General features: G+C 35.5%; 4 protein-coding genes across 5 annotated transcripts; 1 reads left to right on the top strand and 3 right to left on the bottom strand.

Annotated features, from left to right (window-relative positions):
- Nucleotides 1-28,138: 28,138 nt before the first annotated feature.
- On the bottom strand, nt 28,139-63,024 carry NHLRC2 (NHL repeat containing 2). The gene is made up of 11 exons (XM_070945081.1): nt 62,710-63,024; nt 58,125-58,277; nt 52,988-53,443; nt 52,086-52,207; nt 49,854-49,983; nt 42,855-42,948; nt 41,858-42,089; nt 39,811-39,933; nt 36,323-36,532; nt 32,310-32,535; nt 28,139-29,614 (listed from the first exon to the last, which is right to left on the bottom strand). Exons 1-11 carry the CDS (start codon nt 63,005-63,007, stop codon nt 29,358-29,360), a joined length of 2,301 nt encoding a protein of 766 aa, XP_070801182.1. The 5' UTR covers nt 63,008-63,024; the 3' UTR covers nt 28,139-29,357.
- Nucleotides 63,025-65,676: 2,652 nt separating this feature from the next.
- On the top strand, nt 65,677-76,039 carry DCLRE1A (DNA cross-link repair 1A). The gene is made up of 9 exons (XM_070945554.1): nt 65,677-66,130; nt 66,938-68,461; nt 69,938-70,071; nt 71,009-71,127; nt 71,268-71,411; nt 73,137-73,282; nt 74,534-74,688; nt 74,869-75,010; nt 75,685-76,039. The coding sequence occupies exons 1-9, from the start codon at nt 65,677-65,679 to the stop codon at nt 75,843-75,845; spliced, it is 2,979 nt and encodes a 992-aa protein (XP_070801655.1). The 3' UTR covers nt 75,846-76,039.
- An 8,336-nt stretch (nt 76,040-84,375) lies between these two features.
- On the bottom strand, nt 84,376-105,095 carry PLEKHS1 (pleckstrin homology domain containing S1). Its single transcript, XM_070946012.1, has 14 exons — nt 105,049-105,095; nt 102,591-102,664; nt 102,381-102,487; nt 101,482-101,616; nt 99,553-99,607; nt 97,690-97,794; nt 96,552-96,662; nt 95,810-95,896; nt 94,772-94,872; nt 92,414-92,605; nt 91,372-91,473; nt 87,668-87,803; nt 86,649-86,734; nt 84,376-84,562 (listed from the first exon to the last, which is right to left on the bottom strand). The coding sequence occupies exons 1-13, from the start codon at nt 105,074-105,076 to the stop codon at nt 86,666-86,668; spliced, it is 1,302 nt and encodes a 433-aa protein (XP_070802113.1). The 5' UTR covers nt 105,077-105,095; the 3' UTR covers nt 84,376-84,562; nt 86,649-86,665.
- Nucleotides 105,096-119,128: 14,033 nt separating this feature from the next.
- On the bottom strand, nt 119,129-143,959 carry CASP7 (caspase 7). 2 transcript variants are annotated; one of them, XM_070945026.1, is made up of 7 exons: nt 143,798-143,959; nt 133,490-133,627; nt 127,112-127,260; nt 125,113-125,241; nt 123,649-123,824; nt 122,258-122,396; nt 119,129-120,252 (listed from the first exon to the last, which is right to left on the bottom strand). In XM_070945026.1, the coding sequence occupies exons 2-7, from the start codon at nt 133,570-133,572 to the stop codon at nt 119,999-120,001; spliced, it is 930 nt and encodes a 309-aa protein (XP_070801127.1). In that variant the 5' UTR covers nt 133,573-133,627; nt 143,798-143,959; the 3' UTR covers nt 119,129-119,998. The 2 variants fall into 2 exon arrangements, with proteins under 2 accessions (XP_070801127.1, XP_070801128.1); XM_070945027.1 differs by lacking the exon at nt 143,798-143,959 and adding an exon at nt 140,193-140,512.
- Between the last annotated feature and the right edge of the window lie 220 nt (nt 143,960-144,179).

Below are 144,179 nucleotides of genomic sequence, written 5' to 3'. Positions count from 1 at the left end.
ATGTTCTTTCAATACGGGAGCTTGTTTAGGAATGTGTATTGTAGAATTGTGTCTGAACATGTATATAAATGAAGAATGTATGTGTGGCTCCAGTCAAATGAATCAGAAGCTGCAAAACTGCAGTATCATGGCTCTATTCATTTGGTTGTCCCTCAGGTGACCCTCCAAATGTTCCAATTATTAGCAATCAGTTCCTGCTGTGCATATGACTTGATGGCACTTTAGAAATACTATAATTACTAAATAATATTTACAGTAACCAACATTGTTAATTAGTATGAACACAAGAAAACAGCTTTTTCCTTTCCCTCCTATTAATCCTTTGTGCATCGCTGTTAGCCCGGTGTTAGGTAGGCCATATCGACAGACAGACCTCGCAGGGATTCCAGGAATATATATGGCTATTGTGATAGGATATAACAAAATCTTGAAACTGTGTCCAAGTTTTTCTCTTTTCTCTTTTCTACCAACAAAATCAAGACAGAGTTATTCTGATACTAATAAAGGAGAATATTTGTAGCTCAGGGTTGACATGAGGGATCCTTGGTGCTCTCTGAGTTTGCTTGTTTTCTTGCAGACGTTTCATTACCTAAACATCATCAGTGCACCAAAGACTCCTAAGAGTTATTCTGAGTTTCTTTCTCACATTTATTTAGTCTCTGGATCACCTAAATACTCCCAAATTCCTTTTTATGGTAATTTCCAAATTTCTTTAAAATGTCCCGGATCTGTATGATAGGATTAGAGAAACAAATTTTTTGAGTGTGAGTTGGAGACAACTCTGGAGTAGGACAGCAAGAAAAAATATTACTTTGTAAGTGAAAATTTGTTCACATGACATTGGATATAACTTACTAGTCCATATTAGCATATTTACATAAAGCTTTCATCAACATAGTGTGTCAGACATATTGGATCAACAACTCTCAAAATCTACCCAGGAATATCTAGCGTGAGCCACAGCCAATGTAGAAAGCACCTATCAACATATCAAGAATACAGGAGAACATTGTCTCACGTGGCACATAACAAGTACTTGCCAGAATTCCTTGCAGCTGCTTTAATGTTGCTGAGGGTCTCTTGGCAAATTGTCTTCTTGTTTTTTCATCAATTTTGGAGTGACATCCAGTTCTTGGTAATATCACTATTATGCCATATTTTCTCCACTTGTTGATAACTATCTTCACTGTATCCTGTGATATACCCAATTCCTTGGAAATTTTTTCGTTTTCTTCTCCTGACTGATACTTTCCAACAATGAGATCCCTTTGATGCTGTGTTAATTCTTTGTAGACCATGGCTTTTGCTAAGAGACACTTGAGTAAATGTCAGAAAGATCCCACTAGATCAGCTAAACTTTATAAGGGCTTAATCAGAGTTACGTTAATTGATGGCAGGTGTGTACTGATTACTATTTACCATCAATCTGAATGTGATCGGTTAATTCTGAACACATCCACATTCCTAAGAGTGTGAATACTTATGCATCCACATTATTCTAGTCTTATATTGTTATTTACCCCCCTAATAGATTTCAGTTTGTTTTTCAATTGAATTGAACAGTTTATATATTATATTAAAGGTAGAAAAAAAATTCTGAAGTGATTTATCTTAGCCTGATTTTTTTACATCTCAAAAACCTGACATTTTAATAGGGGTGTGTAGAACTTTTTATATCCACTGTAGATAGATAATCTAATTATTATCTACCCCTTCCTAAAGTCCGGCTCTTAATGTAACATTTCTTTATTACCAAAAAGTGAAATATCTTACAAAGAATGATAAGGGCAGTACATTTATTTCTGTTTCTATGAGCAACCATTTAGATTTTCCAGTGAGTGGGCGCTCTTTATATGACAAGAACATGCCAATATTTCATCTAGCAAAGAGAGACAATGATATGGCAGATCTATTTCAATATTATTCCTGGAACTCTTCCATATACTAATACTTGCTACCTAGTTAGAAAATAAGTATCACCATTTTGAAACATTCATAATTCTTGTCTATATTAAAAGAACGTCAGTTAATATACTATTCATAAGATACTAATCCCTAAATGTATGCTAAACTTGGTCATCAGAAACCCTGTATTTTTATGATGTTTTGATTAATTTTAATGCACACTGTTTCAATGCTGATTTTCTAACTTGTCATGCATAGGATTTTATCCTGAGGTTTCTGTTATTAGATATATAATTATGATGTTTTTATGTATTTGCTTCTGTGGCCAGTCTTGTAAAACTCATATAAAATATTCAAAGGTTGTTAATCTGTAAGAAAATAGAGTAAAATAAATCCCACTTAAGCAATTAAAATTCTCGGTCTCCAGATTGGAGTCTTGCAGGACTCTTCATTAGGTTAGGTCAGTGTTTCTCAAACTTGGCAACTGATGCCATGCGTGCTGGGGAATTCTGGAGTTGAAGTCCATGCATCTTAAAGTTGTTAAAATTGAGGAACACTGGGACAGGTAGTGTAAGAAGTGAAAACGGCAGGAAAAATATTAGGACAGATTTAACTCTTTTCTCTTTTCCTTCTTTTTCTTAAAAATTTGACCCTTGAACCCTTTTCTATGCTCCTTAGTTGATTTTAACAAGTAAATAGCTCAAGTAAAACAAGGACTATCTTTCCTTTCTTTAACCATTAAATATTGCAAAGCTATGCTGTAGTAAACACTTCTTGAACTATAGCCACTTTCCATGACTTCTGCTTTAAGATGTTACAAAAATGAGCCTTCAAAGACGGGCTTCATCCATCTTCAGTTTTTTCCCCGCCATTTACCTATGAAATGTAACTTTATAAATAAATAATTAATAAATCAATAATAAATTTTTCATATGCATTTTGAGATGAAACTGAAAAGCAAGTGTAGTAATACTGAGGCCTCTCTGTCCAGTCCATTCTTGAATTAACTTTTATAGGATAAATTATGTAGAAGACATCCAGGCAGCCAGTTTAATGGCCTTTCCTCTAGCCTTTAAAGTGGCATAAAATTGTGCTAGCACAGTTTGTTCTGTCCATGTAGTTGATCTCTAGTTTGTTCCCATAAAAGACAGGTGAGTGATATTTTCCATTTATTGCAAATGAAGACAAGTTTCTTTATCAAGAACTGTACCTTGAAGTGATATTTTAATATTCAAGTTCCCCATAATATTCAAATGAAATTAAAATCCAAAACATACAATATGAACATTTCAAGAATTTAATATTTTAAATTAAAAATATTTAGTTTAAAGAAATGTCAAATATTTTATTAATATTTAAAATTAAATATTTAATTTCAAAAAAAAACTTTTTCCCCCTGGCTTACATTCTCAAATGATAAAGGTTTGACACAAAAGATAGGTTTCTAGGAACACCTAAAATATCCTGTTGCTGGCATCCCCAAATACCAAGAAGAGACCATTCTCAAGTGTGATTGTCCTTTCCAAGAAACCACTGATTATAATTAACCTCTGAGCATTTTACAGTGTAAATGCACAAGTGGATAGCCGCGTTCCTGTCAAACAGGCAACAAATAGTCAAAATAAGGAGGGCCCTATCAAATCCGGCACCAGTTATCAGCAGAGCGTCCCAAGGCAGTTTTAGGGTTTTAGGATCCAACCTTTTTCTGCTTTACATCAACGACCTATGCGATCATATTATAAGCAGCTGCATCCTTTTTGCCAACAACATAAAATTATTTAACACCACTGACAATGCTGCTGCCCTACAAAGCGACCTTAACTATGTGTCAGAATGGTTGCGCAATTGGCAACTTAAAATTTCTACTAATAAATGTTCTGTCATACACATTGGCAAGAAAAATCAGAACACCAAATACAAGTTGGGCGGAAACGATCTCGTAGACAACCCTCACTCTGTCAAGGACTTAGGAGTACTCATCTCAAATGATCTAAGCCCCAGAGCTCACTGTAACAGCACTGCCAAAAAGGCACTAAGAGTTGTTAACCTAATTTTGTGAAGATTCTTCTCTGGTAATATTGTATTATTAACTAAGGCATACAAAACCTTTGCCAGACCAATTCTTGAATACAGTTCACCTGCCTGGAACCCACACTGTATTTCGGACATTAACATGATTGAGTGGGTTCAGAGGTATTTCATGAAAAGAGTACTCCACTCCTCTACTCACAATAGAATTCCCTATGCCACCAGGCTTAAAATCTTGGGTTTGGACAATCTGGAATTGAGCCACCTGCAGTCAGATTTAAGCATAGTACACAAAATTGTCTGTTATGTCTTGTCTGTCTGTCAACGACTTCTTCAGTTTTAACCATAATAGTACACAGGCAAACAATTGCTACAAACTCAAGGTAAACTGCTTCAAACTCAATTACAGGAAATACGATTTCAGCAACAGAGTGGTCAATGCCTGGAATGCTCTACCCGACTCCATTGTTACAGCCTCAAACCCTCACAGTTTCAACTTCAAACTGTTCATCATGGACCTCTCTTCTTTCTTAAGAGGTCCGTAAACAGGGCGTGCATAGGCAAACCAGCATGCCTACCATCCCTATCTTACTGTCCCAATTTATTTGTATTTACTTCCTTTGTTTATGTTTATGTTCATTCCTATACTTGTTGTCTTGTACATGTTTGACAAACAAACAAACAAACAAACAAACAAACAAACAAACAAATAACTAGTCTTCTTATTATCAATGGGTAAAGTAGAGCTTTTAGGGGTTTAGGCTATCTTTGACCTACCAATGCTTAGAAGACAAAACTCTGACCACAGAGGTCAGTTATGCTTCTAATGGTGATGCATCAGGAGTAACAAACTAGCACGCTTATTTGAATGTGTTGTTTGTAATGGTCCATCTTTTTATCAAAATCTTACATAATGCAAGGCTGTTTTCAAAAATTACTTCAGCAATGGCTAGTCATTCAGTATTTCCTCTGAAGAGCATGAAAATGTAACTATTATTTATATTTTATCAGTTTGAGAGTAGGCACAAACGGATACAGCTTTGAACATTCAAAAGTGTTCCCAGCTGCAAATTTTTTTTTAAAAAAAAAAAACCTTATTCAAACTTGTCATGAAATGGGCAATCTTCCATCTTCACAATTTGTCCAGAGAGCTGGGAAAATATCTTCAACATTAGAACTGCTGTGAAAAGTGCTAATGGAAACCCATTGTGCTGAAGTGAAAGAGAAGATGATAATTTAAAAATATAATTGCGCTGGGGAAAATTTTCTACTGCAGGCAGTGTCATATTAAACTATTAATTTATTTCCTTCGGGAAATTTATGTTTAAAGTTAGGACAAATGGGAGAAACAATAAGTGATGCAGATTTAGTGTCGCAAAACTGAGAAGACTGTTTATTTAATATATGCCATACTAATTGATATGTATTTAAGGCTTTACTGATTTATAACACTAATCTGAGCATTTTTTCATATGTTTTGTGTATCTATAAATCAATTTTAAGAAATGATCCCTAATCAAAATTTAATACCTGCTTATATTTAGCAAAGATATGTACTACAGATACAAAAAAAGAAGATAAAATACCATTCAATACTCAATACTGAGGCTATTGGTCCATGAATAGTGCTCTACCAATTGGGCCAGCAGCTCTGCCTTTAACCAAATGGTCACTAAGTGGGAAATCACATGACCATGACTGTGCTTTCCCTTTGCCCATACCATCCTTTTTTTTTTTTTTTGGAACACTCACTCCGCTAGTGGTACAATTAGCAAGACGGGAATTAATAATAATACTTGTAAGTAATAGTTGTAATAGACAATATACAAGAAAAGACATGCAGTAGTGCATTTGTCCTGACTGCTATATAAACATCCTGTGCCATTTGCAATTAAGTAGTTGGCAACAGGCCAGTAGGACAGAAATGAGAAGGAATGGCATTCGTTCTTCCTCCTGTTTTCAAAAAAATAAATAAATTGCTCAATTAAGTTGAAATAAGTCAAGGAGCCACCAACACAGAGACCTGCTTAATGGGACACATACTACTCTACAGGACATTTCCAATAAAATCTATGGGAAGGAATTTATAAATCTGTTTGTTTTTCAATAATAAGTTCAATTATATATATTTGTTGAAAGCTACTTTGGGGGCATTACTAAACTGAAAGGCAGAATATAAATTATAATAAAGAACTGAATAGCAAGCAAGTAATAGGAAGAAATTAATTTATGCCAGTTGTCAGAGCAATTTTAATTGCGTTACTGTTTGAAGATATAGAAAACTAGCCGGTTCTAAGATCCTTGATTCTATCTCAATGATTACAAGTTTACATGTTTAGGTTGTGATCCCATGCATTATGTTTGTGGGAGTAACCCTATTAAATTTCATGTTTGACTACCGTGTATACATTGCATCTATTTAAAGTATTTCAATCTATTTGAAGAACTGATCTGGTATACATTCTTTAGGGAGCATCCAAGAAATTATGCATTAATGGGGATTTTGTGTAGGGAGGCATAGTCAACTAATGAATATTCTTGTTATGAACAAGATTGTTGTGAATTAGGATTAGTTTTAAGATAATAAGCATGTTATGAAATGTCAGTCAAACAGTGGGAAGAGAAGGTAAAACAACTTTGCTTGGAAAAAACAATAAAATGGCAGCCCCAGCTCACTAGAATCACATCCACTCGATTCTGGGCTTTTTTTTTTTCTAGCAGCCAGCAGGCTCTTTCTGCTAGGTGGGAGACCTATATAGATCTATTTCCAGCTCGTTTGCTTTCATCAGTAGGCCACACCCACATCTTATGTATCCTCCCTGTAAAGGTATATGTAAAGGTTACGGAAGAAGTAAGAAAATAGATACTATATATATATATATACTATATATATATTTCTTACTAAGAAGTAAGAAATATATATATATATATCTCATAGAATATCTAATAAAATAGCTATAATCTCTATCTCCATCTATCATCTCCCTCTCTCTCTCTCTCTCTCTCTCTTTCTATTCCTACAAAACATTGCCAAGTTGTACATATCAGCCACACTTTTTTTTTTTTTTTTGCTTTACAACAAAGTGCAACTTCTATTTTTTACAGCACATTTTATTGTGATCAGCCTGGATTCAATTCATTAGGCATATCTGTCATAAAACAGAATAGTAAAGAAAGACCAAAAACTAAATTATTTTTAGCATCTGCTCTTTTGCTGACATGATGTTTATTTTTCAGCTATTATGTGATATTAAGCAGTTGGTTTATTGAAAGGTTGCGCTGAAACAGACATAAACAGCTTAGCTGCACAGTATATACCTGGGGATTTTTGGTCTGATTGTCAAAAACAAAGAACTGCTAAAAAGCTGTCAGATACAATCTCTTTAGTCTATTGTTTTTATTTAACAATTAAGCAGAAAATAGCTGTATTTTTTCCAAGAGATTTTAAAATCCTCTATACAAAGAAAAAAATCTACTACTAGGCTAGGTACAGAATGAGCCAAAATATTAAAGCTTGAATGCAGATGGAAGACAGATGAAAATGCTCCAGAGATCATCTGTTTATTCTCAAACCATTTTTTGAATCACATCAATGCTTCTTCAGCTATAATGTATTGATATTGCAGGGAGAACAATGTTTTAAAGTTTACTCATACCTCAGTTAAGGGAGAAATCCAGTTCATATCATAATTAATTATGCTTTACATAATTACATATGATACAAAACAACATCTGGCTGTTACAGTTTGGGGGGGACGTTCAGTCGTGACATGAGGATTTGCAAAATATACTAAGCCATCCACATTTATCACTTGGCTTTAAAAAAAATGCTGTCCATTATGGCAGCATAGATAGGGAAAGTCTTAGATTACAAACAATCTAATGCCATACTTGATTCCAAATATTCAATAATCAATCCATGGATATTAGAATTCTTCTGGAAGATTTCAACCACTGAGAAAATGTGGCAAGGAAAATGTGACCAATACTTTTACAATTTTTACTAACCTTAGGAAAAGCTGATTCAATTTTTTTAATTATGCCAATGAATGTCGGTGACCATAACATAGAGTTCATCTTCTAGAGTGTCTCCTACTTATTTGGAGGACTAACCCAAAAGTGCACCTCAGATTTAATAGCAAGTTCCTAAATTTTTAAGAGTAATGTTTTGTTCTTAAAAATTATCAAACTCTGTTTTATGAACACAAAATTCTGTTTTGTGAGCAATAGCAGATCCTGAGACTTCACAAGCAAGCCAGTAGAGATAAGAAAGTCATTTCCTGGTCTGAAATGTGAAAGTCCGGAAACATTTTATTATTTTCTCTGTCATATTACTTTTTAATACAAATTAGAAAACAAGAGCATGCTTTGAGCCAGTCTTTAGTGTTAGGAAATATAAGAAGAAGTATTTGAGATGGAATGAACAAGTTGATGAGCTGTATCTCGAACAGTTTTTGAATCACATCAATGCTTCTTCAGCTATAATGTATTGATATTGCAGAGCACATTGTAAGTCGCCCTGAGTCTCTGGAGAAGGGCGGCATATAAATCAAATAATAATAAAAAAAAGTTATGCACTTATGTATTTCTTTGTTCCAGAGTTAAGAGGGGCCTTATTAGCTATTGTCAACAAAAGTCTCTAGGAAGTTGTAGTAGAAACTGATCAGACCTGACTCAATACTCCTGATGGATAATGTGCAAAAAGAAACATTATTCAATACTTTTAATCAGCCTGCTCAACATGTTGCACCCTTGGTAGCTGAGATGTATGTCATAAATACCTAGATAGTTCGTTTGATATAATAGTTTCCTCCTAAAGAACAGATAAATTGTTCCAATGCCAGTAGTCTGAATGAATGAAATGCATACTTAAGACATATCTAAAGGTCCACTAAAGGAAGAACTACTTTATGTCCCATTTTTCTTGGTTGTCCAGTTAGGTCCAAATCGAGCTGAAAATAAGATGTAAGAAGCAAAACCACTGATTTTGAAATTGTCCAAGCACAGAGTTCTCAAATTTTTTCAGACTAGAAAGACACAAGATTTTTTAATCCAAATTTTACTAACCACTTCTAATTTGCATGCACATGTGCATGTGCAAACATGTGCGTATGCACACACCAGGCACAAATGCATTCATATACATGTTTTATGAAGAAATCTGTTGTATTTTTAAAATAGTTTTATTTATTTATTTAATAAATGTATATGGCGACCCAACTCATTCTGAGGAGGCTTAACAACAATAAAAACCCACTATAAAAACAATAAAAAACAATAATTCCCACCTCACCCCTATTATGCCTTAATTTAAATTAACTATAAATTAAATAGTTAATTTATAGAATTTATAGGAATTAGTAATGTTTGCAATTATTTCCATTGATCTTTGTGTGTTTAACACTGGTATAGGTTTGTCCATGTGAGTAAAGAGAGGTAAAAGAATCTGGAAAATTCTAGAACATTTCTGTTATTTTACCTCCACTTCACATCAGCAGTTGTCCTTGGAAAGGCTGAGAGAGGATAATTGAGCTTCAGTTTCTATAAATTAATACCAGCTCTGGAACTAAAAGCCCTCGTCCTTCACTTTCCATTTTCCTCATGTTGGTATCCTTGACATTTATTAGTTTCAAACCAAGTAGCCCTTTTAGGATTGTTTGGTGCCACACCATCTGTTCCTGTTCTTCTGACTTTAATTTAGGGCCTGCTCATTTAACAAACTGCCTAAACCTTTTCAGCATAATATTGTAGGTAAAAAAAAAAGGGTTTATGTTATGAAAACCAGTTATCATACATAGTTAAATGGTAGCCAAATGGAAATACTACAAAAATTTGGGAGTATGTAAGAAATCTGAATGCATAAGAAGAACTCTAAATAAGATGTGTCATCATGTTGAGGTGTTTTTTTTAAGGAAAACAAATTCATAAAGTAACAATAATTTTTAAAACTCACATGCAAAATCAGTTCTTTTTGAATAGAAAAGTCTCTGCTGCTCTAAAATGAATTAGGAATCATTACCATTCTACAAATCAGCTTCAAAATTAAAGGTCAAATTTATATCAAACTTAAATTGAAATCAACAATCTAATTTATTGCATTATTTTGGTGAAACATCATTTTCTCAAAGCTTTATTTTGGGAGGGGGAGGGATATAATTTGTCTCAATTAAGCAATCAGAAGGAATCAATCATATTATTAGAGAAATATTGACCTTGAACATGTGTCAGTATATTCCTATAAAGGCAAATGCATTTTTAAAAAGAGTGTATTGTTTATTTTATTTATTTATTGTCGGACTAATACTGTATGCCGCCCTTTCTCCACAAGGACTCAGGGCGGCTCACAGCAATAAACAACAACAAGTCCAATTAAAATTCAACAATAAAACTAAAATTCCCATTAAAACCCCATTCAGTCCAGGCCAGCTTGGCAAAACAGCCATGTTTTAAGGTCACTGCGAAAGGAGCGAAGGTCAGGGGCTACCCAGAGATCCAAGGGGAGCTGGTTCCAGAGGGTAGGTGCGCCCACAGAGAAGGCTCGCTCCCTAGCGGCTGTCAGCGGACATTGTTTGGCCGACGGGACCCCAAGTAGGCCCTCTCTATGTGAGCGCACGGGGCGATGGAGAGCTGTTGCTGGCCGCAGGTGATCCGCCAAATACCCCAGGTCTATGCCATATTGTCCTATTTTATATCACTGTAGCATTTACAATATTGCAATAAAAAATATTTGTAAGATTCAGCAAACGTACAGATACTCCTTAACTTACAACCACAATAGAGCTCAAAATTTCTGTTGTGTGACATTTCTTAAGTGAGTTTTTCGCCATTTTATAACCTTTCTTGCCACAGTTGTTAAATGAACCACTGCAGTTGTTAAATTAGTAACACAGTTGTTAAATGAATCTGGCTTCTCCACTGCTTGTCAGAAGGTTGCGAAAGCTGATCACATGATCCCGGGACACTTCAACTGTCATAAATATGAATCAATTCCCAAGTGTCTGAATTTTGGTTACAGGACCATGGGCATGCTGAAATGGTTGTGGTTGTAAAAAACCATCATAAGTCACTTTTTTCAGTGCCACTCTAACTTTGAATGGTCACTAAATGAACTGTTGTAAGTCGAGGACTATCTGTAGTTGTGAGCTTCATTTGGTATCCTACTTCATTTGGTCTCCTAATTCATGTTACCATCAAGTCTGTATATGTGCACATATATAATATGCCAGAAGGAAATGAAAACTGAATCCTGGAATTAGTTCAATTATTTTGAACTAATTGAATTAGTTCAATTATCCTTCAGTACCAAAAAAGGCCAGTATTGTAGTTAGTGAAAATAGTGTTAAGTAGAAAGCAAGACTGGACTATCCCACAAGATTCCTGCTTTACTGCTTGCTCCACTTACCATTTCATCATTGTTGTTGTTAGTTGCAAAGTCGTGTCTGACCCATCGCGACCCAATGGACAACGTTCCTCAAGGCCTTCATGTCCTCTACCATCCTCTGGAGTCCATTTAAACTCACGCCTATTGCTTCAGTGACTCCATCCAGCCACCACGTTCTCTGGCGTCCTCTTCTTCTTTTGCTCTTAATCTTTCCCAGCATTAGGCTCTTCTCCAGTGAGTCCTTCCTTTTCATTAGGTGGCCAAAGTATTTGAGTTTCATCTTCACGATCTGGCCTTCTAAAGAGCAGTTAGGGTTAATCTCCTCTAGGACTGACCGATTTGATTGTCTTGCAGTCCACTTCATCCTTATAAATAGGAAAGGCCACTGGCCTTTAATTGTGCTGGACAGTTTGCTATCGAAGCTAATTGGGAAGATAGTTAGCGCTTACTTTATTGATAGTATGTGGCCACACGAAGGATGGGTAGGGAAACTCTGTTTTGTAAGATTTAAAAAAGGAGACTTCTGTACTGAGGTGCGAAATGTGCAGCCTAATGACAAATTTGATTATACATGTACATCATATTTAGCATGCTCCTGGCCTACGCTCATTAGCCATCATCTGGAATAAATCCATGCTGATCTTTATCTACTAACTCATAAAGATACTGAATTGGCAACTACCATAGATATGACAAACATTCTGTTTAGACTGAAAGCTAATGCTTTTACGTGTTTTTCAGGTCCCTGTAATGCTGGATATCTCCAGTGGTGGGATTCTGCCGGTTCTAGCAGTTCGGCCGAACTGTTTGTTAAATTGCTGGCTCGCCCCATCCCTTTCCTACGCACCACTATTTATTGCCAATAAATAGTGGTGGGCGAGGGGTGGGGGAGCCAGCAATTTAGCAAACAGTTCGGTGTTTTTTGTAATTTTATTGGCCTGCGGAGCTTCAGCATAGGCTAATTAGCCCGTTGATTAGATCGGCCTCCCGACTCTCAGCTGATTTGCTCTCAGCTGTTTTGCTCAGGGCTCTGTGCTTGCTTGCAAAGAGTGCTGGAGCAGATTGATTTTTTCCCCCTAGTTATGCTGAAAAATGAAACTGAAAGTAAAGCAGGCTGTTGGCTTTGCTGTTTGCTGCAACATTGGAAAATTAGGTAGGCAGATTTCTTTTATTTTTCCTCACCAAAAAAAGTAGGTGCAAACGATGGGAAATTTAGGGAAAAAGAGGAGAGTTCAAGATTTTAAAACACAAAAGAAAAAAAGCTCTATTTAACTAGGGAATTGTAATAATTTAGATACTATTCATTGTATATTGTGTTGAAAGCAGAAATGGTTAAGTTGTGGTTTGGAGGAATATATGGGGGAAATTATTTGGTTTATTATTATTGGTAAATAAAATTAATTGATTTGTAAGAAATTGGACTGCATGGAAATAATTGGAATATTCATGTTCATATTGATTACTATACAAAAAAGATAGTTATATAACTAATTGATTTATATTAAAATGTTGAATTTATATTAAACAACTGTAATATTACATAATTAACCAATGTGAGGATGGATATAAAAATAGATGACAATGGGAAGGGGTATAATATAGAATAGAAGGGAAAAATTGAATTTGATTAAGATTAGAGATGAGGATGAAGGGTAATATTGGTTTTTTTAAAAAAATAGATAAGGAATAAATATGGCAAAAAGGAAATATAGAAATTGTAAATTTAATTGAAACGACTAAACACTGTTTAAATTTGTGAACCGGCCAAATACTCTGTTCAAAGAAAATACATTGTAAGTTTGTATGTGTGTTTTTAATTATTGCTATTTATTCATATTTGTTCTCTTTTATTCTTTAAAGTTTAACAATTCATTCTTTATCTTAATATCTTTATATTTATTTGGGGTTGCCTTTGTTCCATTTCATCTTTTTTACTGTACAGCAATCTTTCTCCTCAAACCTACCACCTCTCTCTTTTCTTTCCTTCTTACTTTCTTCCCCCCCTCTTCGTCTTCTCCCTACTTCCTCTTCCTTTCTCCTTCTCCTCCTCTCTTCCTCCCTCTCTTACCCTCACTCCTACTCTAATTTCCCTTCCCTTCCTTCCTCCCTTCTCTTCCTTTCCTCTCTCTCTCCTTCTTTCTTCCATCTCTCTTCTCCTTCCTTCATCCGTCTTTATTGCTGTATCCTTTTGTGCATACGGATTACTCAGAGGGCTGAAAAAGTTATTTTTGACTGGTCCTCGCACTTTTGACCACTCCTCGAACTTACGACTGTCCTCACATTTTACGTTTTTTGCCCTATCTTGTCACCATGGTGAAGAGAAGCAGTTGTGAAATGAGTGACACGGTTGTTAAGAATGCTACAATGGGCATAAATGATGATCAGTCATAAGGGTGAGGACCGGTCAAAAGTGCGAAGACCTGTCAGAAATCACTTTTTTCTGCCGTCTGGGTAGTCCTTTTGTGCATATGGACTACTCAGAGGCCTGAAAAAGTTATTTTTGACTGGTCCTCACACTTTTGACCAGTCCTCGAACTTACGACTGTCCTCACATTTTACGTTTTGCGCCCTATCTTGTCACCATGGTGAAGACAAGTAGTGGTGAAATGACTAACACAGTTGTTAAGAATGCCGCAACAGGCATAAATGTGAGGAAGGTCATAAGTGTGAGGACCGGTTAAAAATGTGAGGACCAGTCAGAAATGACTTTTTTCAGCCCTCTGAGTAGTCCCTATGCACATAGCCACGCCCACCCAGTCACATGACCACCAAGCTGCACCCCCAATTTAGCCACGCCCACAGATCCGGTTGTTAAAAAAATTGAATCCCACCACTGGATATGTCCCATGAGAGCGAATATTTCTTGTGTTAAGTTTTCATTGGGAAATATAGTACATTTGCCTGATCCAAATACAAATATTATCCACTTATGTTAAAATTTTGTGGAAAATCCATTGGTGCTCCAAGAATAAACAGTTAGAGGTGCTCAGCCAGAAACTGTTAAAGTGAAAACATAAATTTAGTTCTAAGGTTTATAATTCAAATGAAGATGGAAAAGGTAGAAAGTGAAGTTGAACAGGTATTAGAGCAAGCAGATAGAAATACCAGAGTCAACAGCTTAGCCTTCTAAGTTTTTTTTTTTTTTAATAAACAGAGAGTTTAAAGTTCTTTAGTGCTCTGACATTTTAAAGTGAAGTTGTATTAAGTTGAAAAGACGTCTGGAGTGATGCTAAAATGGGAAGGAAATACAATTATACACAGTACAAGCTTAAAGTCAAGCCTATTCTGCATCTGTAAATACAGCAAAACAGGTTTAATTCTCTTAGTACATCTACAAATATCCACAGTATGTCAACCAACTACATTATTTATAATATCCCATATCATATTAAGGAAAGGTAGACTGGAAATGTAATTAAACTGTAATAATCCAGTCAAACATATCATGGAAAAAATCACTAGGTAATTATTGATCTACCTTCAGTAAAGGCACATTAGAGATTATAGAGCCATGATGGTGAACCTATAGCACGGGTGCCACAAGTGGCACGCAGAGCCCTTTCTGCTGGCACGCCAGCCATCGCCCCAGCCCAGGTCCACCGCACATGCGCGCACCTCCAATCAGCCAGCTGGTCTTCTGGTCTCTGCCGCGCATGAACGGAGGCAGGACCTTCCCCGATCTCTGCAGGTTCTACCCTTCTGCAGATGCCTCTCCGTGGCAGGAAAGCAGGAGAAAGCTAGCACGTGATGGGGGGAGAAACTGCAAAGATCTGAGGAGGCACGGAAGGCAGGAACTCAATCGGGGGAGGAACTTTGGAGATCGTGGAAGGCAGGAAAAAGCTAGGATTTGGTGAGGGAGGAACTTTGGAGATCAGGGAAGGCAGGAGAAAGCTAGCATTCGATGGGGAGAGGAACTTTGGAGATCGGGAAGGCAAGAGAATGCTAGGATTCCATGGGGGAGGAACTTTGGAGATCGTGGAAGGCAGGAAAAAGCTAGGATTCCATGGGGGAGAAACTTTGGAGATCGTGGAAGGCAAGAGAAAGCTAGGATTCCATGGGGGAGGAACTTTGGAGATCGTGGAAGGCAAGAGAAAGCTAGGATTCCATGGGGGAGAAATTTTGGAGATTGTGGAAGGCAGGAGGCAGCTCTTTAGCACAGCTAAAGCACAGCTCTTTAGTCAGATCTCTCCCCCCTACAAGCGCGGCTCTTTTAAACAGGAAAAGAAGACAGGCAAGAGAACGAACACGTTTAGCAGGAAACTTTGAAGTTGCCTGATCATCAGCCAAGCCAACTTGGCAGCGCCATGCACCGGGCGGGGAACAGCTGTCTCACCAGGAACGGGCCGGTACCTAGTTGTCCTCTGGTAAGAGGTATGCCGGCCCACTTGGAAAAAGTGGGGGGGGACGCATTAGGGGGCATGCATGCACAGTGCAGGCGCATGTGTAGAGGGAGCGTGGGGGTTGTCGTGCACACATGCGTAAATGGGGGCGCGCATTGCATTATGGGTTTCGGCGCGTGGGAGTGCGACAGCGCACATGCGCTTAGACTTTTGGCACGCAATGCCAAAAAGGTTTGCCATCACTGTTATAGGGCAATGGAGCTCATAACAATCTGCATTCATTCTGGAAAATATAGAAACCACATTGGTTATTCTAAGGAATAACCTGTGGAAAGATTTGGATGATGAAATCATGATTATCCTTAATTTTTAAGTGTCAACCACAATATTCCCCTATGAAGGTTAGGAATTGGAGATGCTGTTCTGCTATGGTTCTTTATAAGTCACTAGGTAGTCTCAGGAAGAGAGGATTGGCCCCTGGTCATTCCATTCTGGAATATTCAAAGGCTTGGTTCTTTTTTCTATTCTGGTTAATATTTTTATTTAGCTTCTGGGACAGATTATTGAGTTTTGAATGAGTTATCATCCACATATAAATGATGCCCCTTATATATAAACTGACCCACCCAAAATGCAGAAATCTGCATGCCTCCTCGGCAGTCTAGGTAACACTGTATTATACCACTGCTACAGGAAATATATTGATTAACAATGTACTTCCCAGTGTAATTGAAAGTGTTGCTCTCTATCCACAAAAATGTGTAGTTCGGAGCTTGGACACCAGACCTTTATTGATATATTCTGTCCACCCAGTCTGGGTGACCAGGGCATGTTGAGAAATCCTTCTTATCAATAAATATAACAGGAAGTGGCTTGAAGTGGGTATTCGTTATGGGAGCAGCCCTTCTTTGGAATAGTTTGCATCTCAAGGCAAGGGTAGCTTTCATTTTCAATGTGTTCTGTAAAAACTTGGCTTTTCCAGAAAGCCTTTGGAGAACGATTACAGTGGAACTACTTACAAGGGCACTGCATTGTTAATTTTGGGTGACATACATTGCTTAATTAATTGGCAATGAAGATATCAAAGTGGTGATTCTGCCTTTTAGGATGAACCATCGACAGTAAAGGGAACCAGCAGTCAAGAAATTTGCTGCAAGGGACTTCCGGTGGCTCTGCGGACGTCGAGGACGGTCTCCAATGACCACCAGCCACCCGATCTGTAAAAACCGCCCTGACAGCGCTAAACTGCTGTCCGGCGGTTTGAAAAAACTCTCCTTCGGGCAAAGAAGGAGAGGAGAGTCGGAGGGGGTGGGTAGAGCTCCCCGAAAGTCCCTGGATTAATTCCAGGGACTCGGAGGGTGAGAGCTCCCCAGTTCAGTCCTCCCATTGCTCCGGATCGCTGGTGCCTCTGTTAACCAGAGCTAGACATCTGCGTCCAATTCTGCCGGCAAACAGTGAGTTCTAATTATTTTCAACAAGGCAGACAGAGCGGAAGCAAGAGTGCAAGCTTTTTAAAAGAAACAGAACTTAACTCCGTGAATACATTGTTGCAAACGGAGCTTTCCTGAGCTGGAGGCTGGAGAGGAAGCCTTTGCTGTGGGTGGAAGGGAAAGTGAAAGTTAAAGGAAAATTGCTTGTTAAGAGTCCTCTGCTTGAAGAGAAAATTGCTGGGGACTGAGAATAGTTTGAAGAGAGGACTGTTTATTTTGAAAAAACTCTGAAATAGACATTGTAAGACTGTTTATAAGACTTTGTGGCTGTAAAAGGAAAAAACTCATTTTAAAATAAAATGGCTGCTAAACAACTAAAGCCACCAACTTCTAAAGGGGGAGGGGGTTCCCTGTAGTGACTCAAAAACAACAACTTCCGGCTGATACACAGTCACAAGACCTTAAAGAATTTATAATGGGTGCCCTGAACAATCAGGCAGAAATGATGAAAGAATTTTCAGAGGAGTTAAAGAAAATTAAAGATGTGGTGGAGGAAAAACATGATGCAATAAGAGATGACATTGTTTTTGCAGTTTCAGGACTGGCTAATCATATGTTAAAGATTGAGGAGAGAGTACAGGAAATTGATGATGCTAACTTGGAGCTTGCAACTAAATTAGGAGAGGTTATGATACAAACAGAGAAAGTGGATGATGAAATGGTTATGTTACAATACAGATCAATGGAATTTGCCCTGAGGCTGAGAGGTTTGAAAGAAAAGAGTGGTGAAAATTTAAAAGATATTTGTTCCAATGCTTTAGCAGAGCTGATTTTAGAAAGGCCAGAAGATGTGGCAATTCAAATGGACAAAATCTATAGGGTTAACTCCTGGCTGGCAAAACAAAAGCAGCTACCAAGAAATGTGGTGATTTATTTCACAACAAGGAGAATTAGAAATGACATTCTGCAAGCTTCTTACAGAAACAAGATTAAAGTGGATGGACAAGAGCTGGTGGTCCTGAAAGAGCTTCCTCCTAAAATGTTAAGAGACAGAAAGCAGTTTGGTTTTTTGGTGAATGAATTAAGAAACCAGCAGCTCCAGTACAGATGGGATGTCCCATTTGGGATAATAGTGACATATTCTGGGCAAAGATATCATTTAAACACAGTTGGAAAGGCAAAAGATTTCTACGCTGATGTTTTAAAGGCTGGACGGCCACCCTCACCAGGGGGTGCTAGAAAGCAATTGGAAATGATACAACAAGAGAAAGATGGAGGGCAACCACAAACCTATGCTCAAGCTTTAGCTGGAGGAGCTAATTTGGAAGAAGATTTATTGTTGACTGGGGGTCCATCACCAACCCTTGAGCCATTAAAGATGATAGAGTTGCCAAAAGATCAACGATTGACAAGAGCCACTTACAAACAACATCTGGCACGACAGCCTCAAGATTCAACCCAACAAGTCCAAAAAACACAAGCAGTGGGAGGAGCTAGGCCAAAGTCCAAAATGGCGGAGGAGGTTCAGCTGATGCTCTCAAAGCTTGGAGGGCCCAGAGATGGCAAATAAATTTTTATCTTGGAATGTCAATGGTTTAAATTCTCCACAGAAAAGAAAGAAAATATTTCACTACTTGAAGCAATTTCAGAATGATGTTATTTGTTTGCAAGAAACACATATTAAATCCTCAGATCAAAAGTACTTGATAAATTTGAAATTAGGTACACATTTTGTGGCATCAGCACCAGAAAAGAAAAATGGCCTAGTTATATATGTTAAAAGAGGCTTATTGGCCAATTTGATTGAGGCTGATACTCAAGGTAGATATATTGCAATTGAATTAATAATACAGAATGGGAAGCTGCTTGTAATTGGAGTATATGCACCTAATCAGCAACAAGACAAATTTTATAAACTTTTACATACTAAAATACTACAATGGGACTATAGATCTTTACTTTTAATGGGTGGTTGGAATGGGGTAATAAATACCCAGAAAGATAAGAAAACTCTTTCCAAGATACCCATACGTGCTAAGTTGCCTAAATCTTTTTTTGATATTTTGGAGGATATGGAGCTCAGAGACATTTGGAGAGAAAGGAATGTATTGGAAAGTGATTTTACTTTTTTTTCAGATAGGCATCAATCTTTTTCTAGGATTGATTTTATATTAACCACAAATGATCTTTTTTCTAGGGTGAAGAATACGAAGATATGTCCAAGAACTTTAACTGATCATAGCCCAGTTTGGGTGGAACTAGAGCAGGAAAGAGGGGAAAGGAGGTCTTGGAGGTTAAATGAGAATTTATTTAGATATGAAGATAATTTGAGTGAACTTAAAAAACAAATGAAAGAATTTTTTGTTAACAATATGAATAAAGGTACCTCGATGGAAATGGTATGGGATGCGAGTAAGGCATATATGAGAGGAACATTAATTTTTTTGAACAATAAATATAGACTAAAACAACAAAACAGACGGAAGGAGATAGAGGAGGAAATTAAAAAGAAAGAACAATTGCTTATAACTAACCCGGGAGGCAAAAAGGCAAAAGATATGATCAATATTTTAAGAGAGCAATTTAATATGTTAATGGCTGGGCAAGTAGCAACCAGCATACAATATGCTAGACATAATACATTCTGTAATGCTAATAAACCTGGGAGATGGTTGGCTTACACGATGAGGAAAAAACAAAAATCACGTGTTATAGACAAGATAGAATTTAGAGGTAAGGAGATTTACCAACAGAATTTAATAAAAAAGGCTTTTTTGGAGTTCTATACAAAGTTATATGCTAAAGATGCAATTCAAGATGTTGATATTGATACATATTTAAAGATAGATATTCCTGAATTAACGCTGGAACAGAGAGAGAGATTGAATCAGCCAATAACTTCCGAGGAAATTGTTGGGGTAATTAAACAATTAAAAATAGGTAAGGCTCCGGGAACAGATGGACTAACAGCTGTTTATTATAAACATTTACAATTTGAAATGTTAGAACCACTCAAAATCTTATTTAATAAAATACAGGCAGGAGGAGGAGTACCACCTTCCTGGAAAACAGCTTTTGTCTCACTAATTCCAAAGGAGGATCAAAATTCCATCAAACCTGAGAATTTTAGGCCAATTTCACTTTTGAATACTGATTACAAGATTTTTGCCAAGATACTAGCTAATAGATTAATGCCAGTTATGCAACAAATAATTCATAATGACCAATCAGGGTTTATAAAAGGGAGACAAATGAAATATAATGTTAGACAAATTGTAAACTTACTGGAATATATGGAAAAAAATAATCAAGTCCCTGCAGCGTTTATATTTTTGGACACAGAGAAGGCATTTGATCGCTTGAACTGGCAATTTTTGTTTAAAATAATAGAGAAAATGCATTTTGGAAATATTTTACACAATCAATTAGAGCGATATACCAGCAGCAAACAGAAGAAGAATTGGGAAGAATTGCAGCAATTAAAATGAATGTGTTACCTAGATTTTTATTTTTGTTCCAAATGATACCTGTGCTTAAGAAAGATGAAAATCTGAGAAAATGGCAGAAAGGTGTTAATACTTTCATTTGGGCTGGGAAAAAACCCAGAATAAAAATGAAAATTATACAAGATACATGTGAAAGAGGGGGTCTCAAAATGCCTAATTTAAGATTATATTATGAAGCAGCGGTCTTATCACAAATTAGTGACTGGTTTAATTTAACTGAGGGGAGAATTTTGAATCTAGAAGGTTATGATCTGTTATATGGATGGCATGCCTATTTGTTATATGACAAAAAAGTGGATAAAGTATTTAAGGCCCATATACTTAGAAATGCTTTGTTGAGGGTTTGGAAAAAATATCAATATAAGTTAAATTATAAGATACCTGTATGGGCAAATCCTAGACATGCAATAGAAAATATAAGTATAGAACAAAAACAGGAGGTGATTACCTATAAAGAGGTAATTTGGAAAGGGGGGTAATGTATTTGAAACCTTTAGACACATTGAGAGAAGAAGGTATAATTTATACATGGTTTCAGTACGGTCAACTTCAAGCTAGATGGAAGGAAGATCAAAAAACTGGCTTCGTGCAAAATGAGGAGAATTTGGTAAAACAAATTAGAGATCAAAAACAAATGCATATTAAAAGGTTGTATAATGCTTTATTGGAAATAGATTCTGAGACGGAACTGGTTAAAGACTGTATGATTAAATGGGCACAAAATTTTCAAGAGCCAGTAATGATGGAGACTTGGGAAAAGATTTGGATTAGAAATGTGAAATTTACACAAGCACAAAATTTAAGAGAAAACTTTTATAAAATGTTTTACAGATGGCACTTAGATCCCAAAAAATTATCATGTATGTATCCTAATGTGCAAGCTAAATGTTGGAGATGTGACTGTGATGATGCAACTTATTATCATATATGGTGGACTTGTAGAAAAATCAAAGCATTTTGGATAAAGATTTGGTGGGTGATGCAGAATATTCTAAAAAAAAGACTGAAATTTACTCCACAGTTGTTTTTACTGGGTATAACTATGGATTGTACAGTTGCAGAGACTAAACTGATCTTGAACTTGATAACAGCAGCAAGATTGCTGATAGCACAACACTGGAAGAAGGATTTTTTGCCTACTATTGATGACTGGATATTGAAAGTAACTAATTTAGCTGAAATGGCTAAAATTCCAGCATATTTGAAGGATCATACACAAGAAAGGTATATACAGGACTGGAGAAGATGGATTGATTATATTCAAAATAAGTATCAGACCAAAAAATATCAAATAGCTTATGAATGATTTCTTTTAACTGTATAAGTTTATATAAGTGATATTAGAAGTTTTATGTCTAAGAAGTAGGATTTTATCTATGGGGGGTTAAGAATTTTTTTTTTAGGGGGTGTTAGTTTAATGATTGGTTAAGCAATTTAGTTTATTGTTAAAAGTTAATAGAAATACCTTGTGTTCTGCTCTGGGAAGTCGGGGAGGGGGAGGGGGGGTTGGGGGAAGGGTTGGGGGAGAAATTGTGTTTGTTTTAAAACTTTTCCAATAAAAAAAAAAAAGAAATTTGCTGCATGAATGCCTTGGAAAAGATATTCAAATGCCATGATGTGTCTATAGCTGTAAAGATCAGAACCACGATAATACCTCTGACACTCTGAAACAAACATTGGACTTGAAAAATCAAGCTAGGAAGAATACTGATGCTTTTCAACTTTGGTGTTAGAGAAGACTCCTGAAAATACTATAGGCAGCCAAGAAAACAAACGAATGGATCATTGAACAAATCAACGTGAGGCACAAATTGTTCTACTTTGGACACATTATGTGAAAACCCAGCTTTGTGGATATGGTTTTAATGCTGGGAAGGTTAAAGGAAAGCAAGGAAATGGATGACCAGCAGAACTGTGGGTCGATTCAGTTACAGTGGTGCCGACTGCACTATTTGAGTACCTGAAAAACTAGCTTGGGGTAGATCATAATGGAGAAAATCTATCTGTGTGGTTGCTAGGAATAGAAAATGACTTGATCCGGTTGAAAACATTACTTTTGCTGTCCTAATCAATACTTTCTGAAATAAGGTCATAATACCTCCTGAAATAAATAAAGAACCTTAAAATAATTCAGATGGAGACAATGTAGGAGTGTATCTTTTGTGTAAATTTTAGTATGCTTTTTTCCTTTCCCCTGCTTTAAGTGGCTAAGAATTGTTTTAATAGGCCTTAAACATAGCCATATTTAAGGCCTGTTAAAAAATTAAACTGCTAATATTTAGTTCTTTTGCAATGAATTATTTCGGAATCAATAGTCTTAAATTGAAAAGTTAAATTGAAATTCACTGTACACAAATGAATCTATTATTACTGGCATTCATTTTATTTCTATTGTAATTGCATCTTAAAAGCTTACTCTTTAAGGCTGAGTGGCATAAATTACTATTAAATAAATATATTTTCCCAAATCCCAATTGTTTTGTCTTCCTTTTATTGAATAGTGTGATGATATCATAATGGGAAGCAAGGAGGATAGATTTAAAAATGGGTATGACCTGGTGTGCTGCTATTACATATTGCAATAGTAACTATAACTCAATCCTCTCCTGTAATTCTTTATCTAAAATAATTAATACAAATTATGCACTGAGTTTACTGCATGTAGAATCCTTCTACAGAATGGAGTGCTGTGATGATTTTCCCAGGTGTAGCTGTGCTATTTTTTATCAACAATTAATGGATCAAGAGCTGAACATAACACCAGCTTAAAGGGAACCTTGGTGGCTGAATGGCAGGTCCTGAACACCATGACCTGACCCTGCCATGATATATCAGGCACTCTTAAAACAAACCACAGCTTTACTTACTTAAATTTATGCAACATCACATGTTGAGCTGGAAGGTGTGGGACAATGCTGCAGTCAACTACTACAGCAATGTTTCTCAAGCTTGGCAACTTTAATATGCCTGGACTTCAAATGCCAAAATTTCCCATCATCCCTCTATCCATAGTGGTATACAAAAGGGAATCCTGGCCAGATTTAAACAGTTCTCTACACTTTGGTTATAATTTGCCTTGAGTACAACTATTTGTTCTATATATTGTACAACATGCGGCTAATGCTAATCAATAGTAGCTGCATTGCAGTTAGTATAATACCCATGTTAAAAGATTTGCATTGCTTGCTGATAGCTTATTGCATACAATTTAAGATGTTTATGTTGGCAGTTTAGGGTCTGAGAAACCATATCCCTTGCTACAAAACCAAGCACAAGTATTTGAACCATTAAGAAAGATTCTATGGAAGATAGAAATAGCCCTGCTGCTATCTATGGTTTATTATCAGGACATCTAATGCTATTTTGAAGGGGGTACTTTTGGCACCCAGTCTCCATTATTAAGAAAATGATAAATATCTCTTTCCCCAAACTTTTAACTTAATTGATTTTAATGGTGGTTATTTTAATCTTGATTTGCATTGTATTGACTTTATTGTTCTGTTTTATATTTAGTTGGATTGCTATGAATCACTTTGAGTGCTTATATAAGATGGGCTCTACATTTAATATAAATAAATCTAACGGAAAAATAAGAAAACATTACAGGAAGCTGTGGCTATGAGTTACACATTTTTAAATGATTTGGTTTTCATACGGGAACAGATTTTAAACTAACCAGCCAAAAATAGTTATGCAAATTAAAAACCCATGAAATATTTTTGTTTGGTGAAGTGAGGTAGAAATGAATAATGGGAAGAAATGAATAATCTTTATATTGCAATGGCACATAAAACACTAGTTCCAAGAACAGCATATCCCTGTCCATCAATTTAGCAAATTGATTCTATTTTGTACTGTCCTAGAAATTATAACCGATAAATAATATTCTTTATTTCATGCAGTCTCAAGTTCTCTGCCTGTGAAATTCTCCTTGACAATTTTAAGGTTCAGTACAAAGATATACATAAGCAGCCACTCTGCATTGGAAATACTGTCCTTCAGCAAGAGGGCATTAAGATAAAATTATTAAACAAATGACAACACTAGAAAAAACACCACTGTTGTTTAAATAAAGTGTCCCTCACTCAAATCTATTGTAATAGGTCTGTCTTTCATGTTTACCTTGATTAATAGTTTATTCTAAATGGAAGGTATCAAAACATAAAACACTTGAATATTTCTTCAGATTTCTAATTCCATTTTATATCACCACAGAGGTCTTCACCAAAACAAAATACTTATACAATCTAATTGTTTTTTTCCTAAGGCCATCCAGTATCTGTGTGGGCAGGCTATGATTTAGGCTTCCAAGTTATAGCTTGAAATCAAATACATATCTTCAAAATTGAAGAAACTATCCATGTTCACTGAATTAAGATTACAATCCTTTACATTTCATAGACATTTCTGGTTAAGAATGCTTAACAGTGCAAGAATAAAAATCAATTGGATTGCACACTGATGCCAAATTTGCAATGTGAAGTTTAAAAGTGGAGAGGGTTTATTGCCACACATTTGTTGATAGAACAGACCATGGTTGCATTGTCTGGTACAAACTAGACTATTTGATATAGGAATAGGACCTGCATGATGCAAAGTGCTTCCCAAAATGGTAATAGCTCTAGTCCAGGGGTCTGCAACCTTAAACACTCAAATAGCATTTTGGACCCATTTCCCACAGAAAACACTGGGAGCCACAAAACCCTTTCCGTGCCTGACTATTTCTTGAGTGGCCACAAAACTAGCATATGTAGTTGAAGTAAATGTTCTGTTTTCTTCTGAAACTTTTCTTTTCTTGGATTTATCCATGGTTGAAAAGCTCAATAAATAGTGTGCCGGCTGGTGTTGCACACTAGTGGTTGTGATGCATATTTTGAATGACAGGGAGCCACAGCAGAGGGGTGAAAGAGCCACATGCGGCTCCAGAGCCACAAGTTGCTGAGCCCTGCTCTAGTCTATTAATGTGTTATGAATTCCTCCAATATGAACCAAGTATAGAGGCCTAAGAGCATTCCATGTCAATAGTTAAGAAGAAAAACAAAATCACAGACAGGTCAATAGTTAGGAAGAACTGTGGAAGCTTCTGGGAAGGTTTCCTGCCGTGATTTTTCAGGAGGAGAACTCACAGATATGCAGTGAGATGATGATGATGCAGAACTAAAGAATTTCAATGTGTTGGATAAAGTGAAAGGCTCATGTAGTAAGCAAAAATAAAATGTATTAAATGAAATGGCATAAAGTTAAGAAAGTTAAGTAAAAGGATAACTTCCACAGAAACCGAAGAGCTTCAAGAACAAATGCATGATCTGTGTGAAGGAATTCATGCCTAGTGATTTTGTGATCCACGAGGAAGTTCTCTTTAGAAAATTTAGAATGAGCTCTGCACAGGTGCACAACTCATATATATATAAACCACAGAAAGCATGATGATTATTTTAATTTACAAAAACAACAATTTTTAAAGAAACATATAAAAATAGAATGAAGAGCTAAGTTTAGATAAAATAGGATATGTATTTGAATAAAATATCACCAAAAATGTGAAATAACAGATATCAAAGGCAACTGAGCAAAATTTGATTCCTTTCAGGAAGCTAGGAAAGAGCTGCTATTTAAAAGGAAGAGAGTATGTTCTTCTAAACTATCATGGCAAGTGGTTAGAAGGGGTAATAACAGAGCTGCCCAACAAACTGTACAAAAAGGATATAATAGGAATATGTATGAAATAATCTATTATCTGCACTGGGTAAAGTTATAGACACTTGCAGGGTAAATCATATTTCCAGTAAAATGACCATGAAGTCTGAAAACTGAAAGTTTTTCTATGAACATAAATGTTCACTGAATAATTATCTTATAAAAAAGAACATGCACTTTGATCTAGAGATTATTATCAAAGATCCATTGCTATAGTTCCAGTAAGTTTTTTTTTGAGGCCAAGTGTAGAACTCATTGGCAATGGATATTTTGAGTCCAATATATGTTTTTCTTCTGCACTAATAGTTATCCTGTAAGATCAGGGAAGCTACAGTTTCCGGTAAAAACTAAGAATTTGAGGTGGCAGTGGTTTATGTAAGCCTCTTTTTTCTAGATATTGGGGAGAGAGAGAAGGAGAAACATACCTGGAGTCAAAAAACCCATGAGAATTGTCTCTAACAGTTTTATATATTAGCCTATAATTTAGAAACAAGAGAATCTGAAGTATCTAAAGAAAGTAGACTAAACTACTGAAATCAATGTGCATCCAGTTTAAGTACACTAACCTACTGACAGAGACTATGTTTTACAAGTAAAACAATTATGCATCACACCTCATCCAAATACTTGCATTTATTCAGTTTTATAAAGTGAAGAATGATGAAACAAGTGACAAATTGTAGTTTCTCCTTTGCTTTCACATTATTTTGATGCACAATTTATACACTTCTAATTCTGACTTAACAAGAACACTGAAAGAAACTATTGAAACACTATATACATAGTATTCATTAAAAAACTTTGTTTTTAAATATGTGTTTAAAGTTTTCCTATCTTGGACCTGAGCCTATTATCTTATATTAACCTGATAAAGTGAACAGGATAAAATCATGAAGCATTTAGAAGGCTTCCAAGCTGCTTTGTCAGTGTCTAAATACAGATGTTATACCAGTAAGATATATAGTGTATGAAATCAAATATAAAATCTAAGTTTAACTTTTAAAGGTTATCATGCAGTATCTTCCATTCTGCTTAACTTCCAGTGAAACTTTTAAAAATGAATTCATAGCATAGGTTAAATCAACATCTTTACTCTCAGCCTGGTGGGAATAGAGAAAGTCTATTCATTTTCTGACCTAAAAGAGTGGTTCTGTTAGCAGAGACTTCTTTGCAAAATAAGTTTTTTTAAAAAAAGTCAGTGACTAAAAATGTATGACTGAGTTTCTGGTTTTTATCCAAGATGGCATTAAAAATAATGTAAAAGCGCATTATTTGAAGAGGTGCCATTGATTACTTGGATAACTCTTATTATACTGGATTTTTTCTCTTTATGTAAAAGAGCTATGAGGGAAATAAACCTTTAACAAAACAAAGAATAACATGATGCCTGCTATTTCTTTATCACATGCACAATTGCACTTAAAAGAGTTCTTAAAAATAGTTTGCATGATAGGACGGATTGCTGGTGAAGTATTAAATTCTATACAATTTTGACAAGAATCGTATTATTTTTGGAATGTGATCTGTTTTGTATCTTTCCTTTATACTGGTAAATATTGTTTAAAACTCGTACCATACCATACCATACACCATACCCTACCACACCACAGACCACCCTACATCCCCCCATACCATTCTCTCTTTCAAAACAAGTTTTAACAAGCAGTTTAAGGTTATGGACAATAAAAAAACTAATTATTTCAGCCTTTTAATTTTTCAGATTTTATTAAAAATATTATTCCTAGCTATAAATATCAATTCACTTAGCCTTTGCATAGAAGTTCCTCTATGTAAGTCATTAACAAATATATGTAGAACATGTTGTTTAAATATTATTTTTTTTTAAAAAAACATTAGTTTTTATTAAAAACTATTTTTCTTTGCATATTTTACTTTTTATTATTTTGCTTGTATTTGAAACAAAAGGTTGATGATTTATTTATAAAACCTATAAGGCCATCTTTCTTATACATAAAAACTCTAGGTGACTCACAGTAATATTTAATATAACATAAATAAAAACAACTAAACCTCACACCACCATATAGTCCAACCACACTGCTGCGGCGACATAAACTTACATTTGCTGGGCTCACTTCTATCCTAGCCCGAAATCTGAGCAAAGAGCTAGGTCTTTTTTTAAAAAAAAAATTGATTTATATGCCGCCCTTCTCCGGAGACTCAGGACGGCTTACAATGCGTTAAGCAATAGCCTTCATACTTTTGTATATTTAAAGAAAGTCAGCTTATTGCTCCCACAAACTGGCTCCTCAATTTACCTACCTTAGCCCTTCAGAAGTTAAAGGGTGGGGGCCTTCCAAATCTCAAGGGTCAAGGCAGCTACTGAAAAAGTGTGTCTTAAAGGTCCCATCAGAGTAACATTTAAGAAGTGGGACCTACATCGACCATATAATCTAATCTGGTAGGTTGGGCAGAAACCTTGACATTACGCTACAGCCATTTAAGGCTGGAAAGTAGTAACCAACATTGAATTGCACCCAGAAAACAACTAGAAGCTAGTATAGCTTGCACAGCAGTGGTTGAACATAAGCAAAGCTCAAGCGCACACTGCTGCATGCTGAACCAGTTGTAACTTCTCGGTGACCTTCAAGGGTAGGTCCATGTAGAGCTCACTTCAGTAATCCAACAGACAGATGGTCAAGGCATGAGTGACAGTGAGCAAGGCCTCCTGGTCCAGAAAACATGTGATGACAAATGTTTATATAACATGGGGGAAAAAAATCAAACAAATGCGAATTTCCAACATTAAGACTGTACTCTGAAGATAGAAATGAATCTTTTCTATGTTTAGATTTGTTTTTTCACAGTGACCCCAACCCTTTAGTATTTATTGCTTATATAATAAGTTAACAAGGTACTAAGATTTAGATATAGTTTCATGATTTCTCACATTCCATTTAAGCAAGCATACATTTTTGCAAGGTGTGCTTTAAGTTCATACATGTAATAACACATATATAGTATTGCAAAAGTTAAGTTTGTTTTGCGGTAAAAATTAGGCTATAGTAAATAAGCCTATAAATGGTTTTTTGCTTTGCTGTGCTTAAAATTAAAATGTATATGTGAGCTCAATTGGAGCTATGCTTTTTTGGTTTACATTTGCTATATGGAAAGGCTGGTTGAATGAGATTCCTTTCATCATGCAGGCATTACTGTCCTTGCTACAGTAATAGAGGCATACATTGATTGACAATAAAGCTTCAGCTGACAGGCAGTTAGTGGGTAGCTGAAATGGTATTATAGGCTGTTCAAATATGTCTGCAATTGTTCCAGATCTATAGGGATCACAAAGTAGCCATTCATTACCTAGAAAAGAAAACAGAGTATTACGATTTGATGATTTCATCTAATCATAAAACATTATTATTATTATGGTTTGTAGTAAAACAACTATAAAGGAACTAGTGAAAGACTTTCACAGGGCAGAATCAGATTAATACAGGAATTACTGTAAATCACAATACAGGAAAAACAAGCTGAAGTATATACCGTATTTTTCAACCTATAAGACATTCAGGACTATAAGACGCACGTTAGCTTTAGAGGAGAAAAACAAGGGGCAAAAAATCTGCCTCTGCCTCCTAGCATCCATCCAGTATTTATCTGTCTAGCGTCCTGGCCGCCGTAGCCCATTCAGCGCAGTCCATTTGCCGCCGCCACAGCCTGTTTGCCACCGTTGCAGCCCACCACAATCAGCAGCGAATGGGCAGCAGCAATGCCCGCCACCTAGAACAGCACCAACCCTCCTCTTTCCTGCAATATTCATAGTCCGTCAGACTGTTGGGGGGCGGGACTGGCTAGGTGGGCGTGGCTGGGTGGCCATGTGACTGGATGAGCGTGGCTGGGTGGTCATGTGACTGGGTGGGCATGGCCAATTTAGCAGTGCATTTTTTCAATTTAGCAGTCCATTAAATAATACACACAAATTAAAGTTTAATTTGTTATCCTCCTGGGGAATTTTTATTTGTGTTTTATTTGCTTTTGTTTGACTTTTCTTTTTACTATATCACTTTTAAAGTAGTTTACGAGTCTAGTGGTCCACTTCAGAAAATTCAGTTTTGCAGCAATTCTTCTCAGATCCAAGGTTACACTCAACATCTCTCTCTCTCTCTCAAGAAAAGTGTGCTAGAAGAGCAAATGGAGTTGGGGAAGAGAAACCTTGCTGAATTCCATTCTCATCACGGTGGTCTCAATCTGCTTTTGGAATCTTACTGGGTGGCTCAGAGCTTCCTCTGCATGTGCCGAACGCGTGCAACAGGCTCGGGCAAGGGCTCCACACTTCTGGCAGTAAGAATTGGACCGGGCAGGGATCACTTAGAGTGGATGTGGTGAGGAAGCCCCAAGACAGGGGCTCAGCAATGGTGATCCGCTGGCCAGCCAGCAGTTCCTGCCTCCCCCTCCAGTGGTGGAGACAGCTGTCCTCCTTCTGAAGTGGGCAGCCGAACGGGAAAAGGACGGGCAGCCAAGTGGCGGGCGAGAAGGCGGCAGCTGTTGCGGTGCTCACTCCCTAGCTCCCTAGCTGCAAGACAGAGAGCTGCCTTCAGTCTAGGGAAGGGACTGCAGCCTCGGGGCTCCGTCTGAAGGAGCTGCGTCACTTGGGCAGCATCCCAAAAGCTCTGTGGGACTGCTGCCTTGCAGGACAGGGCTTGGGTAGCCTTAGTGCCGATGGGGATCAAGCTTTCCCCGCTTGTAGTGGCCGCCTTTTGCCTGCTGGGAATGGGTATGCTTTTACCACCTCTACTCAGCCTTACTAGCTGGCTGCTTGCCTTGGTGACGGCACTGGCCTAATGAATCTATGCGAGCTCCACAGTGCTTTCAGGGCACTGCCCAAGTGACACAGCTCCTCCTGTGGTCCCTTCCCTGGACTGAAGGCAGCCTTCTGCCTTGAAACCCACCCATCCTGCCTCATCTCCGTTCCGAGCTGCGTCTGTTGGCAATATGGGCTGATGAGACGTGAGTGAGCTATAGAGTGGGCGCCGCCACCTTCTCCCTCCACCGCTTGGCTGCTGTCCTTTTCCCACTCAGCTGCCCGCTCCTGAAAGAAGACAGCCATTTCCGCCACTGGAAATGGAGAGGGAGGCTTGCAGCCAAATTCTGGGAAAGAGCAGCCTGAGTGGCTCGTGAGTAGCCAGGCTTCCGCGCAACTGGGCGAGTCGGCAGGATGCTACCAAAACTGGTGCCTGGGGCTCAAAGGCCCTCTTCCTCTAGCCTTGGGATGGGTGCTGCTTCCTACCCTGCGATGCTTCAGGGAAGCTCATTTCCTGCAGGGCCTGCTAGCAAAGCGCCCCTCTTGTGCCCCACCGCTGCAGTCAGATGCACGAGGGGAACACGCTTCACACACAGGCCCAGGGCAAGACCTGCAAGGCGGCCAAGGAGATGACCAGCGGTGACCTGATCTCAACCGGAAGCCAAAAGAGATGGGAAGGAGTAGGCAGTAGCCACCCCCACACCCTACTCACCTTGTCTTCACCAGCAGTGGAAGCAGTAGCCGAAGGCAGAGGCACAGGGGAAAGGAATGCAGTCCCACGGGCTGGATGTGTTAGGCAACTACATGCCTTATCACAGCCACATGGGATAGAGCAGGCACGTGATCCACATCACATGCCTCACGTGTCCCCACCCCTCTGCCTGCTGCTGATGACATGCCTGTTTCTTGGAGGAACAGTTGCGGAAACCCTGCTGCCAGTCAGGGACCTTGCAGTTCCTGGCCATCCCCCACGCCCTCTGGCAGCCACAGCAGGTGAGGCAGCTCTTTCCCAGGTCACTGTCAGCCGGGAAAAGCCAGCCATGCAAGAAGTGAGTGGAAGTGGCAGGGTGGGGGTGGGGCAAGGGGTGGGGCTGAATCCCATCACTGCGCAGGCCGGATACATTGTGTCAGCGGGTCATATCCAGCCCGCGGGCTGTAGTTTGAGGATGCCTGATGTAAGTCAATGTATTTGGGTAACAGAGAAACAGAGACTTAACATATATCCCCTATAAACAGGAACATGGACTCTTTTACCTTCTGCAGTAAAAAACCAGGAGCTCGGTGCTTCTTCAGTCAGTTTAGTATTTGGAGGCAAGTTGAGCATCAGTACGAACTGAAGTGCTTGGCCTGGACTTACAGTCAATGAAGGTAGCTGAAAATGAGGAGCTGATTTAGGGAGCCTTGGCAGTTCTGCTTTATCAGTCATTTTAATACTCCCTGTAGTTATAGTGTCTACTGTGTCAACCTGTAGAAGGGGAAGCTATCAAAGCAATAGAAAACATGTTAATTTTTTAAATATAATTTCATATTCTAAAGTTAGAAAAAACAAATGTCTTTATCAGGCTGATTTAGGTGGGATTTTCAGAGCAAGTATTGCAAATTGAATTACTGACAACCTCAGCAAAAACCAAGGATAAGCTGGATAACCTTTCCAGATAAGGAAAGGAATGGGACATCACCCACATATGGTCCAGACGGCTGCTCACTATGAGGCAATGCAGGACAGTGGTGATGGCTGTGAACTGGAATGTTCTCTAAGTTCATTGTAATGATACATTTTAGACCCTTGTTGATAAGTCTCAACTTCCTGAGGCCCTTCTTGGTATGAATGTTGGAAGAAAGCTTTCCCACCCTTTCCCCTCATTTTTAATTAATATATTTTGTATTGAATAAAATGTATTGTATGTATGTACATTGGTTTATGTTGTTGTAATATAGAATTTTATTATGTATCACTTATGTTTTTATTGTAAATTGCTTCAAGATGCTTTGGCACTTGAAGCACTATTCAAATACATTAAGTAAATTACATTTTAAAAATCAATTTCAATACAATACTCAGTAAATTCAGTGCTGCTTACTCCAGATTACATGAACAGGAAATTGCAATGTTATATGTATTAAGCTTCTACCATTGGATAATGTATATCCAACTCCATTTGAACAGGTGGGGCTGATGCCTTTTGTCACTTGGGTTAGTTTGTTCAGTTCTTGTAAAACAAAATTTCAATCAAGTATAAACATTCCCTTTTTGTGGGAAGGAGAACAAACCCCCTATATACACAGTGGAATTATATTCAAAACTGGATGCCTAATATTTCACGGGACGCAAAAGAAACTCCCTTTTGAAAAGAAGTATGCCTGGAATTAGGCTGTTAATCTGTTTTAGTAAACACTATGATTATTCCTTCTACTTTCGCAAGTTCAAGTTTCAAAATTGTCTGAATAACAGCTGAATCAAAACATAAAAAAGTAAAACAATGGTTAGCAAGCAATCCAATCAGTCATTTTTCTTGCATTTTGAAAGGAAATCAAAGAACATGCTTTACAGAAGATATTTGGTATATTACTATTAAGGAGACTTTCTAGGCTCTGGCATAGCTTATACATAGCTTTCCAATGCATTTGTCTTTTTGTTTCAAGTCAAACAAAAGAGTTGATAAATGCTACATTTCTTGGCAGTTTTGACTTATTTGGATATCTATGGATGCTCATGCCCAACAGTTATTAATAGTGCTTACAATAAGATGTTTATTATAGGGAAATTGTTATTAATGTTATAACGTTATTAATTTTTTACAACTGCTACTACTCCCAATATCACTAAGATATGGTATTTCACTAAAGTTGTGATAACTATGGATTTCCAATTTAAATAACCTAATGAATATTTTTTGGCAATTAGTTTTATATGATAAATTGTAAAAATACAAGATAAATGTTTGATTTTTAAAAAAATCACTTGAGTTTATTGAGAAAACAGCAGACATCCTTTTATTAATGCTGTGACAAATACATTCCTTTAAATAATTGTGCAATATGTGTTAATAAGGCAAAACCAAGATCTGAAGACAAATATAGTATTAATTGTACTTCTACTTTTGAAGTAAAAGGAATAAAATTGTTTGTTCATACTATCTTAAAATATCCTTTAAAATTATTTTTACATACATACATAACATACACTTTCTTCAATAATATATGTATACATATAAACTTTTTAATACATTCAAAGGCATAAACAAAAATCTGATCTCTTCAATATATAACATCAATCTGCCCAATCTGACCTTTTCAATGTTGATGTTGCAGCAGTATAGTACAGATACAAGATAGGCAATACCTGGTCAGTGAGAATGTTTATAAGAAGGACCTGAGTGTCCTGGTAAACCACAGATTAAGCATCTGCCAAAACAGCCAGTACAATCTTGACCTATATCTCTAGAGATATAAGTGCTAGATCACAAGAGTAACTGTTACACTCAATGCTGCACTGATCATACTGCACTAGAATATTATGTTCCATTTTGGGCTACTGAACAGAGGTGGGTTTCAGCAGGTTTTGACCAGATCTGGAGAACTGGTAGTGGAAATTTTGAGTAGTTCGGAGAACTGGTAATAAAAATTCTAACTGGCCCCGCCCCCATCTATTCTCTGCCTCCCAAGTCCTAGCTGATCGGGAGGAAATGGGGATTTTGTAGTATCCTTCCCCTGGAGTGGGGTGGGAATGGAGAAGGATGTAGTATCCTTCCCCTGCCATGTCCACCAAGCCATGCCGTGCCATGCCCACCAAGCCACGCTCACAGAACCGGTAGTAAAAAAAATTGAAACCCACCACTGCTACCGAAGTATAAGAAACAAATTGGAAAGTGTGAGCTAATAGCCAAAAGAAGATGATAGAGTTAGAGTCTAAATATTATGAACAACTAGTCCAGAATGCAGAGGAATAAGCCCACATAACATTTGTGCTTCACAAATACTGGTTGGAATCAGGCAGCACCTAAGCTGAAATTATTAAATTATTTTTAAAAACTGGGAATGTTTGGTCTGAAAAAAAGCTAAGGGGAGATAGGATATCTGTCTTTCTAATTCTTGAAGGTGTGTCATAGAAGACAATACGGATTTATTCTTCAAAACACTGAATAGTACAATAAGAATGAGAGAGAGATCCAAAATAAGAAGGAATAAGAAGGAATTTCTTTGCTGTGAGAATTCTTAAACCATGGATAGCTTGGCTGTTCCATCACTGGATGTTTTCAGATAAAGATTGGATAGCCATTTGTTTGAGATGGTATGAGAATTCCTGCCTGGGTAAATTGTAGGACTAGAAGATATCCAGGAGTCTTTCCAGCACTATGAGTCTATGATAAAACAGACTCTGAGTATGATATTGAAGCTTCTAATTTCAGATGATAAATAAAAGACTATTTTATATGATTTTTTTAGTCTTTTAGAAATTATATGTGGGATTTCATGACACTTTAATGCATAACTATTTGTTTATGAATTTATTATATTGACAGTTTTATTGTCTGGCTTGAGTACAGCGAAGGGAAATAATGTTGTGAATGATAATAAAGTACTTCGTTTCTAAATGCCATGAAAGGTGGCTTCCATGACATGGCCAAAGCTACAGAAGCAGCACTATAGAACATTCTTTGAGATACATTGGGAATATCCAGGGCTGTAATCCTTTCTGAACATCATACAAACAAGTCTTAGAGGTGGTATAATATGACCTGAATGAGTATCTACCAGATAACATCATCTGCCCTATCCCTTCTCACCCTTTTCCTAATGGTCTGTTTCTGCTGCAGAGATTCTTAATTTAGTAGAGCCCAGACTGATATTAATAAATCCAAATATGCTTCATTTGTATTCAAATGATTCAATAATATGACCTTATTTCCAGTTTATGGGAAAATGGACTGAAGGAACATGTAGTTCTTAAAGCACCTCAAAAGAGCAAGATAAGATTAAACCATATCCCCAATATCCAAGTCAAAATAAGTTCTGAAAGCTGAGGTTCTTCTATTTCAGCTTATTCTAATGGCACTAGTGTCCTTTCTAACCTCTTAAAACAGACGGAACATTTATTTTAAGCTTAACAGGATATCCTTAACACAAAAGCAATTCTGTTTGCCAGGCCATTATAAAACACTGCAATAATGCATGTATAATGCAATCTAGGTAGTAGAATTAAATTTAGTTCTAATAATTTATTTCAAATAGAAAATTCTATCCATATTTTTTATATAGTAACTTACCAGTGAAACAGTACGAGTTTCTAAATCTATCACTTTAATTTGATGATTGTTGGTATCTGCAATATAAAGGAATTGTCCTCCATCTTCAACACATAGGCCTCCTGGTTCATTAAAAGTTGATGTGGTAATGCTGGAACCAATTATGTTGCTTGCTTCTCCTGTACCTGCTAAAGTGGCACAGTTCTTCATTTTGGGATCTACAAATTTAATCTAGAGCAAAACAAACAAGACACCTTGTAGAGCATAAAGTAATGTTATGCTATTTCTTTAATTTTATGAAGAATAAATCATATTCATATTCCTATTTAAAATGACTATAAAGAGATTATATTGATAGGTTGATCTAGAAATTTACAAAATGCTTTTAAAAAAAGTATAGGAACAAAGATTGACTAATATCAAAATAATTATCAATGACAACCCAATGATATTAGATTTAGTACTGCTTCATGACTCAAATTAATAATAGTTCTCTCTTTTTTGTACATACATAGCCACCACACTATTCTCTTTTCAGGTAAGTAACTTTATGGTGTACATAAAAATACTAAAAAGTAGTGAATAAAACTAATTAAAGGCATAGAACAATAGTATTTTCTATTGTTCTGTGCCTTTAATTTGTTTTATTATAAAAAAAAAATAAACTCAGTTTTCACCAAAAATATTCATTATAATATTCATTAAATATTCATGGACACCTAACATCAAAAACGTCATCAAAAAAGCACAACAAAAACTGTTCTTTCTGCGCCAACTCAGTAAGCTCAAACTGCCCATAGAGATGCTGATTCAGTTCTACAGAGGAATTATTAAGTCTGTCATCTGCACCTCTATAACTGGAATGGCTCTGCAACCAAATAAAACAGACACAGACTTCAAAGGATAATTAGAACTGCAGAAAAAACAATTGCTATCAACCTGCCTTCCATTGAGGAACTGTATACTGCAAGAGTCAAAAAGAGGGCTGTGAAAATATTTACAGACTCCTCACACTCTGGACATAAATTGTTTCAACTTCTACCCTCAAAACGACGCTATAGGGCACTGCACACCAGAACAACTAGACACAAGGACAGTTTTCCCCCGAATGCCGCTACTCTGCTAAACAACTAATTCCCACAACACTGTCAAATTATTTACTAAGACTGTATTACTATTATTCTTTTCATCCTTCCTAGTACCTATCTCTTCCCACTTATGACTATAACCATGTTGCTTTTATCGCTACAATTTATATTGTTTCCTAGTATGATTTGATTCCTTATTTGTAACCTATGACTATCACTAAGTGTTGTATCTTATGATTCTTGATGAATATATTTTATTTTTCTTTATGTACACTGGGAGCAAATGCACCAAAGACAAATTCCTTGTGTGATCTATTCTATTCTATTCTATTCTATTCTATTCTATTCTATTCTATTCTATTCTATTTCTATTTCTATTTCTATTTCTATTCTCTTTAGCATATTTCTGTTCTTGAAAACCATGTTAGTTTTCACATCCATGCACTGATTCGTACATTGCTTCAGTATTTTACTTTTAAAATATTTTTTATTATTTATGATTTAGGTTCTACTTTAAATATCCTGCTATATGAATTTACTATACTATAGTAAATGTCATACGCAGTCTTATTGATATCTTAGAAATTGTTTAGAGCTCACGGTGTTTTTATTGTTCTTTCAAGATAATGTCTTTCCTTTCCTTCCTATCTCATGGCCTTCTATGTTTTGTCTTTTTATTCTTTTTTGTGAAGCTGATTGTTTCGTTCTAGGTCAGTGATTGTAGTAAAGATTATCAATCAATCAGTCAATCATATATTCTTTTGTTTTTTAAACTTCTCAACCAATATTTTGAGAAGATATTCTTTAATGATATGTAAGATCGGCCATGGGACAAAGAGATGCTACCTAGGAAACCATCAGATAAGAGACTGCACAGCCCACAGCTGTACAATGGAGGGCAAGCGGGTCAGTTCCTTGCGCTGTAAACGAAGATCTGTACTTTCAGGCTTATAAGATTCTGTTAATGTGGCCTGACAAGAAAATAGAATTAGCTCATCAAGAATTGTTTGGTCTACCTGGTAAGGCTGATATAATCCTCTCTTTTTAAGGATTCCATCAATTCTGTTGAACAATAGCTTTCTCAGTCTTCCTCTTCCTCTTGACTATCATTTTTCTGTCATATATATTAGGTTTTGAGCTTCCAATAAAGAATAGTTGTACTCAGGGTAAAAGGTCCAGGAGCTCTCCGAGTCTGGATTTTTTCTTGCAGACGTTTCAGTACCCAAATTAGGTAACATTATTAGTGCTAGAAGTGATGGTTTTACTTAGTTTGGGTAATGAAATGTCTGCAAGAAAAGAACTAAGGTCAGAGAGCTCTAAGGATCCCTCAGTTTTGAGATTGCATCACATCAGTTTAATATGTTCCTTTGGTGGAAGTCTCATTTCTATGGTCAGTCCACATTAATTCACCACCTAAACATTAATGATCTTATCTCTTCTTGTTTTATCACACAGACTTAAGTAACCCATTCCCATTGCATTTAGAATTTATTTATTCTCATACCAAAGTCTCACTTCTGTATAATAATGTAGGCAGAAAAAACATTCTTATGTACAATCTTTCTGCTTATTTTGATCAACATTAATTTCCTTTGACAGATCACATATTATCCTCTTCTTTTCTAACATTATTTTGACATCTTAAACTATCTCATCCATTTCTATATATTTAATATACATTTTACTAAGGGACACAAATCCATCAAGTTGCTGTAATGTTTATGGATTAGATTCATAAACGTGACTAATATAAAATTTACAAAGAGGGGATTAAATCATAATGTAATGGAGATTTGAACCTCTAAGGGTAGGAGCTAGGTTTAGGAGGCTAGATTTTTGCAAGTCAGAAATGTTGGCTATTTCAACAATCAACAGCTACCAAGATCCAAGGCTACAAAATACAAGGCGACAGGAAAGGTATGGAAAAGAAACACAGACATTAACCATTGAGCTATAAGAACAGCCTTCATCTGAAGCTGACAGAAGGTAATCAACTGTTTATAATCATTTCATCTAGTATGCAATAAAGAGTCTTGTCTAGCTCTGATGTGCTGTGAGTCTGGCTAAGTTTTAGTAAGTTGAATCATGGGAGCCTGACACTAACCTTTCTTTAGTTTGCTGGGTAAAAAAAAAATGAAAGAAATATTTTTATCATTTTGACTCCATCTTTAGTACTTTTACCTGTTAGTCATCAACTGCTAGAATTCATTTGTTTAATTTTCATCTAAGAAACTTTCCTGAGGTACTTTATACAAATTCAAAATTTGCCTGAAGTATCATTTGAAATATGAAATATAAAAACAACTGCAATAATACATGTAAATATACAAAGAGATGTACATTCATATTCTGCAATACAAAGTTTTGTATTACTGAATAATAAATTATATTTTCTAGTGAAAATGAAGTATGCAACCTCACCTTATGATTATAGGAATCTGCAACATAAAGGAGGCTTCTTTTCTTGTCCCAAGCTACTCCCAACGGGTGTTGTAGCTTTGCATTCGTCCCAGCTCCATCAACATCACCAAAAGCAAATAAATTCTTAAAAAAATATTTGGGAGGCATTGTAATGATGATTAAAGTTAGTAATAATCAGTGTGACTTGCTAAAACATTAACTTGAATTCAAAGCAGATTTTTAAAAAACATTTTTTCTTGACAATAAGTGATAATTTGGCATTAATCTCAGAACTAACCTACATATATCTATTGCAGGGGTGTCAAACTCAAGGCCCGGGGGCTCAATCCGGCCCACAGGGTGCTTAGATCTGGCTCGCGGGGCTGTCCTGGAAACAGCAAAGGACTGGCCTGTGGTGCCTCTGCTAGCAAAAACGGAGCTCAGGAGCTTGTTTTGTCTGGCAGAGTGCTCAGACCACCACAGGCGCCTCCAACACGAGTGATGTCAAGCTGGCTACACTCACCCTGGCCATGCCCACAACCCTGATGCAGCCTCCAATGAAATCGAGTTTGACACCCTGATCTATTGGGTTATCACTCTAACCATGAAAAGTGTTACTGTTTCAGACCAGGCAACTATGCAGAGAATGATGAGGACAACATAAAAGTTTATTGGACGTTCACGTCCTTCTATCCAGGACATGGCATATAACTGATGCTTGACCAGAGTCTGCAGTATTGTCAGGGATTCTACATATCCTCTGCATGACTGGTTTTCCTTGTTATCTTCTGGGAGGAGGCTTTGCAGTATCCGAAGCAGAACAACCAAAATCTGTAATAGCTTTGTACCATACAGTATCAACCTTGTTAACTTTCAAGACTCTTTTTTCTTCTATTTATTCAAAATCAACTATGATTTACACACAAACACACACACACAAATGTATGTTTTGGTCTAATTTTTGTATAATTTGGCATTTTTTAATGTTGCTGCTGTCATTATATATATATATTTTGAGAGCAGTTCACAGGAATTTTATTTTAATGTGTGTCATTGTGTAAACAGGAAAATGACAATAAAGGTATTTCAATTCACTTCAATTCAAAATTTGTCTCCTGCCATTTCACAATATCAATTCAGATATTTAAAATAAGAATTCTTATATAGATTGAAACAGTGAAATCTGTTTCTAAGAGGCTTTTTTTTTTGTTGATCTTGGAAATGTGGAATATTCCTAACCTAGCTCTAAGCTACAGATACAGATACTGTATCTGTTTTTATGCAACAGAACTATAAAAGTGGTGAGCTGTGTTTTGCTGATGTAAGGTAAATTGTGCCACTAATCATCTGTTTTTTAAATTATTGTGGTTAGTTTTCTAAGTTTTTTTATATTCATTTTAATTTGTTTGCATTGGATTGTTTTTACCTGTTATGAGCTGCCCAGAATCACTTAGATAAAGATGGGCAGCCAATCAAATCAAAACAAAGAAAATCAAATCTCAAAAAAATAATGAAAGAAATCATTTTTTCTTCAGTGATGCAATGACATAAGGTTCTATATTAACAATTCTTAATGAAGCACTCAGAATAGCCCTTTGGTTAATCTTCATGATTATAAAATATTGAGATAATTTTTTTTATTAAGCACTTTTTTTTACTTATGCCTGCCTTCATTTCAAAATATTAATGGCTATTTTAAAATATTGTAATTAAAGATATGAATAGCAAAATTCAACTTTTTGTTAGCCACCAATAAGAAAAGATTGTTTATTATTTAATATAGCAACTCTTTTTCCTAAAACAACATTTGAAAACAAATCTTGTACCTTCTGGTTTCACAGCTGATATAGCTGCTTGCTGGCATGTATTTGGTGATTATTAGCAGACTAATTCAATTGTACTGAAAGTTAATCTTTTTTTAATGATCTCAATTAACTATTGTAGTAAGTAACAAATAAAATGTGATGAATTGGCATTTAAAATAAGCTTATATCCATAGGATCAGAAATTTTCTGATTTAGCTGTGTAGGATCAATGGAAAACACAGAGAAATATAGATTTAGATTACCATTGGATCTCTCTCGCCTCCCACAAGGTGTTTCACAGTGCCATCTTTTAGAGAAACTGTTCGAACAGTACTACTTTCACTGTCTGCAACAAAAATGCAACTCCATGGATCTTCAGCAGCAACAGAAAGACCAGAAGGTTGAGCAAAGCCTGCTTTGTGGGGATATGCATTGTTTCGGTTCTCTTCATTTCCACTTCCAGCAAATCGAAGACAAGTTCCTTTCTTCAAATCACTTTAAAAAAAGGATGGGGGTGAGATTTACATAGGCTCTGCATGCACTTGAACCTACAATTTATACAAAAAGTTACATTCAATGTGTTTGATGCTATGAACAAAAATAAGCTTTCTTTTCCATATTTTTTAAACTATGAAATAATTTGAAATATATTTTATGCAATGTTCATTGAATATAAGAGAGAGAGAGAAAGAGAGAGGGAGATTTTTATAATGTATGTAATACTTGCTAATATTTTTAAAAGTTATTTCTTTTATAACTTATTTTTCTCCAAGAAGTCAATTAGCTTACAAAATAGGTTTAGTTCATTATACCTCCATAATAGCAACCCTTTCCTAGCAACCCTAATCAAGAAGACAACTTGATTATAGCAGTGATAAATGTACTGTTGGAAGATCTGAAGGGGCAGGTCAGGGTAGATCATCCAGGATAAGGTTCATCTATGTGGTCATTAAGAGTTGACATCAAGTTGTTGGTCCATCATCATCAATGAATCAATCAACTATTGCTTTAATGAAAACAGAACTTGCCCATTCAAATCCTCATTATTTCAAATAGTTTGCATTTCTTTCTGAATAGTGGATAAACTAGAACTAGACTGAGAAGGTATGTATAATAATAATATTTAGTAGTGCTGCACAATTAGATTATTATCACCTATTCCTAGGTGAAATGGGCACCAAACAAGTCTAATAAATAAATACTATAAACAAATAATATGATCAAAGGATGATGGTAAGAAAGTCTAATATTCTAACTTACCTTCCTTTAGGTAATTTTCCATTTTCCAACATAAGTGCCCAGAGTTGATGTATGCCTGCCATGGCAATCCAAAGAACACCATCTTCATGAGTTGCTGAAACAATAATACATGAAAGTGACAATTTTGGTAGCAAATTGCCTCACTCTTTATATAAAATAACTTGCTCTATAGACATGTTTTCATTCTCAATTTGGATAATTAAAATGCTCAATATATATAATTCTATTTTTATAATACTGTAAAAAAAAATCCCCACCAGCCATTGTGCCTGCACTTTGCAATCTAAATTAATCTAGGTTTTAATCTTGCCAGGTGCTTATGAAATTAGTCAATTCTAAGTATATTCAAAAAATAAAATCCAGAGCAAGAAATGCCATAAAACATTTACCATTTCCTAAAATGGGAAATGTTTGTAATCATTGTGCAACTAATGATACATCAATGGTGAGTAAAGCGGGACTGAAACTCGTTAACAATCTCAACTGATATGAAAGCTAGCAAAGGACTAATATTAATTCTAATTATGATTTGAAATATTTGTGGCATTGGACTGCTTAACACTGTAGCAGTTTACAGTAGTATCTAATTGTGCTTATTGTTGTTCTAAGGCTCTAATTTAGCAAAGGCCTCTGTACTACAAGAATAAAAATATTTTTGGTAACTTCTACCTCTTTGATTCAGAATTTTGTGGTAATCTCAGAAAAAAAATCTCTTTGAACCCTGACATGAACGGCAAATAAATTTGCTACAAATCATCATCATCATCATACATCAACATCTGCCTATCACAGGTCCTTGAGATCCCAGATCACTAGATAGATAAAAATGCCAAATCCAGTCTAAACATCTTGCTGAATGTGCAACAAACAAGAACAATAATATCATAAACCTGGGTAGTTCCTGTAATATGATACTTCGCTGGAATAATTGATTGTATTCAGCTAGAACTTGAGAACTTGGATTGAAAGACAAAGTGGACTGGCACTGGTCCGTGGCATGCCAGAAACCAGGCTGTGCAAAAAAGTGCATCTGGATGCAGGCAGCACAAGAAACCTCACCTCCTGCAGTACGCAGAAAAACTCTCATCACTGAACTGGTCCTTGGTAAAAGGTTGAGGAACGCTACCTTAATTCCTCTTAGGTCCTTGGTTAAGATTTGAACTGTTAAATTTTTACCAGACCCAGACTATGGCTTAGCATAGGGGCATAGAAAAGAGTTTTAAAAATTAGCAAAAATTGATTTAACCTAGTAGCCTAATGTCAGTACTAATGTTATTGCAAAGGTTACTCAAATCTAAAGGCTAGTGATGTCTTACAAAGGCCTATATTGTGTATCATTAGATTATATCATACACTTTCTTGCATTAGTTCAATCCAGTAAGAAGGTCATGAGAAGGCCTGTTTAGACTTTCCACACTTCAAATGAGAGCTAAAGATCAACAGTTCTTCTCTGCCATTTCTCTTGTATTTCAGAACACCTTACGTCCAGAAGTTTGTAAAGGTCCTTCCCTCTAGGAATTTTATAAAGGTGTTCAAACACAATTCCATTTTAACTACTACAAATAGTTCTCAATTTATGGCCACAATTGGGACCAGAACTTCCAGAGTTAAACAATGTGATTGTTAAGTGAGTCATTCCTGATTTTACCTTCTATCCATAGTCATTAAGCGAATAACCATTGTTATTAATTGAATCATATAGTTGTTAAGTGAACCTGGTTTCTCCCATTGACATTGCTTGCTAGAAGGTCGCAAATGGAAATCATGTGACCCTAGGGTGCTGCAACCATCATAAATACTTCCTGGTTGCCAAATGCCCAAAATTTTATCATGTGACTCCAGAGATGCTGTGATAGTTATTGTGAAGACCAGTCATAAAATCATCTTTTTCAGTGCTCTTGTAACTTTGAATATCATTAAACAAATAATTACTGAGCATGGTTGCTCTCTTAGGGATTTCTAGAACTCTAGGTCTTTGTTTTGTTTCAGAAATCCTTACGGTTCTGCACTACATTTCAGCAACTTAAATATTTGATTATATCTTATCAATTTCAGAATTCCAAAAAGACAAAAAACAACTTTGATCAGAAATGGCATAATCTATTAAGGTGGCCAAGTTTGTGATTTTAAAATCAGCATGAAGTATATTCCTAAGCAGAAAACTATTTCTTAGGAATACAATTTCCTATTTGCTTTTCCCATGTGATGAGCCCAGGCAAAGGAAAGGAAAGAAATCATTTTAATTTCTTTTGTGGAAGTAGCCTTAATTTCCAAAGGCTGTGTTGTCCAATAAAAGCAACAAGATTAGGGTATGGATGGAAAATGATACTGTATTGACGCAATACCATTGTGTGCGTGACTTGAATCTTTTAAGAGTTGATGGGTTTCCCTTGTTCGTCCTAAATTATTATAGAGGAAAATATGTATTAATTATATAACACACACATATGAGCTTCTAAATTTCCTTTTGGAATTTATTTACACTGTACAATTAATAGCTCTGAAAAACCTTTGTGACCTCAGTGCTTCCCAAGGGATTCATCATTTCCTGAAAAATAATAATTTCTTTTCTGGGAAAATATTTTAATATATTTAATAGATATTGTAAGTGAACAGTATAAAAATAGAGCGCATCCTGGTGGACACTATTACAAACTGGTATTTGGTAAACTATAACCAAAACTCCTTACTATGATACAAAATATTGGGGATTTCCAAGTTATGTGGTGAATTTTTGTCATTAACAAAATGTCATTTGTCATTCCTTAAAAACAAAACAAACCAAAATACATGAACTAATCAATAATGAAGTAATAAAATGGTGATTCAAATAGAAATGCCATTATCATCCAATCGATCCTCCAAAACATCACATATAATGACCCAAAGCCCAAAGAAAGAACCAGATCCTGAGAGGATTTCTGAAGCCTCGGGCCAACTTTGTGGCAAGAACAAAATTGTTAATAAGAACTAGCACTGAAAAAGCATTCCTCCTGGAAAGATCTGGAATACACCTTCCCTGTCAGAATTTGTGGGACAGGCACATACCATAGGGAAAAGGAAATCCTGTAAGTAACCCAGTTGTATGCCATGTAGGGCTTTAAAGATGATATATATTATCCTGAATTACGAAGCGAATTGAGAGATCATGTGAACTCCTCAATTAACAACAGTGGGATCCTGAGGTTACAATAGCAAATAGGATTGCTGGGATTGCAATTGCTGCTTAATGAGGTCATATGTCATGCTTTATGAATGCATCACTTAGCAATAGAAATTAGACTCCCAATTGCCATCATAACCTGAGGATTACCTTTAGTAGCTATGCCAGTCTTTAGAAAAGTTCAAATGCAAGTAGAATTAAATGGTACCGTTGGAAAAGAAAAAAGAAATACCGCTACTGAATTCCTCTAGTGTTCAAAGAAACTGGCAATGTGAGTATGTCCCTTTGCATAATTCCAGATAAGGAATGTATTTTTTTTTAAAGCTCCTTCATGGTAATACACAAAATGTATTACCATAGCTAACTTCTAATGAGCTTTCCTTACAGAAATGGGCCAATGGCCCTTCTAAAACCACTACTATTTGCAATAATATTACCACATTATTTCCAGACTAAGAGCCAGCTTAGTGTAGTGGTTAAGGCATTGGTTAGAATCCAGGAGACTCTGAATTTAGGCACAAAGCCAGTTGTGAGACTTGGGCCAGTCACTTTCTCTCAGCCATAAGAAGATGGCAATGGCAAACCATGTCTGAAAAACCTTGCCAAGAACAGACAGCAAGAACTGAATGTGGAATATATATTGGTCCATTGGCCAATGCTAGAAATCTTCCTTCTTTAAATAATATCAATACATAAAGTTGACAATCATTGTCCCAAGATATATCTATATTAATCCCCTCAATGTTTATACTGTATCTGATAATTTCTGCTAAAGAACATTTTATTTTATTTTTAAATAAAAATAAGAAACTCATGCCAAGAAACCACTGTTATAAGCAATCATAAAAGATTCTGCAATATCTATCTATTTTTGAAGAATAAGAAGAAAAAAAATTGAACTGAATTGAGTTGAGTTGCAGAACGAGGCATGTTATGCATCAAAGTCCATGAATGTGAAGAGTGATGTTTTCAATCACAAACTGTCTTTTAAATAGGGCAAATGTACATTAAAAATGGTTGTCAATTTTTTTACACTTAAATACTGTCATACGTTGTGTAATATTATATACACTTGCCCTTCACCAGGACTTTACTCATATATGCATATATGCTGCATATTTCAATATTGTTTACTTAAAATCCTTATCTTATGTAGCATTATAGTGACTTTTGCTTGCTATGCACACAAAAGCTTGAATCATAGCTACACTTATAGATCATAACACCAAGGTCTTAGATCTGTGTCTTTCAGAAAGAATGCAGCTATCAAGAACACTTCACACTTCAACCAAAAATGCATTTAGCACTGCTTGATTTCAATAGCACTGAATAAAAATAGATGAGAATGGAAAGAACATCCTCTGCATGTACATGAAAAGCACATGGTCAGTAATAAAGTAGTAAGATGCCAATGCTATTCAAAAGCACTAGAGCTGGAAATTTTTTTATTTTAAAAGTTAAAATATAAATATTCCGATTAAATTCAGAAAAAGATTAAACTATATGCTATATATGTTTAAATTGTCTTTGTTGTTACAAAATGAATGCATGTTTCTAAAAAAATTTCTTGATGTCTTGATTGAATATAAACACGTTGTCATGTTGTAATATAATTAGAGCCAGATTTTTGGCTTTATGACCATGTAATTTATATTTTATACTACCATTTTTTTTAATCTTACTGAAAAAAGCAATGTAAATTATACATTTGATTGGTTCTGCCATTCAGGTTTCACATATTTGCTATTGAAAAGAGCTGTTTTCTATACACAATATCCCCGAATCCAGAAAACACCTTAAAAGTTTTCTTGATTTCGGAACAGCAACTATCAATATATTTAATTTACTATGTTTCTCCCTTAACTAAAAATTAAAATTAAAAATATAATTTTTCTAAACTTAATATGCATAATTAAGTAGTGTTTATAACTTCTTAAAATGTAAGTTTTTTATAATATGAAAATTGACAGGTAAATTTTATGTTACCTAAAAACAAGTATAAAAGGATAGAAGAGGATTTACTTCCCTAATAAAATAGTTTGTAAGGAAAATAGATAAGTTATTTATTCACTACTTTGATACACTTAACCATATTGTTGAAAATTAGATTAAAATATTAATTAGTTTAGGGGAAATAAGTTTTTGTAAATTATAAAAATAGCTGACAAAATAATTTAGTTCCAATTTATTTATTTTCTGTACCTCTAAACAGCCCCAAATCCAGTTCTCTAGAATGTGTAGAAGAATTAAATATATGAAAACATAGAAAAATATTATTAACTTGTATATTTTAAAATTAAATAACTAAAAAACTAAAAAAACTCTTGATCAATATGACCAGGTTAATAATATTTATCAGTATGAATATATAAACCATACATACAATAAGCACAAGATTATTACGGGAAAGATATTCTGGGTGGAAGTATGAAAATATATGTGAAATAAGGATATGTTGTAAATAAACTGTTGCCTTTTTCCTAGACTCCTTAAAGAAACACAGTTCATTGTGTCTAATTTTTGTAGTGTGATTTAGCAGCTATCTATCATACTGGATTTTATTGTTAAATAAGTAAATAAACATTCCTAACTGTTTTGAAAAATAATTATAAATACGGTATAAAGTATTGGAAAGCATTTTACTCTTTAGGATTAAACTCAATTAAATAAAATGGGTCTGTAACTTTTCTCAAACTTTTCTCCCCTTTCACTTATATCTGAGAGCAAAATATTTTGCATTAATATACATGAATAAAATGAGTACAAATGATTTTAGAACAGTAATCTTAAACAAGAACTCTCAGGAATAAACTGTATTTAGTATTAAAACATGGAAAATATTCTACATTTTTAACTTTATAATAATTGTTCATTGGGATGTTTGTTCTTCCAAGCTTTTGGACTCATACTTAAGCCGATTCCTAACACACTTCTCAATCTCCAGGATGTGTGCATTGGGCTGTTCTATGCATAGTATTTATGTGGTGCCTGATTGTATGTGGCTGTTAGTTGTCGAGTGGGGTGTTGATGGTTGGCTTTAAAATCTGCGTGATACAAAGATTGCTTGGAGGGAGGAGAAAATTATAGTGTAATTTACCAGATTCCGTGCATGGACTGCCCCTATGTACACACAGACCTGAACTCACTAGTAGTCTTACATTGCAATGAATAAGGACATTCAATTTCATAGCTACTAAGATTGTTGGCTGAGAAGGGACAAAAATAGTCAGAGAAATGATTGAAACCTGGGAAATAGGCCTTATGACAGTCAACAGGAATGCTGATTTACCTCTATGTTACCCGGTACTTAGAAGCCAAGACCCTAGCAGCACAAGAAAACAACAATCAAAGACTTAATAGCTGGCCATCAACCACCCAATCAACAATTAAAAGCCACACACAACCAGGCACCATTTAAATACTATGCATGAGATTGAAAAGCTCTCTGAAGATGGGCTCCAACATGAGTCCAAAAGCTTTGAAGAACAAACCTCTGGTCCGGATGACCAACTCAGATTAGATCCTGCAACATTATCCTGGGACATGTATATTTGTCTTCATTTGCAAAATTATTTTGCTACAAAATACAAAATTATATATTTAATATTCAGGTTATGTATCTGGGCATATAATTGAGCGCATGACTAAAAAAATTGTGATTGCTTTCAACATATAGAAATTATTGTAAATATTGATGACTCATAATTCTGTGTGCTCATGAGATAAGGGAAGGGATCAGTAGAAGAAAAAAATTAGATAACTGGCAATGGTATTAAGCTGACTACAATCATTGAAAAAAACATCATAAATATAAAATATAAACATCATAAAAATACCTAAGCTTCCCAAAGTTATATCCCATGGTGAACTAATAGGCTGCTCATCTCCTTTGGCTCCTCCTTCCTTATCAGTGCCTTGTATTCCAACTCCTGCAACAGTGCTCACTAACTCCAACCGCAGGTCAATCTAGAATCAATTGTTGATTTATTTTAATAAAAGAGAATATGTGTAATTCAGGGTTGATCTGTGGAATTACTGGTATTTTCTGAGCTTGTAATTACAAACAAACAAACAAACAAACTCAAAGAGCACAAAGAATTAATTTATTTTTCCAGTAAACTTTTAAAATGGTACATCTTTTTATACTGTTAACCATTTTTAACAAAATAACTTTAATACTGTAATATTTCTTTTGAACATACTATACTTGTGCAAGCAAGGAGAACTTGTTTGTGCCCTGCTTTATAGTTAGTACCAGAGTAGCACATATTTTTAATTTTGAAATAGTTTATATCTTTAGTGAAGAATTTATATCTTGTCTGCTAGGGGTAACAATGGTTTTTTTCAATTAAAACATTGGTTGTCAAAGTGTGGTCTAGAGACCCTGGGGTCCCTGAGAACTTTTCAGGGAGTCCAAAAGTCAAAGATACAAATACTTTAAATTTTATAAATTTAATAAATACTTTAAATTTTATAAATTTCTAATTTCTAATTTGCTAATCCATAAATATAAACTAAAGCTCTTTGATGTCCTCAAACATTTTTAAGAATGTAAAAAGGTCCTGAGACAAAAATATTTGAGAACCACTAGATTTCATCAAAAAAAGCAAATGAAATGAGATAATAAAGTTGATTAATTGAAATAAAAGTTATCCTAATTTAATATCTATCTAATCCACAATATAAATTAATGACAAAAAAGTTTATATAAAAAATATAGAACAGTATAAATGAAAACCTGTCTTTTTAAATCTTAACTCTAAGAGTAGTGAGTAGACATGGTAATCATTTCAGATGTTACAACTCAATAAAAATACTAACATGGAAAGTTTGGAACTTCTTACTAACATTACATGACAAGTAGAGATGATTTCATATATGCAGAATCTAAGTTGGTTGGAGATTATTATCAGCACCAAGATACCGATATTTCGTGATGCTAATGAAAATAAGGTTTGATATGGAATTTATTAAAAAGTTATAAAATGGTTTTCAATGGAAAGAATATGAATAAGATACAATGCATATATGCACACATTGTTCTATGCAGTGAACAACTGGTTTTTAACGGTCCGTGTCCTTTTTTCACAACTGCCTCAGATAGTGATTGCTCGCAGTTATAACAGTGATAAAAAAGTAACTTTTGAGACCAGTGTCTTCATTTATGAATAAAAATATATGAAAAAGAGACTTTGCAGCATCTCTGTCACATGTTTGTCATTATAATCAGATCATATGTGTTGTCCTATGCCTGACATGTTTTCTTTCCCCATCCCACCTCTTTGCAGAGTGAAGAGATTGCCTGAACATGTTCTTTCTTCTTGACCTGCTTTTTCCTGCAGCTCTTTCCTGAAAGGTGCTAACTGCAAGTTAACGAATTCAGATCTATTACCTTAATTAGTTGATTAGCACTCTCCTGCTGCCTGCTGCTGACAAGAATGTAATCAATTTCACAATGAAGGCTTTTTGGCTCCTAAGCAGCTCACAGTCGCAAATGTGCAGTGGGTGCTTACTCACTAATAATTTTTTCTTCTCCACTGAATGTAAATGCAAACATTAATTTCCTTCTTGCTAATTATCCTAGCATTGAGAGTGTGTTCCAAAAGGTGGCAGAATGGTAAAACAAAAAAGACTATTAGATTTGCCCTTTTACTCAGCTTCTTTGTATGTGAACATTCTTCACTGTTGGGACTCGACCCATTGTTTGGACCCATATTCCCCCAATGCCGTAAAGCAAAGGAAAGTTGAAATAAAATCATAAGCACAGTTACAGTCATGTAACAAGGTGGTTGATCCCAACTGCAGTTGCTAAATGAGAACTACCTACATTTAGTAAATTGCTTTAAAAGCTTATACAAAAAGAAAAATAATACTTTTTAAAATCTACTTGGAATAAAAATATATTTAGGAATATTATTGCTGGTCACATTGCATAGCCCTTGAATAATTGTGTCAGCATTGTTTTTTTATCCATAAAGAAATTCAAGGTAAGGACCAGGTTAGGGACAAATTGTCTATATTGTTGCTAAATTGGTACTGACATGATAGAACATAATCAATCAATTTACCTTTCTAATTAGATGGTTTTCTGTATCTGCTACATAAATAATATTGTTCTTTATGGCAACTCCTTGTGGACAATTGAACGATGCTTCTGAAAAATTTCCATCATTTCTTCCCCTGTCTGGTCCTTGAACAAAAATAACATAAAATAAAAGTATAACTTTTGCTGTCAACAATGGGTACACAGTCATATCAGATTTAGGTTGCAAAGAATTTTATTTTACATTAATTAGAACAGCAATACAGCTGTGGGTCTAATCAAATAAAATCAATATTAGTCGATATGTTTAATATTATTTTTCCACAGAAAAGTGTAGATATTTTTTTTCAAAAACAGAATTTTTAAACTTATAGAATGCCTTGCAATATAATCTATTAATCTTTAAACATTAACAAACAAACACACACATTTATTGCATCTACAACCATTTCCTTTAAAGATTCAGCTTTCAAAGACAAGGAATTGTGTAATACAATGCAAAATGGAATGCAATGCCAAGAAAACATGCAGTCAGCTATGTGCTACAATAAGCAACCACTAATTGAATTTCATAGAGTGTACTGCTCATGTTATTTGTAGTATACCAGTTTCAAGTCTGAAAAATGTAGTATCATTTTCATGACTTATTAAATTTTGTATGGTTATTAGAGCTCAGAATTAGATAATTATTTATTTGCAGCTCCATATACACTCAAAGAAGCATTTTGTAGGACTGGAAACTAATTGTACTATAGCTAATATAGTTTGCAATATTAAAGAATTGTAGAAGACAGACAGAATTCAGGATTTGCCATGAGAGTTGTCAAGATAAAATGCAAGGTTTTAAAATAATTTTATTTCGATCATTAATCAACAGAACAAAACAATAAAGTATCAGATCTTTAAATATATTTAGATTACCCTTACCTCCAATGATGTGCAGAATGTGACCATTTTTTTCCACAACCAAAATCCTATGATGTCCGGTATCAGCTATTACCAAGGTGTTTTCAGAACTATCTACTGCAATTTTCCCAGGGAACAGCAAAGGTGAAGATGACAATGAGTTTCTATATAGTTGTGTTCTAATTCTATTACTATTAATTTGCCTTTGTTCCTTGTAGTATTTTAAGGCTATAGATGTAAATAGAAATAGTTTGTCCTTGTGCCCTTCGCCAATCAAACTGAACAAGATATTGCCACGAGGTCCAACAATTACCAAAGTTGGCCAGCAGGACACTTCTAGCTCATGCCAGAGGGTTGCATTAACATCATTTACCACAGGATGAGTGATGTTATATCTAAGAACAGCACTTTTGATGTTATCCAAAACTTTTTCATTTGGAAATTTTGCTGAGTGAACACCTATAACAAGGACACCATCTGAAAGCAAGAGAAGAAACAAACAATGAGATTTATGGCATTGACAATGAAACATTTAAATATTATGTATGTATGTATGTATGTATGTATGTATGTATGTATGTGTGATAGTTATACTATGTATGTGGTTTTCAGCAAGAACAAACATATAGAAAATTTCATTGTAAAAATATATAGGTCTCTACTAACAGTGTTATAAAATGTGCGAGGCTTATTGCTCTTATTGGATCAAAATGCTTTCCTGTTGGTTGACTTCTCTAATTATAATAGATAACTTTTCCTCACCCTGGAAGCAGACAATATAGCATAAGTTGACTTATCTCTATTACAGTATTCGTAATATGTTATGATCAAAGTAAGCAATTAATTATTCAAACAATAAGGGGCATGTAATTCCATTAGATAGAAGTTAATAGGCTATTTCAACAAAATAGAATTTAAAGCTATACTCAACATATTTTCATCTGGATTCTATAAGGCAGGTACAGTAAAATCCCTGTAGCTAAGTGCATTTGCCCATGTGGGGATGGGGATTATAACTTTCTCAGACTTATTATTATTACATTGTACATTTTATGGGGTCAACCTACATTTGTAAATGGAGAGGCAAAACTTCCTATTTTTTCATATGTGCCTTTTTGTTAACATCATTTAGAAGTATTTATTTATTTATATTTATGTATTTATGTATTTATGTATTTATGTATTTATGTATTTATGTATTTATTTATTTATTTATTTATTTATTTATCATATTTCTATGCCGCCCACTCTCCGAGGACTCTGAGCGGCTTACACCAAAGACAGTATACTAAATAGCATATTGCCCCCAACAATCTGGGTCCTCATTTTACCCACTTCGGAAGGATGGAAAGCTGAGTCAACCTTGAGCCGGTAAGATTTGATCCGCTGATCTGCTGAACTAGCAGTCAGCTGAAGTAGCTGCAGTATTGCACCCTAACCACTGAGTCACCTCGGCTCCTTTATGTATGTGAAAGTATTCTTTAGAATGCTTTAGAATATTTGGGAGAGGGTAGTGTCACTTTGATTTTTTCACATGCGCTGTCAAGAAAGGTATCCAGTAGTTTAGAATAAATTTCTTTCTGTAAGCAATAACAATAGCACTTAGACTTATATACCGCTTCATAGTGCTTTACAGCCCTTTTTTAAGCGGTTTACAGAGTCAGCATATTGTCCCCAACAATCAGGGTCCTCATTTTACCGACCTTGGAAGGATGGAAGCCTGAATCAAACTTGAGCCTGGTGAGATTCGATCTGCCAAACTGCTGGCAGCCAGTGATCAGCAGAATTAGCCTGCAGTACTGCACTCTAACCACTGCACCACTGCAGCTCATATCATATTGAGTTAAATTGACTTACAACACCATTTCATCTAGCTTAGTGCTGTCTATCTTAATGAAAATGAAAATTTTTAAGGTTCATACACAAGTTTTTTTCTACTCAATCAGGAATTAATCATGGCAAGAGCTTATCAATACAGAGGTTGGTAGTGTCAAAAGAGCAAGATGAAAGCATTGTTCAAAGTGCTGCCTTTGTTTATGTGTTGATGTTGTACACATACCAAGGAATAGGGCTGTGAGCATAATGCTTTAGCTGCCATCTTTCCCCACCCTGCCTCTCAAAGCCCTTGTCTGCTACTGACTTATCACTTTTTCCTTGATCACAGAAACAGTACTGTAGTGACGTTCTGTGAGACTAACAATGAAATTTAGAGACAGACTTTTGCAATGGAGACAAAAGATAAATTGATACTTATCCAAGAGTTGATCCTATAATTGTTTTAGATCTGTTTAATTATAATTTTGTTTTTTTTAATCTTTATTTTTATTATTGCTAGCTTCTTAGAGCAATTTCGAAGGAAAACCTGGATGTATATCTAATAAACAAATGTATATTTTCCTGATTTTTCTTTAAATATGTAACAGCACTTGGGTTCAGATTGCCCCTCCCTAGGATATATTCTGGGGTAATACAGAAGAGATCAAGGATTGTCAAAATATATTTCTAAAATTCATAATAAAGCATTAAAATGAGCCTGAAGCTACAGCCTCAGCATCAAGATTTAAACTAAGAAAGGGAGCAGCCTCAATCAAGACAAAGCAACAAATAAAACTTGGAGTCTTGTTTAACATTGCACATATTATAACACACCTTTATGGTGGTTAGCATACTGGACAGCTTATACAATCAACTTCAAAATGAGCCCCTACAGTACTTTTTTTAAATGAAACTTTACAAACCAGAAGTCTGGATAACAACATTCCATAGTTCAGTGGGATGTCTGAGGCTATGGTTCTTTGCCCTGTCTCTCAAGGTTATTCTTGCAGCCCACTTTACAAGACAGGATGACACAAATACAGAGAGGAACTTCTGAGAAAAAGAAGTCCCAGAAATCTTGTTCATTTTTCTATTATGCACAGCTGACACAATATCACCATAAATAACCTTGTGCTCTCTTAAGAGACAGAATCCTAGATCAAAAGAACTGAGGAAATGATAGGTCTGATTTCAGTATCCTTTCCCACATGCTTAAGTGACTTTTATATTGTATTTAATTTAATTTATTACCAAATAGAACAAATGCTTTTAATCGTTTATTTGGTTAGAATTCAATTATATTTTTTTCTGCTATAAAAACGACCTGATAAAGAGAGTATCAAAAGTACTGCAATAAATAATAAAACATTTCATGCACTATCTTTTCATTTAAGTTTAGAATAAGAGTTCAAAAAATGATAAAAGGATTTAATAGGAATAAGGATAATGCTGTACTTTGCGTATCATTTTGAAGACATGCAGAAGTCTGCAAGAATTTATAAATTATTCTTCCTTCCTCTTCCTATTTTAAGAATTGAAGATAAGCAGCAGAATTAATGCAGAGATTGGACCTCTAGTGCTGCTATCATCTGTACTGTATAAGTAGAATTTAGTCTTACTGCAGAAGTGAGAGTTATTATTATGTTTCCTTTCACTAAATAGCCAAAAGTGAGTGCTATTTGGTTATGAGTACATATGCATTGAAATGAAGGAATAATAGCAATAGCACTTAGACTTAAATACCTCTTCACAGTGCTTTTACAGCCCTCTCTAAGCGGTTTACAGAGTCAGCATATTGTCCCCAACAATCTGGGTTCTCATTTTACCGACCTTGCAAGGATGAAAGGCTGAGTCAACCTTGAACCAGTCAGGATCAAACTGATGGCAGTCGGCCGAGTTAGCCTGCAACATTGCATTGTAACCACTGTGCCACCATAAAACATAATAATAATGACACTCAATATATCTATTAAAATCTGAACAGAAATGGCAATGAAATATCATAAAATACCAAATTTCATCATCTCTATAAATAAAAATACAACAGAAAATATAGTACATAAATGATTAATGAATATGCAATACATTCATGTTTTACACTGCTACTATATAAATATAATGTTGCTACTGAAATGGGATCTGCTAGTTCTACCCCTATTTCTGCTGCTCATAATTTCATCTGAAAGATAAGCAAAACTTCACAGTTGTTTCAATGCATAGTGAAGCAATAGACAAAAAAAGAGAATGAATGAAAAATCATAGAACACAACCTGTTGTGTGTTCTAATTTTGTACAGGTCAAAGCAATAATCCAGACACTAGCAATTTGTATTTAGGCAAATCAATTTGATTAGAATAATATGTTTTCTGTTTACAAGAAAAGTAAGCTATATTTTAAGACAATGTCATTGACAACAGAGCAAAAAGAATAAAAACCTGCACAGTAAAATTCTAGGATCAGGCTAGATTTAAAACTGCATTGAAAAAGAACTGGCTCTATCCCAAAGTATTTCTGTCAAGAAGCATTTACTCATACAGCAGTCCAACAGGTCATTTCCAGACTGTCAATGTGATAAGAATGTGCATTAGGGTTTAAAATAACTTTGTGAATACCATTATGAATGCAGAAATAGCCCTAGCAAGGATAAGACAGGAAAGCATTAGACAAATATGTTAGTTGGCATTAATTCCTGTAGATTTGATGCATGTATCAATATAGACCTACAATTTTTAGGTATGGCATAATAATAAAAGATATGCACTAACATTGACAATGAAACAATTCTCTGTATTTAAGCATCATCTATAATATTGGCGTTGGATTTGAAACAACTATATTTGGAGGAGTAATGTGGCTTTTTGTAAAATGTATAGCAATTTGTGCTTGTACTCTTAGACATTTTTCAGACTTTCTGCAATCAGAAACTACTAGACAATAGTAGGATTTTTGGAAAAGGCACACACCACCCAATGAAATCTCCATGCACTGCCTATATTTTAATCTTTAAAAGAATGAGAACATTTTTTTTGCAACTGAGAATACAATTACATTTATGTATAGTTCCTATCTTTATTGTTAAAGGATTTAGAAATGAAGGAGCAGCTAAGGAAGGAGGGCCAAATTTTCAGTAGCTGATTGTTGGTACATGCAGGAAAGTAAGGCTGAGGCATCATGCTGGCTCTAGTTCATGAATAGAAGAGTGTAGTAGAAGGAGAGGCAGAGCCTAAAGGCAGAGTCAAGAAGAGAATCGGCTTAGAGTTGTTATGTTCCCACAAGTAGTCAAAGTCCAAGCCCTCTGAATTCTGTTATCTATCTTTGAACAAAGCATTGACTGGTTTAATACCTTTATCAGAGTACTTCTCCTCTAAATCATGAAGATCAGGCAAAATATGGATGCAATTGATGCAGCAGTAGGTGAAGAAATCTAATACCACTACTTTTCCACAAAGATGTTTATAAAAAGAAAGTGAACCTTCAGTGTTCAGCCACTGTAAATCTGAAATCAAAGCTCTAATTAGTACATTATTTTAAGACATTAAAAGAACTAAGCATATTCTGAAATAACTAATGATTCTATTTTTAAAAAATCATGAATTTCTAAAACAAAAATATTCTTAATATTCAAAATCTGTAATTCTTCATAGCTCAGTTAATCTAAAAATATACCTTTTATTATTCTGTCTATTTAATAGATAACAAAGGATAAAATAAAACTATTCAAGTTAATGTTAAAATAATATAATTATTTGAAGATAAACAAGAATCCATTTACAAAGTTTCTAATTACAAAGTTTCTAATTATAAAGCATAGCAAGATGACATATGTTACAACAATATCGATATTTTGTTTTCCTATCTGCTTCATCAAATGTAATTCAATATAATGAGAGTAGGCACAGAATATCATTAGTACCTTTGTTGAAACAACAAAAGAAGTCTCAAGCGTTTTCAAAAACATTTTTTTTGAAATACATGCAATAAGGTCTATACAATATAACTTCCAATACAAAAGAAATACACTGAAATGGTTTCAACGTTTAGGGAAAAAGTATGAGGAATGAACTATAAAACAGCGTATGAAAGAAGAGTGAATGATTGAGATGAAGGGGGAAGACTTAAAAAAGAGGTGGCTTGATGGAGTTGATGCATTATTAAGAGAAAGATATCAGAAAATTTAAAGCATAGGTAATGGGTAAATCAATAAGGTAGAAGTAAGGACAGTCTGTGAGTAGAAATTTTTATGCAAATAGTAAATTCTTGTTGCTTAAACTATTGCTTTGCTCTGAATGTATAGAAGAGCAAACAGCTTACTCTCTTGAAATCTCCTTTCTCTCCAATCTCTCTATCCTGTGATGGGAGAGGGGGAAAAAATAAGCAATTTCTGTAGGCAATCTCTCCTTTGCCTGACCCTTTCCTGCTGCCGGGACAATTACACTACTCTTGATGTATAGAAAATCAAACTATTACAGGTAATTCTTAATTTATGATAGCCATTGTGATTGTCTTTGTTAAGTGATCAAAAATAGCAATAGCACTTAGACTTAAATACTGCTTCAAAGCCCCCTCTAAGTGGTTTACAGAGTCAGCATTTTGCCCCCAACAATCTGGGTCGTCATTTTACCCACCTCGGAGCCACTTCAGCCTGGTGAGATTTGAACTGCCAAACTGCTGGCAGCCAGCAGTCAGCAGAAGTAGTTTGCAGTATTGCATTCTAACTACATTGCTTAGTGATGGCAATCTAGGCAGTTATAGTTCTCATCAAAATACCAAAACATATGGGTCATTAAGTGAGAAGTGAAGAATGTTCCAGAGAAGGAGTATGAGGGTGCCACATGGGACTGGAGAGGGGAGATAAAGTACAGGCTATGTACAGGTTGGGAAGGAGACCTCAGGAAGGCTGGGAAAGAGGGTGTGGAGTTCATGTATGTATGAGTGCAAGGCAGAGTGATTAGAGAAACAAGGTATGGAAGTTGAGCATACATGTAAGCGCAGGGAGGCCAGGGAAGGAGGCTATTATTGGGTACAAACCAGCAAAGAATGGCTGGAGGGGAGGGGGATTTATCCAAGGGATTTGTTACCTTCCCTGCTGGTTTACCCACTGACTTTGCTTGTGGGAAACCAGAAGCGAAGTTCAGCAGTCACATGACTGTGGGATGCTGCAACCAAAGTGTGCAAGCTGCTGGCCAATACCCAAATTTTGTTCACATGACTGCAGGCATGCTGCCACAGCTGGAACTTTGAGGACCGGTCATAAGACTCCCTGTTCAGTACCATCATGATTTCAATGAATAGTCATAACTTGAGGAATACTTGTACTCTCTTGAAATTTCTTCCTCTCTAATCTCTTCATTCTGGAGGAGGAAAGGATGGATCAGGAAAGGAGAATTTTTTTACAGAAATTGCTTTGTTTCTGCCTTCTTCTTGCAGAGTGAGGATTAAAGAGATTTCAAAGGAGTACTATAATCTCTTTGCATAACACACCTGTGGCTCTCAGAGTGATGATGTGACTACACTGATTTCACTATGTATAAGAGCAAACAGTTTATTCTCTTGAAATCTCTTTCTCTCCAATCTCTGATCTGCGGGGGGGGGCCCTCAAAAGTGATTTCAGTAAGCAATCTCTTCTTTGCCTGAGCTATTCCCTATCTAAGAAAAGAACAGAGAGATTGGAGAGAAAGAGATTGCAAGAGAGAAAGTTGTTTGCTCATATACACACTAAAAGCAATGAATAAATCACTTGCTTCCCCTCACCTGCAGAGCTTAGAAATTAAAAAGAGGAATATCAAAAGAATAAATTGTCTATGTAGCAAGCTCTTGGCTCTCAGCCCAAGCTACTGGCTTGATCACATTGCTTTTTATGTGTACAAGACACTAAACAGGTAAGTCAATATTCCAAAGGGTGGGGAAATGGTTATGAGGCAACAAAAAACAAAGGTGAAAGAGACAATTACTATTGTCTCTTTCCAGCCCATAAAAATTGTCAAATCATCTATAACAGGGGTGGCAAACAAAAAGCCTGTGGGCTGCATCAGGCCCACAATGGGGCCAGATCCAGCCCACACGGCCGTCCTGGAAAATGTAAGGGACTAGCCTGCGTTGCTTCAGCCCAATCTACCCAACGCAAAGAGGAAACATCAGGCCAGCCTGGCTTCAGCCCGGTCTACCCAACGCAAACAGAAAACATGGCAGCAGTTTGGGAAGTGGCATCAAGCTGGCTATGCCCACTGAGTGATGTCAAGCTGGTCATGCCCTCCCAATTGGCCATACCTGCCCAGCCCCTCCAAGGTCAACTATAGCCCTGATGTGGCCCTCTATGAAATTGAGTTTGACACAAGATAGATCAATAGGTGTCAATCTGTGGTTCCCGGACTCCTGGGGGGAGGGAAGTCATCACATGAGGTCTGCAAAGACTTGAAGAAATGTTATGATTTAAATCTTGAGTTAAGTGTTGGGGGCTGCATGGTGAAGAAAACTCAACATGGTTGAGAATCACTAGGATAGATGATATGACAAGGAAAAGGTTACATAGAGGGCTGAAAATCATACAAAAAAATGCTCATCAATGTTTTTCTATTTAACTGGAGAAATAAGCAGAATGCTATAAATTTCAGTCCATACACACACACACACACATATATATATATTGTGTGTGTAGTGTGTGTATGTAAAAGGGGAATAGAATTTACTTTTTCTTTTTTTTCAGCGACCAGTCAGGGTGGATTCTACATGTTAATATTAAATTTATTTGATCACTTTTTTCTCTTTTTTGTTTTGTTGTTGTTGTTAGTGTTGAATATATGCTTTTGTTTTGTTTCTTTTTTGTTTTGTATTTTATTTTTTATGATAAAACAATAAATACTTAAAAACATTTTATTTATCATTTGAATGTTGAGACTGAGAGACTGCTTATGATACAAATTGTGTAAGACCACTAGTGCTGCAGAAGAAGAAAAAAATGATATTCAAAACAGTATTGATAGGCTGTCAAAATAGGCTTAAAATAACCAAATGTAAATTAATAGAGAACATGTAATACTCTATATGAAAGATTCATAACACCAAAGTACAATTTTGAGGCCTTGTGTAAAAGTACCATGTAACAATGGTAGATTGTTACAAATAGCAAATATGAGCCAGTGGTGAGATATGATTGAATAAAAAAAAGTGTATACAATTTCAAAGTGCATCAACAGAAGTAGTTTCCAAATTATGGTGCTCATTAAACATAATTCTGAAGGATCCTTGGTACTATCTGAGTTGGTTGTTTTCCTGTAGACATTTTATTACCCAAACTAGGCAACATCCTCAGTGCTAGTAAGGAATGGGGTTTGGTCTCAATTTATATTCTAAATCAGTGGCTTGCCCTGTCAGCGTTGGTGGGGCAGGTCTTAGAGGTTCTTTGGTTGGGCTGTTTACTGTTAGCTTAGGTACTGTTTAATTCTTGATTGTTGGCACCATTCCTTACTTTCACAGACATTACCTAGTTTAGGTAATGAAACATCTGCAAGAAAACAACAGAGTTCAGGCAGTACCAAGCATCCTTCAGAATTATGCTTAGTGAGCAACATAAATATTATTACTTACCACAATTTGGAAGCTACTTCTGTAGCTCAGAGAGTACCAAGTACCCTTCTTTTTCAACACTAGCTACAAATATTCTCCTTTGTCAAACACGATTTTTTTAAAAAAAACGATCCAGAGAAATCAGAACCAATCTCGGGGAAGAGCAAACGAGAAGATCAGGGGATGTGATGGGTTTTTAAAATCCCAATATACTCGCTCAGAAGGAAAGCAAAGCTAGAAGTTGACAAGCAGGGGAAATCTGAAGACCGGAAAAAAAAAGTTTTGACGGCTCCGCAAAGAGCTCAGACACCCGTGGACGCCCAACTACTTAGGGTAGCTGAGCCGGTGGACAAGGCTCTGCTCACCTGCTCCAAATTCGGGGACTTTCAAATCCCGCTCCCATCCGTCCACTTTTTTCACGTGCTGATACACCAAGTTCTCCTTCTCTTGAAGCGTGGTCGCATCCTCCAGCGCGTAGTCCAACTGGCTCTGCGAAGGCAAAAGACAGGGCAGGCCGCCAGTCGCCGCCATCGGTTTTCCCTCCCGGCCAGCCAGAGCACAAGAAAGCGGGCGTGACTCTAACCGCTCTTCCGTTTGGCTTCCGGCACTTTCCAAACTCAACTCTGTTCGGTCATGGAGCCAAACCAACCCCAACCCCCACATCCTGAATGTTTAAAATCCCGTCGCCCCATATTTTCATGCCCAGTAAAAACTTTGGACCAAAAATGGGTTATTATTCCCTTGTATAGCTAAAAGGACAAGAAAACGCATATTCGACAACGGGTATTTTTGTTTCCCTGTCACAGATTCGCCAGAAACAGATCTAAATTTCCTGGCCAAACAAGTGTAGGAATGGTTTTCTGTCCCCAAAAGATATTAAAATAGTATTTAAAAAAAAAAATGAGAAAAGGCAGGCAGTTTAGTCGTCGTGAAAGTGCGGAACTCATCGGAAAGATACAGGAGGAGGAAGGGAAGAGCCGCCAAGAAGGAATGAGATCAGTGGCGGCGGCGGTGCCTGGAGCTCTCGAAGGCGTGAGGGATTTGGAATGGGGCGGCTGCGAAACCTGCTGAGGTAACGTGCGCCATTATCCCTCTGACTTCGGAGGGATACTTCTCTTGGATGGGGAGACCATTCATTTCGACGCGGGTATAGTCCATAGGTCAAGATCATATTTAACAGAATGTTGGAAGGAACCTTGGAGGTCTTCTAGTCCAACCCCCTGTTCAGGCAGGAAACTTATATCATTTCAGATAAATGGTTGTCCAATCTCTTCTTAAACACTTCCAGTGTTGGACCATTCACAACTTCTCCAAGTGGTTCCACTGATTAATGGTTCTCACTGTCAGGAAATTTCTCCTTAGTTCTACGTGGCTTCTCTCTGTGATTAGTTTCCATCCATTGCTTCTTGTCCTGCCTTCAGGTGCTTTGGCGAATGGAGACGGATTACCGAAATGTATCATCTAATAATCCTTGAGGTTCAAACTCTGCCCACATATACTGGGGTTAGAACTAAACAGACTGAACTAATGATTTATGGGAACACACCATAGGGCTAAACATTCTACTGAATGTAATGAGATTTAGTCACAAGTAAGATTTGCACAGATCTCCAAGAGAGAAACTTGGGAGTCTGCTTCCCTAGCTCTAGAATGGCCTGGCAAGCAGTTGCTAAACACATGTCCTCATACCATAATCTGGAACAAAGAGATTGAGAAGGAAAGTAGTGTTTGCCAGTGCAAAATTTTTTTCTATATAAATCTGATTAGTATAGAGGCAGAGCTGGAGACCAGTCAGCACTGCAAGGATTTAGCTGCTGCATGCAGGATTAACCACTCTCCACCAGGCTACAGGGATTGTTACTTCTGTCGCCATTTTTTTTTTTTTTTTTTGCTGCTAGAGAGCATAGACACTTATTGGGCAGTTAACTGATTGTTTTCGTGACTCATTGAAGGTGTACAGGTAGTCCTTGATTTACAATAGTTCAGTTAGTGACTGTTCAAAGTTACAACAGCACTGAAAAAAGTGACTTATGACCATTTGTCACAGTTATCGCCATTGCGGCCACTCCATGGTCATGTGATTAAAATTCAGATGCTTGGCAACTGACTTATATTTATGACGGTTGCAGTATCCCGGAGTCATGTGATCCCCTTTTGAGACCTTCTGACAAGCAAAGTCAATGGGGAAACCAGATTCACTTAACAACCGTGTTGCTAATTTAAGAACTGCAGTGATTCACTTAACAAGTGTGATTGGAAAAGTCGTAAAATGGGACAAAACTCACTTAGCAAATTTATCATTTAGCAACATAACTTTTGGGCTCAATTGTGGTCGTAAAGTGAGGACTAGTTGTACTACAAAGTTGTTTCCCACTTGTAACATCTGTCATCTTCCACAACATCAACTGGAGGACTGCAAGTGCAGGGATTGCTATGGTGACCAAAGCCATGGGATTCACACTTGAAGAATTAGGGAAAGAGGCAGGCAGCAGAAAAGGGAAATATTTCACCCCTTTCCTGTATCTTACTTCCCCAGCACAACAGAGGAAACTTATCCCTTGCAGCAGCTTATGCGGTCTTGTTTTCAAGGCAAGACAAGGCAGAACCATTGGGGTAGCACTTTCCACTTTCTGTCTTGAAGGGAGGGAAAGAGCCCTTGGTGTTCTCCCCAGCATGAGGAAGTTTTTCAAAACGAAGATATTGTAGATAATATTACATTTATGACATGGCTTGTATTGAGAAAACATGGAGAAAAAGCAGAGAAGATGGAGAATACTGTTTTGCTTTTCTGAGGCCAACTCTTAAAGCTAAAATGTGTTTGTAGATATTATCTATTGTATAGATATTATAAAATGAAGTAGCAATGCAGCATTTATTGAAAGGTATTTGAAATTTAGCTACTGTTTTTCAGTTCAGATCAATAGGAGACATGATTCTTTGTGTTTTTAGAATATTTAGAATAATTTCTAAATGAAGAATTGTTGAAGGAATTTTGTTTTATTTTATGTATTTCAGGATCACAGAGGAAGAAAAGTTGGTGGAACAGTACTAAGATTTTCTAGTCAAATTTCTCAAAAATAAGAGGGTTAAAATCTGGCCTTATGGTTAAAATTGTAAATTCAAATCTAAGTGCACTTTAATATTTGAAATGTCAATCATTGCACTTGAACATAAAACTATATCTATATTTGTAACACTTATATGAGTGGGATAGCATGATGTTTAATACAGCAATTGATACTTATTATTTTATAAGTATAGTAAAATAATAAAACTGAATTCAAGGAAGTTTTTTTCCCTAAAGAAGATATTTCCTTCATTGATGGATTGTCATGTCTGAAAATGGTCTTTTGGAGGAAGACATTTGGCAATATAAATCTATCAGGAAGCAAAAGCCTACAAGCCAACATTCAGAAGTAATTGCTACTGAAGTACAAAAAGCAAAGTTTGAAAATGGTAGATCACAAAGAAATGACAGTAGACATGGTGGGAAAGCACCCAAAGGAAAAGGTGTTCCTAAGAAGACAAAGCAAAGGCCAAGACAAAGAGATAGCCAGACCCCCTTAAAGCCAGGAGTTTCTAGTGGTGATCAATCATCACAAGAAAGTTTATTAACAACTTCCGAGAAAGAAAGAAAAATCTGCAAGAAGCAAAACACTATAAAACCTAGACCAGTTTTTGAGGGGTACTGTCCAAGTTGTCAAATGCCATTCTCTTTATTGTTGATCCAGACACCTCAGTGGCATGTTACCGAATGTTTGGATGTCTCAGGGACTGCTGAGAAAGGTACAGTTTCAATGGGAAGCAAGGGCTCTTCTACTTTGTATTTGAAAACAGGCTATGTTTCTTTAAGAAGTGCAAACAATATATTCTCGTCATGCAATTCAGTATCTAAAAAAAACATTAATTGACTAGATTTCAGTCTTTTGATTAACCAGAGGCCAGAGGTAAAAAGATGGGAACTATATATTAAAACAAATCTTGCTAGTCCTTGAATTAATTCTAAAAAAAGGTATATTTTTAAAATTGTAGTTGGAAACTATAGTTTTAAGGCATAAATTAAAAAGCATGTACCAAATTTTAAAGAACAAAATCCTGTACAAGAGGTCTGGTGAGTAAAAAAAGGCTATGATGCAATTTTTTTTTTACAGAGAATAGCTTACCAAATTAAAAATAATTGCAGATAATTTTCAGTAAAATGAAACAATTCTTTTCCAACTGCCATTATTTGAATTTGAAAACTCATTAAAAAAATCCCCCACAGCCTATTGAAGTTAATTAGAAAGGACTGGCTAACCATGATGTATCTGGTCAAGTAATTCAGAAAAAGTAGACATATTTATACCTGTACTGAATTCTTTTTGCTACAAGTCATATTATGTTTCTATCAGGCAGGCATTGTACTAGAAGTTTTGCGTTCTCATAGATAAATTCAATTTGATGAAATAAAGATACAATATAAAAAGTTGTCTGCATTAGCAATGTTTTTTGAAGCAGAACTTTCAGAATTTTAATATTTGTTCAGTAAATCTTGTTTTTCATTTGTGCTGTATTCAAAAACATTTTCCTAATACTTTTCTCCTCTTTTATTAGAATGTCCTGATGGCATTTTGTGCTCTTCAGTCATTCCTTCTCATTACAAACGCTACAGCCATTTCCAACTTGCAGCAAGTAGAGCACAGGACTCTGTCTTTGCACCCTCATTATCTAGTGCAGAAAATTATTTCATTAGACCTGGTGCTGCTGAACATAATGAATGTTTACAGGATGTGAAGGTACCTCAGAGTACGGAAAAACAGTCTCTTCTATTACCACAACTGAGTTCAATGACTGTGGATTCCATCAATATAACCAACATCATGGCTTTATCTTTGGGAAATATTAAAGAACCTGAACGTACAATACAGCATAGAGATGAAACAAAACAGTCTGAATGCCTTAATCCTTTTTCTGAAGAAACTCAAATTGAGAAGCTAAACAGTCAACTTTGCTCTTTTCAACAGAATACCTCTCTCTCAGATGCTGATTTGAATGACAGTGACATTTCTTATTCCCCACTTTATACTGATGAAAATGCTGTAGAATTAGATGAGACAGATAAGGAAGAATTGCAGAAAAAGGTAGAGATAACTTGTAAAACAAATCTATTTGATACCAGAAATTTGGAAAGTAGAATTGTTGGAAGTTTATCTAATAGATCACAGCAGATACAATTTCAAGATAAGAGTGTTAAAATTATGCAAGATCGAACAACAATCAATGAATCCTCTAAAATTTTACCAGCAAATGTGAGTGGAACATCTAAGTCTCTCCCACAAAAAAGCATGCATAATAGCATTGACAGTTCAACAAGTTTTCTTGATCAGATGAAATGTCTCACAGGAGATTTCAATTCAAAAAAAACTAAGGATAGGTTTGACTGGCTTAAAGTGAACTCTTGTAATTTTAATGCAGATTACTATGGGCAGGGCAATTCTAGTGGTAGTTATTGGTTCTCTGCAGATTCTGCTGTTAATGATGTCATGCTTTCTTCAAAATCTGAAAAAGAGCCTCTGCAATCATTCCGGTTAAGTCAAAGTGAAGTAGTAGAAAAGTTCAATAACTTAGATGTTAAAGTTAAGACTATTGTTAACACATGTGGAAATAGAGCACTTCAGAACAATTTGTGTTCAGTAAAAGAAAAAGAGGAACGATCTTGTAAGAGTATAGCTATGCCTGTTTTACCCAGTACAGTACCTAAAACACAGCCGGTTCCTGCTACAAACACTAAGGTCCAAATCACTCCTCCCAAACGCCTAAAACAAATGGACATTGGTGTTTTCTTTGGGTTGCAACCAAAAGTAAAAATTGAGACTACCCCAAAGAAAAGTCTTACTGAAGAAAGAGTGATTGTGAATCCATCAGCTGCAAATGAAAAGAAGCACATATCTCGAAAGAGGAAGGCTGAAGCATCAGTAGGAGACTCTGATACAGTCACAAAAAGTCCAACCATTAAGTATGACACCAGATCAGATAGTATTTCTGGTGGTCAGAGAAGACAGAAAAAAAGATACAAAGAGTCATATCCTGGTGAAGATGGAATAAAAAAGCAGTGTCCCTTTTATAAAAAGATACCAGGTAGTGCTCTATTTATTTTGTAAGAAAACAGTTTAAGATTGTTGGGGTTTCCCCTCCCCTGCACTGTTAAGTTTCTCCTAAAGAATGTGAAAATACCATTTTGCTACAGTATATACGTAAAATATTTTTTTCCTCAAAGCCCTACAGGTGTTCTGTGTTTAGCTGTCCATGAAATGATCCTGTAGAAAATTAGTCAAGTAAATTATATTGCATTCAGTAGTAATTATTAATTGTTAGGAAGGATTGCAACCTATTTGTTAAAATATGATTTGTTAATGGCAGGAATAGTCAGTATAAATCTTACTTGTAAAGAAATATGTAACTAAGCAATAAAAAGGAACAGTTAATATTTTTTTGTGGACAGGTCTAATATTACAGAAAAATCTTTAAAGATGTAGAGAGATAAAGATATTTAAGTTGTGCTACCATCAGAATAGAATAGAATAGAACTCTTTATTGGCCAAGTGTGATTGGACACACAAGGAATTTGTCTTGGTGCATATGCTCTCAGTCTACATAAAAGATACATTCGTCAAGAATCATAAGGTACAACACTTAATTATAGTCATAGGGTACAAATAAGCAATCAATCATATTAGGAAACAGTCTACAAATCGTAAGGATACCAGCAACAAGGATACAGTCATAAGTGGGAAGAGGAGTGATCAGAATATGACAAGATTAATAGTAGTGCAAACTTAGTAAATAGTTTGACAGTGTTGAGAATTATTTGTTTAGCAGAGTGATGGCGTTTGGGAAAAAATGTTCTTGTGTCTAGTTGTTCTGGTGTGCAGTGCCCTATAATGTTGTTTTGAGGGTAGAAGTTGAAACAATTTATGTCCAGAATGTGAGAGGTCTGTAGATATTTTCACAGCCCTCTTTTTGACTTGTGTAGTATACAGGTCTTCAATGGAAGGCAGGTTGGTAGTAATTGTTTTTTCTGCAGTTCTAATTATCCTCTGAAGTCTGTGAAATCAGTGAAATTTAAGGCTGCAATCATGCACATACTTGGGAGTGAGTTCCACTAAATTCAATGAGCGTTGCTTCTGAGTCAACATAAGATTGTAGTGTAAGTTCTTTGATATGTTATTTGTTTCTACTGATTATAGCTATTTTTCTGTATTTTTGGCTCTTCAGATATGTATAATTAAAATTTCCAGACTTCCCACCAAGTATATTAAGTAATCTTTTTTTTTCACTTAAACTTAAGGAAACAAACATGGTTAGTACTACTTTTCTGTGTGTAAATTAAAGGAAGAATCCTAGGTAACTTTAAAGATTTAACATTTATTCTGGCATAAACTTTTATGATTAACATGTGAATGTGAATGCTGATGCATTGGCACATAGTTTACAAAAGCTTATGCCCTAATGAATCTTAACAGGCTGTGAAGGATTCTATTATTCTAATTGTACTAGCCAGCTTTGGCAGTTGCCAAAATACTGACTGTTTATTCTTTTATTAATTTGTTTCAGGCACAGGTTTTGTAGTAGATGCATTCCAGTATGGAAAGATTGAAGGCTGCAGTGCTTATTTCCTTACCCACTTTCATTCTGATCATTATGGTGGCCTAACTAAAAAGTTTACATTCCCAATATACTGCAATAAGGTATGTATGGATATTGTGGGCTCTTTTGTGAAATACAAAACATGTAAGATACATCTTGTCTCTGTGCAAATGATACCTACGAGACCGTCTTTTGCCACCAATAGCCTCCCACCGACCAGTTCGTTCTCACAGGGAGGGACTACTCAGGGTACCGTCAGTCAAATTATGTCTACTGGCGACTCCCAGGGGGAGGGCCTTCTCTGTGAGGGCTCCAACCCTTTGGAATGAACTGCCCCCGGAGATACGGAATATCCCTGATCTCCGTGCTTTCCGCCGTGCCCTCATAACCCTGATGTTCCAACAGGCGGGGCTAAACATATGAACATGTGAATAATTTTTTAAATGTGATCTAATTCTGGGTTTTATTTAATTGACCAAACTAAGTAATAATTTTAATTAGCAATTTTATGATGTTTGTGTGTCTCTATTTTTCTTGACTGTACACCGCCTTGTGTCCTACGGGAGAAAGGCGGTATAGAAATAAAATAAATAAATAAATAAATAAATAAATAAATAAATAAATAAATAAATAAATAAATAATCCTATGGAATTTTGGAAATAATTCCAACTAATTTTGAAACATATCAGTCAACAAATTGTGGGTTGTATAAGTTTGTGTCATTCCTTGTAAAGTTATTGCTGCCATTGCTAAAATATTATACTTTTTTCTCCATTGGACCAGTGTTGTGCACTTCAAGATTTGTAAGTTATAATGATGAAGTAGAGATTCAAAGTGTGGAAACTACAGTATTGTCTGGCTTCAGTCAGTATAAACTGCCATGAAATGTTAATCTAAATTTAACAACTGCTTTTCCCCTTTTTTTCTTCTCTCATTTGTTTCATTTACCATCTTGCCTAATTAATACCTTGTAATTAGGTCCAAGTGAAATTGGTGCAAGAGGTGTAAGTAGCTGCAAAACACTTTTTGTATTTTAGATAACTGGAAACTTGGTAAAGAATAAACTGAGAGTGCAAGAGCAATATGTCCATATCCTGCCAATGGATAAAGAATGTATAATAGATGGCATCAAAGTAGTGTTGGTTGATGCTAATCAGTAAGTATTTTGGAAAAAGTAAATGAAATGTAAATTAGTTAAAATTATAACTAATTTTTGTCAATTTTGTTTTGGATTTGAATTCAAAATGCCTTTTCTCCTTCCCTTTCTCTCTTCCACTCCATTTATTCTTCTGGCAGTTGTCCTGGTGCTGCAATGATTCTTTTCTGTTTTCCAAATGGGACTGTAATATTGCATACAGGTGACTTTAGGGCAGATCCTTCTATGGAGCGCTGTCCTTTCCTGAATGGTTGGAGAGTTCATACTGTTTACTTGGACACAACGTAAGTTTTTGATTAAACATTTATAATATTAAAATATGGTGAGAAATATGACACTTTGTAAACTACAAAAATGTGCCAGGGTAGAATCATGGAGTTGGAAGGGATTATCAAAGCTATCTAGACAAAACTCCTACTCCCTACTAGGTTATGTCTAGCATACAACCATCTCCCTCTGTGAAAATTTCATGTAGCAGACTGTTCTATTAGACAGAGCATTCTGCTTCATGTCTAGCCTGAGCATCTGTTCTTGTACTTTTAATCCTTTGGCATTGGACATTTCTATTGTGGGACAATAGAATACAAGCCCATGCTTTCTTCTGTGTGACAATCCTTGACATATTTGAAGACAGCTATTTAATTTTCCTAGGTTTGCATTTTGGTATACTAACTGTGCCAGAGCCTTTAACTATTTCCTGTACAGCTTGGTTTCCAGATAGCCCTCCTCTAAACTTGTTCCTGTTTCTCACTGCCCTTTTTGAACTATGGTGCCCCAATGAGGTTTGACCAAAGCAGAGTAGAATGGAATAACTGCTTCTTGTGCTCTATGTTCCTATTAATGACCCCCAGATAGTATATACTGTTTTTGCAGCTACCTCACACTTGTGGCTTATGTTTAAGATCCCTTTCACATGTACCATTTCAGGTCAAATTTCCCCTGTCATAATCAGTACAAATAGGATTGAATGATAAGGATAAAAATTAAGAAAATATCTTCAAAGAGCTTACTTTACATTTCATTAGACTACATTGTGTTTAATAGTATTGTATGGTAGCATATTGTTGCTTTGTTAAGAAATAAAAGATGTTTATAAATCCGAGGCATCCAATCAGTATATTTCTTAAATCTGCATGATTATTCACTATACAAATATTTTTTTCTAATCACAGGGAGTGAGAAATAAGGAACAATTGTTACTTGCCTATGTACTTTTCATCCATCCTAAGATGTAAACTTTATCACTTCTCTCTATTCATTTTAGATAGCAAAATATAGGACAATAATTCTGTAGGAAAACAAAATACAAAGATTTTGTTTATATACACAGCCTCCCCTATCATTCTTGATATTCCTGGATCATCGTATGATTAATTTTCGCCCATCCAATAGTTTGCAGCATTCTTAACTAATATTATTTTTAGCTATAGATTATGTCACTGAAAGCAGTGTCATCCTGCTTTGGCAATTATAAAAAGAAATGCTATCCATTTCTTATGCACAGTTCACAGATGTGTCCTACTAATTGAGACAACAACATATTTTTGTGGACAAATGTGGCAAAAAAGAGACAAATTGAACGAATTATTGACTGATTTAAAAGTTGTACTCAAAGCAGTTAGCTATACTTCTTCTACTAATTATTTTTTGTGGAAAAAAATGAATGTACTTGTACTAGTCTAGTGGTTCTTTTTATCACAAAAAATACACAAACTAAACAGAAAGGACTTTTAATTCCTGTTTCTCCCAGAAATATAATTGTTTTCTTCTACATGTTTGTATATTGGCAGTGGAGGTACAACAACTCATGCATGTGTACTAATACTAGAAACCTCAACTTTGACATAGTAATCCCTTTGAGTTTGATATACTTTTCACTAAATTATATCTTGATACATATTTGTGATACTGTTCATCTGTTCCTATAAATAGAACAAGGCTAAATGTGTTATTTCCTTTTTTCTATGAAAGCTGAATTTTCTAATATGTCTTTTATTACTGTTTCCTAGGTATTGTAGTCCTGAATATACTTTTCCTTCCCAGCAAGAAGTGATTCAGTTTGCTGTCAATACTGTATTTGAACGAGTGACTTTAAACCCACGAACATTAGTTGTTTGTGGAACATATTCTGTTGGAAAAGAAAAAGTCTTTCTAGGTAAGAGCTTTCTAGTTCTTCTAGTAAGAGCTTCAGAGATACTATATCCTAGATATTTGAGCTGAACCTAATATTCAGCACAACCTAATTCGCTGTTTCTACTCATAATGTTACTTTCACAAAAATATCACAGCTCTAAAATAGTTAAAATCATACCCTATTGAACTTCTTGGCAAACAGTTCAGACACAAAGCAGTGTATGTCATGAACGATTGGAGATGCCCCATTTTAGTAATGCTATAGTTTATGAATGCTTTGGAGATATTAATAGCCTTGTAAATGTAAGGGACTTTTTCAACTTTTAACTCAGCTTTTTGGTATGTGGGGTAACTTTCCAAATGCAATGTAATTTATTTCAATGCTAAGTTGGAAAATGTTGAAACACGCATGTCGGCTTTCCTAAAACTGATTATCTGGAACGAAATGAATCTTTTATCCACTTTTGGAACTCTTCATAGTCTATCCTATTACTATTTTTAAGCTGGCAAGCTGTTACAAATTTTCATAGTTAAACAAGAAAAAATAAATTAGTGCTATTTATATGCTTTTTTAAAAAGACGAAAGCTTGATTTCTTTGTTAAAGAAAACATAAATGGTATCAGCTTCTATCTGAAACTTTCACTTATATTTGAGTTATTTTTTCTTAAAAATATGAAAGTGAATTCTGAAACCTCAATATGAAAAAAACCTTGATTTTGTTTTATAGTTTGTTTATTGCCCATTTACAAACAATTGGATGAATTGGCAGGCAGGAAGAACAGATTGTAGACTGGAGGAAGGTGTTACCAATTATTTTTTTTATTTTATTTTTATTTATTTTAATTTGATTTATATGCCGCCCTTCTCCGAAGACTCAGGGCGGCTTACAATGTGCTCAGCAATAGCCTTCATCCTTTTGTATATTTATACAAAGTCAGCTTATTGCCCCCACAACTGGGTCCTCATTTCACCTACCTTAGAAAGGATGGAAGGCTGAGTTAACCTTGAGCCTTGGCGAGATTCGAACCCTGCAGTAATTGCAGGCAGCTGGTCTTAAGCAGCTTAATAACAGGGTGCCTTAAACCCTTGTACTACCAAGGCTCTTACCTGGGAATCTTCTCTATTCCTATTGAATTAGAATATTTTTATGAGTAATCAACAGACGATGTGTTCAAAACAAACATATAGGCAAATACTACCTTTAGTAGTGAAATACAAAAGTAAACTTACATTATTTTTTCTATTTCCATTTTCATGATGTCACTCCTGCAGCTATTGCTGAAGTTCTGGGCTCAAAAGTAAGCATGTCTCAGGAGAAATTCAAAACACTTCAGTGCTTAGAATCGGCAACAATAAATTCCCTCATCAGTTTGAACTGGGATAATACTTTCCTACATCTTCTGCCCATGATGCAGATTAATTTTAAGGTAAGATTTAAAGCTGAATTCCAGACTAAGAAAAATCACAGACTTCTACCATAAGATACTATAATTACAGTAAATAAGATCCAGTTGCAAATTGTCTTTATCATTATCTAATAATATAAGAGTTATCTAAAAACTATTTATTTTCAATTGAAATAACCAGGTGTTATTTTTTGTCTGTAGAATTTGCAGAATCATTTGAATAAATTCTCTGAGAAATTTGATCATATTTTGGCTTTTAAGCCTACTGGGTGGACATACTCAGATGGATGTTGTTCTTTGAGTGATATCAAACCTCAGACAAGAGGAAATATCACTATATATGGTAATGCAATTTCAAATTATTAATATGCTTAATTATATTGTCATTTTCCATTACAGATTGGAATCAAATAACCCATGAGCTAGCCAAGAAGTTAAAGGGATACAAAATAAATAGAGAGTGTTGTATGTGACCTTTAAAAGACAATTTATATTTGTCAGGCATTGTTATAAAATATTTAGAGGGTGCATACATTTTGGGAAGGTAGTGCCCTTTTACTTTCCCAGCTATTCAGACTTTTCTAACAGGTTTATCTGCATGCAACCCAGAATATCTCTTTGCATTGATCAGAAACAGAACCATGTTACTTCTAATACATATTTTGATAGTGAAGTAGATGTTTTGATTGTTCCATATTAAATAACCAATAACTTTTCTTGAGGAAACAGTATTTCTTTCATGGTTTTACTATTTATAATGCAGTTTCTTATTTTCAGTCATCCTTTTTCAACATTTGATAGGTGCAATAAATTATTAAACAAAAAAAAATGTGAAGCAGATTAATGAATGAACAGTAAAGATAGAAGCTAGATAATTTTGCCCAGAATTTAGCTAGATACTCAGTATGTAAATTACATGGAAATTTAGTTAAAACATCAGTTTCAAGTTTTGTAAAGCACATAATGCTAAATTTCATCTACTCATATTGACTATTTGTTTTTGTTGTTGTTTTGCAGGGATTCCTTACAGTGAGCACAGCAGTTTCCTTGAAATGAAACGATTTATTCAGTGGCTGAAACCTCAGAAAATTATTCCTACTGTAAATGTAGGAAATTGGAAAGTCAGACATGAAATGGAAAAGTATTTCAGGGACTGGAAAATGGAAGTTGCAGAATAGAATTAGGAAAGTAGGATCTTTATTACAATAATTATATGCCTTAAATTCTGATTAATTTTTCTGCATTGTTATTTGACTCTGATGTAAAAGGTAACAATGTAGATATATAGAAACAGACATATTCTGTGTCAACAGAATATGCTGTATTTGCAGAGTTTACAGCATCCAGAAGAAATGAAAAATGAAATCAAGTAATATAAAGTTATTAATGTTTTTACATTTTTATTTATTTATTGTACTTAAAAATAAATAAACAATCTGAAATATAGTCTAGATAAGTGTTGAAGTGTTTTAATAATTTACAAACCAAGCATTGATAATTTCAAGATGCTATATTGCCTTTGTTCTCATGTACTGGTATAATGTTTTTATTTGTGTGTTAATCTAGGTTTTGCCAGCTTGCATCAATGGTTGTATCATCCACATAATTACTAATAACTGTTGTCTAAACCCTGTAAGATTAATGGCCATCAAATGGTCTCTGTGCATGCCAATACCAACTTTCATCTTTTAATCAGTTTTAGTTCTTTCTGGAGGAAAATCTGATCACAGTACAGTATTAAATATGAATTTATATATCATAATCTTATATAAATGTGCACAACATTTATTAATAATAGTTCTAACCATTGATCAGATAAAATGCACTAGAGATGATCTTTCTATGAATCTTTCTATGATCTTTCTATAAATTATTACAATTTTTTTCATTATTTTTAGCATAGTGAAGATAGACATCATACTTGCTTTTATAGTCATAAATTAAGCAACCAGAATTCAGCTAATGCATACAAAAGAGAGAGAGAGAGAGAGAGAGAGAGAGAGAGAGAGAGAGAGAGAGAGAGGGAGGGAGAAAGAGAGAGAGTAAGGTTTCTATCTTTTGGATCTGCTTTTCAAGATGGTTGAAATTTAGTAAATGTTTACCTTTTTGCAAGTCAGATATTAATTATCTCATAACCACAGGACTAATAATCATTTATATGCTGCTAAAATCTAATAATTCTGTGTGAGTTACAAATTATTAAAAACTATTAAAAATAAGAATGCAAAAAACACAAAAGCATAAAACAAAAGAAAAATGATAACAGGAAACAAATCCAGATGCGAACAAAGAAAACAAAGAAATGGGTATCTATGCATTCTTGTCAAAGAATTGGGTGAATTGCCACATCTTCAGTACATTTTAATTACTCATAGAATCATGAGTAATCTTTCAGAGATTCATATTCTGCCTGCCCTAAAAGGTATCTGCAATTAATTTTTCAGAATTAATCAAAGATCTGGTTAGAACTTAGCTGGAAACATTTCATAACCAGAAAAATTTGGATGTTCTTCCTTCACATCCACTTCTTTTGGATATCTGTGTTGGATAGATGGAATCCCATACTTCATTCTCCTCTGCATATTGACCCATACCAAGTCCTCTGTATTGGTGCAGTGTCACCATAAAACACCATAAAACTTGGACTTCTTCAACAGCCAAGACAACATAGCTTGTGAGTCAAATTTCTTACTTGCCTTTTTCTTTTCCATATACTTTTGCTGCCAGCTTCTTCCTCCCCTCTGTAAACTGCATTTGGTACATGAAAATCTTGATTCTTTTGCAGACTCAGACTGTCACCCACAACTAGAGTTTGTAAGTCTGGAATAACAAGATGGCCAACTGTTTACTTCTGATGGAATTCCTTTTCCCTAATAAATCTCAACATGGAATTCTCTATTCACAAAGAACTATTTTTAAAAAGCATTTTATGAGTAAGGATAAGGCACCATTATTTTTCTTCCCCAGTTAGCTTCTTGTATGAGAAAGAATGCTTACTCTAGTTGTTTTCAATCAGAATACTACTACTAATTCCAAGTAACTTAGACTAAATGGGTCCACCAAATATCTAACCATCTATAAATCTTGGAAAACTCTTAGCAAGAATAGGGCCACTCAATCCCTTCCTTCCTTTCCTTCCTTCCTTCCTACCTTCCTTCCTTCCTTCCTTTTCTCTCTCCCTCCCTCCCGCTCTCCCTCCTGTAAGATCATTAGATGAGTTCAGTTTTTACTTCAAGTGCTCTAAGTGTGTAATTGCATGTTCTCCGTTTTCAGCCCTACTTTCATTGAGTATATGGGTTGTCATATTTCAGATCATGTTCTGTCTATTTAGTTCACAGTTTTCTTTTTAATTCGGGTACATACTTAAGGAAAGAAATTGTTCTTATAATGATAAAATCAGAGTAACATGATATATGCTATTTGGAATGTGAAAATTGATTAATAACGGAAATTATAAGTTTGATTACACAACAGGAATTGTCAAAATTATGGGAAACTTCCATGTTTTCCCAAAAATAAACCCTGTTTTATATTTTTTTGAACCCTGAAATAAGCGCTTGGCCTTATTGCCATGCACTCAAAAGCCCGATTGTCTTATTTTGGGGAAAACAGGCTATACAAGACCACCTTCTGCCACCAACAGCCTCCCACCGGCCAATACGCTCCCACAGAGAGGGGCTCCTCAGGTGCCGTCGGCCAAACAATGCCGACTGGCGACACCCAGGGGGAGAGCCTTCTCTGTGGGGGCACCAGCCCTCTGGAATGAGCTGCCCCTAGAGGTTCGTATGATCCCCAACCTGTGTACCTTTCGCCACGCCCTGAAGACCCTTTTGTTCCAATAAGCCGGGCTGGCCTAATATGAATTTTATAATGGGTATATGTTAGTTTTTTAATTTTGTGGGCCAAATTTTTATATATTCGGTTTTAAATTGTTTTTAAATTTTGTAAATCTATATGTGTTTTAATATGACCGCCCTGAGTCCTTCGGGAGAAGGGCAGTATAGAAGTCCAATAAATCTAATCTAAACTAATCTAATCTAATCTAATCTAATCTAATCTAATCTAATCTAATCTAATCTAATCTATATTATTACCAGGACGATTCTACTTTTTCTGTTGTTATAACTACATTTTTCTCAAAGTTAGTTACTTACTTGTAGATTAGAAAAATGAGCAAAGATAGAATTAAACATTCACATGGGACTATAAAATACATGTTTACAAAAGTATTTAAATATTGGAAAATTGGAATAGAAAATACTGTATTATGAATAGAAGACATATATTGTGAGATATATGAAAACTAAATCATATTTAATCATCTGTATTCCTTTATATCAAAAGGCCAGTCTCAGTATTTTTTTAAAAAGGGAAATAACTCTTTTGCATCCCTGTTTTCCAGAAGTAATCTTTCTTTTCTAACAGCTAAAAAAATACAGAATAGAAAAATACAATTTGATTCACTATTAATGTTTTCCTTTTGAATATATAATTTGGATTTTAGCACAAAAGCAGCTGTTTTAGCTGGATCAAGAGACTAAATACATACTAAACTCTTATTTATTCACCAGGACTTTTTTTTAACTAGGCTTGGAAGGTGCCAAGAATTTAATTGGCAGAATGACATGATTCTTATGTAGCTTATGTTTTAGCTGTTAGCTACTTTGCTAAAAACTCAAAACTAGAAATATTTCAAACCTCCCTCCAGGTTTTTTTCTTTGAAGCTCACATTATTAATTATACATATGGTTCAAAATACACATTACAAATGTGTAAATGCCTATTTGTAAAGGAGTGAGACTACAGTGCTTCTCTTGATTTAATGAACAGATAAGACCACCTGTCAGTCTAGTACCTTTCAGGTGGATGACATTTCTAGTGGCTATGTTGACTAAAAGCTAATGTTCAACACATCTAGATTATGGAAGATTACTGGGATAATGGGGCAAATATTCTTATCTCTTGGTTAAATCTGTTAGCTGAATATTTTCTGGAAAGCTTTATAAAACGTTCTTATAAATCTCAGCAATTTGGAAATAAAATCCTCTTGCCTGAAAGTTGCTATAAAAGTTATTCTTTCAATAAAAGAGGATAATAAGATGACATAAAGTCATATCTTAAGATTTTTAAATTTCTGCATTGAACTTTTGATAGATGGATTTGCAATTCGCCATCTGTACCAATATAATAATTAAGTAATTAATTGTTTATAAAAAGATTACAAACTATACACAGAAGGAATTATACAATTTTCTATAGTACTTTGAACAAACTGTTGGATTTTCTATTCACAATCAATTATTATTCACAATCAAGACTGAGTGGCTGTGGCTGCCAGCGTCCCGGTACAGCCAGTTAGTCCCATCACTAACTATTGGGGACGAGTCATTGATCACCGCAGAGAAAGCTCGCAATTTAGGCATCCTCCTGGATGCACAACTGTCTTTAGAAGATCATATAACAGCCGTGGCCAGAGGAGCTTTCTATTAGGTTCGCCTGATTCGCCAATTGCGTCCCTTTCTAGACTGGGACTCATTACGCACAGTCACTCAAGCCCTCGTCATTTCCCGACTTGACTACTGCAATGCTCTCTACATGGGGCTCCCCTTGAAGTGCACCCGGTCCAGAATGCGGCCGCGCAAGTATTTATGGGAGCAACATGGCGCTCACATGTAACACCTCTTCTACGCGAGCTACACTGGCTTCCGGTGGCCTTCCGAGTGCGCTTCAAGGTGTTGGTTCTTACCTTTAAAGTGCTCCATGGCTTAGGACCTGAGTACTTACGAGACCACCTGCTGCAACCGATAACCTCCCACCAACTAATATGCTCTCACAGAGTAGGCCTACTCATAGTACCATCATTAAAACAATGTCGTCTAGTAGTTCCAAGGGAGAGAGCCTTCTCTGTGGGGGCACCTACTCTTTGGAACAAAATACCCCCTGGAATATGAATAATCCCAGATCTTCGCACTTTCCGACGTGCCCTGAACATCTGTCTGTTTCAACAAGCAGGGCTAGCATAAACATCTAAATTCTATGCCAAGGTCTTAGCAGATACACCAAGTTGACTCAATTTATTATTTACTGTTTATATAAAAAAAATATATTATATGTATATGAAATCTTAATCTGTTCACCGCCCTGAGTCCTTCGGGAGAAGGGCAGTATAGAAATTCAATAAATAAAATAAAATAAATAAATAAATTTAATCTTGGTTACATTCTGACAGCAGCAATCTATTTACAAACCATTACAGGCTAGGTAATTGGATTATTTTTTTATATCAAAATTTACATCAAAATAATTTATAATATTTTCCTATAGTATGAAAACAAGAGTGCAAGGCAATATGGGAACATGCTGAAGAGGAAATAAGCATTTACAGTATCTACTCATCCAAATCATTAATAAAAAAGTTGAAGGCTGACTTTGTGGAATCCCACTTCTTAGATTAGGTCATGCAGTCCATACTGTCACAATTTGCAATTTGTGTTTATTTATGTTGGGAGATGTCACTTAAACTTAAAGCAAGAGAAATTGTAATTATATGAAAACATACTTCTAATGATTTATATTACAGGTAGTGATAAAGAAAATAATGTCTTTAACAACTATTAGCAACTGTTGTTCCAACTACCAATGCTAACTATAGAAAATGTAGCATGCTTGTCTATCAAAAGATATTTTTTAACAAAACAAAAATATCCCTTGAAGGCAGTTTATAAGGGTTTCTGAAAATGCCTTCATGGTTGAAAAGCTTCAATAAATGGTATTGAAAAATCACTTATGATTCAGCAAATGCACCTGAAAAGCCTTTTCTATTGTACATGCTTTGATCTTTTGTTTTTTATACACTGTCATCTTTTTATCGTCCATGATGAATACCTAGGCATGAACAAATATTTTCCACTCTTGTGAACAACTTCATTCCTTTTACATGAGTGGCACTATCACTATGTTGATAGAGCGGCTCTAAAATAAGTACTTACGTAAAGCAAAATACAGGAAAATATTATGCCTCTCTACTTGCTTCCAGCAAATTCCTTACAGAATCCTACAAATCTCTCAGCAGAAAGGATTCGTTTGGCTTCCCCAAAGATAACATAGAAAGTGAATTTTGAACGATCACTTTCCAGAAATGATATTAAAAGTTAATTTAGATGTCAAATCAATTTTATTTTCTAATTTTATTTTAATCATTTGACATGATGAACAACTTGGATTTTTTAAAAAAATGAAGTGATGAATAAGGAGAGGGTTTTTTTTGTATTAGATATAATTATGGAATGTTTTGCTTGCTTGCTTGTAAAAGAGGAATGAATAGTGTCTTGATTTATATTCTAAACATATAGGAAGCACAGCTGCTTTCTAGTCCATTGTTGGTTTCTTGAGTTAACCCCCTAATAACACTGATATTAAAGCGGGGGAGCATTAGCAGTTTCAGAGGAGCAATTCTGGAGGATAGTTTGTGGTAGCCATGCATTCATAGAAATGACAAAACAAAACTATTTTTCATTCTGTTATTAATGAAACAATTGAAACAATTATCACACTGGTAGAGTATAAGATATGAAGCAGAGATAACAAAAGATATTTTGAAGGAGAACAAAAGCAGCTGGTGAAAGACGACTTGGGGAGAAGGAAGTCATGATCTAATGTGTGTTTATAATTAAATCTGCAACTCCTCATATTTCTAAGCAGGAGGGATTTGAAAAAAGATGACTGGTGCAACAGTTAAATAAAAATGAGGCTTAATTAGTTAGGAAGATGTCAGGATGGAACATTTGCCAAGCGACAGAACAAAACAATTTCTGACATTTACATTCCTAATTAGCAGATGTTAATAATATCTTCCACTAAACTGCATTTCACTTAGGATGCATCCAAATTCAGACAATTTTTAACTAAAAAGTTGAAACAATCCCATGTATAGGAATATAAATTCACACACAGAGAAAGCCACATCCCCCCCCAAGAATAGGTTCAAACAATGATAGCGATATACTTCAACCATCATAAACAGCATGTCACTAAAGTTTAGCTGCTATGAAATTACAGTTATTGCCCTCCTATTCCTAGGGTGTCAATGTAACCACTCTGTGAAGATGGTTCATCTTTGACCTGATTTAAAACAGCATTTTTATAAATGTGTGTTAAAATACAGTCCTCCTAGATGTTATTAACAGACTTTTGAACCAACATCATGTGAGATAGACCGCATCGCAGCAGTCCAAATTGGAGGTGACAATAATCACCCCTTCTTTGTGGGGGAATAGAATAGAATAGAATAGAATAGAATAGAATAGAATAGAATAGAATAGAATAGAATAGAATAGAATAGAATAGAATAGAATAGAATAGAATAGAATAACAGATGGAAAGGACCTTGGAGGTCTTCAAGTCCAACCCCCTGTTTAGCAGGAAACCCTGTACCATTTCAGACAAATGGTTGTTCAATCTCTTCTTAAAAACTTCCAGTACTGGAGCATTCACAACTTCTGGAGGCAAGTTGTTCCACTGATTAATTGTTCTAACCGTCAGGAAATTTCTTCTTAGTTGTAGGTTGTTTCCATCCATTGCTTCTTGTCCTGCCCTAGGTGCTTTGGAGAATAGCTTGACTCCTTCTTTGTGGCTTAACTCCATTTTCTTTGTGGCAATCCCTGAGGTAATCCCATTCAGGATCACACTTGGTGAATTTCCAAAACTAAGGCATTCATTATAGCCACCTATATTGTTAAAGATAATCCAAAACCTGTGATATTTTTCTACTTATCACTGAAACTGATGGTTGTTTTTAACATCCATGCTTCTCTTCTTAACCATTTCCTACTCCCAAGTCAGTTTTCATACTTTTGGTGGTAGACTGTGCTGTGATTGCTATTGACACTGCTTTCTCCTTAGTCTGCTGATGTCAAAGTTAACATAGCAGAAATCTCACACAATTTTAAAATAAAATGTACTTTGACATAATCTTGGCAAGCCATCAGATGTTCTTGGGACATGCAGTTCATGTGGACACAGATACTTCTGTCCCTATTTCAGGATCCACACTGACCACAAAGTCAGTGTATGATTGAATTTAGCTATATCTCATAGTTCTAAATATGCATTACTAATAGAGCTCTGCTATACTAATTTGACCGAATTGTTAATGCAGTGTCTTCTGCTTTGTAGAATCCAAATTTTGTCAGATTAATACTTGGAATGCCATGTGTCAATTTGTCTGTTATTTTCTCCTGAACATCTCTGGCTATAATGAAGCAATGCTCATCCTAAAGCATAGCTTACAAATTTGGGAAAAACAGTAAAAAGGAACATGAAGAATGACAAAATTATCTGTGGATTTATATTTCTTTTTAAAAATAAATTTTATTGTGTTTATAAACGGTATAAATAATGACATGTGAGAACAAAACTTTTAATTCTAGAAGAAAGTAAACAGTAAAAATAAGGGAAAGCCATTGTACAACATACACTGTAGAATTAACCTTGCATATGTTTCTCTGATATAAAACTGATATTATATCTGTACACATGGTTACAGTTCAGTTTTTAAACCATGAATTAATCCTATACCATATCAAGCATACTTGATCTTATTCTTATCTTTTGATCAACACAAAACCAATTCAAATGCCAAGAACCATCATATTTCATTTCAACACTGGAGATACATAACATACTGTATATAATGACCGTTTGGGCAGCAGTCTTAGGCACAATTTACCTAAAGATCATTATAAATTAAAATAATTCCAGATTTTTAGAATATAATTAATAATACATGGAGATCTTTTAACCTTAATTTTATTACAAGAACCTCTTACAAGAACGTTTTTATCTGCAACATAAAAAGGTAAACTTTTCTGAAGATCTGTTGAAGTATCCAATATACCTGAAAAAGAATTAGGTGAATTAAATGACACACTTAACATTTCTTAGTATTCAAGACCATCAATTTTGCAATATGGACTATTCAAGTTCCTTATTCAGTATGTTTTTGCATATTGTCTAAATTTATGTCTTTAATATTTTAAAAGTTTGTATTGTATTATTGTTTTTGTTTTTATAAAACCTTCAATACACTTACTCATTCTTAATATCAGACACTGCTAAGGTATCATGTTCAAACAAGGAACATAACAAATATGTTAGCTGTTCATATTCCACCTAGTTAATTGTATTATTTTAATAATTTTTCAAAAATCCCCAAATGTTTTTTAACTGTTTAAAAGTTATTTTCTTCAAAATATTTTTCCTGTATTTTTTAAACAAGTATTGTTATATTAATTTCTTATCAGAACCAACATGGAATTTTAATGTTTTTTCCAGTAAAATCCAAATATATCTGACTATCTTGAATGACGGAAATTGATTTTTGTTTGAACCTAATTTAATACAATTAAATAAAATCTGTGATTATTTTATTTTGGAGAAGAAACACTTTGTTAAGTAGGATCACTCTTGTTATAGGAAATGTTAGCAAAAAAAAACCAAAAAAACATTTTAATCCTTGATTGTTTTTAAACTCTACTGAATTTAATGGCACAATCAAAGGTAAATTTAATTTAGTACCACAGCCTAGTATTATTGAGAACCAACTTTCTATTTTAAACTGGATGTTGATATGTACCGTTTCCCTGAAAATAAGACATCCCCTGATAATAAGCCTAATTGTATGCGCCAAAATAAGTCACCCCCCAAAAATAAGCCCTCCCCGAAAATATTTAAATGCAGAGCTGGAAATCAGGTAAGACGGCAAGAGGAGCCCCATCTTGCTCCACACGCCCCAAAATAATAAGACCTCCCCAAAAATAAGCCCAAGCACTTATTTCAGGGTTCAAAAAAAATATAAGACAGGGTTTTATTTTTGGGGAAACACGGTATCAGATTTGCCATAGTTTATATTATATTTAGTCCCTATCATAGATTGTGCTGAATGTCTCAGCAGCTACTGTATGTTCTTCATTTAAACTTTGGTAAGATATCCTATTGTTCATCAATGCTATTTTGACTGCTATTAGTTATTAGCAACTCAGTTAATTATTAAAATATAAGTAGAAATGATAACTATATGTATAAAATACTGATTTCCCTAATGTTCAGCTGCAAATTCTTTCACTTTCCATTCATTTTATTTCATTGATTTGTAATAACCAGGATCATCATTTCATTCACAAAGATAGCAAGGATACCTAAAGACCTGATATATATATGCATATTCTTTCTAGCCAGGTTTTACCTACGTAAGCTAGAATTCTAGCTAGAAAGCTAGAATTCTAGCTTTTATGTGCATATTCTAGAAAGAATATGCACATAAAAGCCTACAAAAAAGAAAAAGACATATATATATATATATGTATATATGCAAGTCTCTTTTTAAATTATCAAACAGAAATAAGATGGAAGAACCTCAGTAAGAGAAAAATGAGAAAGGAATCTAAGAACATTATGTTCCAGTTTTATATAACAAAGTGAAATGATTGAACAGTTTTGACACCTGTAACTTTTAGTGTCTATAATCAGAAGAAATAAAGGTAAAAAAAGATGAATCCTTCCTACATGTTTATAATCAAATAATGGTGGTTTGGGAAGCTACATCCATGAGATTAGAGCAAAACCATATCTTCCCAAATTTGTTTCTGTTTTTATTTTTTCAGTTCCCTGCAAATCTTCATACAGTTAACTTCTTGTTATTATGCTAAGTTGGGAAAATTATGTAATAATTTAACCTGGCTCTATTATTTGTTTAATCATTTAAAATATTGTCACCGAAAACAATGATCTGAGAAGAAGAATGAACTTGCAGAGATCGACTTGGCAGATGGGTGAACTGAACAATTGTCACTGAACTCATCTTTTCATTGATTTCCTTCTGCAGATAGGATAACAAGCCAGTGAAACCATAACAAAGAAAATATGATTGTGCCCTGGCTGATTGCTAAGTACATAAAAAAGATATAGTCTTATGATATACTTACACTGTTCTTTCATGCCATTATGGACACTTGCATCCTGGAGCATGCAAAATCTCTGAATTTGGGACTCGATTTATTGTCAGTTTTACCTTGGGGGCGAAAAAAGTAAGAATGGTGATTATAGTGTTATATCATACAGTTTATCTTGTACTTTTGGGGTAAGATAATAAACAATTTTTCAGATCCAATCAGCATGCATTTCTATAATAAACACTGGAGATGAGAAATGTATACAATTCTGATGATTTAAGCCTGCAACAGCAATGAATTTTCTTGCCAGACAGTTTTATGAAGTTGTGTATCATTAGCATCTTGATGGAGTCCATGAAAAATATATTGGCAACAAAGTCCTGAAATGAATAATTTCAGCAAGTATTTCAATGTTAAGACACAGAAAAGTAGATGAAAAAGCCAGGAATTACCACTGCCCTAACAATGGGTTTAATTCTCTATCAGAGTGATTTTAAAACGGTGATAAATTTAACGTACAACTTGTGGGATGACGGGAGATAGAAAGGAATGTTAGCTTGTTTCTTGCTACAAACAGAAACAAATTGTAGGCCAGCCCTGCATCTAGAGATTTATTTCTAGTTTTAAAAAACAACAAATTTCAGTTTGCTGATCCTCCTCACCAGGAGTTAAAATATTCTGGATATTTCACATAACCAGTTTATGTGTTGTTGCTGATAATAGTGGTGGTATTTAAAAAGATTTAAGTTATTGAAAGGAACTTGTTTGACAAAAAAGAAACCCTTTTAGTTTTTACTATGCTTGTTCATTGTCACTTTATTTCTAAGATCAGGCTTAAATTTAAAAGGGACCCTATGGCTAATGAAACCAAGCTGGGGAGGTGAATGGGGAGAGATGGGTGATACTTGATCATTTACCATCTGGCTTGATATTTTTAATTGTGGATTAGGAATTTATAAGTGGATAGATTGGGCAAAATATCTAATGATAATTTTGCATAAAAATCTTTTTATTGCTTAGGGATAAGCTTTACATCAATTGCTATTTCTTACCTCCTTTCTTGTGGATCTACTTATGAACCAAAAGATTTCATCCATATCTTTGATTTGCAAGTCATTCACAGCCACTATATAATCTCCTTGATGAAATATGCATCCTAAACGATATGGATCTTTCCACTGAGAAATGCTGCAGTAAATTAGAGAAGGGACAAACATCAGACATTTTAGATTTCTTATTAACCTGATCTGGAAATGAACAGAGAAAATCACCTTAGACCACAGTTTTAAGGGTGCATTCCTTTACTGTTGGCAATTTTTGCTGAAGTTGGTGGGATCTGATCATGTTGAATTTTCATTGCCCAGCACATCTGTCAGGCTGGCATTAAAAACATTAGAAAATTGAATGATTCTGAGAACTGTTTATTTATTAGGACCAGGAAGAGCAATTAATTAAAAGTAAAATTGTCTGAAACTGAGGAGTGGAAGGCTATTACTGTATTAAAATATTCCACACCAAGCTATTATACAGTCATATACCAACCCTATTGTGATCTTAATATCTTGCAGGACACTATACTTCAATAGGTTCCAAAAATTAGCAGCAGAAAAGAGAACTTGATGCTCAATGAATGAACTGGGAGCAGCATTTGCTTTTGTGCGTGTGTGTACGCGCGCGCATGTATGTGCGTGCACAGGTGTGTGTGTGTGTGTATGTGTTATTAAGAGAAGTCAGTCCAAGAACAAACAGAAGATCTGTTATGCAAAGATTTAAAATGATTATGGACCCAGAAGTTGATTTCTATTTTATATCAATTAATTAATTAATTAAAAAATCAGACATACCTTTCTGAATTACTATAAAGAGTATCAGGTATTAAACCTCATATTAGCCCTATAAGATAGACCAAGTTATGAAACATGTTCCTCAAGAAATACTTAAATTCTACTATATTGATAGAGGCCAGGTTAAATGCTGGCTGGGGGAATTCTGGGAATTGAAGTCCATGTACTGTATCTTAAAGTTCCTGAGGCTGAGAAATAGTGATTGAAGGTCTAATAGTTTTTTTCCTTTCCTAGTTTTTATATCCAAGAAAGTCAATGCAGGGTCACTTTCGATTTCTTTATAACAACTTCCTTTTTCTGTTCTTAATACATGTTATTCTACCACAATCCTAATGGAGAGCTTTGGATATTATTAATCTCCTTTCCATTTTATTTTTTGGATCCTTCCTCCTTTTGCCAATCCCTGATATGATGGGCCAGTGATTGATACTGATAGGGCTCTTTGCCTGTCAACACCACAAAGTGGGTGAGAAAAGGGATATTCTTCAATGTCCAAGCCTTCAATACGAAACATACAATTTCCGATTTGGTTTGAAAAGAAAAGAAAATAGATAAAACACGTGATACTAGAAGCTAGCCATTTTGTTTGTAGCTAATCAAATTTCCTATTCATTTTGTTATTCACTGATATCTGAAAGTGGCTGCTAGACTGATGGCAGACTCCATCACCACCACCACCACTCCGCTCTGCTCTCCATCCGTCCATCTTTTTTGTTATCATATTGATGCATTCTTGTGTGCTTTTCCATTGCTTATTTTATTTCTTTATTGTTTTATTTCTGTTCTGTTTACACTCCTTTCATTTTCTTCCTTTTTATTATTGTAAGCTGTCTAGAGCATCCCTATGGCAAGATAGGCAGCAAATAAATTTAAAAAATAAATAAATGAATGACCTATATATTATTAGTTATTAATCAGGTGCAGCATGGCAGGCTACGAATGATTAGAATCTAAAGTTGTAGGATCTTGATAGTTTTATTAATACATTTTTCCCATAGCCTCCTACTTTTGATGAAGTTAAGCAAGCAATGCAAGGAAGAAAACCTGTTACTTAATGTCTTCATAATTTGGAGAAAGATTGTGGTAGAGAAAGTGTGACACCTTGTGGTTTACCAAGGCATAGAACTTTAAAAACTTGCCAGGTTTTTTTTTTTTTTTTAATTTTATCCTGGGTGTCTATTGTGAGAATAATGACCAACCCCATATTAGGCCTCTGGCATTATTTTCTGCCAGTTGAATTTACTTTAATACTGATCATAAAATACTCAAGAGCAACAATGCAGTTCAGGCAGCCTGGATTGTACAGCTCTTTGGTCCACCAATTTGGTCTCTTCATATGTATGTTCTCCCTGAGGCAAACTCCTCAATTTCCTTTTACTAGTATCAATTCTGACACCATGAGATATAAATACAAAAACTATTTACTATGCATTGTCTTCAAAATTTAAAGGGAAATGTTTTTGCATTTGAACAACTGTTTTCACATGTTTTCCAAGTTACTTTTTGATTGTTAGAAAGATCTGTGAAATCTATTATAGATTTCTAAGATCCACCAAATGGTAGCTGGAAACATTATGATAACTATGAAAGAGAATGCACTTGCATACATCTTTAATCCTGCAATTTCTTTTCAGCACAAGAATTGAGTGCATAGTCTTGATGCTTAAAGTTATACATTTTAATTTCCATGTCTTAATTATCTACATAACAGCTCCATGAAAAAGTCTTCATTTTCCAAAGATAAACATTCCAGTATTCCAATGTCTTTTGGCAGGATTTAGTTTCCAGACAGTGTTTATCTTTGTTTTCAGGAAAGAGGGAGCTCTTTCTATGAATCTATTTCACTTTGTTTCAATTCTTCTTAAAGGAATAATGATGCCCTGTTGATTAATTAAATACATCTTGCCATAATTTGCTGCAGGTATATAATCAGTCTGAGATCATATCTACAAATCCTTTTCATTTCAAGCTGTATTCCTTTGCTTCTTATAAAATTTGTCTATTTTCCCCCTTTGAGAGACTTAGAATCTATGGCTAGACTAGTGTACGATAAGTGTAATAAATAACAATGTTAAAAAGCATGAAATCTTAACATTTTAAAAAAATAAAGGCCATAAAATTAACTTATAAACAGCTGTTCAAATTAAAAGAATTAAGAACTAATTAAATAATTAAAATGAAAAGAGCTACTTTATAACTTTAAAAAGAATTTTTATAAGGTTCTTTGGCAAAACTCTACAGAAAGACCTGAAAGATTTTTTGTAATGTTGGAACTATCTAATCAAATTAATTGACTTTAGTTAATGAAGTTAAAATCTCAACAGACGATGAGTACCTGACTGGCCTTTTCTGGACTTGCAAATTAAATTAGGCTGGATTGTGGAAAAGAGATCTCAAAGGAATACCAATCCTGTATGACTGAGAAGTTGAGGGAAAAATACCTTGAAAAATGGCAGTCATAAACAGTTTCCACAATACTGCTAAAAAGCAGCAGTGTGGATTTGTCCATGAATTCACCAAAAGGTGGACTCACTTTGAAAGTGACTTTGCTATTTTTAATAGTTAACCAACTGCACATTAATTAGTTGGAGCTGTCTCTTGTGAAAGTATATTTGGTGATGAGAAGATGGCATTACTAAAAATAACCCATGCATTTATTTTGGCTTGACAGCATATTAATTATGATAAAGCAACATATTTAGTTAAGGCAGCAGGAGTCTTATCAAAGTCCCCTCAATGTAATATTTGTTGAAAAACTAATTTGAATTTGATCATTTAGTTGGCTGATTCATTTTAAGAAGGCAAGTAGTTAACACATTCCCGTCTCCCAAAACAATTCAGCTGATTGTTTTTTAGAAGTTTAAATAACAAATGCAATAAATAATTTATAAAATATAAATAAAAGACTTTACCATATGCATCCAGAAGCTTTTACAAGTGTTAAGTAGGAAATAAGATTATTCTGGGGAAGGAGAATATCCACCTGCTCCAACTGGTTATCATCTGTGATTTTACTGAAAGAGAGGATGAAATATAATATTTAGAGCTGTCTGATCACAACATATACCATTTCAAGCTATTGCTATTCATGCTCATTCTTAAGATAGAGAAACATATACTGTAAGCAATAGTAAGAGACTAGATTGGACTGGGAAACATCCAGCCAGATATGGTTCAATCTGCAGCAAACAGATTTCAATAGTCCTTTAATTTTGCATATAGTTGGATTTCCACCCCCTCCCATATTTTTATTTAAAATCCTATCTTTCCAAATTCCAAACAGCGTTAATATCTCTTTCTCCTCTTGGCTATGGCAGGAGTACAGGATGCTGTCAATTTGACAGTGTCAAACCAAATACAGATATACAATTACATGTCACAACCAAAGAAAAGGCATTCAGTAAGAAGGAAAAATTGGCCCATTTTATTTCTTCTCTATTTCTCTTAATAGGTAAATAAAGGAGCAAATTTATGCTTTGGTGAATTCATTGAATAAGATGATGGAGAGATAAAGTTAAACATTACTTCCTGATTCACATAATGGAACAACATGCTAACTTAAAAATTTTGTTTATTAGCTACCAATGTGATGTTTATCCATTTAGAATTGGAACAATTTGACAAGAGCCTTGGTAGTACAGTGGTCTAAAGCACCCTGTTATTAAGACCAGCTGCCTGCAATTACTGCAGGTTTGAATCTTGCCAGGCTCAAGATTGACTCAGCCTTTCATTCTTTCTAAGGTAGGTAAATTGAGGACCCAGTTGTAGGGGCAATAAGCTGACTTTGTATAAATATACAAAAGGATGAAGACTATTGCTTAGCGCATTGTAAGCCGCCCTGAGTCTCCGGAGAAGGGCGGCATATAAATCAAATAATAAAAAAAAAGGTTTCCTTTTAGATCTCAACATTTTACAATCATGAAGGAAATGGATGTATTCAGAAGAAATTCTTACCTGAGAATAATGGACAATTGAACCACTGATAAAAAGAAGAGTTTGGGTGTTTTCTCCAATATTCTTGGTAACAGCTTTGGTTTGTGTTCACTATTTTCTGCCACTTGTATATCCATCTGATTTTGGGGAAGGATCACTAATTCATTATTGACATCTTTTGGCTTTATTTTATTTTTCACCATTTCTGGAATCCTGAGGGACAGATTATATTAACCTTAAAAGACATTCAGGCCTCAAAACTCTTAACCTCTGGACAATCAACTGAAGAGCAACACTTGAATGAAAGCAGATCATGTAAAATTAAGAATAAATTTAGGATAATTTGGGTAAAGTTTAGCTTAAAAATGTGATAGTTTGCTCATTGACCTCATGGCCATAAGTAATGAATTTGTAAAGTCAGACTTTTGACATATATTGAAACTACATTAAAGGAGTACACTGAAGTGTTTGGAAATAAACTTACTTATATTGCATTGTTCTGCTTTCTGAATTTTTTTTTTCCCAAATTTGAAAAGTCTTAATGAATGTTTCTTTTTCTGGGCCTTCACATATTTAGGGTCCAGAATTTTATTTGCTTCTTGTTCTAGCTCAAATAATTATGGATGATTCCATATTTGGACAGCCTTTAAGTCAATGTTGACTCCTGGTAACTTCCATTACTTACTTCAAATATTGTTATTAATAAACTTTAAATACTATGTTACACCATACAGCAAACCTCAAGGTCACATACTTCTCTTCTTGTTTGGCCATAAGGAAAAACTTAGACTATTTTATTAGCAGGCTTTGCTTAAGCACAACTTGTTATGTCATTCTCATCAACAATATGTAGTCAGCATTAAATACAGATTGTTTAAAACAAGCCTGCCTGAAATCCATTGGTTGGATTTAACTCTGATTTGATGTGACGTTTGAATTTGGCCACTGTGTTATTTACAATTGTCTCATATACAGGCATAGCAAAAGGAAACAAAGTGTGTAACTAGTGCAGAAACAGAATAGCAGTATACTTCTTTAGAAACTTATTGATTATGAGTTAAATATGTGATCAATATGCAATTAGAATTATTAGTAATAATTAGCATCATTCTGACTGTGCTAGTATTAATATCAAAAGTTAGATTTTACTTTTGGTACTGATCTCCAATCTTATGTCACTTTGAATTCAGGAGATACAGTTAATCAAATGTTTACATGCAGATAGTCCTTTTGAAATAGAATTGTAATATCAGCAAGACTGATTGTACATTTTCTGATGTAGTAAAAATTAATTTAAAATAGAAAGAATGTGCAAGAGGAACACAGGAGCCTAAAATGAACCGTGGAATTTCCCCCTACAGTCCTAATCTCCTTCTTCCTCGTCCAAATCTTTGACCTATCTCCCCAGCCGTCATACTTTCAGAACTCATTCTCTCCCCTCTCCTGATTATTTGCAACGAGCAATTAAGCAATAGAGAGCAAATCATTCACAATATTTCTGAGCACGGTGGGGGATTTATTTCAGCACAAGAAGAGAACCCAGAAGGAAGTGCTTTGTGCCATTTTTTATAGGGAGAAAAGACCAGAATGGGACATCTCAGAATGAATAACTGAGGGCAGCCAGCTCCCGGCAACTCCCTTACCACCACCAAGTAGCTTCTGCCAACTCACTGCTGCCAAATCGTTACAGGACAACTCAATATGGGTAATTTACTGCAGGTAATTTACTGTGGGCACCTGGGACAACTTGCTGTGAGTGTCTGGATGGAACCGGGTGAGTGGGCAGGCGAGTCAGTGAGGAGAGCCAGGTGGCTGGGCAGATGAGTAGGTGTACAGAGCACATTATGGGGGCTTCCCATTTTCACATCCTTCACCACTGCTGCTGCCACTGTGCACTTTGCACTCTGACCATCTGCTCATTCACTTGCTTGCCTGCCTGCCCAGCTCTCCATCTGCCCGGCACCAGCAACGAGTTTCCTCCACAGTGAAAGGCCCATGTTGTTGGCCTGCAACAACCTGGTGACAGTGAGTTGGCAGAGGCAACTTGGTATTGGCAAGGTAGCTGCACCTAGCTGGCCATCCACAGCTGGCTAAATCTGAAACAACTGTATTGTCCATATAGGGAACAACAGGAACCAAGCACTTCAAGTAGAACTACTATATAGAGGCTGCAAAAAAAAGGATTTGATTTTCTGTCATCGATTGCCATTCTGGTTTTGAAGCCAACTCTGGTGTCCTTACCTGCAACATGCATAATCAGGAGAACTTTTAAAGTATTGCACTTATTGTTGACTTTGCTACTCACATGGGAAGAAAGTTGTAAAAGAAATGTGTAATATTTGTTTCAGGAGAGAAACATCTTATTGCTAGTATACTTACAAATCTTTCATGGACATGTATTCTTTAGTGCTACTGAGCTTTTCATTGTCTGGGATGCAAGATTCTCCCAGAGTATTAAATCCATCAATCACCTCATCCAACTTTGAAAATAAATGATGTAAAATTAATAAATGCATGTCTTATACACTGTTTATATACAAGTGTCATCAACTAAACTTAACAGTTTCTAGATTTGGATTCTGCTGTTGTGGGAATATTGATACACTCTATCTGGCTAAAGCTAAAACTGTTTCTTAGTAGTGAAGCAAAATAAAATAGTAATTGAATAGTAATCAATTTAGTTTCTAAAAAAATATCAGGGACTGCTGAAAATCTTAGAATAGGGTTCAAATTAATTTAGACAAAAAAGATGGCAAAAATCAAACTTTTTTCTCAAAGTGGTCCCTAATGAATCAGCATTATATATACTGTATATCACAGTTGCTCTCTATGGAATTGCCCTTCAGATGACAAATGAGTGACAAAGAAAAACAGTCCTATTTTTTTTCTCATTTATGGCTTTTTTCCTGGTGTGGTGCAGGTAATGCTTAAATTTAATAAATTATCTGGGATCATGTTCAACATACGTGTGTGTGAGAGAGGGGGAGAAGCAGGAGAAAGGGAAGGAGAGAGAGAGAGAGAGAGAGACTGTTTTGTTCTCTTAGATCTTAGCTGCATTCAGCAAAATTAATCAAAACATTATTTTGGACTACCCATAAGAGTTAGTGATATGGAGCATTGTGTTATAATGGTTCAAAATCTTCTTGAGTTGATTATTCCAATTGGTGACAACAGGAGAAGACAAATTGGGGGATTTGGGCATTATAAAATAGGATGAAGGCCTTAGCCTCTCTTCAGATATTTATCACTTATGATTATAACCCTCCTAAATTGGTTAAGCAGCATACAAATAATTATATAAATAATGAATGTGTAGATAAATATTAAATGTTGTATTTATTTATGCAAACATCTCTATTGTGCATATTCCATGGCTAGCCTAATCAATAACACGGGAGAGCATGCCATTCTGCTTACCTGAGCTAAAAGACTTGTTGGAGAAGCATAATATTCTTCTTTGTCTTTTTCTTCCTGTTCTTCAAAAGGAATATTTGTCAGTTCCCTCTAAAACAATAATTTAATTATTCTTTATTCAATAACATTTGAGAAGCTAAAAATAAATGTTAGCTACAAAAAAAAAAAAGAAAACCCCCCAGCACAAAACAGTGAGCTTTCTTATTAGAAAATCAGAAATGAAGTTCAGAAAATGAGGTCACTGATTAAAATATATTTATATATTAAATGGTGGGAAAACAAAGCTAAATTAAAACCCCTCTCTGCTTTTGGTATATATTTGTCTATTAAGTACAGTAATAAGAGCTGTTGATATAATTTTAAAAGACAGTACATGTAAAATGCTCAGATACCTACTGAACATTATCAAGCTAATGCATAGATCCCATACACATTTATTTTGTATAGATAGTCTGACCAAAAGGTAAAACAGCTGCATACTGCATTATTTTACTAATCATTCATTCATCAATACTAACTGTCAAACATCACCATATTTGGAGCTTCACAAGAGTAAAAAGAATCAGAAATAGAGTAACAATTGGTTGGTTGGTAGGTAGCTAGGTAGATAGGAAGGAAGGATGGAAGGAAGGAAGGAAGATAGCTTGTGAAATTATTCCCCTTATTGCAAATAATGAAATATTATTAACAAATATTTCAGATAATCCTGATGGACAACATATCCAGTATCAGTTTCTGAACTCACCAGGCGTTGTAGGAGTTTTCTTGGTGACTCATAAATATGTAATTCTTTCTGGATTTCTTGACAACTAGGGTCTGAGTTAGGCCTTTTTTTATAAGCTGATGCTGCTATGTCCTATGTCCCAAAGAAAATAATTAATCACTAAATGGCTTTATTTCAAAGTGCTTAATTAACAGTGATAGCTGAAAATCTTAATATAAACAGACACTTTTGCTTTAATTTCCTTTTAATATGTTACAATTGTTGAAGAAGAAAAGGATAAATTAAAAAAAAAACCCTATGCTTTATCACTAAGGAAATATTTGTCAATGGCATAGCCAAGACATTCTGTTAATATTGAGCATAATGTGGAAGAAGAGATGGGAATTTTTCTGAAAGTAATGTTTCTCAATCTTGGGGACCTTAAGAATTGCGTACTTTGAACTTCCAGGATTTTCCAACCAGCATGCTTGGGATGCTACCCAGTTGATGATTTTGGCTGGTCTCAGATAAGAAAAAAAAAAATGTTGAAAGAAAAGAGAACAGATCAGTGATGGGATTCAAATTTTTTTACTGCCGGTTCTGTGGTGTGGCTTGGTGGACGTGGCATGGTGGGTGTGACAGGGGAAGGATACTGTAAAATCTCCATTCCCACTCCATACCAGGGGAAGGTTACTGCAAAATCCCCATTTCCTCACGATCAACTGGGACTCGGGAGGCAGAGAATAGATGGGGGCGGGGACAGTCAGAGGTGGTATTTACCGGTTCTCCGAACTACTCGAAATTTACGCTACCGGTTCTCCAGAACTGGTCAGAACCTGCTGAATACCACCTCTGGAACAGATATGCAGTCCTTGCTTTATTTTCATGCCACCTCAAGTATTGAATTAAAAAAATCATAAATATCTAGAGTTATCATAAGAATGGAAGAAAGTCTGATCGAGTAAATCACTCCCAAAACTCCTAAAACAAGCTAATAATGACTAATTGTGCTTAGTGGGAATATAAGAGTAACTATAGGAAGAAAGAATGAAGAATGAAATCAAATTTCTTAGGAGACAGTATTTCTGGACCTTTTAATATCTTGTCCCTTTATATTAAATAACTGGGCTAGCAATTAAAGTGGATATGCTTATAAAGGTCTATAAAATTAAACACTTACTTCATATTTAGTGCCAAGACACTGATCCTTTTTGGTGATAGAGGTAGTATCCAAGTCATCAAGAGAGGCTGGGACAGATTTGGACCTACTTCTGACTGTCAGTTTCTGATTCAAAATTTAAGCAACAAACTTTATATACTTTTACATAAATCATAACAATTGTTTATCATAACAGCTGAAGACATGTTTCTGCAAGCATTTGAGGACAAGTGGTGTGCAGGATATCTTTTAGGCAGATTATTCATTGTTACTTGTTCCTGTTTATTTTATACGTTTCCTTATTTTTTTAACCAATTTACAAATTACTTGAGACCCACAAAAATGAGCAGTGTATAACCTGTGTTATAAATACATTGCTATATTCTTTCTTTGAAACTGCAGATGCCCATAATTAGAATCCACATTACATTACATCCATCTAGGGTGGCAAGTATCTTCAGAAAGTTATGCAAAAGTTAGCAAAGTACTACTTGCTTGTTTTATTGTATTCATTGTCATTTAATCCTCAAATGTTTTGCTGTGTTGAAAATGTCCAAATTGTCTTTTCTAGGTGAAGAGGCATTACTTTGGGATATAAAATTGCATTATTTATCTATGAGCTCTTGCTATTAAACATTTTGTGACAGGGGTCATTGTGGCTGATCAGATAAGCCTTTTTCTGCCTTGGTGCTTTTCTGGAAACAATGCAAGGATTGTGTTGCAAGGCTACAATAGTCCCAGGTGTTCTGCCTTTTCATTGAAGATTCAGCTCTTTCCCAGGGAAATTGATTAACACTTTAACATGTTAGTTCTTGGGTTTTCACCTTTTTTTTTTTTTTTGGCCACATTGTATGTTATTTTAAATTGTATGCCACCCAGAGCACTTGTGCAAATGTGGTTTATAAGTAAACATAAAAGAAACAAAAATTTTCCCTTACTAGCAAAGACTCACTAGTAATCAGTTTTATGATTGTTCATAACATGTAAGATTGATGATTAGGTTTAGGCAAATCAAAACTTTATCTAGCACTTAAGAAGGTTGCGAAATTTAAACAATAGCCACCTATATATTCTTCTTATATTATTTAGTTCATGCTTTTATGTATAACACAATTTATTGTTCTGTATAACACAAATTTATTGTGTTATTGTTTTTATGATTGATTATGATTGTTTCATAGTTGTTACCTTTGATTGTTTTATAATTATTGCTTTCATTGTTGTGAGCTACCCAGAGTTGCTTAAGATATACCGTAATTATTTTTTTCTCTAATAGCAAAGATGGATGTCCATATAAATCTTTTAAATAAATACAGTACAAGACTGTTTTATATTTGATGGGTTGTAATCCTGTTTTTTAAAATTGGACTTGGATCCCAAGTAAAAATCAAGAATTATGTAGATATTATCTTGTCAACATTCAGGAGATTAAGAAGCCCACTTTTCTCACAGAAAATTTTACACAGCAAGAGCAAAATGTAAATAGGGTGGAGGAAAATTGATTCACATTCTTAATTAAGGAGGAAGAACATTAAGTAAACTTGTCTTTAATGAAGGCAAATAAAAAAGAATGAGCTCATCATTATCAACCTCAAAAGTTGACAATGTTGCTTGTAAAAGTGACATTTCTTGAGCTAATAATTTGAAACCTGCTTTGGTAATCTGATTGCCTTATTAAAGCTTTTGGCAACATTTGCTAATAAAAATCCCATTTGCTGTGCATGCCACATTTCCTTGTGAACTAGAATATGGTTGAAAAAGGATGAAGGCAAATGAAAATTAACACTTCAGCTTTTTTTGCCTCTCCAGAAACATTAGATATGGTATTTTAATAACATATACTTTTGGTGTAACTCAAAATGGCAAAATACAATATTAATTTACCTGTTTTTCTGAGCACAATGTAAACAGGAAGGTAGCCCATTCCTCAACTTCCTTGCTAGCGTTTTAAATGTTTTAAAATAGACAAAAGAGAAATAGACACATGAGTGAGAAATCAAAGTGTGTTGACAGGTGAATAACAGAAGTTAAAAATTAAGTCCAGATGATGTTCATAACCTTTAGCAATTCTCCCAGATGATGACTTCTGTTATTCTTTGCCCTTGCCTATGAATTGCAGAATTAATCAAGAAACATGCAGCAAGCTGCAGCACCTATCTGGGCTTGGGAATTAAGCACAATGGCTTGGAAGAGTGGAATTCCCTTGGATTTGGATGCTTGATTTGTAGGCTGGAATAAGAAATTGGGGGGGAAAAAATCCCGAAAGACACAGGAAAACCACTTCCATATTGTTGTCCAGTAAAACTCAGCCTTTCTATGGAGAATCAGGGTTGATTTAAGAGATTTTAAATCTCTCCTCTTAAAAAGAAAAAAAAGAAGAAGAAGAAGGTGAGGACCTATTTTGTTGTACGTCACTTGTTTGTGAGATTGGCAGCTATGTAAATTAGGTAATAAGTAAAGTGTAGTCATTTATGTAAGTATCTGCATTATCTTTTCATTTTTGTAGGAATAAATCATTGCTTTCAGCATCTATAAGGCAACAGATATTTGGAGACAACCCCAAGGATTTTTCAAATATGAACTGAGTAGCCTAACAGGGCTCAAGGTGCTTTCAGATAAGAAACTTATTGTGTGGTTCCATTATTTTATGCATAAAATATTTTGAGCATAGGTTGAGCTCAGTTTTTAGCCTTCCTCTATTTGCTCAATGATTCCAGTGGTGTTTTTTATGTAGAATGATAGAGAGGAAAGATGATATTTTGACGGTGGGCTGTATGTTAACCTCAGACAGTTTCTGTTAATAAAAATTGATATCAGACTAACAATGGCAAAATAAGTTATGCTTTTCAAATGACTCCTATGCATGTTAATTTACAATTTACAATTTACAGCCAGAATCGTAAGTCAAAATTGTAAAACAACCAATTTTATGACCAATTTTATTAATTCTGTTAAGTGAATCACCACAGTAATGAAACAAATCCATGGTTGTTAAGTAAATGCTGCAGTCATAAGGGCAAACCTATTCTTCTAAATGGGCATTTTTTCTGGAAATTAAACATAATACGGTTGCATTTTTTTAAAAGTATAACTTTTTTTTCTCCCATAGCGAAAAAGCAGTGCAAGTCCGAACTTTGATAGTTTTCAAAGGAGCCATGCAAAATATTTCACTAGAATTGATTTCATTTAAGAATTAGCTCATGTTTCTCTTCTCATCATAGAATTTCCTCTATTTCCTCTTAGAATAATCCCTAATTATGAAAAAGATCTTTCTTTCTTTCTTTCTTTCTTTCTTTCTTTCTTTCTTTCTTTCTTTCTTTCTTTCTTTCTTTCTTTCTTTCTTTCTTTCTTTCTTTTTTTTTTTCTTCCCTTCCCTTCCCTTCCGTCCCCTCCCCTCCCTCCCTCCCTCGCGCTTCCCATAACTGTGAGTGAGTGTTCTCCATAGTTTGCTCTTCTCTTTTACAGCTCTAGCTACAAATCTGGAAAATCTAACTTTGTCATAAACATTATTGAACTATGCCCACCGCAGTTAATATCTCTCTTCTATGCAAACTGCAGAATTCAGAATAATGGTCTGAAATTATAGGGGGGCAGATTACATTTGAATGCTAGAAAATACATCAATAAGAGCAATTTCATAATACATGCAGGTATCAAGTTTGTAAAATACCTCCTTCATTGGATGTGTTTAAACACAAAGTCATACCCCAAAAATGTTTTAGTCTGAGAATCCATTTTTAAAGTTTGGGTGTTCTTGTTTTCCAACATTATAACAAATTAAGACCATGGCCCATAAAAGAATTATGAACTTACCTATCTCTTCCGATAAGGTAAAATATTCTATTCTCTGTACTGATACTCATCACTTCAGTGGACTGGCACTTGAACATCTTTTTCACAACAGACATTTTCTCAAAGTCACCTATGCCAATTTCTATTTTTGAAGCCCTGTCAAATAATTATAAAATAGGTAAACAAGTATTATAAATTCTTCTTAGATATGAGAAGAAAGTCTGTAACTTATATCTGGTATAGAAAATTCCTGCCCCAAGAAGTTCCTAAGCAATCAGTAGAGCTATCATACCCAGGCTACAAAACCCAGGCAAACATTAAATAGTTCGTCACTCTTTGCTTGTGGTCAGATACAGTGATTATAGAATCAGGATTGTGCCTTCACAAAAAGGAGCCCTTTATGCATAATCATATATAATCTCTTTTGACAAATACACACAGTCAGTAAGCGACTAAACTCATAGCAACTCTATAACACCCATTTATTTTAATCATGAAAAGTGTTATTTGGCTTTTCCCTTCCAATTTCATCTCTAATATTTACTTAGTTATTATATGCTGCCTCAATTAAACAACAAATAAAAGTAACTTAGATGTTAGGAATAAAAATGATGATAATGATCCTACAGAATAAAACAAAACCTAGCCAAGCTTATTAAACAGAGATTCAGTATCAGGGACTGTTTCATCTTGTGCTGGCGGTTATGGAAGAACTAGATTTTTAAATATTTGTGGAACAGGGTTAGGACCATAAAGAATTGGGGGTCAGGGAACTGTGACACAGGGAAGGTGCATCCACATATCATATAATGTAGACCAGGGAAAATTGCAGCAACATTTATTATTTAAGCATCAGAAGTGTTGTATTTCACTAATAATTCAGTTAAAATAACCTGTGGCACACTTGTTCAAATACTTACTCATTGATTTCAATGTGGCCCTTTATTTGCTGGCCTTTATGATAGGTCAAGATGTAACCATTCTGGGCAGAATGAGAAAGAATAAAATATCTCTTTTTCCAGGAAACCTACAGAAAGGGGAAAAATCAAGTTCATACATATAGTAGAAAATCAACACATTAGGAATGTATTTTGATGATGATGATAAAGCTATCATTTTCCTAACTGTACCTGATTATTAAAAAGGTGAGGTGGTGGTGATTTTATGAAGAAACCATGCTTGTAGACACTGCAGTCACAATTTCCTAAGAAAGAAAAACAAAAGCTTATGTTTTATAAAAAGAGATTGCCATTCCTACACAAATACTCATGCTAAATGCTGGGCAGCCAAATTTTGGCCCTGAAGTATCATCAAGCCATCTCTCTTTTTCTCACTTACTCTCCACCTGTTTTAAACATATATGAAACAAAATAGTAAGTGCAATAAATAAGGAATAGCAGTATTCCTTATACTAAAAAATAATAGTATTTTTTAAAAAAACTAACAGCTACAAAAGATCCTGAATATGTCACTACATTGCAAATACTTCCTAGAAGATGGGCGATAAGCAAAGTGTATATTGGAACAAAGAAACAAAGAATATAACAAGAGACACAGAAAATTAAGAGCAATTTTGGAGAAAATTAAAAAGAAGGTTCTAACCTCAGCATCTTTAAAATGTGTGAACTTCAAATTCCAAAATTCCCACAACCAGAATTTTCTACAGACCAAAGTGTACAGATCAAAATGTGGGTCAAGAAAAATAGAATGAAGGATACATAAATCATAAAAGATTAGAATAAGTTAATTAATTTGTGTAGCTTGGTATAATATTTCCTAAAAATGGGGAAATGACAAAGTGCATATAAGAATTTGTTTGTCAGGACAGAACTATACAGAAAAATACAAAAGATGGTGTTTATGCAAAGTAGCTTCATTAGGTTTCCTTTTATTTTATCTCATTTTAATTTGTGTTCCGCACTATTGTTTACACTTGCATTTGCAAAATGTTGCATACTCTGAAAATAGAAATAATATGATGTCTATATATGTTTGTGAGAACACTCCAAACACAGCACTGCCTATTGTATGATTTCCAATTGCTTATATATATCAAACAAAAAAAAGCATTAAATTTATACGGTGGTAAACCAAATTAAAATACTTTATAAAAATATATATTTGGAAGGATAATGTATTACCTCTGTGATGGCAAACCTATGGCATGCGTGCCACCTGTGGCACGTGAAACCATATTGCTGGGCACGTGAGCTCAGCTTTGGCGTGCACATGCCAGCTGATTTTTGGCCCTTCTGGGCCCACCAGAAGTAGGGAAACAGGCTGTTTCCTGTCTCTGGAGGGCCGGGGAAGGCCCGTTTTTTGTTCTCCCCAGGCTCCAGAGCCTGTCTAGGAACGTGGGGAGTGCAAAAACAGCCTTCCCCATCCCCCCCGGAGGTCTTCTGGAGGCCAGAAATGGTTCATTTGCCAACTTCCGGTGGGGCTGGAAGTCAGCAAATGGGCTGTTTCCGGCTTCCAGAGGGCCTCCAGGGGGTGGGGAAGGCTGTTTTCGCCCTCCTCAGGCTCGTAAAGAGGCTCTGGAACCTGGGGAGAGCAAAAAACGGGGCTACCGGGCCTACCGGGCCATTGCATGCCAAAAGCGGTGGGAGTGCGGGGGGGTTGCATGCGCATGCATGGGGGCAGGTGCATATAATTATGGGTTTGGGCACAGGCACGTACCCCCCGCACTTCCCCCGCTTTTGGCACACAATGGCAAATTACCTTTTTGCCATTGTGTGCCATCACTGTATTACCTAATCCTAATATGAGTAATGTAATATAGTTAAGCAATGACAATGGTTAAAAAAAATATATGCTGCTGTAGATACCATGATCTGAAGCCGGATACAAATGAAAGAATGAGGAAGCATTTCTTGTATAAACTCCTTTCATCCTCTGCACAATTCATTTTATTGATTACTATGATACTATTGCATATCATCAAGACCCATGAACAAGGTCAGAACTGGCCCGTTAGTTCTTGAAAATCAGAAGATAGCCTGAAGGATTTGTATGAAAGTGCAGACTACAGTTACAAGCAGAATTTCTCTTTGTTCTTAACAAAATTCTAGCAAATTGACCTTTTGGTTCATAAAAATGGTTAAACATGTTGAAATGTGCTTAGTATTCACAGAAAATTCAGAGCAGTATTTGAAAAATGTCAAGTAAAAATAAAAATGTACGCGTATTGCTTTTTGATGAATAAGCACAACTCAGTGTGAATCAAACTCAACCAGACCACATTTCTGAAGTGTGTAATAAATATAAAGGGTAAAATATAAAGCACGGACAAGGGCATTTTCTGCTTCATTGACTAACAGCTTATTGGAAGGAGCAAGACTTTAGGTATGAAAATCTGATTCTAAGGTGGCTTAAGAATGTCCATGGCCAAATTCTTGATTAGGTTTGAAATGTGGATTAAAGTCACCTTGAAAAAAGAGTGGGAATATAACATGGTGGCTATAACAAATTGTTATAACTTTATAACGTTCTGACTGCATTCATTGAACAAGGCAAATATTGACAAATATCAAGTATCAAAAATGCTGTGAAAAGAAAAATCAGGCAAAAACATGTTTAGAATTTATGTACCAAAACTAGTTCTTCCTGTGGAATCCATATTTGATTATTAGTTCAACCTGAAAAATAAACAAAGAATGAATGTATGTTAAAGATGAACTTCACTGTTTCTCAAGGCTGTCATAATCAAAGAATTTCTAGAAGACAGACCTTTTCTTTTCAGGATTCACTAATTCACTAATCTTATTCATCTATTTAATACAAACAGAAACTATAACCATACAAAATATTATCAGATGGTAACCAATATTGTTTGTCAATCTTATTTAAATGTAAGTTACTCATATACTTGCAATAAAATAAAATGCTTTCATATGCCAACACAAACAAAAAAACTCATATAGTTGTCAATTTTCCCCAAAGGATGTGGTCTTTGCCAAGAATAAGAATGTAATATTTTATTTCTAATTTTCTTGTCCAGTAAGAACAGTTGCTATTTGGAATGTTGTGCAAAAAAATAAATAAATAAATAAAAATACTGGGAGATTCAATTACCATCCTGGAACTTCAACAGAATAATAAAATGCAACAAAAAGTCCCTTAAGATTAGAACTGTAAGAATTGCATTGATACAAGATTTGTAAGAAGGAAAACAGATTTAGGAACTGATATATAATACTGTTTAGCAATATATGAAATTCCTACTTTTCTTTCATCAGATAAAAACATTAATATTAACAAAATGAACAATTCAAAGGACATTAGTATTATGCAAACAGATTTATTTATTAATAGGACTTCCCTTTTTTCCTTTTTGTCTTTTGCCTGAAAGACCCTTTAATCTGCTTAAACTATTTTGGAAAGCCTGTTTAGATGCAAAGGGGAGAAAAAATATAGTAGGTCTGCTAATAAATGCTACTTTGCTAGCAGGATTACAGTCAAAATGAAGATTTTCAAAACCGATTCTAACTTCTATGCTGAACAGAATTCATCATATTTTACAAATAAATTAGATTTGTCTGAAGAAATGAACCATGGCTTTTGAATACTAGTGCCAAGATAAAAGGAAAAAAAATAGGACAATGTATTAAATTTGAAATATAGTCCATAATCATTGGAAGCTAACTCATGTGCAATTTTTTCTCTCATTTCTAAGTATTTAGAAAACACAGTGCTTTTACTGAAGAGTACCAGGCAGATGTGATCTGTACACCAGTTATGTTTCAGGACAAGAAGAATTTCCTTCTTATTAGAATTGAGAATTTTGTGGATACATACAGTTGTTACAGTGGAGTAAACTTTGTCTTGTTTTTCTCTAGAAAAAAATTCAGAACAGCAACTGTTCACTAAAAGTTCCATTTCTACAAGGAATTAACTAAAGAAAATTGCAGAGTTTTTTTTAAAAACCCTATTTTATCATGAGATTAATCATTCACTGCACTAAAACCCTATTCCTCTTCCTCTTCATCACATCTGTGACTAGTGCATAACATAATTCTTTGTTTGCAAGGATCGAAAGGAACAATCTTGATAGCAAATATCACTTCTTTACTCATTTCTGCTATATGAAGAATATATTTTACATTAACATCAGCCTACAAGAAAGGGGACCTAGAATGAAATTTATAATTGGGGATATCTTTTCCTCCTTGCCTTTACTTTCCAGGGAACTAGGAAGTATTTTTCTGAGATGCTTACCATGTCTGCCCATTCTTTGTGGACTGAGATGTCTCTTATCTAACTATTGCCGAGCCAGTGGATCTTCATTCTCCTGACTTTCAAAGATATTCCCACAGACCATTACACATGCATGTATACATGCATAAATGTAAGGTAAAGGTAAAGGTTCCCCTCGCACATATGTGCTAGTCGTTCCTGACTCTAGAGAGTTCCTCTCTGTTTCAAAGTTGAAGTGGCAGTGCTGTCCGAAGATGTCTCCGTGGTCATGTGGCTGGCATGACTAAATGACAAAGGCGCACGGAATGCTGTTATCTTCCCACCAAAGGTGGTCCCCATTTTTCTACTTGCATTTTTTACGTGCTTTCAAACTGCTAGGTTGGCAGAAGCTAGGACAAGTAACGGGAGCTTACCCCGTTACATAGCACTAGGGATTCGAACCTCTGAACTGCTGACCTTTCGATCGACAAGCTCAGCGTCTTAGCCACTGAGCCACTGCATCCCATAAATGTACATATGCCCAATGAAACCTGTCTACAAGAAGCAATGCTACTAGTGATTAGTGGTGATCAGGAATGGTAACAGGTGAATTGTCCAGTGGGAAGATATTGTAGCCTGCTGCCTGGATTGAATAGGTTTCAAATTGTTGCCAAAATATCTCAGTCTGGCCAGGATTTTCTTAAATTGGTTTAGAATATAGCCAGTATAAGCACAGGGCAGATACAGATTGAGGGTGCAGGGCTACAAAGCTCTTTTAAAACTAAATATTTTGTTTCAGCTTTGTGGGGCAACTGCATTTTACATTCAAGATATTCAAGTGACATATATTCCATATTCTTTGAAATATTGGTTTTCTACTATTTTAAAATTAACCTTTGATGGTATATGCCTCTTGGGAGTGGAGGGATAGCTTCAGTCACAGATGGCATGATGTTCTTACTATTTCTACACCTATTTCTATTTATTATCTAATTAAGCCGATATCCCACCAAAAACAACCAAGAAACACATTAAGTCTAGGAGAAGTGCTCAATCGTTCAATAAGTGGAGCAGAGCATACTTGAAAGAGCCAAAAACAAGAAATCGGTAGTTATCGGTAGTCTCCAATAAGAAAGAAGACAAAACTAAAATGCAAACCACTCTTAATATATTATTTAAAAGAGTATTCCAATTCAATCAAATATTTGTTTAAAGAATTGAAACAGAACCTGAGATGGGAAGGGGGATGACTTGCCTTGATAAAAATATTTATCAGATATTTATGAAAAAATTAACAAACAATTTAAGGTCTTATGAAGACAGACACCAGACTTTGCTCATAGAACTATTCAAGTTTATAATTACCTAAAAATGCATTCTGCCATGACAAATATGAAGAAAATATCATAGATGTTAAGATACCTTAGGTAGATGTTGAAGATTATAACATATGAAGCAGCATCTACATCAGCCATGTTAACAAAAAAGTTGAGAATGATACTATGATAGAGTATATCATATTGTAATAAAATAGGATCTAGTTTATATCTTTGCTTCACAAAGTTTCTCATAAAACCCATTATTTCACCATGAAAAATAGCAAATCATTATTTTATAGAGAATGGTGGGATATTATTGCTTATATAAGAAAAATTCATCCAATTTGTATTAGAAATTATGGGAATGTTAAATTTACAACATCATGTAAATCTAATTTCACTCTAAATATAATTTTGGTTGCTCCATATCTCCTAGTAATCCAATTATTATGTAATATTATATTCCTATTACAATAATGTAGTAGGCATTGTACAAAAATTATTTTCAAACTACAATATTGTAGATCTGAGCAATTCTGCTACTATTAAGGTTTATTATAAGTAAAGTTTGTTTTACTTACAAAATAATGATTTTTTAAAAATAAGACTGTAGATAAGCTAAAGGAAACATAAGGTACATTTGAATCTGGACAGTTAGTTTGTCTTCTTCTAAATGGTAAATCTTTCAAAGTAAGTGCCAACTCTTAGTCTTATACAGCATACACCAAACAATATTAGAGTAAGCTAGTGTCATTTGTTTTATTCGTGCCCCCCATAAATTTTATTGGGCTGAGGGATGGTAAAACACCTTAAAATTAAATATGTATGTATATACTTGTGAATTTACAAGAGGGCTATGGTCAAATTTGGAATACTAAAAAAGGGCAGTACTATTAACTTCAGAGAATTTCCATTCACAATTAAACTCTTGTAAACTCTTCCAAAAGTGGGGGGGGGGAAAGAAAATTTCAAGTTTTATTCCTGTTTTAAATTTTATCTACAGTGTTTATGAGGGGGTTTTACCCAAATTTCGTGACAATAAAATGTAGTGAGGCACTTTGCTCTTTAACAACTATACACAGAAGAAGAGAATAAAATTAAATTGTACACATTAATGTCAGCTGTAAATAAATGTTATGATTTTTAGCAATACTTACAGGATAGGATGTTTGCTATGCTGGAGATCAGCAATGCCCAATCATGTCACTGAGACATTTATTGAAAATTGGATTATTTAGAGCGGCTGTCTTTTTATATCAGTCTTAATTACACCCCTAACTATGACTCATAAGGAAATACCCAACTTTTTTCATTTACTGTCAAAACTGAAAGTTGTTTTAATGAGGAAATTACGGGAAATGGCCGTGTTTTTAAAGAGATTTTGACAGGGCACAGAACAGGTGCAATAATAATACTAAATCCTGGTTGGCACTTAGTTTGCTTTTTTATTTCATTTCCTCATAGCAATCGTTTTAAAAATGTTAACACTGTTTCAAAAGCAAGAGAGACATGAATTGTACGAAGATATAGTTGGCTACTTGATTGCAATTATTACAATCCATCAAAATACTTTATTTAATGAATAACATAAGAAGGGAAACTTTCAGAAAACAAATCCATAGACCTGTCCTTATGTATATCTAATCGTTGAAAAAAATCCCTTATTATTTTCTTAGAATTCCCGTATTTAATATCACCCCAACTCATACCAGAAGCAGCTTAACCCACACCATTCTGATGTAACTGAAACATGTCAAGACAATTCTAAAATGTATAAAATCCAGTGTGTATCTCTGACAATTCTGTTGTCAGGCAGCTGATTGACTACTAGTGCAGAAGATTGACTGCAACTGGTAGCTGTTGGCAATTTTAGGCTGGAATAGGCAAAGCCCACCATGTTTCCATTCTTTCACGCTTTTCTCTTGATAGCAAGAACTTGGCATAAATGTAATGGGACTTTATGAGATGATGGACTGCACAATTACTGGGAAGAACTGGCTTTTTCAAAACGCAGATACTGCCTTCAGTTCGATAAGATAGCATTTTACTACCCAGCTCTATCAGCCTACAAAGCCTGTTTGTCAGGCTTGTGTACGTTTTGGTTGTCCTGAACTGGCCCAGCAACACAGCCATCATTCATGATAGAAGGAGAAGTATGCGACACAAATATTAAGATAACTTTTGAAACAGTTTCTCTTTATCTCTCTTCTGCTGAGAGGCAGTGCTTTTTTCCCCCTCTATAAGATATCCTGCTCAAATTTGCTAATCAAGGGATTGTGCAGCAGGTTAAGACATTGGCACGGGGACCATAAAGGTGACTGCAATGGAAAAACAATCCTCAGTACAGGTAGTCCTCGACTTACAACAAAAATTGAGTCCAAAATTTCTGTTGCTAAGTGAGACGTTTGTTAAATGAGTTTTGACCCATTGTACGACTTTTCTTGCCACAGTTGTTAAGTGAATCACTGCAGTTGTTAAGTTAGTTACATGGTTGTTAATTGGTTTCCCCCACTGACTTTGCTTGTCAGAATGTTGCAAAAGGCGATCACGTGAACTGGGGACACTGCAACCGTCATAAATATGAGTCAGTTGCCAAGCATCTGAACTTTGATCTGTGGGATTAGGAACAGCTTCAGTGTCTTTCCTCCCACTGACCCAGAGATGAGACAAAACCAAGGAGAAGGGAAGTAACCTCTGATTTCTATTTTCTCTCCCTCAGGCTATATGTCTATCTATCTGCATTAATAGATGGTTTCCCATTCATGTCCTCTTGCCCATTATCCCTTGCATAACAAATAAAAGTTTACTACTGACAATGCCTCTTTATTTTTTTGGTTTGAATTTATAAAATAATTTTAAAATCTAGGTTTAAATGAAAAGGCAGAGTATGTCTCCTTTGCCCACACCTTTGCAACTTTCTCTCGCCAAAACTGTTTTGTTTTGGAAAAGAAATATTATGAAGTTGTTGTTGTTGTTAGTTGCGAAGTGGTGTCTGACCCATCGCGACCCCATGAACAACGTTCCTCCAGGCCTTCCTGTCCTCTACCATCCTCTGGAGTCCATTTAAGCTCACGCCTACTGCTTCAGTGATTCCATCCAGCCACCTCATTCTCTGTTGTCCCTGTCTTCTTTTGCCCTCAATCTTTCCTAGCATTAGGTTTTTCTTCAGTGAGTCCTTCCTTCTCATTAGGTGGCCAAAGTATTTGAGTTTCATCTTGATCAGTTTGATCGCCTTGCAGTTCAAGGGACTCGCAGGAGTCTTCTCCAGCACCATAGTTCAAAGGCCTCGATTCTTCGGCGCTCTGCCTTTCTTATGGTCCAACTTTCACAGCCATACATTGAAACTGCTAGGTTGGCAGAAGCTGGGACGAGTAACGGGAGCTCGCCCCATTACGCGGCACTAGGGATTCGAACCGCTGAACTGCCAACCTTTCGATTGACAAGCTCAGCATCTTAACCACTGAGCCACCGCATCCCTTAGTATCTCTCCTACACTGTTATTCATGTTTTTAGAATTCAGATCTTAATTCCGCCCAGAATCCTCCCACTCTGCATAAGGCTCCTTAAAGTCACCTTCTCATGTTTCACGTTCACACAATTTCATGAACTTTGATACTGCTTGATAGCTTTATTTCACCCAAGAAATAATTCATACATATACAAGAGATCTTCCTACTGCAATATTGTAGTGCATGTGTCTTATCCAGAATTTAAACTGCAAATTTTTCTGACCCTCTCTCAGTAGATTCTCAGCCATTCTTTTCCCAGACTTTAAACCCAAATGCACCTGTCCCATGTTTGCAAAAGTTCCCTGGGTCAAGTAGTGCTGCTTCCTATCTCATCAATTTTAACTCATATGACCCTGATGCCACCCATGTCCTGGTTTTGCAGAAGCCCACCTTACCTTCTTCCACTACCTGCCTTAATTAGTCAATGCCCAGCATGGCAATACTTACCAGATGTTCTCCTCCTCCTTACACCTTTACAGGTCACTTCAGCTGATGCCTTTAAGAAATGTGAATTTTTTCTATTCATACCTTTGATCCACTTCTACTGTAAACCACTGCATTTCAGTCCCTCTTGATGTCCAGAACAAAATAAGAGATTTCATTCCGAGACCAGACTTGCCCATACCTGCAAGTCATTCAAAACATCGCTTTGCCATCTCACCTGCAGCTCTGATAGTATGGGTGAGTAGGATCTATAAATGTTCTGTTACTGTTTTATGCTGTTTATGTTGGGTTTTAATTTTTTTTAATTAGTTGCCCAGTCTTTTATGTGAAATGAGCAGCCATATAATTAATTAAATGTGCCATCCAAACACAATGCTTGTTCAAAAGGATCAGGTCTTATCAGCAGTGAATTCATTGCACTTTGCTCCAGAAGTATGATTGGCTGTTAGTTTGGACAGACCAAAGTAGCTTAGTATTTGGCCCTTAAGATGTACTGTTTTTCTTTCTATTACTATTATGCTTTTAATGTAATTTTAGACTTCTTTAACTTCGCCAGGAGCCAACCTGATTGAGATGACAACAAATACTGCAAAATAAATGAGTAATAAATAACTAAAACAATTGTTATATCCAAAGAATTAGTGCACATATTTATTTTTATTGAGCAAGTTTTTGTTATGCTTCAGTTGGAGTCTGAGCCGTAACCAAGAACCGAGGCAGAAGTATATACTTGTATTTGATGTCTCACTGACACGAGAATTGATTTTCACAGTATTTCCTTTTTCATGTTTGTCCAGACCTGCATTTAACAGAGCTTGGGAATTTTCTCCCATGATTCCCTGATAATTGGCTTAAAATACTTTTCCTCAGATGTAGTCCACAAGTTTGTGGAGATACTGAAACTCTCCTCCGTTTCCCAAAATCACTGAGGGGTATATATCTGGCTCAAGGAAATTTCTTTTCTTTTTTTTTTTATTGAAAAAGTTTTTCAAATACAAATTTTTCCCCCTTTCCCCCCCTCCTCCCTAACCCTCCCTCGCCCTCCCCCTCCCCCTGTGGCTTCTTCAGGGTACAACCCAAATTCATAACAGATTTTTTTTTATTTTATTTATTTATATAAATATTATATAATACTTTACCATCCCCTTACTCCATCCCTCATATGCTGACCCTTTCTTTCTAATAATATTATTATATCCCCCTTATACTATACATTTCGAAATAACATTCTACTATAACATTATATAATAACTCCTAATTTAGCATAGTAATATTATTATATCCCCCAATTTAACAATTTCTACTCATGATCTACTTTTACTCCTCCCCCATACATATATCTCTTAAATCAAATCTTTTTTGTATATTAATATGACATTTCAAAGCAACCTTCCACTACAAAACTATATAATAAATTTAACATTTATTCAACTCATAGTCTGCCCATTTCCTCCACCCCCATAGATATATCTCTTAACTCAAATCTTTTACATATATTCATATCTAAACATAATATCCCTTTTCTTCAACTAAACAATCAATAAGCTAACCTATCTCCACCCACTTTCCTATAGAACTACCATACATAATAGTTCTTGATATCTTTATTCTTCTGCCCACACCACTAAGAAGTATTCCCTTATATAAATAAAATCCTCAAATGACTTTAAGCTTGTAATCCATATAATATCTTCTGTAGTGTCTTTCAGCTGGATTGTCAACTCCATCACCCATATTAGGGTAACATCACATCCTAATTCCAACAGTATGTTCGGTATCTTCAATTACCATCTGCCCCCGTCAACAATAGATGTCTTGATATATAAAAAACAACCACCCGAGTGACTTTATATTTGTATTCCATATAGTGTCTATAGTAGTGTCTTTCATCTAAATTATTAATTCCAACCACCGTAATAGGGTAACAACCAGATCTTCTGCGTGCCCCAATCCCATAACTCTCTTGCCTTGTAGCTCAACATAAACGTAATACATTTATCAAAGAATCCAAAATAGATAATTCCAATCCATTCAGTTTAAGGCCCTTTTCACATCTCAAAAGTAGAGCACTGCAGAGGTCTGTCACTGTCCTCAGGATAATATAAATCAATACTTTGCCTCAGCTATCTTTTCATATATTCAATCATCTCTTAGATAACTGGCATTGAACTGTTGTTTAGTTTAAAAGTTTTTGTTTTTGTAAGACCTGCTTCTTCTTTTCTTGACTTTTTGTGGGTTAGATCTCCATCCTGATTTCCTTTCTATAAATTGTGTATCAACTATTTGGTTTTCATGCTGAACTATAACTTGATCTTGTTGGTTTTGCTTTTGTGGCTTAAGTCTCCATTCTGGTTTCTTTTCTTTGAGTTGTATATCAACTGATTGATTTCTATGCTGGTCTGTAATTTGATGAATCATCACATTAGAATCCAAAGCTGCCTCTCTTGTATTTATAAATAGTCCAGCTGTAACCTCTGAAGGAGAATCCAGAAGCTGCTCATCTACTAAGTCCTCTGTAACTTGTTGTTTTTCCATTACTTCCATCTCTTTCTGCTTATCCTGAATTTCTATCTCTTGTTGATTTTGCTTTTCTTTATTCCACTCATGTATTATACATGAAGATGTTGAACCCATTTTAAGAACCTTATAGTAAAATTCTTCCGCTTTTTCAACAGAATTTAGTTGGTATCTTTGTCCTTGATATCTCAATATTATGCCAACTGGGACATCCCACCTGAATGAGATGTTTTGTTTGTTTAACTCAGTCACCAAAAATCCGAATTTCTATCTTTTAATATCTTGGGCGGCAACTCTTTATATATCCAGATCTTTCTTCCATACAATTGTAGAGTACAATTAAAAGATTTTTGCACAATATCATTTCTTATTTATCTGTAAAATAAATCACCACATCTCTAGGCAATTGCCTTTGCTTTGCAATCCAAGAATTTACTCTATAGGCCTTGTCGATCTTACAAGATACCTCCTCTGGATGAATCTTTAAAATCCCAGCCAGAACTTCAGCAGATATTTTTCTTAAATTATCTCTATTATTTTCCTGTAACCCTCTCATTCTAACCGCAAATTCTGTGAGCCTGTATTGCATCATTGTAATTTCTTTTTCAATCCCTTGTTTTATATTTTCTGCATTGTAAGTCTCGTGATCAGCTTCCTTTTTAGACTTTACTTCAGAGCTATTGTCTTGAATATTTATCAAGTCATTTTCCATTCTTTGTATTTTATTGTTCAAATTATAAATCTTATCATCAACTTCCTCCATTTTAGACTCTAATAACTTGATATTTGTATCCATCTTTATAACTATTTCTGAAAAAGCATTAGTCACTGTTACAATCTTTCTTTGTAAGTTATCATACTTTAATTGTACGAATTCTTTAATTTCCTGCTTCAATTTTTCAAAATTCTGGTTCACAATCTCGTCATGTCTTGCCATTTCCTTCAAAACAAATTCTTTTAAATTAAAACCATTCTTCTGAGTCTGTAAACTTGAAACTTGTTCACATAATTGTAAATGGGGGAAAACCCCTCCCCCCCGCTGCTGGTTTGTCTGGCTTTGTTAATTTTAATGCCATCCTGCCACACAGACAAACTCTTTTTGAAGAAAGAGGACTTCTCTCCAACAAGATCAATATCAAATCTCCAAGAAAAAAAAGAAACTTAGAGTAGAAATTTTTTCTTTTCTCTATTCTAACCAGCACTGTTTGCTCCGCTACTTTGTAACTTGTTTCGGAAGGACTTTCACTTTCGGCTACTTCTCAAGCCTCAGCGGTCGCCATTTTAAGCTTTTTTTTCCCTTCACTTAGAAACGCTTATAAAATCATTAAAAATACTTGCAATTTAGGGTCCCAAGTCCAGATCTCATCCTCTTTAATTAAGCAATCTGTTATTTTCGTTGAAAGGTTTGATCTCGTCGCCTGGCTCTGCAAGAGGCAGAGGTCTCCCGAAGCCCGGAGCAGCGGCGAGGGAATAGGGAGCCTCATCCTGCTTCGTCCCCAAGAGTAAAAGAAAAACTCTGGGGACTTTGCAGAGGGCTCTACCTGCCCTCGCCTGCTCTATCTCACATTTCCTTATGGAAATGGAGTTTTTCGAGCCGTCTTTCAGATGTAAAGGCGGCTCTTTACGAGCGACGGGGCTGGCGGTCTCAAAGGACCGTCTGATGGCGACGGAAGTCAAACCGGAAGCCTGGCTCAAGGAAATCTCTAACTCACATTGTGTGGTGTATTTTTTTTTAAGTCATCAGAAGATCTATCTCATTTTACTGGATGGAACTTGGACAGCAAAATAATTTTACAGAAGTTGGGCAGTGGCTAGCAACTGCTGGTCTTGTCCTATCTGGTTTTTGGTGTAAATCAGTTGATTAATTTGCATATCTTTCAGAGAATGGTGCAGATTTACCTAATATTTAAACTGGGCTAAGAGATTACTGTTTCATTCAGTCAACAGTAGGTCAACAGTAGGCAAGAGGGTTTGTATGAATTGGTTTTGGAAAAGTTGAAGCTGGGTTGTCCGAGAGTAACAAGTTGCTGAGATTGTCAAGCTTCAGAGAATCACTCAGAAAATGCATGAGAAAAATCCAAGAAGTGAGAACTAGTAATATTTAAGAACATTGAAAGTAAAATGTCAGTAATGAAAGTAAATATTGAAGTAGTCCTTATTTAAAAAGATTATACGCTCAGTATTTTACATGTAATTTTTTTCATCCCTCCCTACATAATAGGCTATATGGCTCCGTCTTTTGGAGTGGACCAGTTTTGTTTCCATTTTTATAATGGTCAGACTTGCTCTCATTTGGTTTCTGACTGAGAATTACCTCTCATCTACATCTACATTAAGGGATATGTTTCAAAGTTTTGTGCTGATCCAACTTTGCATACTTTTAATTGATCTACCAAAAGGTCTGATTCAACTTGAAGCAAGCCAGAATTATGAACCATGTTGATATTCAACCATGTTGAATATTCCCATTGTTCATAATGTGCAGAAGCAAAAAAGGCCAATTTTTCTGTCATTGACGCAACTGGATTGTTTCCCAATGGGGGGATATTTGAAGAGGAGAGGACAACCAAGCTGGAGAATTTTTCTATTTATTTTATGAGGCATGTTCTCACATGTGAAATCAGAGCACCATCCAACAATAAACCAGGCCAGTAGTACTTGGGATTTGATATGGGGATGACAAGATGCTGCTAGTTTTCCGTTGGTTCAAATGCAGATGGAGAACTATAAGGAAAGGTCTAATACTTCTGATAAGGCATTATCTACTGTCAAAACAGATTTTTCCCCTCACTATTTTAACATCCTTGTCCATATCTGCCCCAAATAAGCCCAGATACAACTGGAAGGCATACCAAAATTGCCAGAGGAAGAGGGACAGCAAGAATGCTATGTAAATTTTATGTAAACATTCAGTTGGGATCCAGTAATTAGGGTATCAGGATAAAAACCATGGTCTAGTGGTTAGGGTACTAGGAGAAAAACCAGGAGACTGGGAGTTTCAGTCCTGCCTCAGGCATGAAGCCAGGTAGATGAGTCTGGCCTAGTGTCTCCCTTTAAACCCTAGAAAGCAAGCAATGGCAAATCACTTCTGAAAATGTTGCCAAGATTTGTTTGGCAATCCAGTCAAGATAAAATTGAAAAAACAAAAGAAGCAAATGAGGGAATAGGTTGCACAACTGGAAATTGTACTGTCTTGCTGTGAAGCGCAGATGGAGAGTGAAACAATTGTTCAAATATCTTTCATTATTAACAATAGCAATAACACTTAGACTTACATACAGCTCCATAATGCTTTATAGCACTGTCTGGCCTGCATACAACATCAGCCCCCAAATGTGTCCTTCAAATATATAGGACCACTACTACAGCAGTTGGCCATCCTTGCTAGGAACTGCTGCCCAATATTCCTTTTCCAGGAAAATTGCTATGCTAAAGATGACTTTCTTTTTTAGCATTAAACATATATTACATATTTGGAAGATACAAAACAAACCTAGAGAAGCACATATTGTAATGACAGCTGGATTATAGTAATACAGCACACTACCAATGATTTCTCCAGATGTGAGGTGCTGAACATGCCTTCTTCCAAAATTTAAAACAAAAACACCTTAACAAACAGATTTGTTGTATTGTATATCTATGTTTATGTCATTTGTTTTTCCTTCTTGGAATTCATTAACATATTTTCAAAGAAACATGGTTTTTGTTTATATATAGATTGGCGATATAGAAATTTAGAAAATATGTCCTCATAACTGATCCATGATATAAAGGGTGCCTGTTATTGTTGACTAAACACTAAATCAGAAATTACATAATCCACAGTTCATTATGCAAATGACATAAACACAGTGGAAAATTTCTGTTTTACTGAATTTGTGAATATTTGGTGATAAACTAAGGAATTTTTCTATATTCCTTCCCTTTGTTAACCGCTGATTAATTTAAGCATTTCAAAATATTTAACATTCTTATAAAGTTAATGGATATAGCTGTTGCCAGTGCTATGATAAACGGCTTATTAATACATCTTCATAGAGCAGAAATGTAAACTCTTAAGAATTCTTAGGAGTCATTGAGAATGTTTTAGTACTGTTGCAGTCCCATGCCTAATGCTATTCTGTAGTTACATTTCCAATTTTATTTTGTATGCAAAATGTAGGACAAGGAAAATAATTAAATTATTTAGTACTGAATTGTAATCATTTTACATCCCAAAATAGCACCTACTTTGATTGGCTGTCATGTATTTCATCAAGGTCATCATAGGGCCGAGATCTTCTCTTCTGTGTCAAAAACCAAAACAACATGCCTGATCCCAAAGATTCAATTTCAGGAACTTTTATCAGTGCATATATGTGTTTGTGCATTTGAAAAGTATATTGGGCCAAAAGTTGTTTGAAAAGGGACAAGTCCCTTTACTTGATAAATCCTTAAACTATCAAGTAGCTACTCTAATTGTACAATATATGTGCAAATATGTAAATATGTACTAACAATAAAGGCTTTTTGTAAAATTTTAAAAAGAAAACATTGTTACATAATATTGAGTGTATATTATGAAAATAAGAAACCAACAATTACCACAAGGGATGAAGATATTCTAAGAGAAACCTGTTTGGGCAAAGACTATGATTATGCATAGAAAATGAGAACAAAATTAAGGTTTGTTAACAGTGGTAAATAATTACAGGAAAATAGATCTTAGAAATAATTTTCTATTCTTTTACTTGCTTTGTAGAATTATGCATTGAACAAATCAACAACCTTTAATATTGTTCTATTTATATATTACATAACTGTACTAACAAATGTCTTTGATACAAAATTACTTTGGTGTAGAATAGATTGTACATTGTATTTATTGTTCATTGATTGCAAAAAAGGACCAGGAGCATTTTTGCATTCAGGATAAAAATAAGCAATTCATATGTATCTTACATTTATAAGAACTGGTTGCCAAAATACGGAAGAGACCAGGGAGATGTTCATAGAGTTACTTAAATTAACATCTGATTTACTTAGAGCAGACCCACTGAAATTATGGAGTTTAAATTAATAATAATGAAATCAAGTGGTACACACAACGTAATGCTTTATAAGACTAAATATGGACCCCACCTAGTGATTCTATATGTAGACTGGTATGAAAAAGAGCATTTAAGCATACTTAGATGATTTCTCAACCATTTTATCACTGAACATCAAATGAACTTTGCTAATACTTTTTTTTGGTATTGCATGCCACTGGCAGTATTTGACAAATATATACAGTAATTCTTATAAATTAAAAAAAGTAATTAATAGAGGAAAAATGAGCTATTTCTATGACGGGAAAGCAAGACTCCAGAGAAATATTGTGATTGCTCCCAGTAAAAATAGAAACAAGGAATAGCCACCTCCAATAATACAGAAACATGTGGCACTGTGAAAATCAATATATTAATCAACTGAGGTAATCTGGTATTGTGTATTTTAAATGCCTGTATCAATTTTAACTCTTGATTTATAACTGCCTTTTCCTGGAAAAGCTTAGATTAAAAATGTATTGCAAGTTATAATGCATTATGTATTTTAAATTTGCTGTGCTGGTGGCACCAATTTACAGAAATAAAGTTCTTTGGTTAGCATGGATACCACACAAGGAACCTGCTTCTTCCTGCAGAAGCGTGGGTCATCAGACTGAGATTCATAGTTTCTTGCTACTCTGTAATTAACCAGGGTCAGAATCTGCAGGATCTCCAGATTTTTGCCATACTCATTCAGCACTGAGCAAAGAGACTGCACAAACCAGGATCCTTTCCCTGGATTCCTCCAGGAATAGTAACCTAGAAGTAAGAATAGGGAAATTGTATGTTAATGACAGAATTGTCTTTTAAAGTCAGAAAGGGTAAAATACAGAATTTAACACACAGTGCAAATTTATATTGTAAATTTAGCTATCTCATCCAACAAATCCAAAGGTAGAATAGGACTAAACTGGAAAGCGGAAACACTGATTCCAAGTGTCTTTCAAGCTTTTGGTGAGTAGAGTAGCACTCATTTACAGACCACAATTTGGATGGGCAACTCAGTTGTTAAACAAAATGGTCACTAAGTGAAACCTCAATTGTGCTTATGATTTTACTTCAGCTTTCCTTTGCTTTACAAACTGCAAATCATAAATGCAAAGTGATGATTGTTGGCAATGACTATCTGTACATGTTTTATAGCCCATACATGTGAAACCATCTTTTCCTACATAGATTGAGTGAGACTGGTATGCTTCATATCCCATGGAACACTATCTCCTTTGTCTTCTCTGTGGCCACCTATATTCTTTGGAACAAAGTCTGCATGCCTCTGACCCATCTATTACCATAGGAAAGTCTTAAAACTGGATTTACAGTCGGCCCTGCCACAGTGTTTTGTGACTTCTTACTGATACTGATATTGGACATTTCAATTCCTTGTTATTTATATAGAGAAGTATTTTCGTCTCTGATGTACTGCATTGTGTTTGTTATATGTTTCCATTTTCTTTTGCCTTATTCCAAAATATTTATGCTTTTGTTTATCATCTTGAATCACTTTATTGATGGAGTCAGCTTATAAATTGACTGAATAAATTAATAAAAAGTAAAGTACAAGGAAAAATGATATCCTCTTTATATGTAATAAGACCGTACGATTGTGGGAAATAAATCTTCTCTGGAATATATATCACATAGAAAAGAATTTAAGAATTTTTAATAGGCTAGAACTTTTTCTAAAATTATAAAGAATGTGAAAGTTAAGATAGGAAAGGTATTTTGAAAGAGACATTGGTTTTCTTGTATGATGAATATCATGATTTTTAGTTTCATGATATTCATATTCATGATATATGATAATTAACTTGTGGAATAATTTGTTACAATATGATAAAAATATCAACATTTTTACAACTAGCTTGAGCGAAAAAATTAATAATTAAAAATAATTCAATTAATAGGTATGAGCCACGTTAACCAAAAACAGAATTTCCACTTCTGTTCCTTAGAACATGCTTCTGAGTTCATTAAGGACCCTTGCTGGACCACTGATGAATATATACTAATCAATCATGGCAACCCTCCATTTATTTTTTTTATTCCTGGTGGTTCTTGACTGATGACCATTCATCTAGCAACCATTTGAAGTTATGATGGTACTGAAAAGTCTCTTATGACCAGTTCTCATGACCATCACTTGACTCACTGAACAATTGTATGACTTAGCAATGGAAATTCCAGTCTGAATGGCAGTTGTAAATTAAGGACTACATAAATGATATTAGGAAGAGGTATGCAGCCCTACTGAAAGATGCTTTTTATGAGCATGGATGAGGATGCTTTACTTGCCAACAGCTTGGTAAAGAAGATGTGTATTTTTCTGGACTTGCATAGAAGATTCAAGATCCCACAGAAAAATATATTTTGGATTTAAGGAGGAATTGAAGAATTTGCAACGGAGTATACACACTTTTCACTAACCTACCATTATCTCTTTCATCCACACTAGGACTGTACAAGTTTAGGAACAGGCATGTTTTCTTTACAGAAAAGCTGACCGGCTAGTTTTTCCTATTTATATAGTTGTGAGATAACAAACCTGCCCCAATTATATAATTATATCCCTTATTGTCTTAGCATGCAACATTCAATACCTGCTAGATGCTTAATCATCACTAATACGTAGCATTTCCCACTAAAATTCACTGTAAAAAGAATATCTCCCCCCCAATAGTCGCTATTCAAATGCCTACATTTTCTGTCACATTTTACGTCTGACTCATCCTATATCAGATTGTTACTTTTTACTCCCCAAGTGTACCTGGTACAGTGGAATATGCATACAAAAAATCTGCTTCAACTGGAATCTTGTATCTTGGATTGGCATCCATTTCCAGGCTGTCATTTGAAGAACCTGAATCTGTCTGAATCCCATCATCAAATTCAGAACCGCGGCATGCCTGAAACCATAATATTAAATAGGAGGCATAATTCTCGTATGTATAAATGGCATATAGTAAACAAAAATCATAACACATTATGATAGTTCTCTAGCAGTCATGTGATGATTGAAGAAATACTTACACTTTATAAAATTAAATACTGTACATTAACAAATTCTACCTGGATAACCACTGAAGTGATATAGTGTACATTAATGGCTTCTATCACTGATAAGCAGTGAACATTTCCATCAAAAATGTTTTAAGTCTGAAGGCTGCAGCATAAATGTTCCAGCTGCATTTCATTTACTAGACTATGCAGAAAAGGCCAAGCTGTAGCTAGTGGGCATATGATTTATTATTCATAAAGTATCCAAAATTATACTCACACCTAGTTTTGGGAGATATATTTGCCCCTGGGCTATCCAAAATACATAATAACGAAGAGAAACTCTTGTCACAAAGGTAAACAATGAGAGGAGAAGGTCTGGAGAGATAAAGCTGTATAGATTTGCCAATTGTGCTTGAGATGTGAAGCTTCCTTATACAAAGCTAAATTACTGGCCCATCTAGCATAATTCTCATTGATAGGATTAGACGTCATATATGTCAACAAAATTAATTTCGGCCCAGCTATGCTTAGTATCCTTCCCAGTGATGGGTTTCAATTTTTTTTTACTACTGGTTCTATGGGCATGGCTTGGCTTGGCGGGCCAAGAGAAGGATACTGTAAAATCTCCATTCCCTCCCCAATCCAGGGGAAGGTTACTGCAAAATCCCCATTTCCTACCGATCAGCTGGGACTTGGGAGGCAGAGGATAGATGGGGGCGGGGCCAGTCAGAATTTTTACTACCGGTTCTCCAAACTACTTAAAATTTCCACTACCGGTTCTCCAGAACTGGTCAGAACCTGCTGAAACCTACCTCTAATTCTTCTGAGAAATAAAGTATTATAGAACAATGGGCCACTGCATCCCACAAAAGGGTAAAAGGAGAACAATCAGGTACTTTCTGCAATTATGTTATGGCACGCACAGTACAATAAAGATTTAGACTTTTCAAGGAATGATGATGACAGCCCAGTTTTTCTTCTAAGATCACAAATGTATGTTATATGATATTTTACAAGAAAATGTCTGTGAGTTTTTGACCCTTTTTACTTGCAGTTTTGGTGTTGTTTTAAAATATATGGGTATGTCAAGCTATTTCTAGCTTTGTTTTGATAATCATTCTATCCTTTAAGAATTAAAATCAGCAAACGCCTTCTTACCTGAATAAAGAACAATTTGGGTTTTCCAATTAGGCTTTGGCATTTGTCTCCTCTGAAAAGTATCGTCAAATCCTTGATTGCCATGAATGCATCTGTGCCATAGATACGGCCTTCATCTCCATGGCTTAATAAGATGCAGGAAAAACAAGCAGCGTCACTGTGATCTTCATTGGCAACTACAAATCAACCACACGTTCCATCATTAAATATCAACAGCACTTACGACTTACCGTGTTTCTCCAAAAAGAAGGCTGGGTCTTATTTTCTTTTGAGCCCTGAAAAAATGGCTAGGCCTTCTTTTTGGAGGATTCTAATTATTGATTCACCTCGCGGCGGTGGCACCAACAGCCCCACCCAGCAGTAACCCACTGCTGGACCACTTCTTCTGCAGCCGCTTGCTGCCACTCGCATGCCTTGCCCTGGTCTCCGTATCGCCTTCAGATGCCTGCAGGAAGGCATCTGCAGCTGATAACAGAGCTCTGGATCGATCTGGAGCTCTGTTATCGGCTGCAGATGCCTTCTGGAAAGCCCTCAGCAGCCAATAATGGAGCTCTGGACTGATCTGGAGCTCTGTTATCAGCTGCAGATAACAGATGCCAGCAAGCATCTGAAGGCAAAACGGAGGGCAGAGTGATGCATGCGAGTGGCGGCAAGCGGCCACAAAAGAAGGCGAGGCAGGTGTTGGGGTGTGCGAGGCCTGGTAAGTAAGGCCACACCCGCATCCCCACCCTAGTTTATTTTTTACCTGTGTGCGTTGCTCCATCCCCCTGCACCCTGAGGTGGGTGGGATCTTAATTAGGGTTAATTTTGTAAGTGGGGTTAAATTGATTGCATGCACTCAAAAACATGATAGGGCTTCTTTTTAAGGTAGGTCGTCTTTTTGGAGAAACACGGTATATATCGCTTCACAGTACTTTACAGCCCTCTCTAAGCAGTTTACAGAATCAGCATATTGCCTCCAACAATCTGCTTCCTCATTTTACCAACCTCGGAAGGATGGAAGGCTCCGTCAAGCTTGAGCTTGGTGAGATTTGACCTGCTGAACTGCTGGCAGTCAGCAGAAGTAGCCTGCAGTACTGTATCCTAAGCACTGTGCCACCACAGCTCAAATGAACATGTCACTCAGCTCTATTTAGCAATAACAACTAAAAAGGGTGTTTTTCTGTGTATAAAAACAGGCCCATAATTTTAACAATAAATAATCTTAAAACATTGCAAGTGCTGGAATTGGTATACAATTTGAGGATCCTAAAGCTCCAGAGAAGGAAGTTGATATGTGATTTATTACTCTTTATTACTCTTTTCCTCATTCTGTGCCCACATCTTGGAATTTTTGGACACATAGTTATGCATTTTTAATAGTTATCCCAATGTATCTGATCAGCATCTATTTAGAAAAAGTTCTCCAAACTGGTTTTTAAGATAATAGTTAAGAAGTCAAGTTTAGAAAAAAAAAATCAGTACCTTCACCAAGAATTTCCCTCATTTTCTTACAGCTGAGATCATTATAGATGGAAACATCAAAACCAATGTCCCGAAAACATTTTTGTAAGTCACCAGCATCTTTGTCAGTACCATTTCGTATAAACATTCCTGAGCCAAAACAAATGAATGTCACACCTGGCTGTGTGAAATATGTATTTTATACAAGCAGTTTTATAACCTATAAATAGCTCTGAATAATCATCTGTCTAATATTTGCTGAAGCGCAAATTATGCTATTTTTACTTTTCTATAGTGAAAAGTAACTGTAGTGAAAGGGATGAGCCAGTAACTAGAATTATGCATGCATGGTAATTGTGACTAATCACAGATATAATTAAAATAGGTAAATAAGAATTACTTTAAAATTCTATGAAACAAACAGAAGAACAAAACCCTCCATTAAAAGATAGAAGCAAACTAGGAAATGTATAATCAAAACATAAAAAGAGGTACGTGATATTTAAAAATAACTTTTCAAAACCAAAGACTTTTATAAACAAAAAGGTTTTAATTATGGCTGTCATGCTTGACTACAATCAACTATTTGACTATTAGATGGCTACAAAAAAGACGTAGAAATATTAATGTTATTAATTTGTTACAGCCCTATTTAACAGCCTGGTAGAGGCAGAATAATCGTCCTGAAAACCACAATGAATAGAATGGATTACAATTTGAATGTAAACTATCCTTCCCCGAAAGAAAAAATCCCAGAAAAGCTCAGTTGTTTAGAAAATACTCGATATTTATACATTTATTTGTATATTTAGATTTAACAGATTGTTTTTTGATAGATGTAACTTCCTCAGTCTGCTAAAGTGAGGTTTACTGTATTTTTTTCATTAAAAAAAGTCTTCTATATTCCAAAACAAATATCCTTGGTTAACAACCATAACAAACTAGTAAGCATTTGAAGTTACAATGCACTCAACAAAGTAAAGGTCTGAGGATCCTTCATTGCATAGTGCATGCCCATCTGCAGCATCTGGCTGCAGATTTGTTCTAGGTACAATTCAAGACGTTGGTTGTCACCTTTAAAGCCCAATATGGATTAGAACCAGGTAAAGAGAAGGACCCTCTCTACCCAGGTACATCCACCTGACCCACCACGATGAGGAGGCAGGGAATAGGAGGTACATCTGGTGGAACTCAGAAGACGGATCTTTTCGTGGTGGTTACCTTCCTTTGAAACACCTTGTCCTCGGAGATTAGACTGGCCCCTACTTTGACACTCTTTTGCAAGGACCTGAAGACCTGGTTTTGCGAACCGGTTTGGGGAACCTAGAGTGAGTTCAAGTGGCTTGTTTCACCAGTGGGTGGAGAGCTATTTTTACTCTTTGTATATGGGTTTTTATTTTTTGTAAGACTCCCAGAGTCATTGAAAGAGAGTGGCCATATAAATTCTCTAAATAAATAAAGATTAAAAAATAAATCTATTGCCTGCATTACATAGTCCATACCAGCTTTGCATGGCACTGTGGCAGCCACTATGTACCCTTCTGCACCTGGCAGCAGTTCCACCCAACAGCCATTTATCTGCCTGCCAAACTACTTGCAAGCAGTGTCAATGGTAATACTAGCAGGAAGTCACAAGTATAAGGTTGTGACTTCCTGCTGGCATTACCGCTGACACTGCTTGCCTGTTGGAAGCAGGCAGGAAGTCACAAGTCCTCGCTTAATGAGCCACAATTCTAAATAACAGAAAGAGGACTGCTGTTGTTAAACAATGTGGTCATGTGACATCACATCTTACTACTGCATCAGCAAATATAATTACAGTTCCAATTACTGCTATTAAGTGAGGTCCACTTATAGATTATTTTAACCTATGTCAGGTTTGTACTAAAACAAGATGTCAGTTAATATCAGCACATAGTGATATTACCACTTATTAAAAGTATTCACTTTTAAAAGTTCACACATTTTTAAAAACGTTATTACAAGAAATTAATGCACGGATAGAAGAATAAAGCCATACCTGTTTCTTTTGCAAAGTTCTTATTGTTTATAATAATGCATTTACCAAGCTTCTTATAGGCTATATTATATTGGAATGTAGGGATAATAATCCGATATTGGTTACCAGAAGAATCCTCTGGTTGACCTTCCCATTCATTCTTCTTTTTTCTGTTGAAATATAACTAAATGTTATTGTGGAAAGAATGAAAATGATCTCCAAACAATCCAATAATTACCGATCTGTTTAGTGAAATTAAAACACATATAATTAAAATGGCTTGCAAAAATATGAGTGCATTACTCACAATGTAGTGGAGTCCAACAATGGCTTTTTGAGAAAAACCAAAGCCTCCTTCAGAGGTAAAGGAACAATCCCTTCATTCAAGAATTATGCATCACTAAAACCACTCATACAACATCTCCAGGCTATTTTAGCTAGTCAGAAGGGTCACGGATTTCGACTGAGTTTACAGCCCCGAAGGACCCTGTTCCTTTACTCAGGCTCAACATATTCAAACCTTGATATATACTTATATACGGGTTCAGAGAAGAACAGGAAAAGGAGATGATCAGAAAACTGGAGAGTAAGTCCTACATAACTGTAAACATATTGCCCCCACCCTGGGCCCCATAACTTCTACAGTACATGTTTCAGCTCTTAACAAAATAAATGTTCATCATAGTTTTTGCTAGTTTGTTACCTTTGAAGGTTAACCCTTGCTCAGTGCTGAACATGGTCATTGACTAATGCAGATTTTATTCCTTTAAATTAACTATATTTATCCTTTTTTTGTTCCTTATGTATACTCTTTAACAGTATTGGTCTCTTCACCATAAAATGTATACTCTTTAATAATACTGGTCTCATCGCCAGTATAAAATGAGTATAGGCATTGAACAATGGAATTATAACACATGAAAATATATTTCAATTGAGTGACAGGAAAAAAAGAGTAACAATTCAATAGTGTAAGCAATTGCCAAGACAGGTAATAAATGGGTTTTCATTAATGAGGTAAGTGGAAGAGACTAGACAGCCACATGCCAAAGATGTTTTAAATTTCATTTCTTAATGTCCTATTTGGCCCTTTTCAACTCAAGGTTTCAGAATATACCTAGTTGTGGTCTCCCTGTTAGTCCTTTGGCAAAGGACATCCACTAGGACAAACAAGATCTCACCCAATAAGCAGACTTCATCAATTTGGCATTTGTTCAGATAATCAATATTTTTTTAATCTCAGGAATATTTGAAGTTACATTTTATCTAAGAGATGTCATTAAGAATTCATCCAGTCATCGAAGATCAACTTTTTACCTTATTTTCTTCACCTACTTTGCAATAACAGTGTAGGACCATGTAAGTCCAGACTTAGATTACTGGAAATCACCTAAATTTTATGAATAATGTTTGGCAGGACATTAAGGAAGTAAATCTGCAATGTACACGCCACACATTTTGGAATTTCCTATAGTTATCTGACAAAGCAAATGATTAAGTGACTTGTTATTAATTGAAGAGGATAATTGATTATATTTTTTTTTAAAAAAAATGGTCAGCTCAATTACTTAAGACAAAAAAAAGTTTCAATGTCTTCCAGCAATCAATAAGCCTAAAGCCTATAAACAGAAATACAAATACAAGTTTAAAGAAAGATATATCTGCTATGTAATATTTGTTACTGACTACAGTGAATTATTGTTTCCTCCTTTAACCCAACCAAAGCCATACTGATCCTCTGCAATTGTCATCAAAATCACAATTAATAGAATAGGTTTTATCTACTTTACAGCCTTTTTTGATCATCGATGCATGTTACAAATAATACAAATGTAACATCAGACATATCCTGGCTACAGCTTTATTTTACATGTTCATTTCTTTAATTCTTCTAACAAATGTATGATTCTACACTATACCCTTTTATTGTCAATCTATTTATATGATGATTTTTCAAATTTTAATTTCACTCATATTTAACATTAGATAGTTAAACATCTAACATTAGATGGATGTTAGATATGTCCTCTCCCATTGAGTGAATAGGAAAAAGAAAGAACAGTACCTTGGTTCTTCATCAAGTGGTACACTACTCTGCATCTGAAAAATACGTCCACCTTATGCTGAGGGATCGCTATTATCTTTTCTAATAACACAAGCATCTCATCATGCTCACACAACACCAGAAACTGAAGCAAACTGCAATGTGTTCACAGACTCAACAATTTGTCTGTGTCAGCAATAGGTCACGCTGGACTTTTCTATAAGGCTATTGAAAGGGCCATTACTATGGCCTAGTGCGTAGCTGAGGTCATGTAAGCCTCTTCTGCTCCAGCTGAAAGGCAGAAAAGATGTACTTGCATCAATGTTCTTTTATTATTGCACTGTTGTTAGAATGGGAGAATGCATACAAAAGGCAGGTGTACCACGCTGCACATTCAAGCAGGATGATATCCTTTAAAGCCAATAGCCAACTTTGAATATTCACCCTCACAATTTACTAATTCAAAGGGGGAGGGGAGGAGAACCTTTCCAGCACATTTAAAGCAGTACTATAGAATTTGTTTGTTTGTTTGTTTGTTTATTTATTACTTTTTCATATTTCTAAACCACTCAGCTCCCTCAAAGACGGGCGCTGGGTGGTGTACAATGCAATGTAACCAATAAATAAAACAACATATAAAAGTTATCATTAGTTATCATTAAAAATTAAATTAGGGTTAAAATTTCAAAATTATAGAATAATGACAATTAAACATCAAAAGGGGGGAAATTCTAAGATGGCCATTTAGTGTTCTCAAGTGACTTACTTGTAAGAGTTACTCGTAGATTCATTCATTTATGTCCTTGTTAAGAAGGACATACGTGTTATGTCCTTCTGCCATATGAAAATGTTATACTCATTACATTTTTAAAATTTTTTTAATCTGCAACTGTTTGCTTACAAACCTCAATCTCAATTGAAAAACAATTGAACTAATTAACGACAAAGGGGGAATGACTTTGATTGCAAGAGGTAAAAGAGAACTCATATAATCAAGTATAGAGAAAGAAAATATTCCACCAAAATAATATGGTGATGTAAATATCATAGGGTGCAACAATTTAGGCCTTTCCCACAACACCTGAAGTACAAAATGGTAAAACCAACATAAAATGTAAAGAATTAACTCACAAAACTAGATAAGCATTAATGAAGATGAAATAATTTTTGAATGCTTTTGAATCTTTAAAGTTTAAACTTTGGATGTGTGTGTGTGTGTGTGTGTAGGCATATGTACATATACATACATGCATACATATGTACACACACACCCCTACCTACCTTCTGATATATCCAAACAAACGCTTGGTTCATTTAGTGTAACAAGTATAAAAATGAAAAACCTTTTAAAAATAGTTTGTTTTTACCAACTTCCTTGACAAGTATTTCACTATCTGAAAACAAATGTTTTGTCTGCACTGAGACAAACTGCTTCACTTCATTTAGATTTGTTGCATTTTCAAATAAACTATTTTATATGCAAATTAAAATGAAAATAATAATAAATGATAATAGAAATAAATGCTAGGGGAAAAGCTACAAAAAACTCCTTTCAAGAGGGGTTTTCCTCTAATTTTTCTTATTTATTTTTCCCGAGTATTAGTATTTTATTATATTTTTACCCTGCTATTATAACTGATTACTTGATAAGTAATTCAAGTCAGTGAATTATATAATATTCTTTCCTCGTATTTTCCCCACAACTACAATCCTGTGAGTTGAGTTGGACTGAAAGTAACTAAAGTCATCCAGTTGATTTTCATGCCTAAAGCAGGACTGGAATTCAGTCCTGGTTTCCCATCAAATATGACTTTTGAACAGAATTATGCATATATTCTTTATCTATTTCAAAATAGCAAAAATAATGGACATATATATGTATGATATAGGGACTTAGAGATCAGACACACAAAAATTTGATGTACGTGTAAACTGGTCCTAAACCTATCCGAACATTTGTCATATTGCTTTACCATATTTTATCAGCTGAGATTCTAGAGAAACATATGCATTGCATACTTGACAGAATAAAAAATTGTGATACTATATCTTTATAAAACTATATGAAGATTCTTACAAAAAAAAATTATATTGGTCTGCCACCTTGTGGGCAAACCATGCACTTTTTTTTAAATGAATGGCCTTATTGATTTTTTTTTTCATTTTAAAAAAGACTAATTGTTTAGATTTGAAATCTTTTTTAAAAAATATATATGAAGGAATAACTTATTAAAAAAGAACAAAATAAGGTTTAGTTTTATAATCTGTGCTGAAGTAAGATTTTAACAATGTTTTGGGAAGTGTTCTGAAAGGGAAAAGGTAATTTGGAGATCACACAATTGCGCGTAGCAGTTGTGAGCAATTGCTCAGTTGTCAGGCTCATGTTTTGATTCTAGCAAAAGGCATCTTTGATTTAAGGAAATGCAGACAGGTACAAAAAGCATGCCCACCCAAGCTTCTAGTTACTTTCCCCATCCCTGCTACAAGCCATATCTTGCACAGAGAAACCTGCTTTTATGAAATGTTCAAATGGAAGAAATCAGGATAGGCTTCCCACTGAATTTTATCTGACTTGAATACATGTCTCTCACTAGAGACATTCTTATCAGAAACAGACAAAAACACACTCCACTTTTCTTTTCTTTTCTTCAGTTCCCTGATCTCTTATGTTGTTAAGCCATGTTTTAGCAATGAAAACAAAAAGGACAAAATGTCTCATACACGGAACAAAATGCTCTATATTTATTAGCAACAGAGTGCCTGTCCGTGCTTGTAATACTAAACAGTGTTCCTGTCCAACAAAAATGCTTCTCCTGCTTTTGGATATACACATGTCAAATGGAAGCTATGTAGTTTATTGATCATTATTTGTGTGAAAATGTAAGGTAAATTATAATGAAACAAAAAGCATAATCCTGACAAGAGAATCACTTAAGCCAACCTTATAATCTCCAGTTGTGATTGCTAGTGTACTTCCATACCCATGTTAGCTGGAAACTGCAACATCCAAACATGTTGATATGGTTGTTATCATTTGTGAAAGCTGTATTTCACAGTATACATGACCCCAAGAAAACCTTTCACAACAAAACAAAACACATCCGTAGTCTTTACCTGACTGTTTGGGGAACAGATATGAGGTTGCTCAAATGATTTGCACAGATAAACATGAAACCCTAGTTTGAAATTCCACTATACTACAGTAAGCACGTCTTAAAAAGTAGGACTTGGATTATTGTATAATAAACACAATAAAAAGAATAAAATAAAAGGATTCATATGCTATGCCTGCCAAAAAAGTAAATCCATTTTAGGAAAAAAAAAATATTAATAATTTATATGCTGCTTTTTATAATAAACATTTGTTCCAGGATATGCTTACAGTCAGTATTTAAGATGTTAGAAAGCATCTTAAAACCACTATCTAAAAATATTTAATAGGAACATAAAACAATTCTTTATCCCTGTTAATAAAACTTTCAAAACAGAAATTTTTAGTGACAATTTAAAGTCTATTTCCTTAAATGTCTGAGATGAATGGTTGTATAAATCACATATATAATTGGGGATAATAAACATTTCTCTCTAAGCAGGGATTTTCATGGAGCCTGCAAAAAATCAAGTGTCAAACTATTTTGAATTTCAAATGTTTTATTTCAATGAAGCTGGTTCAGTGTTCAAATGTTTCAGGTTAAAAACAGCTGTTTGAAAGTGGCATTTTGAATTTGAAACTTGCAGATGTATAAACTTTCATTTTATTACGTACCAATAAAAGATTGGAATGCAATAATGCAACTAATGGTAGCCTAATGGCCTCATTTTAAATACAAAATTTGATCGGGAGCTGTTGTTCATTTATCTCCAAATTCTTATTGAATAGTTGCTGGACCCACATATTGAATGATGAATCCCTATTTGTTGTTAACTTTTTCTTCTTTCAAGCATGACTTTCAGTATCAGAAATAGTAGACTACATTATGAACATATAATTGTATGAGTAGATTAATGGTAAAATACTAAAACTTTCAGACTATCAAAACCTATTCTTCAGAATAAGTTATTCTTCAGAATAAGTTACCATTGGGAGCCCATAGTCATATGGATAGAGTTTAAAATGTTAAATGAAATTTAAATGAAATTGAGGTAAATATTCCCAATCGTTTTAATTTAAAAAAAGGAAGTCTTCAAAAAAAAAAAATATGAAAGTGACTGTCAATAGATCAAAATATTCATAAACATTCCTATGTCACAAAATAATTTGTTCACATGTAATCTACAGATGAACTGTTATCACAACTTTTCGTATACCTATTGTAGAGTAATTAAGATTTCTTATTTCAAAATTATTTTCTTACTTTGCAAAGATGGATAACCGATCAGTTCTTGAAGGTTTTGCATCGACTGTATCAGCATAATCATTTTTAGTATCTTCAGCCATCAGTGGCAACACAGGAATAGGTATCTTCTGCCAATATTTAGATAAGCAACAGACTCTACAATCAATATTCTTACAATTAGTATCATTTTAGATAGCATGATATATTTCTATTTTTTTAAAAAAAAAAGTGAATCTAGAGGTTAGACATTTGCATTCAAGTTTAGGTTGAAATATGTTTTACAAAACTATTGAAATACAATTTCTTTGTTCCTTATTTATTATTTAACATAACTGGAAAAATGAAAAAAGAAACCGCATACATGTGAAGAGAACATTCTTGCTCTGCCACTGATTGTATATGCCTTATTTCTAAACATGCTGCTGTGTTACCAAGAAAAGACACAGTTGTTTTAAGGTCTGTGGTCAGTTGCTGTATTTGTGTCTTCATGAGCTTTGAAACATTTTGGGAGATTGAATATGAAGGAGTGAGCAGCTCTCATAATGTTTAGCATTTTCAGAATGTTATAGAAAGAAATTATTAAAAAAGCAATTTACAAATGGATGTCCATTCAAACAAATAATAGTATTATTTTCTGCATCAACTTCTTGTACATTTTTTTCAGCAAGAAACTTCACTTCATTTCATATCTAAAAATAACAATACTGAAATTTTCAAGGTACAAGCTGATTTAAACATTAATAGTTTACTATAGTGCAGGGTGGGTAAAAATTGATGATTTTAAAAAAATAAAAAAATTGAATGAATTTGATTAAGATTAGAGATGAGAATGAAGGGTAATATTGGTTTTTTTAAAAAAATAGATGAGGAATAAATATGGCAAAAAGGAAATATAGAAATTGTAAATTTAATTGAAATGACTAAACACTGTTTAAATTTGTGAACCAGCCAAATACTCTGTTCAAAGAAAATACATTGTATGTTTGTATGTGTGCTTGTCTAAAAAATAAAAAAAAAACTTTTAAAAAAACAACAACCAAAAAAGGTAGGTGCGTCTTATACTCCGGTCCGCCTTATACTCCGAAAAATACGGTACCACGTGCCTAATGAAGTGTACTATGATCTATAAATACAATAATATATTGCTGACTGTACCAAGGGAAAAAAACACCCAACTGACTTATTTACTCTGCATAATGAAGGCCATTGAAGAGTTTGTAAGTGCTAAAAACAGACATACTTTTTGAAAACCTTGGGGCATACAGAAACAATATGGGGATTATTCCAAAGGTGCTTTTGAAAAGGCAACTGGACTTTATAGGTTTTCCCCTTGAAAACATTTTGCTTCTCATCCAAAAAGGTTCTTTATTTCTGACCGCATGGTGGGGAATGGAAGGATTTATATTCTTTGCAGTCATCTGGTCAGTGGGGTTTACCTCATGAACACCTGAATCAAAGTGCAAATGGGTGTGGAACCTTCTTGGGCCTGTTGAAAGGACTGTGTTGTAGACATAAGATAGGTGGCATTGTATCCCTTGCCCTCTGTTGAGAAAGGGCTGTTCAATTTTAATATGAAGTTGGCCTCTTTGACCCAGGGATGAAATACTCCCGGTTCGGACGAGTAGGTAGCGATGATGGCTGGTGGTTTGGAAAACCGGTAGCAATGGCAGCTGGAGGCTCCGCCCATCCGCCCCATTCCCCGGAGTCGTGGAATGCACCATTCCCCGTCCGGCCTTGCTGCGGAGCCACTGCCTGTTCGCCCTTTGCCACATGGTGTATCCTACTGCTCACCTTTCTCCCGTGGCTGGCTGTCATGGAAGGCAAGCAGCCGAAAGTTACCGGAATCGCTCACTCTCCTTCTTGAATGAGCCGCTCTGGTCCATGCGCCAGCTGTGCAAGTGCACACTGTTTATTTAATTCACTAATCAGTGGCAGGTTGGTGTGTGCTTGCGCAGCCGGCACGTGGATCAGAGCGGCTCATTCAAGAAGGAGAGTGAGCGACTCTGGCAACTTTCGGCCGCTTGCCTTCCCTGACAGCCAGCCACGGGAGAAAGGTGAACAGGGGGAGTCAGGGAATGGGGCAGGTGGGCGGAGTCGCGTGGCGAAGGGCGAGCAGGCAGCGGTTCCGCGGCAAGAACGTAGTCGGGCAATGGTGCATTCCCCGATTCCGGGGAATGGGGTGGGTGGGCGAAGCCACGGAAGAAAGGTAAGGACACGCTGGCAGAATAGAAATTTAAAAAGTTATTAAGTGCTTCTTCATCGAGAATGGCAAGCAAGGCACAGCGAACGAAATTGTATGGGATACCATGAAAGCGTATTTGAGAGGAGTAGCGATATCGTACATGGCGTTCAAAAATAAGGAAGAAAGGAAAGTTAGAGAGGATTATAATAGGAAACTAGAAGAAGCGGATAGCAAATTACAACAACCCGGGAGACGAGATGGCCAAACAAAAGTGGATGATGGCAAGGCATAATCTTAACATTCTGGATCAGGAAGAGTTGGCGCAAAAAATCAAGAGAACAAAACACTACCACTTTGAGAACGCCAACAAGTTGGGAAGATGGCTGGCATACAGATTAAAAAAAGAACAGGAAAAAAATCAAATTCTCCAACTAGAAGACTCCAATGGTGATATCTTGACAAAAGAAGTGGATAAGTTAGAAAGAGCGAGAGAATTTTACAAACTTTATATAAAGAGGAAGCGTTTGATCCAGATAAAACTGTACAATATCTGATGGAAGCTAACTTGCCACAGATAACAGAAGAAGAGAGAGAAATGTTAAACAACAAAATCACAGTGGAAGAACTCAAATTGGCTCTTGCCAAAATAAAACAAAACAAAACACCAGGCCCAGATGGTCTCCCGGGGGAAATTTATGCAAAATTTGAGGAAGAATTACAATTAGAACTGTTAGATATATTTAATGAGGTATTAGTTGGTACAAGAATCCCAGATTCCTGGAAAGAAACTTATATCACACTCATATTGAAAGAAGGTGCCGATCCGAAACAGATAGCAAATTATAGGCCGATTTCTTTGTTAAATTCAGATTACAAATTATTTACAAGTATAATTGCGGAAAGACTAAAAAAAATTCTAAATGGCTGGATTCACAATGATCAGAAAGGATTCCTCCCAGGGAGGCAAATGAGGGATAACGTGAGGACTGTAATAAATGTCATAGAATATTATGAACAGCACCTGGAAAAACAGCTGGCATTAGTGTTCTTGGACGCCCAAAAGGCGTTCGACAACTTAAATTGGAAATTTATAATCAACCAAATTGATTTAATGGGATTTGGGACAAATTTTAGAAAGATGATTGAAAATATTTACCATAAACAGAGGGCAAGCATTTTAATAAATGGGGACAAGACGCGGATATTTTGGATACAAAAGGGAGTTAGACAGGGATGCCCCCTGTCCCCTCTACTCTTTATAATGGCGCTGGAAATCCTACTCAGAAAGATCAGAGATAACAAAGAAATCAAAGGACTACAAATTAAGAAAGAAATTTTTAAAACACAAGCCTTCGCAGATGACGTGGCCTTAATAATGGAAGATCCCTTGAAATCTGGCCCCAAATTACTCCAGGAAGTACAACAGTATGGAGAAGTCGCTGGCTTCAAGCTTAATAAAACCAAAACTAAAATTTTAGCAAGAAATATGACAGAGACAAACAAGAAAGACCTAGAAAAGTCCTTAGAACTTCAGATAGCGAAGAAAATAAAATATTTGGGAATATGGATAACTGCAAGATATTCCTCTTTAAAGGAGGATAACTACAGTCCACTACTACAAAAAATAAAGCAGGATATAGACAGATGGAAGAAGTTAAAATTGTCTTTTACAGGTAAAATCTCAGCAATTAAAATGAGATAAAAATGAATATTCTCCCCAAGATTATATTTTTATTTCAAACTATACCAGTGAAATACCAAAAATATTTCCTAGATCTGGAAAAGAAGGTGCGAGAATTTTTATGGGAAGGGAAGAAGGCAAGGATTGCATATAAAACACTGCAAGGGAAAGAAACATGGGTGGCTTCGGATTACCCGATTGGGAAGCATATCAGAAGGCGGCCAAATTAGTATGGATCAAAGAATGGGTTGCATTACAAAACAAGAGAATTCTGACGTTAGAAGGCCACGATCTACAGGCAGGCTGGCACGCTTATTTATGGGGCCTAAAGAATAAAAAGAACTCATATTTCCACAAACACAAATTAAGGGAGACCCTGATTCAAAAATGGGAAGAAATTAGGCAAAGATTTTACACGAAAGTACCGATCTGGCTCTCAATTATGGAGGCTCTGACAGAGCTGTGGAGTCGGGAGATAAATGTTCCGACTCCGACTCTGACTCCGACTCCTCAGTTTTTTGTACTTCCGACTCCGACTCCCCGACTCCGACTCCTCTGTATTAATATGCGAATGTATTTTATACATTCCTTGAAGGAAAGAAAGGCAACATACATGTCATTACCACAGGACTACTGGCTGGGAAGCCAACAGTCTACTGTATTGAACAGTTTAAGCAAAAGACAAACACAATGAAAACAACAAAGTTTTATTAATTTTTTTTATTAATTTAATTAATCAAGTTGCTGGATAGTAGCAGCAGGCATAAACATCAGGAACAGGAACTTTACCAGTTCAAAAATACAAACCACATTATTTGGTTGTTTTAGAACAAAAACAAAGCTTATCTATATGAACCAAAAACAAAATCTGTAAAACCTAGAAATGGTTTATATTAATCTTGAAATGTAGTTATAGGCTTAGCAAATGCAAATCAATTCAATGTAGAGTTCTAAGGAAGAGAATTGCCTCTGCCAGATCCTCTTTTATAGAGGCTCTTAAGTCAGACTTTATTATTTTTAGGGCTGAAAATAATCTTTCGACACTGACTTGGGTGGGTGGCATTGCAGTAACTATTCTGGCCACATCACTAACGATCTCTGGATAAACAAGGATGGCTTCTTCAACAGTAAGTTTTGATGAGCGATCATACTTTTCAACTTCTTTTAGTGCTTTATAAAACTCCTGTTGGAATTTTTTTATTTGGACATTTACTGGTTCTGTAACGCTTATGCGACGTCGCTTTCCTTTAGCAACTTCCATTTTGTCTAAGAAGGAATCAAAGTCTAATTCTTCGTTTGAAGAAGATGATTCTGAGTTACCACTATTGCTTAAAAGAACTCCATCCTCCTGTGGAGGTATTTCAGGTCGTAATCCCTTCATGCGAACTGCTACATCATAGAGGGCCTTTTTCCCAGTAGCAATCTGTTTACTGTTCAATAAAAGTCGGCTCATTGGGTCGACATAAATAGCCGCTAACAAGATTTCATTTTCCAGCAAAAGACTCTCTCTTTTCATCATTGAAGATGCAATGCCCTCAGCTATTAACCCTCCATTTTTGTTCAGGCGATATAACAGGCTCTTCCATTCCAAGAGGAATTTACCCGGGGTTAGATCATCACATTGCAACCTCTTGGTGACAGTGAAGGGGTGAGAAAGAAGGTTCTCCAGCTCTTTTGTTTGTGTCCACTGGCTTGCAGTTAATGCAAGATTTTCATTGTCCATTTCTTCTATGAAGTCTTTAAGTTCAAGCAAACGCTTCACCATTAAATAAGTGCTTCCCCAGCGAGTTGTTTGATCCAAAATGGCTCCTTTTCCTGCACGTCTTTTCAAAATTGCATCTGTTTTTGGGGCCCTGGCTGCAACAGTTACTTGCCGTAATTTGCCAATTAATGTAGCTGCATGGCGATCTTTTAATCCATCTCTTATGGCAAGTTGCAGTGTATGAACAGCACATCGCATATGATGAATAGTAGCAAGCTTCAATGCTTCTTCAACAAAGTTGTCTAAAAAAATGTCAGCATTCTCTTCAGTTTCTAAACTTTCTCTAATACTTGCAGAGCTGTCTTCCTCTAAGTCTAATATCTGTTTGATACCTTCTTCATCTGCCTTCATCTTCTCAATTGTGCTCAACATGTTAGAAGCGTTATCTGTCACAACACATAAAATCTGTTCCTTTTTAATTTCAAAATCTTCTAGAACACCCTCCACTAACTTCTGAAGGTAATCACTGGTGTGATGTGCCTGAGTGTCCTTTACTCCGAGGGTCCGTGTTATTGTTTTGTTATTTTCATCCACAAATCTAACATTAATAGCGAAATAATTGACTCTGTGACGTGTGCATGCATCCATTTTAAGGAAGACAAAACGTCCTTTCATAACTTTCTGTAGTTCTTCCTTTTTACATTTGGCAATGTTTTCATTGCTATCTTTCTCATTCACGGCTTCTAACACTTTGGGATGAAAACGCTGTAAGTGTCTTTTCAAATTTGATGCTCTTGTAGGTGCATTTTTATCAGGCCCACTGAAACTGCTAATTTTTGCATCACATTGTTTTTCACCATCATCATCTTTTCTAATACATTGGCACACGTAATGTTTTCCATCACTTGATAATGCAAAGTGCTCATAAACAGTAGACTTTGTTGTGTTTGTTGTTAGCAGTCTTTTTGCCATTGTTTAGGATGCCTCTTTCCCTAAAATATAAAATATGTTATACTAACTGGCATATAATTAGATTTTTAATATCAACATACACAGTCTTGTAAGTTGTACGTACATGGCTTTATACAAACAAATAAGCTATATATCCCAGCACTAAACCTAGACATGATTTGTCCTATACAATATAAACACTTACAGTTGAATCCAAGAAGCTGTTCCACCAAGTTCTTCTAAGCCAGTGGTTCTCAACCTTCCTAATGCCGCGACCCTTTAATACAGTTCCTCATGTTGTGGTGAGTAGCAAGCTTCAATGCTTCTTCACGGTCACTTAACGTGTTCATTTTGCGGTTACGTGAGGCACTGCATGCATTGGTCTTTATTCTTACAGTAGAGAAGTCATTAATTATAACTTTTTGTGAATTGGGACATTTAAACTTGCTTTTTTTAAAATTCCAATCTAAATTTAGTAGGAGTCGGAGTCGGTGCATTGTTTGCCGACTCCGACTCCGACTCCAGGTACCCAAAATTTCCTCCGACTCCGACTCCTCGACTCCGACTCCGACTCCACAGCACTGGGCTCTGACTGCCTCTAATAAAAGGGATATCTTAAAATTTGGCACGTACAAAGATATATTAGATAATGGTATTCTTAAATCACGAGAAATATTAAGTAATCAAAGTTTCAATTTAGATTGGTGGAGCTACTTACAGATAAGCTCAAGATATCAAAAAGATAGGGATCAATTCGGTATAGAGACGAAGTACAATTTGGATAAAATTATGTTGGGGATTGAAAAGAAAATGCTAGCGAGATTTTACAACTTCTTATTAGGCGAGGACAGAGCAGAAGGAATAGCCAGGAATCAACTAAGCATTTGGGAAAAAAATATTGGCTATATGCTAAATTTCAATGACTGGGAGGAGGCCTGGAATAGAAATTATAATCTGACTAAATCAGCAATTTATAGGGAGAATCACTATAAAATATTTCATAGATGGTATCTAGCCCCAGCTAGACTAGCAAAAATATTTCCCAGTGCCTGAGCAATATGTTGGAAGTGTGGAAAGGAGGTTGGCACCTTCTTTCATATGTGGTGGTCCTGCCCGGAGACAAAAAAGTTTTGGACAAAAATATGAATCTGGTTACGAGAAATACTGGAAGAAGATATAAAACTTTCCCCCGAAATCTTATTAGGAATGATGGGAGATAGACTCTCTATAGACAAGATACAATTAATTATACATGTTATAACAGCGACCAGATTAACCTTTGCAAAATACTGGAAGGACAAACAAACCCCTCCAGAGATAACAATAATAAATAAAATCCTAGAATGCACAGAAATGGCAAAATTAACAAGTGCTCTTAAAGACGATGAGAATTCAAAATTTAAGGCAGTATGGGAAAGGTGGTACAAATGGTGGAATAATAGAACTAGATTATAAGGATATGTCTATTTCTAATAATGGTAGATTTGAAGATACTTGATATGTATATAATGTAAATATGTAACCGCACGACACCTCAGATGTTAATGGAGATTTGATGTTTTCTTTTTAATTTTTTTTTTAAATCAATAAAGTATTATTAAAAAAAAAAAGAAATTTAAAAAGTTTTCCTACCGGGTTCTGTGGGCGTGGCTTGGTGGGAGGGGGTCTTGTGACTGAGTGGGCATGGCTGTGAGTTACATCGAGTTGGCCATGCCCACTCAGTCACAGGACACCCCCCCACCAAGCCACGCCCACAGAACCGGTAGAGAAAAATTTTAGATTTCACCCCTGCTTTGACCCCTCTTTCAAACCAGTGGTCCTCTCTGTCCAGAATGTGAAATCTGCTGTCTTCAAAAAAGTGACTTTTGTCTTTTGAATGCAGATGAACTGCTGAATCTTGTCCTGATGGGTTTGTTGTGCATGTATTTGTAGTCATTTTGTTTTCCCATTCAATAGGTGTGTCAGACAGCAAAGTTCACATTCTGGACAGAGAGGACCAATGGTTTGAAAGAGGGTCAGAGACCATCTATGTTAAAATTGTAGTGTTAGGAAGGCACTATTTTCTGTCTACAACACAGTCCTTTCAACAGTATCAAGAAGGTTACACACCCATTTCCATTCTGATTCAGGTGATCCTGAGGGTACAGATTAACCCCCAGGTGGACTCAACAACTCTTGGAGAGCTTAAAAACGACTTGACCTTCAGAGTGGTTCAGATGACAGCAAATAATAGAAATCCTTCCATTCTCCACCATTCAATAAAAACTGAAGAAGCTTCTTGGATGAGAAGCAAAATGTTTTCAAGGAAAAAAACCCTAGAAAGTCCAGGTGCCTTTTGAAAAACACCTTTAGTTCAATCATGACCTGGATGATTGAGAATCTCCATAGACAATATGGAGATTAGGAGATATCACCGGGATAACTGCAGGTACTTAAATAATTCGTGTCATACCTCCATAAGACAAAAAGTCTACTAGACCAGGGATAGCTCAACTTGTTTGGAGTTATTCTGCTTCTATGAACAGAATTTTGCCTGCCTTTACAATATCCTTATCAATTTGGAAAGGAGAAACCTATCCTGAAATTATCCCAGCTTCTGCTGCAGCACTCTTTTTTTTCTTAATGGGAGGGTTGCAAAACACTAAAGCAGCAGAGGCAATTCTCCCAGATCCTTATCTTATGTATTGCCTTACAGCTATTAAATAAGAGGCAGCATGTTTTGGATTTTGCCACCAGATGGCTCTGATTAGAAGACTGTGACAAGAGAAAAGCCATCCTGACCCCATAACTGGCTGGGCAAAGAGCAACCCCCCCCCCCAGGGGTTTTTCTTTCATGTAGAAAATCTACTTTTTGTTTCACTTCTGTTCCCAAGTTCTTTTTCTTTCATTTTAACCAGAAACCTTGAAAATGGATCCTGGATAATCTCATCAACTGATCTTTATCAGCTTTTTTTCCCCATCAGAAAATAGGCAAGAATGCTTCAGTTAATTAATAAGATAGGGGGAAATGATATAATAGAGCCCACCTTTTTTTTCTAGCAAGCACGCCGTTTTGTGTTCATCAGTTGGAGACCAGCAAGAAGCTGCAATTCTACAACAAGCTAAACCACAAAAGTTTCGTTTCTTGTATAAACCCAGACTGTAGATACCCTATAGTTTTTCACGTTGTGCAATTCTAATCAGTTGAGTGAACCACGGATTACTTAACCAATCATGGAGTAAGTTTATCAGATCAATGTAACCATGATAGCGTGCTTGAAGAGCTGGTCCCAAGCATCTTAGCATGGAAAACTGAAATACAGAAGTAACTGCACTTAAATCCTCATTTTCCTAGCTCCAGGCCAAGCAGAAATTCCCCAGATCGCTTTTCTGTAGCACGGGAAAGGAACACGAACGATGCGTTATTTTCTGGAATGGCGATCTGATACCGACCGAAGAGGATTAGCTGCATGAAACTAATCAGTCAGGTAGAACTCCAACAGGTGTAACTTTCACCATTAGTTTTTAAAAGCAAAAATGGCAACCCTCGGCACGAATAAGTATGACATGGTGGGTGGGGAGGGAAACAAAGACTGCAAGATTCCATCACTTTTTGAAGGTTCTTACGGGCGAGTTCTCGGCCACAAAATGTTTAACAGCGAATTAAAGCACAACGAGGAGAGCTTAAGCAGAATCTTTTTTAAAAGTTTTGAAAAAGCCCGTCGTTTACCAGGGAGTTTCTGAAGTACAGAGAAATCGGCATGGAGGTGGGACTTGAGCCTTTTGGGGGGGGGGAATGAGGTTCTCTTTCTCGAAATAAGGTATACTTGCCCGCGTGATGCCCGCGGCGAACAGCTCCCCACTCCTCTCGCTTTGTCTGCTGTCCGAAACGCTACGTCGAAGGTAAAAGCGAAACTAAACGGTCAGAAAAGTTTACTCCCTGCGGCAACCCAGGAAGTTACCGCGGAGACACTTGAATTTAGCCATCCGCCTTCCCGGTCGGCCCAGCCAAGTCTCTATAGCGCCTCCTTTGGGCTGAGCGTGGAACAAGCATTTGTTTTCGCAATCCGCAACCCCGCTGAGTGCTCCGTCCTTTCCCCTCATTCCAGGCAGTTGACTTTCAGTTTTCGCCAGCCGGATTTTTTCCCCTTTAGGAATAAACTGCTTTTTCGTCTAGTCATGGTCAGTTCTGTCATCCTCACATATCTGGAGA

Source organism: Pituophis catenifer, unplaced genomic scaffold (assembly GCF_029215685.1).
Source record: "Pituophis catenifer annectens isolate HBS135680 unplaced genomic scaffold, rPitCat1.0.hap2 SCAF_6, whole genome shotgun sequence".
NCBI lineage: Eukaryota > Metazoa > Chordata > Lepidosauria > Squamata > Colubridae > Pituophis > Pituophis catenifer.
This window is presented reverse-complemented; position numbering and strand designations above follow the sequence as displayed.

Bases quoted from the DNA above. Each gene is read 5' to 3' on its own strand.
- NHLRC2 (XM_070945081.1), bottom strand. From the start codon at position 63,007: ATGTGGGGGTTGGGGTTGGTTTGGCTCCATGACCGAACAGAGTTGAGT. The intron at 52,208-52,987 runs GTAAGGGTAATC...TTTTTGTTCAAG, and splicing joins CATTCTGCACATCATTGGAG to GACCAGACAGGGGAAGAAAT. The intron at 42,949-49,853 runs GTATTTTTATGA...TTATTGTTTCAG, and splicing joins TATAACTTTGGGAAGCTTAG to CAACTCATGAAGATGGTGTT.
- DCLRE1A (XM_070945554.1), top strand. From the start codon at position 65,677: ATGTCTGAAAATGGTCTTTTGGAGGAAGACATTTGGCAATATAAATCT. The intron at 66,131-66,937 runs GTACAGTTTCAA...CTCTTTTATTAG, and splicing joins CTCAGGGACTGCTGAGAAAG to AATGTCCTGATGGCATTTTG. The intron at 74,689-74,868 runs GTAAGATTTAAA...TTTTGTCTGTAG, and splicing joins TGATGCAGATTAATTTTAAG to AATTTGCAGAATCATTTGAA.
- PLEKHS1 (XM_070946012.1), bottom strand. From the start codon at position 105,076: ATGGATTCCACAGGAAGAACTAGTTTTG. The intron at 97,795-99,552 runs GTAAATTAATAT...ATTTTGAATCAG, and splicing joins CATTGTGCTCAGAAAAACAG to AAACTGACAGTCAGAAGTAG. The intron at 87,804-91,371 runs GTAAAGTCTTTT...AATTTACTGCAG, and splicing joins AAAGCTTCTGGATGCATATG to CATTTCTCAGTGGAAAGATC.
- CASP7 (XM_070945026.1), bottom strand. From the start codon at position 133,572: ATGGCTGAAGATACTAAAAATGATTATGCTGATACAGTCGATGCAAAA. The intron at 123,825-125,112 runs GTACTGATTTTT...GTTGATTTGTAG, and splicing joins GAGGGAAATTCTTGGTGAAG to TTGCCAATGAAGATCACAGT. The intron at 120,253-122,257 runs GTACACTTGGGG...TCTTACTTCTAG, and splicing joins TGCATATTCCACTGTACCAG to GTTACTATTCCTGGAGGAAT.